The sequence below is a fragment of the Antechinus flavipes genome, chromosome 1 (genome assembly GCF_016432865.1).
Source record: "Antechinus flavipes isolate AdamAnt ecotype Samford, QLD, Australia chromosome 1, AdamAnt_v2, whole genome shotgun sequence".
Lineage (NCBI taxonomy): Eukaryota > Metazoa > Chordata > Mammalia > Dasyuromorphia > Dasyuridae > Antechinus > Antechinus flavipes.
Window position 1 is genome coordinate 48,570,229 of NC_067398.1, and position 136,720 is coordinate 48,706,948.

The 136,720-nt window shown below is 46.2% G+C and overlaps 9 protein-coding genes and 1 long non-coding RNA gene across 29 annotated transcripts in view; 6 read left to right on the top strand and 4 right to left on the bottom strand.

Annotated features, from left to right (window-relative positions):
- Positions 1–592: 592 nt before the first annotated feature.
- On the top strand, positions 593–42,442 carry MTMR14 (myotubularin related protein 14). 4 transcript variants are annotated; one of them, XM_051981610.1, is made up of 19 exons: positions 593–985; positions 2,833–2,981; positions 5,423–5,531; positions 12,719–12,794; positions 13,145–13,205; positions 16,342–16,461; positions 17,034–17,107; positions 20,410–20,480; positions 21,127–21,201; positions 25,562–25,628; positions 26,426–26,511; positions 26,891–26,967; positions 27,176–27,212; positions 29,565–29,635; positions 31,159–31,217; positions 31,366–31,504; positions 32,268–32,447; positions 37,749–37,904; positions 41,807–42,442. In XM_051981610.1, exons 1-19 carry the CDS (start codon positions 803–805, stop codon positions 41,985–41,987), a joined length of 1,971 nt encoding a protein of 656 aa, XP_051837570.1. In that variant the 5' UTR covers positions 593–802; the 3' UTR covers positions 41,988–42,442. The 4 variants fall into 4 exon arrangements, with proteins under 4 accessions (XP_051837570.1, XP_051837563.1, XP_051837584.1 ...); XM_051981603.1 differs by having other exon boundaries at positions 594–985; positions 16,339–16,461; XM_051981624.1 differs by lacking the exon at positions 37,749–37,904 and having other exon boundaries at positions 600–985.
- A 902-nt stretch (positions 42,443–43,344) lies between these two features.
- On the top strand, positions 43,345–52,779 carry CPNE9 (copine family member 9). 6 transcript variants are annotated; one of them, XM_051981665.1, is made up of 20 exons: positions 43,356–43,640; positions 44,779–44,819; positions 45,082–45,128; positions 45,224–45,327; positions 45,441–45,477; positions 46,708–46,784; positions 48,051–48,114; positions 48,304–48,407; positions 48,598–48,702; positions 48,901–48,942; positions 49,364–49,439; positions 49,700–49,753; positions 49,862–49,923; positions 50,195–50,241; positions 50,536–50,717; positions 51,088–51,215; positions 51,465–51,567; positions 51,654–51,711; positions 51,980–52,086; positions 52,306–52,779. In XM_051981665.1, the coding sequence occupies exons 1-20, from the start codon at positions 43,573–43,575 to the stop codon at positions 52,483–52,485; spliced, it is 1,686 nt and encodes a 561-aa protein (XP_051837625.1). In that variant the 5' UTR covers positions 43,356–43,572; the 3' UTR covers positions 52,486–52,779. The 6 variants fall into 6 exon arrangements, with proteins under 6 accessions (XP_051837640.1, XP_051837617.1, XP_051837597.1 ...); XM_051981673.1 differs by having other exon boundaries at positions 43,359–43,640; positions 51,980–52,053; XM_051981657.1 differs by having other exon boundaries at positions 43,348–43,640; positions 48,051–48,407; positions 50,536–50,678.
- Positions 52,780–57,641: 4,862 nt separating this feature from the next.
- BRPF1 (bromodomain and PHD finger containing 1) lies at positions 57,642–73,060 on the top strand. Of its 2 annotated transcripts, none has more exons than XM_051981691.1 (15): positions 57,642–57,771; positions 58,438–58,544; positions 60,644–61,261; positions 63,411–64,370; positions 65,538–65,739; positions 66,027–66,158; positions 66,735–66,881; positions 67,812–68,121; positions 68,386–68,700; positions 69,120–69,404; positions 69,952–70,099; positions 70,369–70,505; positions 70,598–70,716; positions 71,186–71,340; positions 72,230–73,060. In XM_051981691.1, exons 3-15 carry the CDS (start codon positions 60,654–60,656, stop codon positions 72,411–72,413), a joined length of 3,702 nt encoding a protein of 1,233 aa, XP_051837651.1. In that variant the 5' UTR covers positions 57,642–57,771; positions 58,438–58,544; positions 60,644–60,653; the 3' UTR covers positions 72,414–73,060. The 2 variants fall into 2 exon arrangements, with proteins under 2 accessions (XP_051837651.1, XP_051837661.1); XM_051981701.1 differs by having other exon boundaries at positions 57,643–57,771; positions 66,735–66,863.
- Positions 73,061–73,165: 105 nt separating this feature from the next.
- Positions 73,166–75,939, top strand: OGG1 (8-oxoguanine DNA glycosylase). Of its 3 annotated transcripts, none has more exons than XM_051981824.1 (7): positions 73,166–73,860; positions 73,999–74,228; positions 74,304–74,516; positions 74,750–74,931; positions 75,087–75,237; positions 75,325–75,424; positions 75,466–75,939. In XM_051981824.1, exons 1-7 carry the CDS (start codon positions 73,754–73,756, stop codon positions 75,605–75,607), a joined length of 1,125 nt encoding a protein of 374 aa, XP_051837784.1. In that variant the 5' UTR covers positions 73,166–73,753; the 3' UTR covers positions 75,608–75,939. The 3 variants fall into 3 exon arrangements, with proteins under 3 accessions (XP_051837784.1, XP_051837767.1, XP_051837775.1); XM_051981807.1 differs by having other exon boundaries at positions 74,304–74,483; positions 75,325–75,374; positions 75,516–75,939; XM_051981815.1 differs by lacking the exon at positions 75,325–75,424 and having other exon boundaries at positions 74,304–74,483; positions 75,516–75,939.
- Positions 75,876–87,590, bottom strand: CAMK1 (calcium/calmodulin dependent protein kinase I). 3 transcript variants are annotated; one of them, XM_051981793.1, is made up of 12 exons: positions 87,157–87,574; positions 84,218–84,335; positions 82,093–82,224; positions 80,253–80,327; positions 79,731–79,869; positions 78,592–78,718; positions 78,387–78,462; positions 78,008–78,120; positions 77,225–77,303; positions 77,034–77,121; positions 76,619–76,736; positions 75,876–76,523 (listed from the first exon to the last, which is right to left on the bottom strand). In XM_051981793.1, the coding sequence occupies exons 2-12, from the start codon at positions 84,301–84,303 to the stop codon at positions 76,444–76,446; spliced, it is 1,113 nt and encodes a 370-aa protein (XP_051837753.1). In that variant the 5' UTR covers positions 84,304–84,335; positions 87,157–87,574; the 3' UTR covers positions 75,876–76,443. The 3 variants fall into 3 exon arrangements, with proteins under 3 accessions (XP_051837753.1, XP_051837735.1, XP_051837744.1); XM_051981775.1 differs by lacking the exons at positions 75,876–76,523; positions 76,619–76,736; positions 77,034–77,121; positions 77,225–77,303 and having other exon boundaries at positions 77,310–78,120; positions 87,157–87,590; XM_051981784.1 differs by lacking the exons at positions 75,876–76,523; positions 76,619–76,736; positions 77,034–77,121; positions 77,225–77,303; positions 87,157–87,574 and adding an exon at positions 86,236–86,332 and having other exon boundaries at positions 77,310–78,120.
- Positions 87,591–95,060: 7,470 nt separating this feature from the next.
- On the bottom strand, positions 95,061–104,035 carry TADA3 (transcriptional adaptor 3). Of its 3 annotated transcripts, XM_051981762.1 has the most exons (9): positions 103,740–104,035; positions 99,981–100,209; positions 99,281–99,531; positions 98,976–99,123; positions 98,644–98,785; positions 98,415–98,518; positions 97,729–97,838; positions 97,311–97,496; positions 95,061–95,616 (listed from the first exon to the last, which is right to left on the bottom strand). In XM_051981762.1, the coding sequence occupies exons 2-9, from the start codon at positions 100,185–100,187 to the stop codon at positions 95,424–95,426; spliced, it is 1,341 nt and encodes a 446-aa protein (XP_051837722.1). In that variant the 5' UTR covers positions 100,188–100,209; positions 103,740–104,035; the 3' UTR covers positions 95,061–95,423. The 3 variants fall into 3 exon arrangements, with proteins under 3 accessions (XP_051837722.1, XP_051837705.1, XP_051837714.1); XM_051981745.1 differs by lacking the exon at positions 103,740–104,035 and having other exon boundaries at positions 99,981–103,312; XM_051981754.1 differs by lacking the exon at positions 103,740–104,035 and having other exon boundaries at positions 98,976–99,081; positions 99,981–102,321.
- A 224-nt stretch (positions 104,036–104,259) lies between these two features.
- ARPC4 (actin related protein 2/3 complex subunit 4) lies at positions 104,260–111,393 on the top strand. Of its 2 annotated transcripts, XR_007951171.1 has the most exons (7): positions 104,260–104,353; positions 105,127–105,245; positions 105,685–105,796; positions 107,769–107,864; positions 109,575–109,745; positions 110,231–110,286; positions 111,126–111,393. XR_007951171.1 is itself a non-coding variant. In XM_051981862.1 (6 exons), exons 1-6 carry the CDS (start codon positions 104,351–104,353, stop codon positions 111,129–111,131), a joined length of 507 nt encoding a protein of 168 aa, XP_051837822.1. In that variant the 5' UTR covers positions 104,265–104,350; the 3' UTR covers positions 111,132–111,393. The 2 variants fall into 2 exon arrangements, 1 of the variants encoding a protein (XP_051837822.1); XM_051981862.1 differs by lacking the exon at positions 110,231–110,286 and having other exon boundaries at positions 104,265–104,353.
- Positions 107,871–111,119, bottom strand: LOC127551795 (uncharacterized). The gene is made up of 3 exons (XR_007951172.1): positions 110,517–111,119; positions 109,884–110,071; positions 107,871–108,417 (listed from the first exon to the last, which is right to left on the bottom strand). It is a non-coding gene; the product is annotated as an uncharacterized LOC127551795 (long non-coding RNA).
- Positions 111,394–112,021: 628 nt separating the features above from the next.
- On the top strand, positions 112,022–133,336 carry TTLL3 (tubulin tyrosine ligase like 3). 2 transcript variants are annotated; one of them, XM_051981717.1, is made up of 13 exons: positions 112,022–113,282; positions 114,547–114,647; positions 114,787–114,961; positions 115,419–115,486; positions 115,688–115,816; positions 116,388–116,502; positions 117,305–117,427; positions 117,895–118,162; positions 125,552–125,700; positions 127,594–127,837; positions 128,775–129,210; positions 130,195–130,332; positions 132,408–133,336. In XM_051981717.1, the coding sequence occupies exons 1-13, from the start codon at positions 112,328–112,330 to the stop codon at positions 132,705–132,707; spliced, it is 3,201 nt and encodes a 1,066-aa protein (XP_051837677.1). In that variant the 5' UTR covers positions 112,022–112,327; the 3' UTR covers positions 132,708–133,336. The 2 variants fall into 2 exon arrangements, with proteins under 2 accessions (XP_051837677.1, XP_051837689.1); XM_051981729.1 differs by having other exon boundaries at positions 114,790–114,961.
- RPUSD3 (RNA pseudouridine synthase D3) overlaps positions 129,189–136,720 on the bottom strand; it is a 9,494-nt gene continuing 1,962 nt past the window's right edge. The window contains exons 3-10 of one of the 3 annotated variants that reach the window (XM_051981842.1): positions 136,249–136,293; positions 136,011–136,107; positions 135,422–135,529; positions 135,249–135,333; positions 134,885–135,008; positions 134,540–134,679; positions 133,904–134,154; positions 129,189–129,262 (exon numbers count right to left, since the gene is read on the bottom strand). In XM_051981842.1, the coding sequence (XP_051837802.1) occupies positions 133,951–134,154; positions 134,540–134,679; positions 134,885–135,008; positions 135,249–135,333; positions 135,422–135,529; positions 136,011–136,107; positions 136,249–136,293 (803 nt within the window). In that variant the 3' untranslated portion in view covers positions 129,189–129,262; positions 133,904–133,950. Of the gene's footprint in view, positions 129,263–133,336; positions 134,155–134,539; positions 134,765–134,884; positions 135,009–135,248; positions 135,334–135,421; positions 135,530–136,010; positions 136,108–136,248; positions 136,294–136,720 lie in introns of those variants that run through there. The other 2 variants (XM_051981835.1, XM_051981850.1) reach the window with 2 other exon arrangements.

Here is a 136,720-nt window from a genome sequence, read left to right on the forward strand (position 1 = left end):
AGAGCTCTCGGAGCCGAAGAAAGCTTACCGGGCATTTTGGAAGAGACAAGAAAGGACTGGACTTTATCACCTGGCTGCATTTGAGGTGATTATTCCTCTGGACTGAAACTAAGGCTGTCTCCAGAAGCCCCCCCAGAAACCTGCTTCCCAGAGAACGATCGTATTTTAGAAAGGAAGAACACTACAGATAATGGAAATAATTTAATAAATGAAATTAAAAAAAAAAAAGTGGGTTAACTGAGCGGCAGACTCCCGGCCCGATGTTTGTGCTTCTGTGACCGGACTGCTACCACGAGGCCCCAGCTTCCCCATGTGGCAAACATTAAGGCCTCCACGCCTAGGTGGTAGGGAGCTCCTCTCACCCGGCTCCTCCTCTTTCAGCCCAAAGCGGCGTCAATGGTTTCGACCAACTCACCAAGCACGTGGAAATCGGCCTGTTGCCGCTCCCCTTAACTCTCCACACGTGGTTTCTTCCACGGCGAGGGGCGGGGTCAGGGACGGGGGCGGAGGCGGGGGGACGGGCCATGACCGGGGCGGGGCACGTATTAGGGACGCCAATTGGTCAGGGCAGGAGTAAACATCCGGTGTGGGCGTCGGCGGAAGTGTGAGCCGTTCCAGGCTGTGGCTGTGGTGGCAGCGTCTGGCTGGGGATTGAAGGCGGGGCTGGGTCGGTTCCGGTGAGGGTCCGGAGCGCGGGTTAGCTTGGGTTGGATTGGGCCGGGCGGGCGGGCTGGCGGGCGGGCAGGTGGCCCGGCGGCATGGGCTGGTGCGCGGCGCGCTGAGGTGGACACGAGCTAGGGGCATGGCCGGCGCTCGGGCCGCCGCCGCCTCCTCGTCGCCCTCGTCCGGCTCTTCCTCTGCTTCCTCGTCGTCGTCCTCTTCGTCGTCGCCGCCGCAGGAGCCGGGGCTGGCCGAGCTGCTGGAGGAGTTCTCCCGGACCCAGTATCGGGCCAAGGACGGCGGCAGCGGCGCGGGCAACGCCAAGGTACGGGCCGGGGAGGGAGGCCTTCGGGGCCTGCAGCCCCCAGCCCTGGGCTTTATTCCTCTTCCTCTTCCCCTTCCTGGCTTCAGAAGGGAGCAGCAAGTCTTTGTTTCCCCTCAAGCTTCGTGTCGGGGGTTTCCCTTTTGTCTTCCCTTTTTCGGGGGTCACTAGACTGTCAGCTCCCCACGAACAGGCACTGATTTTGTCTTAAAGAGTGGCGAGCTCCGTAGGAGCTTAATAAATACTTGTGGACTCGCTGCCCACGAGTTTCTCCCTTCTTTTTTTTTAAAGACCCCCCCTACCCGGTGTTCCCAGTCTAACGCTAGGATGACCGGCAGGGGTTCCCTGAATCGCTTGCACGCCGTCTCCCCTGTCGGAAGCTGCTTGGTGCTCCTGCAGCGTCCGTAAGACCCGGAGGGCGTCCACTCCTGTTCTGTCGGATTCTTGGGCTGGCTGGCTCTCCCAGACCGGCAGCCCCCTGAGGGCAGCGACCATCTTGTGCTTTTTCTTTGTATTTCCCTCGTGTCTAGCTTCATGCCAGGTCCCAGGAGACGCTCCATAATCAGCGAGAGCCCTAACTTTGTGTCAAGTGAAGGGATTGGACTGGGGAGTCGAAGCCATTTTTGAGCTTAATGCTTCCCCTTCGAAACTTTTGCACTCTATCCGTCCGTGTTTTGTTCATGCTTTTTTTGGGGGGGAGGTGTCTGCTTCTTGGGGCAGAGACTGCTTCTATATCCCCGGCACAGTGCCTGGCACAGTCATGCTTAGTGCCTGTTGCCGGTCAGACTGCACGGGAGAGTCCAGCGTAGCAGGACGTAATTCAGTGAGTGCTCTTGGGGGCTGGACGGACAGGCTGTGGCCTGGGTCAGGAACTTCTGTTTTCTGTACCTGCCCTAACCTGCTGTTTCGGGGTTGCGGGTTAGTCAGCTCAAGGCCTCACTCGGGCAGGGCAGGGTGTTCTGTACTCCTCTGCCTTTCAAAAATGTCCAAAGTGAATTTGATTTTCTATTATCTCGACTTCTATACATCTATTCCGTTTATAGAGGATCTGGTTTACGGCCACAGAGCATCTGAACTCTATCTACTTCCAGAAATTTCAGCCATAGAAATACCTTGGTGTTTGCTGTGGATCCTACTATTAATGATAACTTCATTGTAGTCTGTTTTCTCTGGACTTTTATCCAAGTACTTAGTTTATAGAGGATCCGTTTCAGGGCCATAGAGCTTCTGAGCTTTACTTCCAGAAGTTTCAGCTGTAAGTGTTTGCTGTAGATATTACTATTAATGATAACTTTTAGGTAGTCCTCCAAAGTTGACAGTGCTTTCTTCCAAAGCCTAGTACAAATATTATCCCTTTTGGCTTTTACTGCTGGGAAAGGTTGTGACTTACCCTCCTAATTAAGCTATCCTCAGGTCACATCTTTTGCTGTTACTGTTTTGACACCTGTTTGAATCAGAAACAGTTGTCTTTCCTTGAGGTTTCTGATAGCTGTCGTACATCATGACTTTTTGGAGAGCCTTTGTCTAGCTTGTAGACTAGAATAACTCAAATTTTGCTTTCCCTCCTGTTTGTAAGGCCAGAGGTTATTGAGAACACTGCTGCCTCATGGGTTCTCCTGGACTAAGTATTTGTCACTACCCAGGAGCCTGTCTGAAAAATCTAGGTCCAGTAATCAGAATTAGGACCGATATGATAAGCTAAAGGGACCCAGGGGAATGTTGACAAGCAAAAGTTTATTTCAGGTAAACCTGTTGATGTCTTAACAGGGACAGATTCTTCCTAGTAGCTTCATCTGTGTGACCAGTAAAAACACCACTGTGTGTTTAGTTAGGTTTTAATTTCTTTTCAGGTTGAACGAATTGAGAAGAGATGTCTAGAGTTGTTTGGCCGGGATTACTGTTACAGTGTGATCCAGAATGTGAATGGAGAAATCTGTGGCCACTATCCCCGGTACATTGTGTTCTTGGAGTATGAGAGCTCTGAGAAGGAGAAAGACACGTAAGTGGCTACTGATTACAGATAAGGTGCTTTCTATGATTCAGCTTTGAGGCTGGTGCTGCCTGCATCTGACAGTTATTATTATAGGTTAGCACCTTCACGGAGTTATTAAGTGCTTTCACTGCATTGTTTTTTTGATGAAAAAGCTTTGGGAGTAAAATTTATATAGTTGTCAAGTTTCTTTTTTTTTTCCCCTCTTATCCCCAGTCCACTATTGGGCCTTAAGCTGATTAAAGGGGGAAAAAAATCAATCGTGACTAAAAGACAAATTATGACTTCATAAAGTCATCGCATTTAAGGAGAAACCCCTAGCCTCAGTTCCCCATTTGGGAACAGATAGATAGCAGTCTTTTTACTGAATTGGGGCTTACGGAGGCTTGATAAAGTCTCCATGAATTCATGGCTCTTTGAGGAACAAAAGAGGGTTTATAGTCACTAAGAGTGATCAGGAAAAGGAAAAATTATTAATGAGGCAATGAGGGCTGTGTCAAGTCAGTTCTGTGTTATCCATTATTCCAAATGCCTTCTCTTATAGGATCGAATTTAGTTATTTCTGAGGGGAACCTTTCTATTTCCCCTTTTGAGGGGAAGCTATAAATTTAAATTCCAATTTCCTTACCTAAAGTTTAAAGAAGGGCCTTTCTTATATTAAAAATATAAGATATTATCTTCAACTAAAAGTTGAAGATAATAGCAACATTGGTAGTATTCTCTCAACCTGCTCAACCCTAACCTGTTTGGAAAAGGTAGCTTCTTTTGGAGGCCTGCAGTTACTACATTATTTCCAAGAAAGCAGTGTTGGGCATTTAACCCAATTCAACTTTCTAACCAAGATTTGGCTTTGCCTTTTGTTGCCCTAATCCAACATAGAGAGAGGGTGGAGTTGCTGAAGTCTGTCAGTGCTACTCTGTCCACATTACTGGAAGTAGAGGTGGGTTTCTGTGTTAAGACTTTATACCAGAAAAGCTTGTAAAGTTAGTTTTTATGATATCATATAATAAGGTACTTGGCATGGCAGTGAGAGTGGGTGTCACCCTTGAAGGGGAAATTAGGGGAAGAGACTGCATGTAAAAACAAAGTAGTATAATTTTTGTTTCTTAAACAAGTCTGACTTTGATCTTGTTGCTGGATTTTCTTCAGACTAAACTAAGTAGGCCCTAACTCAATTTTAGGAGCTGTTTAGGAAAAAGGATTATACCATTGCCTGTAATAGGGAGACAAATAACTAATCCTAAACAGCAGAATTGAGGGAGGAAGACCAATCTATTCAGGTAGAGGCCTGGACAACAGGAGATACAGTGTGGAGGGAAGATTCAATGCTATATCCCCCAGTAAATGGAAATCTTGGGGAGAAGAAACAAATACAGAGTTTGAAAACTGAGTGGCAATAGAACAAAGTTTCTGGTTGACTTATTTAAAAAAAGAAAAAGTAAACTATTTTTATCCACTTTTAAATGAAGGAAGTAATCCTAAATGAGGAAATTGAGTAGTGACTTGGTTGTTCTTGTTCTTGTTTTTTTTGTTTTTTTTTAAGTAGCCCATAGACATTGGAACAAGAATTTACATTGACTTGGGTCCTGGGTGGTCTGAGATTTTCTTGGGTAAAAGTTAAAACCTATTAAAACAATTGAAGAGAAAAATTAATAAGATTTATAACTTTCCCTGAACCCTTAATATCTTTGATTAAAAGCATCATGATTATATCCCTCTCTCTCTTTCTCTAGCTCACCTAATTTGTTTAAAAATATACACTTCTCGCAACTAGAAATTTTTATTCATTGTATTCTCAGTCCCTGGCACATAGACTTATTAATAAATGCTTTGTCTGAGTGTTCTATATAGTAGAAAGGGGGAAAGGATTCAGCTTCCTTTTATAATTTTTTTTTTTTTTGATGGGGACAAGAGAAATCAAAAGTATTACTTCCCCTTGGCCACCACCTATTACTGGAAGTGAGAAATGGCTGTTTGTGCAGTATATTTACTGGCTAGTGATTTTTGAAGATGTGTGAAAGCAAGCCTTTGTTTTGGGGAAGTGTTATTTGAGAATGTGTCCTGCTTTTATTTGATACTGAAACTAGTTTCTAGGTGTTAAGGGGTACCATTATTAAACTTAGCATCTTAGCCATGAAGCCAAAGCCTACAAATATAGAACAGCTTCCTGGCAACTTCTCCACCCCCATCCCTTCCTTCCATTTCTTTGGGTTTAATTTCTTTTTTTTCCTCATCTTTTTGATTTGAGCCAGTCTGCTGCTAAATCTGAGAAAAAATATCATCATTTAGAAAGTTTTAAAATGCTATGAGGCAGTTCCTCTCCTTCCACACATCCCTTTTTATTCCCTAGGGTACTTGAAAGTTCATAATGCAGCCAAATGACTACTTATAAGTCAGCCATGTGGCCCAAGCATGGTCAGAATACTGACTGCCCCCTTTCTGTTAAGCAGGTTTGAAAGCACCGTGCAGGTGAGCAGACTGCAGGACCTTGTCAACCGAAGCAAGATGGCCCGGTGCCGCGGGCGCTTTGTCTGCCCAGTCATCCTCTACAAGGGCAAGGTATAGTTTACCTGGGAACACAGTAGGAACATAATGAGGGTCCTGTGGCATTCGTGCAGGTCACTGTTCCCACATCTTCCAGGATAATGATATGTCTGCACTTAGATATTTAGAGATTAATATTAGGCCAATTAGGTGAGCCAGATGGCTAAATTAGGTAGCCCTGATGGAGTGGAGAAGGAACAGGTATTGCAGTGTCCAACACAGTGCTAATCGATTTACAAATAAATGATATCCTTTGATTAAAGAATTTCAGAGAAGGGATTGAGCCAAATAGATTTGAGTATTTAAATAAGGGGGGGTGCTTTTGGTGTAGTGGGGAGTAGTAGTATGAGCAGAATCCAGAAGGTAAGACTCAATAGGAGGAGACTTGTAGAGGAGAGCATGATAACCAGTTGGATTTGTGGGAGAAGATACCTGTTAAGCATATTGAAAGATATAGCTAGGCCTTTGCAGGAAATAATAAATAAAGGTGGGTAAAAATTTTGGACTTGATAGGTAGAGTCTTTGTAGGGTTCTTAATTGGAAAAGTGACTTAATGAAACTATATTTTTAGAAAAATTATTCTAGTAACGATTTACGGGATAAATTGGAAGAAGCTAAAAACAAGTTTAGACTGGTAGAATAATCTAGATATGAATGACTTGGTTAGGATAGACAAAGGGGGAAATATAAGATTGCAGAGAGAAATAGCAGAACTCTGCTGGACTCATTTTTTTATATGCAGATAATCACAAGATGGTTACCTTTGAGGCTAGAAGAATGGAAAAATGGGGTAGTTTGGAAAGGGGAGCTAGTTTAGCTAGGAGAAAATAAATTCAGCTTTGAATACATGTAGTGTTAGGTGATGGGAGTAGTGGAGTGGGAGTAGGGGAGGCTGGTACATTAAAAGTTGAGAAATCAGACAGGTGGAAATAGCAACTAGAGCCCAGCATCTGAGATAGACTTGGCAGTCTTCTGCATAGTTGTAACAGGCAAAGCCATAAAGAGTAGGTGACTTTATGAAAAGAGTACATATATAGAACACAGATTCTTTACCCAGAGTCTGAATTTATTTTTTTTGTTAAATTTAATATTTTTTTCAATTATATATAAAAACAATTTTAACTTTTTTCAAATTTAAGAGTTACATGTTTTCCCTCCCCTCCCTTTCTTCCCCTTGAGAAGGCAATTTGACATAAATTGTCTAGTCATGTAAAACACATTTTCATACAAGTTATGCTGTGAAAGAAAACAGATCAAAAAACCCTCAAGAAAAAAAAATTTTTTTAAGCATGTTCAATCTGCATTCAGGTTTCATCTTTCTTTGGAGATGGCTGCACCATTCATCATGAGTCCCTCAGAATTTTGAATCATTGTATTGCTGAGAATTAGCTAAGTTATTCACAGATCATCATACAATATTGTTTTTACTATGTATAATATTTTCCTGGTTTTATTTATTTCACTTTGCATCTGTTCATGACTTTACAATTTTTCTGAAAGCTTCGTGCTCATCATTTCTTATAGCACAATAGTATTCCATCACAACCTTATGCAAAATTTATTCAGCCTTTCCCCAATTGGTAGACATTCCCTCACTTTCCAATTCTTTGCCATCACTACAATTTGTACATTTTTTTGTACAAAAGGGCCCTTTTCCCTTTTTTATGATCTTTTTTGGGATACAGATGCAGTAGTGGTGGTATGCAGTCTGATAGCTCTTTGAGCATAGTTCCAAATTGCTCTTTGGAATGGTTGAATTAGTATATAATTTCACTAACAATGCTTTAGTATTTTAATTTTCCCATGTGTCTTCCAAGATTTAACACTTTTCTTTTGTCATATTAGTCAATCTGTTATGTGGTGATAACTCAGAATTATTTTAATTTTCATTTCTCTAATCAGTAATGATTCAGAACATTTTGTCATGATTATAACTCTTTTATTAGTCTGAAAACTGTCCATATATATCCTTTATTTAAGTGAATTTAATTTTTAAACATTTTGCTAACTGTATCAATAATTGGTTTTTAGTATATTTCATGCATGTTAAAATCTTGGTTTGAGAAGGGGTACTTCAGACTTAAGCTTAGGTTTCACCAGACTGTCTAAGATCTAAACCCCTGATCTGGAAGGAGGGAAAAGTTTTGGACACTATCTGAACATAATGAACAGGGAGAGGGGGATAGCAAAGAAGTTATCTCACTTCAAGACTGAACTTTTTACCCTTTTGTTTCTCAGGCACTCCTTATTTTAAATAAGTTCATTGTATTGAATATTGAAGTGAAAGTACTAATAAAAATAAGGAAATAATTGCTATTACAGACTTGTGAATTTTAAATTTAAGGAATTATCAGTTCAGAGGGCTTGTTAAGAAGTAGTGTCCATTGCTACCAAAGAGTGGTATTGCATGTCAGCACCAGGCACTTTCTCCCCCCTTTCCCCCTTTTAGAAGGGAGAAATGTTCTAGAATCTAGAGGTTTTTGACCATACAGAGAATTGCTTATTCATCCCAGGGCTGGTGAGGTATTCGGAAGAAAATTCTGATTTGAACGATGAAATAGGAAATAGTTTCCAGGAGGCATTATTCTACTTGTTTTCCAATATCCTATATGCTTTAGATCATATCTTTTTGATTCATGTGCCAGGAAAAGAGAACTTATTTTTACATAGGTACAAACCTGACTTTGTTATAGGAATTAATGAGGAAAAAAATTTGCTTCGTGGGAAAAAATGTTGCAGCATGCTTCTGCCAAGAACACATTCTTTGTCTTTGATACCCCTCTGGACAACGAAGGACTCTAACCAGATGACTTCTGAGGTTACTTCCAGTATTAGCGAATTATCATAGATAGACTCAAACTCCTCTTGAAGGACTCTAACCAGATGACTTCTGAGGTTACTATTAGCGAATTATCATAGACTCAAACTCCTCTTCACATAGAAGTTTCTACTTTCTGCAACTGGTTCTAAACCCTATTATCAGGGAAAGAATATATATTGAGATCAGGAGCACTTTGATGTGATGGATGTCAGCTGAGCCATCTCATCTTTGCTTCCTTTCTCTATTTATAGCTGGGAAATACCCCTCTCCACCCTGGGCCATGTTGAGAGTGCTTTGTGGATTGGGATTTGTTATTGTTCTTGCTTTGGGGCTCTTTAGGCAGAACTTGCATAGAGTACAGGTGAAGGATGCTGCAGAGATGCTAACTCAGATCTGAACTGCTCTCACCCGTGGTGAAGAAGGAAGTCAAGAGTTGGAAGGTTTGTTCTTTAAGGAATAGGTCTTGAGCTCATATGCTGCAAGAAGTTGGAAGGTAAGGAAAGGAAAACGGCTTAATTTGGATGTTGGCCCCTGGTGAACCAAGATCTTGTGAGAAGCCAGCTTCTCGATCAGTAAGCAGAAAGCTCCATTTTTTGGACCAGGTACCATACTTGATGCTTATCCTCAGAAAGAAACAAAAGACAGAATTTTCCCCTAAGGAGCTCATGGTCTAATGCCAGGAACAATATGCAAACAACTATGTACATACATTATATAAGGAACAATGGGAAATAATCAAAAGACAGAAGGCTCTAGAATTGAGAATTCAGGAGACTTTTGTAGACCAGGGCTTCTTAAACTTTTTCCACTTGTGACCTGTTGTCTATCAAGAAACTTTTACTTGACACTGGGCATACAGGTATATAAAATAGGTATGCAAATCAAACCTTTTTGATCATAAATTCACAATTCCTACATTCAGTTACAAGACCCATGTGGGATTGTAAACCACAGCTAAAGAAGTTGGATTATAGAAAATAGAATTTTAGTTGGGACTTGAAAGAAGCCAGTTGGCAGAAATGAGAGAATTTCCGAAATAGAAGACAGAAAATACCTAGAATGGAGAGATGAAATGTCTTGTTCTTGGAACAGCCTGGAGCCCAGGGTCATTGCATGAAGGAATACATGGAGGGGAGTAAGGTAACAAGCCTGGAAAGGTAGGGCCTGATAAGTCAGGGCTTAAATGCCAAGCCCCATTGTGTTTGGTCCAGAAGCTATAGTGAGCCACTGACGTTTATGGAATGAGGGGAGTAGCATGGTCAGAGCTGGTCTTCAGGAGAATTAATTTGGCTAAATGGAGGGTAGATAGAAGTGAAGAGACATAATTATTGCAGTCACTTGCCTGGTTGTGGCAGGGTAAGGGAATTTGCTGGTAGGACATAAGGATAGCAGGCCTGTTCTAGCTAGCATGCTCCAATCTTCCCTGACTTAAACCTCCACAGATGGTATGTAAGTGACTTGTTTGCTCCCACTTCTCAGGGGTAGAATTGAAACTAAAAGCAGTTTTTTTTTTTTTTTTTTTTTTTTTTTACTGGAGTCATCCTAGATACTTTTTGCTATCGTGTGCTGCCTCCTTGTGTAAACTGGGCTGAAGTGCACCCTGCTCCTGCTTGAATCATTTATTGGAGGAACAGGGAGGGGCCAAGTGACTTTAAAAAAAAAAAAATCATATTTGAGGGGTTTTTTTGCTCTGCAACTTTAGTTGCCCTTCATTATTTCAAATTACTTCAGCCAGATGAGCTGTGTTCTTGGGTATTAAAAGAACTGGAAGGTGTGATTGCTGAACAGCTGTTAGCAATTCCTGAAAGAGCATGGAAAATGAAAGTTGTTTTGCACAATTAGAGATGGAAAAATGTCAGATTAAATGGGGGGGAAGGGAATGGGATTAGAAATTTTATGCATGGAGTTTTACTGTAATTATCTGGGAAAATTATAGAACTTAAAAAAATCTTATGTTGCATTCCCATCCATATATATCTTTTCTTCTTCCTCTCTTCCCCCAGCTTACTTGGAGCCAGAGAAGTTAGCTAGTTCAGCAAAGCCAACATATCCACCTATTGTGAAACTATATGCAGTATCTCCCATCTCTGGGGGTGGAGGGGGGAGAAGAGGCAATTTTTTTCAACTTTTCTCTGAAATTAAGTTTATTATAATTATACGTGGCATTTTTTAAATTTACATTTGCATTATTATTGTGTAGTGTTCCCGATTCTGCTTATTTTACTCAGTCAGGCTTTTTATTTATAGTCTTTGTTTCTTACTGCACAGTAATATGAATAAATATTTATTCATACAATTGAGGATTGAGGCACTAAAGATAAATGGCTTGCCTTTAAGTATGTGAAATAAGATTTAAACCTAGCTATTCATAACTTCCAAATCCAGAACTGTATCATGCTCTTAAATCTGGATTATCTATTCTTTTCAGTGCTTTGTTACTATAGAGAGTGTTGCTATGAATGTTTTAGTATATATGGAACATTTCTATCTTAGACTTCTTTGGGGGGGAGTATCTCCAACAGTGAAATCTTTTGTGTCAAAATGTGTGGATATCTAGTTACTTAGCACAATTCCAAGTTCCTTTCTGAATAGAACTTCTTCTAAAGGGATGGTTAGTGAATAAATATATAAATGCTTGTGCATGGCTTCAAGAACAAATTATACCAGATCAACTTTTTGCCTTTTTTTTTTTTTTTTTGGACAAGTTCTTTAGACAGATTGATAAGGGAAATGTTATGACTACATTTTACCTTTAACAAAATATTTGATAGTCTCCTAGACTGTTTTTATGGAACAACATGGTGATATATAAGATGCATGACAGTACAATTAGATGGTTTCTTAAAAAACCAACCTCTAAAAGTTCACATTAGTTCAATGTGAACTTAAAAGGAGATATTGGGTAAATCTCTAGGACTCTTTTTAATGTTAACAGCTTGAATAGAAGCATAGATGGTATGCTTGCCAGAATTGCAAGTGACATAAAAGGGATGGCTAGGTAACAGATTGTTGACAGAGTGAAGTCCAAAACAGTCTCAACTGGCTGTAATATGGAACCAAATCTAGTAAGGTCCAAGTTTAATAGTAATAAATTTATGTCTTGACATTTACCAAAACAAAATTTAAAAAAAACTTTGCATGTATAAAATGGGGAATGTGACTGGACAATATTTTTCTCTGAAAGACTTTGAGAGATGGGGTTTGAAGATGAAATTGGATTTTTTGTGGCTAGAATACGATTATACCTACATCAGATGCTTTGTAAGCAAAACAGAATTTAGTAGCTCAAAGGAAATGTGAGATGCACAGATTTAGATCCATCTCCATTCCAAACATATATACTAAATATTTTTGCCCGACCTTAGTAGAGCCTTCCTAGCTCATATTGAGTCAATCAGCCAGTCAGACACTATATCTTGACACTACCCCCAAACATATTGATGTCATCTTTGTCAAGAACAAAGGACTACAACCAACCAATTGTTGATTATCAAGCAGTTCAATATGGCAGCCAGAATAACTAATGTGATCTTAGAGGTACATAGCTTCCAGGAATAAGAAGATGGTAGTTCTATTCCTGTCGGGTCACAGATGAAATATATTCTCTTTTGGAGACTACATGTTAAAAGATCATTGTACTAAAAAATACCTGGAGATATGCAACCAGAATTAGGAATGGCCTCAAGCCACTAGAGGATCAGTTGAAGTAATGTGCAGAAGAAAGCATTCTTGGGAACATATGTCTTCAAAAATGTGATGAGCTGTCTTAAGTGGAAATAGCAGAGAGAGATCTGAGGTCAGAATATGGTAAAATTTGAAAGGATGAGAACTGCCCCAAGATGAAATGAACTTTGGTTAGAGGTAACAAACTCTCTTTCCTTAGAGAATAGGAATATATGACCACTTTTGAGGGAAAGCATGTATTGACTAAACAAGATCTTTTCCAGTTCTGAAATGTTGGGAATGCACATGTTGAATAAAACCAGGTCATTAAAGGCAATGATTACAGCAACAAATCCATATGCATAAATCAAAGCAAAACAAAACAAATCCACAGAAACCAGGATTCTGCTGGTTGTCACAAAATTCATAGATTCGATTCTTTTTTTTTTTTCCCCCTCAGTTTTGTGGACTTTTTCTTGGGCTCCCATGTATGTCCCTGTATTTGTTTGTGGGACTTAAACTTCGTATTTTAAAAAGAAAGATTATCCATATGTTTCGATTAGTAAGTGTTCTCCATTCTGAATTATATATCCTCGTTGGTCATCCTTTTTGATTAATTTTGGATTTGGGAGGTATGTCTACACTACCCTTCCCAATTACCTTAGCCTTCTGTTTTTCGGATAAATTTTTAGCTCTGAAAATACTATTTCTCTTTCAGCATATTTGCAGATCAGCAACCCTGGCTGGATGGGGGGAGTTATATGGGCGCACTGGGTACAACTATATCTTCTCAGGTGAGTGCTCAACAAAAATCTCTCTGGATGAGAAGAATATGGATTCTAAAATTATCATCTTGCCCTATCTGCTTTTTCTGGTATAGGAAAATGGGGTGAGAGGGAAGGGAAGAATAAGGCATCCCCATTAGGAATGGAGTCAGTAGATAATGAGCATATAGGAAATATCTTAAGAATTGTCTTGAGCTAAAGTGGCTATTGCCCTGGAAAATGCTGGGGAAATGTTTATCTTGGTGTGGAGCCACAATTTTTGGGTAAATTGGTGCCACTTATATGGGAAAGAACAGTGACAGAACATCCATATCTTTGTCAATAGTACCCTGATTCTGACAGAATGATTTCTCTGACAGGGGGCTCAGATGATGCTTGGGCAGATTCAGAAGACATCACAGAGGATGACTGTACACTTCGGTCAGTATTGAGTTGGGAATAATTGGGGGAGGGATTAATTGACTGAACTGTTTTTCAAGGCTGAGTGCCCATATGCAGGACATTGAGCTAGGCATTATGGGACGTGGGCTCAAGGACCACACTGGACTGAAACAAGGTTCCTACCCTCGAGGACCTTGTTTGATTAGTAGAGAAGATAAATATACGACTAGAATTTGTTAGACTGTGATAAGGGCATAAAAGCAAAAAATCAAAAATTGTTTTGGAGTTCACAATCAAAAGATTCTTTTCAAGTGAACACAAAAATTCACGTGAAGCTTTTCTTTTCCTATGTCTGCTCACCTTAAATAAATGGCAGTTCTTAAAAGTAGATTCATTGATTCTCGCCCATAAATCCTTTTACTCTACATGGGTTTTTATAGTCTCTATTGGGGAAAAAAATCCTATCTAATAGAATAGTATAGAAGCTGACTTTATTCTTTTATTTCATTTCCCTACCTTAGGGATATGAGTGAAAGGGAGAGAAGAAGAGAAAAATTCATTAGGTGGTTTTCTGAATGTTAAATAAAATTTTTTTCTATTTTTTTTTTTATTATCTATTTTGTTTCTAGGAAAAATTTTAACTTATTTGAAAGGCTACCAAAGGACATAAAAACTTCAAAAGATATGGTGGGGATGGGATGAGGGAAAAGTATTCTTTATTTAGGGGAAAAAAACAGTTTATTTAGGGGAAACAACTGTTCTGGTAAAATAAGATATTGTGAACATGTTAAGCACTTCAATAATCTTCTGGTATCTGGGGAGCAATAGATTTCTGCCTGGAGCTTTGGGAGAGACTACCCTTATACAGACACTCCAGAACTCCCCCATATTTCTGCCCCACAGGGGCAAGCCTTTCTATGCTCTGAGAAGTCTTTCTTGTTGTTGTTTGTTTGTTTTAAATAAAGCTGTTTTGTTGTTTTTTTTTGTTTTTGTTTTTTAAACAAAACATTGGTAATTTTTCAACATTGACCCTTGCAAAACCTTTTGTTCCAAATTTTCCCCTCCTTCCTCCACTCCCTCCCCTAGCTGGCAGGCAGTCCAATACATCTTAAATATGTTAAGATATGTACACATATATTGGATTTAACTTATATTCATATAGTTTATCTTGCTGCATAAGAAAAATCAAGAAGGAAGAAAAAACAAAACAAAGTACAAGCAAACAACAGTGAAAATGCTATGTTGTGGTCCACAGTTCCCACAGCCCTTTCTCTGGGTGCAAATGACTCTCTTCATCACTGAACAAGTGGAACTGGTTTGAATCCCTCTCATTGTTGAAGAGAACCATGTCCATCAGAATTTATTGTTGTATAGTCTTGTTATAATCTCCTGGTTCTGCTCAGTTCATTCAGCATCAGTTCATTTGTCTCTTTGTTTCTCTGAAATCATCCTGCTGGTTTTCTTACAGAACAATAATATTCCATAATATTCACATACCATAACTTATTCAGCCATTCTCCAATTGTGTGCATCCATTCAGTTGCCAGTTTCTTGCCACTACACAAAGGACTGCCATAAACATTTTTGCACATATACGTGTCCCTTTCCCTCCTTTAAGATCTCTTTGGGATAAAATCCCAGTAGTAACACTGCTGGGTCAAAGGGTATGCACAGTTTGATAATTTTTTGAGCATAGTTCCAAATTGCTCTCCAGAATGGTTGGATCAACAGATCCACCAACAATGTATCGGTGTTCCAGTTTTCCCACATGCCTCCAATATCAGTTGTTATCTTTTCCTATCATTTTAGCCAATCTGACGTGTATAGTGATATTTTGGAGTTCTCTTAATTTCCTGATCAATAGTGATTTGGAGCACCAATATGAGCACAAATAGTTTCGATTTCTTCATCTGAAAATTGTTTGTTTCCTTTGACCATTTATCAATTGGAGAATGGCTTGATTTCTTATAAATTTGAGTAAATTCTCTACAGATTTTGGAAATGAGGCCTTTATCAGAACCTTTGAATGTAAAAATGTTTTCTTAGTTTATTGTTTCCCTTCTAAGTTCTGAGAAGTCTTTAACAGTTTAAACTTATTCTGCACCTTCCAACTTCCAGAGCACTTCCCCATTGTCTTGTTTGAGTTTTTTTGTTCTGCGAACTTGGGCAAATTACTCCTAGCCTCATTTTCCTCATCTGCAAAATGAGAAAGAAGTAGAGCTTTTTAGTTCAGATCATTTTGGAGTTGCAAAAGAATAAAGACTTAATGTAGTCTTGCCTTCTGATTTTATGAAATGGGGGCATTGGGGTGAATGTTTGGGTCTAGGAAATAATGGTGCTGGGAGTATAGGGGTCTGGTGTGTTTCAGTGTTTCCACTATCATATTGTCTTTCTCAGACTTTCTAAGTGCCCTTTCTTAGTTCCTCTTGTCCCCGGTGCAGTTGTATTCTTATGTACTTAATGGCCTCCCTACAAACTTATGAAGTCTCAATTGTACTTGGGGATGGTGAGGTCAAATCTGATGATATTGATGTCTCTCACACTCTTTTCCTGAGCAATATTTGGATAAGAGGAAAGAGAAGAAACAGTGGATATGGTGAAAAGGACATTTAGTAGTGACTCCTTCATCTTTTCTGACTTGCCCAACTTTGTGGTGAATCAAAGGGATAATAACAATAAGCATAAGCACAAACTGCTCTGAAGCTTTAGAGAAGCTTAAGGATCAGACAAATGTTATCTCTGTCTCACTCTGCAGAAGTTCTAGGCAATATGAATGGACCTGCTGTTTTCACAAGCAGTTGATAAAGTAGCTCTTAATCTGTTCTTGATAAGCATTTCATTTGGTTTCTAAGTCATGTAGATTGAAAACTGACTTAAGGGCCATAAACAAAAGTGGAAAGTAATCTTCAACTAGAAATGAAAGTATCATCCCCTAGCTTAGCTTGGCTCATCTCAGTTTGCTGAAATTGTTTGACTTCTCAGAAATAGCTTGTTTTCTTATTTCCATGCTGCACAGTTGCCATTCTTTGAAGTGCATCTTTTTCAGAAAGTCTCCCTTCCATCTTAGCATTCTCTGGAACCAATTTTGGTTATTTGACCTTCAGTCTTTGGGTAAGCAGAACTTGTGAAACTTTCCTTGTGAAACTTGTCACCTTGGTTTTCTTTTTTTCAGAAGTGCTGACAATCAACTTTTTGATAAGGTTAGAGGACATGACATCAAATTGCTTCGGTATTTATCAGTCAGATACATCTGTGACCTGATGGTGGAGAACAAGAAGGTTAAATTTGGTCTAAAGTGAGTATGGTGTGTGAGCCCACACTAAGATAAATATATGAGTACTGGTTTCATGAAATTATAGGGTTAAAAAAGGCTACTCGAAACCATCTCCTGTTTCCTCTGCCCTAAATCCTAAATCACATTAGATGAATTAGAACTTCTTATCTTTATAAGTTTTTAAAGAGAAACAGTGGTTTTGTTGAGGAGCAATACATGTCAAGGTCAATGTCCAAAACAGCAAGTAATTTGTTAACCTGATAGTTTTATTCATCCTTTCCTCTTTTAATCATAGTCTCTATCTAAAATATTACCAAATATCATTTTTTCCCTTCTCCTGTACTGTTTATCTTTACCTTGTGATTTTTTATAATATAATAAGCTGGAAGGTGGAAGGTCTGATTTCACAGTGCAATTCCAACTATGCTGAAACTGCTCTAAGTATAAGCAATAAGATTCAAATGGTAGGATAGTCTCATGTCCCCTTATATTCCCACTTTTTGCTGTAGTCACTCTGGTCCCTTTTGTTCTGTGAGGATAAACTAGAGGGAGCAAGATAGAAACAGAATCTGATTCATGTCTTCCTGTCTTAGTGTAACTTCTTCTGAGAAAGTGGACAAGGCCCAGCGATATGCTGATTTCACGCTTCTTTCCATCCCATATCCAGGTATGGTTCCTTTGAGACCACGTGAATAATGAACTTTACTAAAGACTGGCCATTTTCTATTGGGTGTGAATGAAACTGGAAAACTTTCTGGGTGGTAGCTGGCCTGTTGGGGGGGGTAGTGATAGTCGGTGTAGATATTTCTGGTCAGAGGTGACTTGTTCTCATATTCTAAATTGTCATTGTTCTGGGATGGGGAGAGCAAGGTGTGGCAAAAAATTAAATGTATTTAAGCTTTGATTTATATATGTCTTAGTAAACTGAAAATGATGGAAAGAAGGAATCAGAAAGGCAATAGAATTCTCAGTTATTGTCTGTGGGGCATGATGACTTTTTAAGTATATTTTTTGGTTAGCCATCCCCTTAATTTGGACTGTCCAAGGAAATTGGTATACATAAGAGCAGCTCTAACATCCTAAAAGGCACAGGACGGCATGAAAGTGAAATCCAGATAGCATGGTGAGGAAAATAAGATATTATCAGACATTATCAATATTGTGAGCACTTTGGAGTTGCTTAATCCTTTTTTTTTTTTTTTTTTTAAATGGGTACAAGTTTATTACTGCTCAGAACCTTGATTTTAAATAAGACATAAAGGAAGAAGAAACTCAAAGCATAAGTAGTACACAATTAATAAACACAATAAAGACACCAAAACAAACACATCATCATCACCACTCCAAGGAAGCACTAATATCTGAATTCCTTGGCGGAGAGGACCCACGATCACAGGAATTGCTCAATTCTTGAGAGGACAAGTAAAATTTTTCAGTAATTTATATTCCACATAGTAAAACAATTTGGCCATGGATAAATGAAACTATTGGGGATTCATAACATAATTCCAGGATTGAGGGACTAAAGATATAATGCTCCATGTTTGCAGCATTACTGCTTTCTAACTAAATGTTTGGTGGAGGAGTCAGTATAGGCCTGAATACCTCAGCTGATTGTACCTGCAGATTTCTTACTCCAAATTCCTGCCTACTTTTTTCCATTCTCCTGGCCTATGTTTTTACTTAATCCAAACCCATTCTCCTGGCCTATGTTTTTACTTAATCCAAACTAAGACCTATATCATAGAATTTCATTACCCTTCATTTTAAGAGATGAAACTGAATGAGGCTCAGAAAAGTTTAAATGTGTCTGAGGTTATGTACATGAGTGGCAGACTTGGGATTTGCCTTCAGCAACAAACAAAGCATGACTTCCTACTTTAGGGGAAGTGTTTAGCCATCAGGACTAGCTTAAGTTATTAGGAGAGTGAAGCTATTGCTGAAGGAATTAGTTCGAAAGGGCAAAGGGTAGATAAGAGTAGGACCAACCACATGGCTTCCATGCCAGTATTCACCAACTATTACCCAAAGGTTCTCCTGATGATTGGTAACTTGTCCTCACAATCTTGCCCTGATTGTCTATATTACAGCAGGGTATATAATCTATACCTAAATGGATTTTTCACATCCTTGCCAGAAAAATAAGATGGAAATAGTTTCGAACTCCTGATCACTCCTGTCAGGTATGCCCTTTCCAAAAAGGGGTGATGAACCAAGCAGGTAGTTCTAAAACATGGCTATGTGACCAATTATGTTCATAGCTTCAAAAGGGGGAGGTACCTAACCCTGGTCAAAGAGGTCTGGGATTGTAAATTATTTTCCCTGGTCTAGATTAGAACTGCAGCATCAGGTCTGAGCTTTGTAATTTAGGCTGTAGTTCAAAGACCCTCCTGATGTTGGGGAGGTGGGAGTGGGATGGAGAGGATGCTGTAGTTGCAGAAAGTTGAGAAGCATGTCTGGGTTGTTACTCTCTCCTCTGTGCAAGTTGTGATTTCACTTTTCCCCTGGGTATCTTGACTTTTTGTCTTGGTGCCTTTAAAAGACTGCTTGGTAATAAACATCGTGTATTGCCCTGAGTCCTAAACTTACCTAATTTCTATTGCTCTCTACTAGAGCTATTTTAGAAATGTGACCCTCATCTGAATTGAGCCTGGGTCCTCTAATTTTGATTTGAGTTTCTACAATTTGGGAAAGCAATACATCTCAAAAGAGCTCTTGAGGTCTAATTGGCACCTCCTATGAATTTGAGCTTAGTGCCTCAACCCAGTGAGGTTCCCCAAGAATAGCTTGAAGTGTGGCTAAAAATTGCTTTCTGACATCTCAACCAAGAGCAATCAGAAGCAAGGCACAAGGGATTAAAGTTGAGAAAGTTGTTGTGTAACCAAAGCTGAACAGTAAACGAATTATCAGGTGTTTCCCAAACCCATCTTCTCCAGATTCCCTTATCAGAAGGGATTTTCCCCACAGGAATCATGAATCTGAACTTGGCTTCTAGGGTTACCAGAGAGTCTCTGTTCAGGCCACATAGCATGGTTGCTTTTTGAGGATTCTGGCTTGAATGTGTAACAGTGTGGTATAGTACAAAGCATAGGATGCTGGATTTGAGCTCAGAGATTAGAATTAAAATTCCAGTTGTGACATTAGATGTCACTTGAATGAGCTTTGAGCTCTTCATCTGTAAAATGCGGTTGATATTTTTTTTTACTATTCATCCTCATAGGGTGTTTGAAGGCCAAAAGAGTTGATATATGTTTTCTGACTCTAAAATGCTATTTACTGTAATATCTTATTAAGATGATTTGAACTGAAAGTAAACTATAACCATGTAGTTGGAAAGTATTATTAGTGAGGTTTCTCCTAGGTTTGACTCAGCAAACACTATACACACCTGTCTATTTCAACTACAAAGTAAGGACATGGGAAGCAATGGTTTCTGACATTACTATAGTAGTGTACTGTACTACAATGTACAGAAGTAATACAGTCATGTAACATAGTCTTTGGGCATCTGAGCATCCAAACTATTTAAGATCCCTTTGAACAAAACATCAGTAGACAGTTTCTTCATTCACTACACCCTGTTTGGATTCAGAGAACTACTCTGAAGGCTCTTGTATGTTATATTACTACCTGGACTCTGCGAAGTGTATAATAGGGGTCCTTCCAGTGAGAGTGGTACCTTCCTTTCCTTTTCTACTATTTTGTCTGCTGGATTAGTACCAGAGACTAAAGTAAAGGAAAGGGAGAAATGCTGTCTGTGTTTTTGAAGTTAAAATTCTAGCTGTAGAAGTGCTGATTCTTCTGAACAGCTTTTGTAAGCTGATGCAGAGTGGAGAAACATTGAGTTAGAGGCTGAGGTTAACTATACTTGATTCTCCTGCACTGAGGAATCTTGGCTTTTATTCCAAATGAATTCTAGAAGAATACAAGTTCCCAAAGGGCATCTCTTATTTTCTCTTCCTCTTTCAGGCTGTGAATTTTTCAAGGAGTATAAGGATCGGGATTACACAGCTGAAGGGCTTGTTTTTAACTGGAAACAGGTACAGGAAATAATTTGTAACTAATTTGGGATTTGTGTGGAGGAGGGTTTAGTGGAGGCCAAGAACAGCTAAGAGAATTCATTTAGAAGGAAAAATCTGCCCCCTCTCTTCTCCCCTCTATCTCATTCTCTCCACTTATCTATTTCTTTTCCTAATTCATTCAGTCTTTTCCCTTTTTTTTTTTTTTTTTTTTTTACCCTCTCCTTCGTGATATCCCAGTCTCCTCTGTTAAAGAATATTTGGCTCCAATACTCTAGCACATTCTTAAGCTGATATGAAAAGTTCAATAACAAAAAAAAGAAAGAATTATCTCCAGCAATAACTGTGACATCTAGGGGTAGGATTTGGTTTCTTCCCCATTAACTGAGCAAAGAGTTGAGGGAATTACCTTATAAGTTGGTTGGAAGTTTAATGGAGCTGATTTTTCCCACTTGCAAGTCACATGCCAGCCTGAAAACGTTCATGATTAATAATTAACCAACTACTTCTTAAGCTGTCACTGGCTCTCAAATATGTGTCTATGTAATACTTGGATAAGAAAGAAGATCAAAGTCTGCTCTCATACCAGCTGAAGATGGTTCATGTAAATGACCACTCCCTCTTCTCGTGTACATTCTGTGCTTCTAACAAGTCTCTCTCTTTTCAGGATTATGTTGATGCACCATTAAGTATCCCTGTCACTCTGACTCGTTCTTTGAACATTGACTGGAGTGAGTACCAGGTAAGGAAAGGATTTGGGGGTTACAGGAAACAGATGAGAGTAATTCATGAACACTTGTGGTAGTCTGAACCAAATTGGTTCCTTACAGGAAAAGTGTGGGGAGTCATGTGGTACAAAATGGGTTTGTGCCTAACCCGCTTTGAATTCTGTTCCTCATTTGCTTCAGTTCTAATAAGTTTCTCACGGAAATTTCCTACCCCCAATGGACTCCATTTCTACCTTTTAAATTTGAATGAACTTTGACTTTCATTTTATCTTTGTATTCCAGTTAATGTCTTCCCTTCTAAATTGTCTAACTTTCTATAGGAAAGAACTATGACTTATCCTTGTGCATCTGACATTCATTGGTGAGTGAATGAATAGAGCTGGCCCACCTAAGCCTCTGTTCAAGGACTAGCCTTGGAGGTGTGATACTTCTAGTTTAAAACAAACTCCTTGACTGGTCTAAAGCCCCTTACAATCATGCTCCAGGCTTATTTCATGTTTTTCCACTTCACACATGCTATGGGCCAACTTGTGGGTCAACTTGTGCCTCAACTCTATATGTCATCTTCTGCCTCCTTGTCTTGATAAAGGCTGTGCCTTATGCCTGGAATAGACTTCTTTATTAGGAAGAATTCACATTTTACTAATCCCTAACTCTTCAACATTCAGCTAAAATGCTCTATCTTTTCCCATTCTGTCTTTTTGTTAGTTCCTTCTCTCATTCAGTTTGTATATATACTTATATTTTGTTGTTGTTTGTTATCCATGCAGTAGAATGTTAAACTTGAGGGCTAGCATTACTTATTTTTTTATCTTTATCTCTATTCCTTTATATTTCACATAGTAAAAGCTTAATAAGTGTCTGCTGGTCCCACCACCCCCTCTAAAACAAAGGGGAAGAAGGGGGAGGATTGATATACTTTGTGGCCAGGAATAGTGGAAAAAACTGTCTGAATTAATTAGATTGTGGGCTTATTCCTGTTCCATTACCTCTTGTTGAGGACACCTGATGTAAGTATACCAGAAATCTTACCATATGTACCATCATGGCATACAGCCCATGTTGGCTTGAGTGATTGGGCTTAAATACCAAGCAGTATTATTGGCCTTGCCTTTGCAACTGGTCATCAACATTACTCTTCTTCCTCCTGCTTTATATCTACTGTATTCTTATGGTGAAGGAAAAAAGTAATTGGTGATATAAAAAATGTTTCATGTAGAGTTTTCCGTGTTGTGGGAAAGAATGAAGATAAGTGTGCATATAGCATTAGTGCCAGCTGCTCTGTTTCTTTTTAGTTTAGAAGGGCAGCAATGGTTGCCAAATAAAAAAGATGTTGATTAGAGTAGGAGGTTGAGTCCAAAGTTCAGAAGAGTCTAGACAAAATTTCAGAGTAGCGTGTGAATATCTTCCCAAATCTCCATTCGGGATTCCATCCCAAATTATTCTTTTCTACCACTCAGAATCTTTTCCCACAGAGCCCTGGATAGAAATTGGATGTAGACCTTATATAGTAAGGTCTGCATAATTATTAACCATTTCTGGAGTAAGTTATATATTTAAAAGACTAATAGCTCATCTGAAAATAAAATTCTCCTAAACCTCCCTTGTTTGTATTTAGCTGTTTGCAGGTTCCGAAAGCTGTGAGGTATGAGCTTTTTGAGGGCAGGAACTGTTTTTGCCTTTGTTTATGTTCCCAGGCTTTAGCAGTGTCTGAACACTGCATTGCTGAGGAGGGAGGGGAAGCTGCTTAGTCCCAGGTCACACAGCTAGGAAGTGAGAAGCATCTGAGGCAGGATCTGAACTCGGGTCTTCCTACCTCCAGGGGTGGACTCCTACTACCTTACCAAGCTGTTCTCTCTTCCCCTCCCCCCTCATCCTAATGTGTATTTGAGACTCTGGAAAAGTCCTGTTAATGCCTCCCTTGGACCCTTCAAGCTTGTCCTTACATTATCCATGATGCCTGGTTTTTGTTGCCACTGAAGACAGCGTGTAGGAAAGGAGCTCTTGAAGCTGAATACTAACTACTTCTACAAGATGGCCTCTGGGGGCCAGAAGCCAGTTGAATCTCAAGGCAGAAACTTAATAACCCTATGCTCTCTCAGCTTTGGTTTCCTGAAGTGTAAGGTGGCAGTAAGAGCATCTACTTAACCAGGTTTTGATGAGGATTAAACGAGAAAATAAAGGGTTTTTTGTATGCTTTCACCACATTAGTAGTTTAAATAGACACACAGAATTGAATAAACATAGTTTTTTTTTTAATTTATCCTGAAAACTGATGCTTGAGAAAAAGCACATTTAATTAGAAATGTTGAAGGCACACAGAAAGATTTGTGAAGGGCTAAAGGCAACTCCTGGACACTTTCAAGTATTTTATGGATTGATGGAATTGGTTTTTAATTGTATCTGACATAATTTCAATGTGTTGTTGTTTTTTTTTTTTTTTTTTTTTTTGTGACAACCATAATCTATATAAATGCCATTTATTATTGGTATCATCTAAGAAGGTCACTTAATGTCTTTGGGTCTCTGTTCCCTCCTCCCTAAAATAAAGATCAGATGGAATGATATTTAGCTTTTTCATGACCCCAAAACAGATACCTTCTTCCTTATAGAAGTCTGCCTGATCTGCAGCACTGACTCACACACCGTATGGGCTCACTTCTCTTCCAAGGGTCCCTGGGCAGAAGAACTAATTCTAGCGACAAGTAAAAAAGATGTTTGTTCCATTGGGTCAGTAGGTTCTTCCCCAGCTTTGCTGCTGCAGTGAATGTAGAAGAAAGACCTTTTGGGGGAGATGTAATTTTAAGTAAAAGCCTATCCTTTTGTCCTTTTCTGGCTATCAGACTGAACAGTGACATCAACTGGTTGCTTTAGTCTCCATCCTTCTAGTGACCTTGAGCACTCCAACTGCAGAGAAGTAGGAGTTTCATTCTGTGGGAACAGTTTCCTTTTCCTGCACAAGCATTGCATGAAAATGCTTCTAGAACTGTTGATTCCTTCCCCCCACCACCACCAAAAAAAAAAAAAAAAAAAGTGTCTCTTGGTTTTCAGTACCATGGGTGTCCAGATCATTACATAAGAAAATAGGGACTCTGGCTAGGTTGTTCTTTTTGTTCATTCAACACCAGGAATCGGTCATACCCTAGTCAGAAATGGGTAAATTTTATTGTCCAATTTTAGATTATGCAGCCATACATCCTTACTCTGGGAACAATTTCCTTTGGATAGCACTTAATGTGTTTTGCAAATATCTCAATTGATCTTTCTCCCACTAGATCTATATCTACGAACCAGCTCCTATCTCAGGTTTTCTCTTCCAGTTTGGCAGTCTGTTGGTTGGTGTTAAATCCTAGCTGTGTCTCTCATGCACTTGGTTAACTTGCCAAGCTGTGTTATTCCCATTGGAAACACTGTTTTTGTCCTACCCTATAATCATGAGGGGCCTTCATATGTTCTTTCCCTTGAAGCCTCGAGCCTCAGCTTTCCAATTTACCATCTTTCTTGACCTACCTTCAGTGTTTGATTTATACCCTCTCCCTCCCCCTTCTTCCCCCCTCCCCCCCAGTTCTCTGCAGAATTGCAGCTTGGAAGGTTGCTGTTCACAGGGGTGTGTCTGACATGTTGAGCTGGAACAGTTGTGAGACCCCTGTGTGTGACTGCGGGTAATGGCTTGATTAGCTCAGAGCTGCAGCGTCTGTCTCTGGAGCTGCTGAAAGTGGGTCAGGCCTCTCCGGGGGCCTGGGAGGGTCAGGCTGAGGAGCCTGCTTTAAATTCCTGGGAAAGCCATTCCAATTACAGGTGGTGCATTCATCCCGGCTCCCCTTGGGAGGCTCTCCTCCTGGTATTCACCTCCCTCTCAGTGCAGCTGCCTACTTCTGAGAAGCAGTTGTCAGAACTTTGCTTCTGATGGGGAGAAGAGACTAGTAAAACTGGGTCAGAACCCCTGCGGAATTAAGGATTCTGAACAGTCAGCGTCTGAGGTTACCTCCTCTGTTAAATAGGATTCGGGCTTGTCTGGGCCTTTGCCCATCATCTTTTCTTCTCCCCCGCCCCATTGTCCTTTTTCTGGTAAAAGGAATCAAATCGGGGGATACCAGTTGGTGCCTCCTGTTTGAGGAATCCCATTAAAGAAGGTAGAGCTCCTGAAGAGTTAGGACGAGCACCTTCTTCCCTTTTTGTGGTTTCGTCTTAAGCTAAGACTATTTTGGATTGTTAATTACAATTTATGGCAATAGGCACAATAAGTGGATGATGTGATCAAGAACAGGATCGTTTATGCAATCTTACATTTTGTTCTCAATGTAAGAATCTCCTTCTCTCCCCACCCCTTCCGATTTTAACCACAAACCTAATGTCTCTTTTCTTCTTTTTTAGAGCTGGGACCTGGTGCAACAAACACAGAACTACCTGAAGCTGCTGCTTTATATAGTCAACAGTGAGGGTAAGGGCCAGTCTCCCTATGCCACCTCTTTGGTCCCAAACCCTTTCCTTTTCTCATGCATACAACCCACTCTTGCAGTACACTCTCAGCTTGTATTCTGTGCTTTGAATGCTTCCCAAGGTGGCCTGTAAGCAAGCTTCCAGCTGCAGGCATTCCCTACAGAGCTATTTAACAGTTTTCAAACTGTGATTGGTACAAGAAGGAGTTTCTTTTAAGGTTATAACAAAGTATCATTATCCTGAGGGTAACTGGTAGTCCCCAGATGCATCCCTATCTTCCCCTACCCCCCTATTTGGAGGGGAGTAGGAACAAAATGAATTTTAAAGCAAATCTCTTTATGTTATGTCCAGTTTTAAAATGTTTTATTTTCACATCAGTCCCTTCCAGATATTTGTATCAGACCCCCTTGAAGTGTGTGAGTCTTCCCTTGTGACAAAAAAAACTAAACAAAACTAAAGTGACACATATCAGCTGTATCTAATTGTTAGGACATCCTGTAAAAGGAGGAAGGGTGTGGCGTTTCCTCATCTCTTTCCTGGGGCCAAGATCCCTGCTTATTGTAATTGGCTCCTTAGATGGTTAGAAGTGGTCTGGATTTGGCCTTTGTCCTGTTAGCACTGCTGAGGAACAGCGTTCCCTGAATTACTGTAGTGAAATCTTTAAGCCTTCTTTAAGGGGCAGGATTCTGGGGATGACTAGCATTCCCACCTCCAAGTCCAGAAGGCCACAGATTCCATTTTGTTACTAGCTGTTTTTTGGTTCTCTTTTGGGCCTAATTCCCTTTGCCTCTTGATCAGATGACAGCGGGCTGTTGGTGCACTGTATTTCAGGCTGGGATCGGACACCTCTCTTCATCTCCCTCCTACGCCTTTCCTTGTGGGCAGTAAGTATAGACTAGGAAGCCTCAAAGTATGAAGTGCCCAGGAGATTCTCTGCCTTGGGAGAAGTCAATGATTTATTTCTTCCCAGCACCTCCCTTCCCTACCCCCACACTTTTTCCCCTAGAGAAGGTTGGATAGCAAGGCTAAGGCAGCCTTTGGTGGGATAGAAAACTCCCTTTCTGAGCCATTATGAAAGAACCTGTGGCTTTTTTTGGAGACATTGATCTCCATTCACTTATACTCTAGACCTCTGGGTTGGTTCAGTGGGACCTTGTGATTTCTGTTCTAGGGAAAGTAGGTGACCTTCATCAGCTATCCAGGTCATAGCTGCATATACCCTCATGGAAAGGTTATTTTATGATATCTGCACTCTGTTCCCAGGATGGGCTGATCCATGCATCCCTGAAGCCTGCTGAGATCCTCTATCTGACTGTGGCCTATGACTGGTTTCTCTTTGGGTAGGTCCCACATGGGAGGCTATGGGGCCTACTCCTGGTGGTCTCTCTGTATTTGGAGGTCATGGTTCTCTGACCCTGGGAATGGAAGAAGCATCCTTCCCCTTGGAATAAGGGGCTGAGACTCACCTAGTAGAGTGACTCGAATTTCCCCTTGGCTTCTTAGCTTGGGCCTTGTTGTGAGTGGGCTCATTTCCCTTTCTTTCTATAGACACATGTTGGTAGATCGACTCAGCAAAGGAGAGGAGGTGAGTGCCTTTTTTTGTGTATCCGTAGAAGGGAACAGATGTAGCCTTAAGTGACTTCTTGCCAAGGAGGAATTGAATCTGCACATTTCCTCCCCCACCCCCCACCCCTTCCTGATTTAGTAGAGAGTTGTCTAGCTTGTCCCAAGCCATCCAAACTGGGATTTAATATTAGGGGTTCCCATCCCCAGATGAATTTTCCCTTTTTATTCTATTTCTTTAACTTGGGGGGTGTGATCCTGTGCACTCTTGAACCCAGCTATTTGGTTTCTTAATTGCTGTCTTCCATTATTCCTGCCTACTACTTGCCCTCTTAGCCTTCTTGTCCCTAATTCACTTCTTACTATTATTCCTGCTTGGTAATTTTTTTAAAAACATCATATAAGGGATTTTAATCATGTTACTTGTGTAGCAACCCCACTGGGTAGGATTAGGACATCTCAAAGTCTCAGTCTTATCAGCAACTTCTGGTTCTAGAGACCTTGTCTGTGCTCTGATTACTTTCAGCTTGGACTCCATTTTTACTTACTTCTAAAATGTTAATTAATCGCATCAGCAGTATTATCTTTGTCACATCCTTCCCTACTGATGGCCTTAATTTTTATTACTTAAGATATTTATGGTGTTTCCAAACCTTTCCTTTTGTTCTTTCTTATACTTTTTTTTGTTTTTTCCTTTGGTTTTTCTCTTATCTTTCTAATTCCCTTCTCCTTAAGACCTCTTGAGGCTTTCAGCTCTTATTCTACCTTTCACATTCCCTTTTCAAATCTCCCTCTCTTGAAGGTGGTAAAGGGCTTTTATGATTTTTGATTTACAGGCCTGTCACTAGCCAAAGTCTGGGACTTGATTATAAAAGGATTGAGTTATTTTGTTTTAAATGTTTTATTCTGGTTCCCTTCCATGTTCATTGCACCTAAGTATGTAGAATCACTCAATGTTATCTCTTCTCACTTTGTCCAAAATAACTTTATATGAAATTGGGTTCTCTGCTTTTGTACACCCAGTTAAGCTGTTAGACTAAATGATTTCTGTATTCCCCACCCCAAGAATATCTCAAAGAGAGGCCTTTTCTGGTGGGTAAATTCTTTGTGTAAATTGGTTCCTTGAGAGAAGCCTGGGAAGTTAAGGTGGAGATGAAAGGGAAGAAACAGCAGAGGGGAAGAAAGATTCTTTCACATCCAAATGGTGAAAGGGGGAAGGACACGGATGTTAGCTTTGTGACTTGGTAACCTCTGAACCTAAGTTTGCTTATCTGTAAAAAGTAAAGTTTAATCCTACCTCTCTGGATTGTTGAGACTCAAGAGGTTTGCCAAGTACTTTTTATAGATTCTCATTAAGTACTGTCTAAAAATCTTTTATGTAGATACTGCATAGGTAATAATTGCAAATAATGGAATTGGGTATAAAACAAGATTGTGATAGAAGAAAAGGAGGAGATTAGGGAAAGCTTTGCAAAGATGGTGGCATTCGTTGGACATTTCTATACCCTTTCAGCCTCAAAACCAAGTCTATTTATGTTGACAAGTTTGCCCAACTCAAAATTTTCATATGACCCTGACTCCAGTAGTTAATTCATTTCTCATAGATGCTGACCTACATACATCCTTTATCTCTGCAACAAGGTCTCTGATTTGGGATTTGGAGGAACCTGATGGAACCATGCTGTTACTCTATATCCTATTCTCCTTCCTCAATATTCCAAGGGGAGCCCACAAACCACCAGTGGGTCAGCCTGATTATTTTCTCCTTGCCACCATCATCATAAAAACCCCCTATTCTCCTGCTCCTTGTCAGCAGTCTTCCCTTCATGTTCATTAATCCTTCCGTTATCTCCTTCCCCAGCTGTTCTTCCCTGTTAGCCTCCTTTCCTGAGATTAAAGGGGGGGAGGAGGGGGGAGAGAGAAGGCTTCTAATCCTTCTACCCTTTTCAACAGCAGAGAAATCATGTGGCCCTTTTTGTTGATAGGGAATGTGAAACCTGGGGCGTTTGACAGGTGGAGCTTGAGAATCTGACCCAACCTCCTGATCTATTGGGGAAGGAAAATAAGCCGCCTTTCTCCTTCTTCCTGATACTTTTTTTTTTTTCCTGCTCACCAGTCCTTAGGGCCCTCTTCCTGATTTTATTCTCTGAATTCCATAGTCTATACCTTCTTAAAAAGTATGTCTAGAGACTGCCTTGGCTCATTTGGTGTCAGCGCTAGAGAGCTGATAAGTCATTCTCCCTTCATATTTGAGTCTGGCTGATTTTGGAGGCAAGAGATGGGGAGGCAGAGAAGGATAGAGGTCTTCTCTCTTCAGAACTAATATTCTCACTCCTTGGACTTTCTTTTGTGTGTATGTGTGTGTTTCCTTCAGATTTTCTTCTTCTGCTTCAGTTTTTTGAAGCATATCACCTCTGAGGAGTTCTCTGCTCTGAAGTCACAGAGGTAAGGAGCCTGCTACATATACATTAACCTTTCCTTCCTGGTTCTGTCCACTTGTACCCTTGGGGGCAAGGAGAAAGACTGGAAGGACCCAGCCTAGTTCTGCCATAATTTATTGCGAATTTTATAGACTGAGAAATGGGGCAGATTCTAATAAAAACAAACAAACAAAAAAAAACTTCCCTAGATTCTCTTCCCATTACAGGGATCTTTGTATTTCCCTAAAGGATTTTTGGGTATTGAAAATAATGTGCTAATAAAGACAAATTGTCCTTAGACATATTATCTTATTGTTTCCATTGCACTGTTACAATGAGGAGACATGAGCCAAATCTCCATCAATTCTTCAGTTTTTACCTGTGACCTAGTTCTAGTATTGTGATAACTACATTTGAACATAATTAATGTATTTATAGTCCTATTTTGTTTTTATTAAAACATTCTTTAGCCAAACTGCCAAAGAAGTCAAAACTTGTGATGGTTAAGAACCACTCCTACTGATTAAATTGAAATAGGTATCAAAGTATTAAAAACAAAGTTAAACAAGTTAACTGCCATTGAAGACCTAGAGAAGTCATAATTCTCTTGCTGTCTTCCACTTGAGGTTTCATTTCACAGTAAACAACAGAATTGTCTGACTGGTGTTATGTTCATCTCCTTTTAAAGAGCTATAGTCCTGCATTTCATATTAAAAGTTGTTATTCAGAATGTTATTCTAAAGTGTTTTATTTCAGAAAACAAGACAAAACCTTTTGTGGCCACAAAGAATCAAAAGGTCTCTTACAGGATTGTGGCAACATTAAATTCTGACCATAAATAAGTACATAAAAATTATTCTATTCCATAATTCAGAATAACATCCTCCAGCTTGGGGATCTGGGACATGGGAAAGGATAATCATTGTGGTGACTTTTACATAGTTGTGACTAAGCACCTTTAAATACATTATCTTACTTGATTAAAGAATCTTGACCTCAGTTGATGGTTGCCACAGAATTTTCAACTAAGTGAGCTGCTTCTACTAAGTCCAATCTCCCAGGAAATATTTAGTTGCTCTATCTAGCTCTGGAATCCAAACATTTTGGTGTTAGATGGTATACTTTATATACCTGAAATCTAATGGGTTCAACAAGCATATCGCTAGCCTACTTTATACTAGTACTCGAAATACAAAAACGGAAAATGAAAAGTCATCACTTTCATCCTAATGGGGGGAGTCAAATATAGTTACACTTTAAAGCATTATCTGAATATTATGTAGAATAAATAAAAAATAAATAAACATAAGGTAGTTAGGAAGGGAAGGCACCAGCAGTTGGGGAGAGACATCAGGACACTTAATGTGCTGCTTGAAAATCATCTTGAAAAGAGATTTTCTAAGAGTTAAATGAAGAAGAATCCAGGCAATCCAGGCAAGGGAGACAAATTGGGGGGGGGGGGGGAACATGGAGATATGAGATGAGTGTTGTGAGTAAGGAACAGAGAAGAGCTACAGCAATGGGTCAGTGTCTTTTTTTCCTCTCCAGAAGGAAGAGCCTTCCAGCCAGGGACACGGGCTTCACTGTAGATGACCTTTGTAACATGAGTGAGTTGGGGGCCCAGCGGGTCAATGTGTGTTGTCCGGGGAACCCCATGCCCAGCGGGGAAGACGCGGGGGAGGGGGGGGTTCCTGGTGCCTGACACCGGTGGTCTCCTCACAATTGGCTGCTTTTGTCTCTGTTGGCCTCTTCCAGAAAGTAGGGATCGGGGTAGCACAACCAGCCTAAGTAGTGACTTCTCTCTCGTCACCGAGAGTTCGCCAGGAGCAACTGGCAGCTTTCCCTATGAACCTGTGGACCCGAGCTCAACTGCAGCACAGTCACAGGCCGCTTGGTAAGGTGCCAATCTGGAGCTGCCCCCAAGGGTGGCCCTAGCCATAACTAGCACTGCTGGGCACTCAGCTGGAGCCCCGGGAATCAAGGGAACCCCCTGGGGGCGGGAAACAAAATGAGGCTTTGTTCCCTTAGTGACTTGCTGCCCCCTCCAAAGCCAGCCATCTGTCGAGGGGCATCACTGCGGTCAAGTCCATACCACACAGAAGAAGGAGCTTCTTTGTGTGATGCTATTGGCTTCCTGTGAGCCTGCTCTCCCTGTAGGGAGTCTGTGGATAGACAATACCTCCCCTGGGGAAAAGGGGAAGGCAGCGGGTATTAAAAAGGTTAACTCCTTATTCCCTTTCATTAGGAAATTGGAAAGGTTGATTAAAAGGACAAGTTTGGGGCAGGTCAAGAAGAGGAAGCAAATTGAGTAGTATCGAAAAAGTAAAGGAAATGGGGAATAGAATTTGGAGGAGATATTCAGTCCTCCAGTGTTTTGGGAGACATTTGGTCATCATTTCCTCTGATTCAGTTGTCCTTTCTCTATATGTATGGGCAGAAGGCAGTCCGTGTTCTAGTATGTCTCTTCTTTAATGTTCAGGGCTACCTTTGGGCCCCAAGTAATTCATAAGCACTTGGTATATTTTTATAAGACAAGTCATACTGAATGTGTGAGCTTCTCCCAAGTTGTTTCTTTTAGAAAATGAATTCTGTGACTTTGAAACCAGAGAGGTCAACTTGGAAGAGCAGCTCCAAAGTGACTGCTTCTTGCTCTGCAGGAGGAAGAGTCATACATCTTCTCCCCAGACTGTGCCCTGGAACCGTCCCCAGCAATCAGATGACAGACAACCTTCCTATCAAGGGATTATGGAAGCCAAGTTTTCCAGTTCCTCATCCTCTAACCACTCTGACAACTTTTTCCGAACAGGAAGTAGTCCCCTGGAAGTCCCCAAAACCAGGTGAGGTGTTTGAAGGCAACAGAATAGCTGCTGATGGAGGTGCTGGCTGTGTGCTGCCTTCTTGGTTCTGAGTCTGGGAAGAGCCCGTAGCATGTGGCATCCTTCCCCTCTTAGAATCAGGAATAGCTAAAACTATCTTTTCATTTAAAAGAAGTCCATTGGTGTGAAAACCAAACTACTGGAAGATGGTCATGATCAGAGAAGTTCATAGGTGATAGTCGAAGAAGACATTACTCTGGATGTTTGCCTCCTTCCCTCAGGGATTAAGAATGCCCAAAAAAAAAAAAAAAGGCTTCTGGCATGAAACAGTGTCTTCAGGAAAGGAGCCCTTCCAGTTTCAGTTCTGATTTGTCAGTTTGCTTTTTGGGTATCCCACTTTAAGTATAAAAGAAAAGGGTTGAACTCAAGAATTTCTCTATTCCCTTCCAGTGCAGGTAAAGAGAATCCAAGGCTAGATCCAGTCAAAGAGATGAGTAGTGTAGATGTAGATGTGGCCAGCTGATGACAGAGAGTGGAGTGACAGTTCAATGATAAGTTAATGTGAACTGGATACATAAAGAACTAGAAAAACTGGAATGGGCATGAGAATAAAAACTTCAGTGTTTCCCAGGGAAAGGATTTTATGGTTAGCACTTGATTTAATGTTGAAGAGCATTTAACTCTTGCCAGCTTCTCTTCCTCCTTGCCATTCTGATTTTCTGCTCTCCCTTCCCTATGTGATCAATTTGAGAAATCATTATGGTGTTACTATACCCTTTGCTACCCTGACTTTGATAGATCTTCAAACAAAGTAGGTACATTCCCCTTCCTGGCTTTTTTTTTCCCTTTGCGGGGGGGGAGGGGGAGAAGGGTGCCCTGCATGGGTACATTGAATAAATATATAATCCCTGAGTTAAGATTTCAGAAAATTAGTGTGATTAGTACTTCCAAAATTTGGATTTTGTGAAGGGATCCTGTGTACTTAGAGCTAAGGATTAATTTTTAACACAGCATGTTAGAGAATGGATAATCTTGGTGATCTTTTTTTCTATATAAATTTATTAAACTGATCCTGTCTAGGCCTCCCTGTAGAATTAATAGGACTACCTTGCATTGGAGCCCAGATTTTTTAGGGGCTTTACTGACCAAGCTGACAGTAGGAATGGGTCTTGAAAGAGTAAGTTTAATAAAAATTTTGTTCATTTGAACTATAGCAATATTATTTCACTGGGGAAAATTAAATGAAGTTTTGACTCTTCATAAGTTGCTATGGTTTCTGATATCAGCTCCTCATCTGTAAATATTTTTCCCTTAATGATTTTATATGTAAAAACTATGTTATGTGATCCACATATGTGCCCATAAACGTGTGTATACATATATGGCAGGAAATAGAGAAATCAGATTTCTCTATCTAGTGTTCCTAAAAATGGAATTTTTTTTAAAACCACAAAGTTTTTCATTTATTTAGAAGAGAAGAATTTGCATGCTGTTCTCCTGTTATGATCATCCTGTTAGCAACAGTAACTGTAGCAGCATTATTTGGAGCCCATGTTCAGGCTCTGAATCAAGGCCTTGATGATAATGTGTACGTACCCTGACACAGGAACTCTTGCCTCATATTTTGTGTTGTGCTTGTTGGTCTCTTCTGTGGGGTTCTTCTTAGTGACCAGTATGGTGTCCCCTGTGATTAAAGGGAAAACAGCTATGTCTTGGCCTTCTGCCAGAAGTCAGGACATCCATCTTTAAGCTGGGGGCTGCAGGTCACTGGCCCAGGTTGTTGTCCTAGTGATCTCATATTTTTTTGCCAGTGTCCTTTGGCTAATATCTTTTTGTAGACAAGGTTTAGTCTCTTCTGGTCTTTCCAGAAACACTCTTAAGTACTCTAAAATGATTTCATTTAATCCCCACCTGACTTTGGGGGAAGAGGGATGCTATTTTTATCCCCATTTTGTAGATAAGGAAACTGAGGCAAACAGAAGTTAGGTGTCATAGGGCAGATTTGAATGTGTATCATCCTAATTGGAGGTCTGGTGTCCTATCCTGCCCCCAGAGAGGAGCAGCTAGAAAGAGGAAGATAGTCATATGACCTTTGGCAATTTCACAATCCCATGGACCTTTAGTTCATTCATTTGGAGAGTAAGAATTAGACACTCTAAACCTGTGATCATTCTACTACAAAAGGATTTTTTTTTAAATTTCCTGCCTTATGAATAGCATGCTAGTAAAGGAAAGAGGAGAATTCAAAGGCAATGCTGTTGCACACTTTAGATATTTAAAAGGTACTTCTCTATAACTCTGTCACAAGAAACCTTCAGGCAGAAGCTCAGTGACCATGGGTCATGAGGACCGACCTGAGATATAGCAACTCTCTTCAAGACCTGAGTTTTGGTAGGAACCCTGCCATTAAGGGGATCTTTCTGAGAATTTCCTCCTCTATAAAATGGGAGAGAGAATGAGAACTGGATCAAATCTGATCTGATTTCAGTTCTGATAGTTTACTTTTTTTTTTTTTTTTAACAAGCAAAGTCTCGTCAGGATCAATATGTTAGTATTGAGGTCCTTGTCAAATACTTTGATGAATATTGTAATTTAACACTGTAACTTAACTAGCATTGTACTAACCTAACAGCTGGTATATATTTTTAAAACAGATCTTTGCCTATAAAAAACTTTGCTATAAGCTTTCAAAGGTGTAAAGCTTCACATTTGGAAGACAAGAACCTCAAAAGAATTTTTATTTGCTCTTTTATAATTTTGATAAAGGGTTGCTAGGAGAATTTTAGGCTTATTTGCGGACTTCATTGCATATAGGCTTTCCATTACTCTGGTTAATCAGCAGCTTTCTGCACTTACAGGTAAGAGATGTATCCCTCCTCTGTGCTTCCAAGAAGGAAAAGGAGCCAAGAAAGATTCCTCCCCCCTCCCCCCCCCCCGAAAAAATTGTCATTCTAATAATAGTAAAGTCTTTTAGTGTAAACAATAGTAAGAGTTTCCAGAACGCATGGCTTAGGGCTGGTCTCAGAGATGTTCACAACTTCTGGGCTAGAATATTGGGACCCTGTTAGAGATGGGTAAAATTCCTAAGTTTTCCAGCTTCCAAATTTACCTAATCTGATTTTGTTTATATTTGGCAACTCGTTCTTCCCTCAAGAAGACCCATGGGACTAACAAATCAACTTTATCTTCAGATTTTCCATAATGATGGAGGAATGCTTTTAGCAAAAAGTATTTGTTAAACAGTTTCTGACTCTTTGTTTAGCACTATTGAAACCCAACCAGCCTGAACTGAAAAAAGAAATTCCACCTGATTTAGACAGATTGGTCTTGGATCTCTTTTCTTTGAGAAAAATCAGTGTTCTCAAAAGTTATTGGCCTATAAAATTATGTCGAAAGCTTCTTGTCAAATCTCTGGCATCTGCCAAGGTTTTCAAAACCAAGGACTTGTTTTTTTGTGTGTGGTTTTTTTTTTTTTTCCTCATGACTCCATAGAGAATCACCTCAGTAGTTAGATGAGCACAACTCTAATTGGAGAATTATAAGGAGTTAGTAGTCACAGGATAGGGGAAAAAAAACTCTTCTACTCTACTTCCAGAGAAGTAGAGAAGATCTACCAATTCTTCTCCGGTTTAATAGAAATTATAAACTCTTACTTTTGGGTCTGGCTCAGGCAGTGCTCACCAGTTCTTCACTTGACATAAATTTCTCTCTGCTATATGGCCCATGTTAGGTGCTTTTTCTTTCTTTTCTTTCTCTTTGTAAATTCCTTACATTAACTTTATTGCCAGTATAAAAGATCTATTAACAGTATTGCCTCCTCAGAGATGGTTGAACTGGGCTGCCATAGATTGCCACATTAAGCCAACAGAACACAGCATCTCCTGGCTTCAGTCTTAACATTTGTCTCCTTAACCCCTGTGCTGATTACCTCTAGAATTGGGCAAGAGTAGAATATTTTGGCAGGGACAGATTTGTGGGGCACAACAGATTTAAGGTAACAGTTCTGAAGCCAAGATGAGAAATGTGGTTGTTGGATGAATTGTGTGTTGTTAGCCTCTCAGGATTAGAATGGTCACAAGGAAGTCCACATGACATTTATTCAGCAATCGTGAGCCAAGGGCAAATGCAGCTCTGCCAAACTTGTTCTGCCCTTGTTTTTGAGGCTCAGAAATCCTCCTCACAATTCTTGTTCTCTTAACATAACCAAACCACCCTGACAATAATGAGAAAAAGAAAAGGACATCAAATAAGCTCTTCCTCTAGGGATCTGGAAATGCATTGGTAAGCCTGGGCCCAGATGGCATAGACCCTGTTTGAATTCCGTCTGTATGTGTCAGCTATGCCTGCCTGCATTGGATTTCACTCAAGAGGTGGATAGTAAAGAGGGGCTACCCTTGTAGGTTTAGTGAGGGTTAGGTAAACTGATCTGGGAGGGGCTGCTTATTTATCAATAATTTTCTTCCTCTTCCCCTAGCTCTTTCGAATAAAGCTGTCACTCATTCTCCTTGACTCTTTATTATGAATATCCTTGCAAATAAGACCAACCCAGATGCTGGGGTTATTGCTTCTAAATATGAACTAGCTTTTGGAAGGGCTGGTAAGTTGCCTGTGCAAACAGTGTCAAGCCTTAGGAAGAAGATCAAATCATATTTTTGTCTTTGTTCTTTGCTTTCTTGGATGTGCGGGGGCAAGCATCCTTTTCTCAATAGCATTTTCTATAAGCCTTAAGTCTCTGCATCACTCTCACATACTTTATACCATATAATTTCACACCTTGGATCCCAGGATGGTGAAACTATTTATTCCTTTTTCAAAGGACCATTTTGAATCACAGGCAGGATCAAGGAGAGAGATTAGGTAGGCATCTGAGTCTGTAATGGTCATTCTGCTGTCAAATCAGCGAAGAGTTTCTCCGGCTCTCCAATGAAATCTTTTTCCATCAAATACTTGTAATACCAGCTACCTCTTGTATCCACATGGTCACTGATTTGGAGCTTGATATCTTTGGTTTCGTGGGTAATGTGTCCTGTCATGTTGTTCCACCAGACTTCTATATGTCGGCATGCCTTGCATGTGGCCTTCCTTTATTTAAGCTCTTCCTGTAGGATCCGCTCTCTCGGTCACTTCCAGCCACATCTGGCTTCTTTTCACTTCAGTGGAGATTGACTCACTCTGACCTTTCCAGAGCCTTGATGCCCAGAACTGATTTAATCTTCTCCCCTTGTTCTAACTTTGGCCACCCTGATGGGACTTGGAAGAACCAGTCATGGGACTGATTGGCACTGATTGCACCATCTCCCCTCTTCTGTTTCTCTGCCCCAGATCAGAGGACCACTCCTTGCCTGGATCCTCCATCTCTACAGACTATGGCAGCTGGCAGATGGTAACAGGCTGTGGCAGTATTCAGGAGCGGGCAGTCCTGACCACAGACTCCTCTCTCCCTTTCAGCTTCTCGGATGAGCTCCCTAACAGTTGTCTGTAAGTGAATTGATTAGGCTGGGTGCTGCCCTACCTGTATCGGAGCCAGTGTTAAGTATAGAAAAAGCTGATTTATCTGGTGATTCAGATCACTTGAATCTGCTTCCTAGCTAAATGTGTTCTGTTCCCGAATCCTCTTTGGTACCTGCCTGGAAAGTGTTTTGGTGTAATGTTAAATCCCCCTCCCAACTTCTGAAGCCTATCGGCAGCCTTCTCAGTGGGGGTGTTCCCCAAGGGAAATTTCTGTAGGCTACAACTATAGAGAGTTCTATTTCTGTTCAAGCCTTTGCATGATAGAATCTTTTGAAGGAAAGGAATGTGGGAGAGTGAAGGCAAGCATGTGGCTTAGGCCAGACATGAGAGGAAGCTAATTTGGAGCTCGGGCAAGATGTATTTTTCCTGACTTGCAATTAGATTAATTTTACCTCTGAAACCATCTTTGCAGAAGATGGTCCAAGAAACACTAGTTCTGTTATCTAGAACATAGGGCATGTAGTTCAAAGGATCGGATGTTTCAGAACTTACTGTAATTCCTAGATTTCAGGAGAAATGTAGGTAGAATGGAAGACTGACCACCAGCAATAAAAATAACCTCTTCCTGTTATGCTTTCCCATTGATTGGAAATGTAGTCTACAGCTCTTACCATTGGCCCTTCAACTTGTAGGGAAAATGCTTCTGACATTAAGGCTATGGCTGTTGTCCTAGATTTTTTTCTTAAGCCTGTATCTTCATGCCCTGAGTGCTGAGAAGGGCTCCTATTAGAGATTGTCTTGTTAAGGGAAGCTCAAAAGGGAAGTGTGATCTCTTAGCCAGCCTTTATAGATGCTTCCTAACATCTTCTTTGGCCACTCATCCAGCCACATCCCTTTGCCCTTCAAAGGAAGGGTTAACTGCTTAACCACTGTGCTCTATGTCAAATTGGATTCCTCCATGAGGAAGACTTGGCCATGACATTTGGAAAAAATATCCTTCCCAATATATCTAAAAAAGGAGGGACCAGAGTGCCTCTTGATGGCTGTCATTTAGCCAGAATTGTCTCTTCCTTCTCCCACCCCCCACAACATAAATATTCTTGCTTTTTCCTTTTTTTTCCCCTTGAGAGAGAAAGGAGTAGAAAGAGTCAGCTCCCCTGATGTGTGGAGCAGGGTTACTCAGGCTCTGCTGAATGGAAATGTCAGCAGAGAAAGAACTATGAGAAGATATGACTGTGGGGAAAATCATGGTCACTTAAGAGTTTGCCCCTTGCCCTAGCTTAGGAGCTCATACTGACATCCTTTAGAAAGGCTTGAACCGGGTTCTTTTGAGAACCAAAAGGAAGTGGACTATTCTACAGCTGCATGGACATAGAATCGCCCTAGAAGAAAAGTCAGCCCTTGGAAACTACAAAAGGATGAAAATGACCAATAGCTTCTTTGCATTACTTCTATACCTTTACATTGCATTACATCCATACCTTTAATAAGTGAGTCCTAAACCCTTGGAAGCTTTTCTTCTGTACTAGAATCTTGCAGCTATCAAACAGAATTCCTGCAATTCAATAGCCTTAGGGGGAGAGATGGGGGAAGTAACAGAAGATACTTATATAGCCCGTGAGATCTGGGGCTCTGGACTCTTCTTTAAGAAAAAAAAAAAAAGTCATTATTAATCCACTTAATCTTTCAAAAGTTTGCCTGGTTTACTCAGAATAGAGCTGTTTCTAAGATCTTCAGAAAGTTATAAAATTTATTTTCCCTATCTCAGTCTCTAAATGGAGGAGAATGCTTAGTAGTGCTGGACTTCCCTCCCAGGTTTGCCCTCTGTCAGTAGAAAGCCTGTTTTCCCCTTGGGCTCTCTTATCTGATTGGAGAACTAGTTGGCCTTGAACTTTAAATGGGACTGGACATCTCACTAGGATGTTCAGTGCCTGTGAGACTTCTGTGATGGACATCATATGACTCTTCCTAGTGTTCCTTATCCTGCCCTGTTAAGAGGCTCCTTATCCCAGTTTCATCATCAACCTGCTGTGTATTTGGACAAAACACCTAAACTTGTCAAACAAGGAACAGTCGTCCCTCTTTGTCGTACAGGAGGATAAAAATCGTACATATGTGCACCTTGTGAAATTGCCATCTAATTGGGAGTAACCATGTTCTACCTAACACTGTACCAGGTAGCTACCAGACAAGAAGCAGATGTGTCCTAAGTGCAACTTTGATTATTACAAAGGCAGTTGTATGAGGAAGTTTTAATTCCCAAGTAATTTCAGCTGAAGGGGAAAAGTACCTTTTACATTGTCTTAAGACATTTTTCTTCAAGTGTAACCATAAGTACCGAGCCGTAGAGGCTTCTTTTTTCTTCTCTCTTCCTTCCCCACTTGGGTTCTCATATCAAACATCTTTTCCTTATGTTTCAGGGATCCTGAAGGGAGACTTGGCATTGGTCTGCCTGCCATCTTGTAGGGTGGGCATTTTCCTAGCTGGAGAGTTCCATTTACATATAGCTAGGACACAGCCTGTGATGGCTGATGGTCTTTTCTCTTGAGTATTGTTTGTCAGGGCATAGTATGTGGTTCCTAATTCCCTTATTTCTTCTTAGAAGGGACTTGAAAAGCTTGGTGGTATTGTGATGAAATTTTCATGTCCCCAGTGAGACAGTGCCCGAGGAAGGAGTTTGCATATCACAAGCTGACGTCAAATGAAATTTCCATGCAAAGCTTGCTTGTGATAGAAGTCTGAATTCTGGATGTGATTGTTATCCTCTCGAATTGGGAATGTGACCACAGAAGAACTGCTTGCTCCCCCTTCTGAGGGGGGTGTGGGGCCTGACTTGAGGCTGTCACAAGAGGCTAAAGACAAAGAGGGCAGAAACATCTTTTTGGGGAGGGGGAAGCTGCCACCATTCCTCTTGACTGTCATTCTCCTCGACCTCTGTACCAGCAGACTTGTGACCGGCACTTAATCCGTCAGCTGCACAGTACAGTGGTCTTGTGAAAAGGCAGCCTCCAGATTGCTGCTGCCTGAGCTGATCCCACTCCTGAGTAGCTGAGGCTGGTCTGTTTTTCCTTTTCCAGCAACAAAATGTAAGGACAGAAACAGGGCAGTCTGCCTTATGGCTGCCCTGTAAGGCAGGGACCAAAGTGAAGCACAGGCTCTTGGAAAGGAGAGCACTGGATGATAGGGCAGTGCATGAGCCTTAAACAGGGGGCTCCTGAGACTCTCCTCTTCCCTTATTCCCCAAACAACTAACTAGTGGTAAATAATCTACATCATCTGAGCTAGAACTGACTTGGAACCTTGAATTGGAACACAGGGTGCTCACAGCTCAGCCTTAAATTCTCTGTATCTAGAGGACAGCTGACAGAAGCTGCCTTAGCCTGCTGGGAAACCCGCCTTTGGGGAAGGCTGAGTGAGGATCCACAGCCCCTTCAGTCTCTGCTCCAGGATAGGGGACAGCCCAACAAACTCCAAAGGGGTTACCCCAGAGCCTCTGGACCCATGTTTGGGGGTGGAAAGTTCTCCTATTGCTCTGCATCCTATGTCCTGGGAGTTTCTGACACTTTAATGTTTGTTGTATTGCTTATTCACCATGAGGTAAGAAGTAATTCTGGCCCAGGGTCATCCTGCTCAAGGAAGTTGGAAGAGGATTGTGGCATTGTCCATTCGTCTCTAGTGCAGATCTGGGATGATTTTGAGATACTTGTAGCAAAGGTTTTTTTTTTTTTTTCTTCCCCTTCAAGATACAGTGGGAGCCACCTAAAGTAGCTCATGTCCCCATGTCTGTCTGGGTAGTGGGAGTGGCACCGAGATGGATACAAATGCTTGGACAAGGGGTACTGGGAAGAAACATTTTTCCCAATAGTGTGGCCCCTGAGTGACAGCCCAGCATAATTGTATTCTTCTTTGCAATTCTTCCCCTGGCCCAGGTTTACTGCACCAACTGAACGGGAATCCAGGTTGGAAGAAGTCCGCTCCACCTTCCTGGCTACCTACAGCAGCACAGTGGGACTCAAGTCAGTGACGCCCAGCCCCTCGGGGGCCATTGGGGGCCTTCTGGAGCAGTTTGCACGGGGTGTGGGACTTCGAGTATCCAGCAGCACTCTGTGAACCATTGCGGGCTCAGACAATCGCCTGTCCTGCCCCCTCCCCAGTTGAGCCACTGGAGGAATCAAAAGCCATGAGAGCCCTGAAGCCGAGGGTTTCCCCCCAGATCCTCAAGGAGCCTCTTGCCACCACTTGGCAGCCCAAGGGAATGTGCCCCAGCTGTGAGCTGAATCTGCAAAACTAAACTTCTGTTGCCCATCACCCTCCATCCCTGTTTTTGGTCTTCTTTGGCCTGGTCTACAAAACCTTCCTCCCCTTCCCACACAGCCCTCCAAGTTCTGGCCAGCCCCTGCCTGGCTGGTTCTTTCACAGCTGGAAGCAGCAGTGCTCTGGCAACCAAGGGGAGGCAGCATTTCTGGGAGGAATCCCTTGGTTTTTATTGCTGGGGGGAGGGGGGAGCTCACCTGCACTGAGGAGAAACCAATTGTGACACAAATAAAAATGTTGGACTCACTCTACTCACAGGGTTTCCCCTCCCCTTCCTGCCCGGTTTTGTCCTTCATTCTACTTGCATTCTAGCTTAGCCACAAGCTGGCTTGGAGTTCTTTGCACCTACCCCTTCCAACAGCCTCTGCCTCAGTCTCCAGTTTGTTTGAAACCACCTCTGGTCCCCTCTCTTCCAATGGGGACATTACATCCAACTTCCCTGGCCTCTCCTTGGCCCAAGTGACCTAGGGAGCCTGTACTGGGGGCGAGGCAGGCCTGGGCTCCAAGACCACGATGTCAACTCAAAATCAGTCCTCCCAAAAAGGGAGGGTCGGGCTCAGTGCCTGCCTTTGGGAACTGAGGGGTGATAGATGCCAGCCTAGGAAGGCGGCCTGGCGGGGGCCTAAGGCTCAGGAACCACCGGCAGCCAATTACAACTGGGCAAGCCCCCGGGGCCGGAGGGAGAGTTCCCCCTGGAGGGGGTTGGGAGGAACTTCCTAAAGCCCCTTCTGGTTCTGACAGTCGAGGAGTCCCGTTCCCCCACCCACCCAGAGCTGCACAAATCCAAAGGACAACCCCCCACTTGCTCCCGGGTGAGCGGCTGCACATCTAGCACCAGAGGGGGGGGTGGGGGGGCGGCGCGGCTGAATATTAAGTTGCCTCCCGAAGCCTAGCAATCCCCCCGACGAAGTCCGAGGTAGCAAGTGTCGGGGAGCCCACTGACCTCCGCCAGGGCTTGGGCTGCTAGCTGGGGCGAGGGCCGTGCTAGAAAATTGATGAAAGTTCTGGTCCGCGCTCCCTGCGGGAGAGGGTACTCCCGGCCCCTTCCGGGGCGCCGCTGCGCGCGTCCCCGTCGGGGGGCTGTATTCCAGCAGGTCTCCGGGCCGCCTGGCGCGGGGCCGGGCGGGGCCTGTACTGCCATCTGGAGACCGCAGTGGCTTCCACAGGCACAGTCTGGGCGCGGGAGCGGGCGCAGCGGCAGCGCGGGCGTGAGCGCACGCCGGGGCTGGTTGGAGTGAGCGCCGGGGTGGCCGCCTCCGCGCTCCCCCTGCACATGGCTCTGGCCCTGAGGACCTTCTAGCCCCCCGAGACTGGCCCTCGGCGGGAGTCGCTCAGAACCCACAGGAGCTGGCTGGCCACCTCCTTCCTCCGGCTCCGAGCCATGTCGTTTACCGGAGCCTCAGACCGCAGCGTCCCGGCCACCAAGATCGAGATCACCGTGTCTTGCCGGTGAGCTGGGGGCCCTAACGCCCACCGTGGGTGGGAGGGCAGGGTGGCTGTGAGGTTCCGTTGGGTGGGGGGGCGCCAGAACTGCCCTTTCAGAGCCGCAACTGGGAGGGAGAACGGAGCTGGTCGGGGGGAGAGACTAGAGAAGCTCAAGACAAGGGTAGGGGCTGAGCCCGAGAAGCCAGAGAAAGGGGCTAGGTGGACAAGAGTAAGGGGACTAGGTTTGTGGACAGGAAGGGGAGCAGGGAGAGGAGTGGCTGGGAGGAAAGGGGAGTGGAGAAAGCTTGAGGGGAAAAGAATGGAGTAGAGAATGGGAGAGGAGCAAAGAGTAAAGATGGGGGGAAGGAACTGAGATCGTCAGGCAAAGACTGGGGGAAACAAACAGGTAGGGTTAGGGAAGAGGAAGAATAGATAAAGGCAGGGGAAGGATAGGGGCTGAGCGGGGAAGCAAATGGGGGCGAGGGAGAGGCTACAGAGAGAACCCAGCTATAGAAAGGGGGGGGATGGTGGAAGTGGCGGGGAAAGGGAGAAGAAAAGGAGCGGGGACCATGAAGCAGCTGGCCGAGTTCCCAGCGCCTCTGGCGTTGCCTTTCTGCCTCCCCCGATCTCGGATCTCGGGTTCGCCCCAGCCCCTGGGAATCTCAGGAAAGGGGTCTCTAGGCGAATACCGAACCTCTGAACGGAAACTAAAGTGGGAGGCCCGAGGTGTGTATTTGGGGCGTGGGCATGGGGTGGGGGTAGTGGAAGAAACCAATTGAGGACTGGGGAAGAGAAAGTTGTAGACCCCGCCTCTGATTGCTGCGGCACAGACCCGTCTTTCTACATCCCCAAAGCAAGCTCCAAGACAACAGGGGTGTGTGGATGAGAGGGGGCTCCAAGGAACAGGAGCGCTGTCCAGGGTCCTGAGGAAAGGGCAGGGAAGGGGACGGGAAACCGAAGTCTGGGATCCCGTTCTCGGAGCACCGCCCTTCCCTAGGACCCTCGGCTTGTCCTAAGCCTCTCCATCCCACCACCACCACGCCTCTGGGGAGCTGGGGGGGGGGGGAAGAGCAGCTGACCCGCAATTGTCTGTCTCAGTCTTTCTCCTGTTGGTCTGTTCTTTTGTCTGTCTGTCGGCACGTCTATGTACCGCTTTCTTTAGGAATCTGCTGGATCTCGACACCTTTTCCAAGTCTGACCCCAGTAGGCAGCATCTGGCTGAGATTGGGGGCAAAGGGGCAGGAGGAGGCGGAACCAGAATGGGGCTTGGCGGGCGAGGGAGGAAGAGCCCAATTGGGGAAAGGCAGGGTCAAGTGGAGGGAATGGAGTAATGGGAGGGTTATCAAAAGGGGATGAGGACCAAATGTGGAGGGGCCCTTACGCTAATGGCACTCTATGGAGGAGGGTGGTATGAGGATCCCAGGGAGCCAGATAAATGGGGAGAGTTAACAGCCTGTCTCCACAGTGGTGGTGCTGTTCACTCAAACCAGAGCCAGCCAGGAGTGGCGGGAGGTAAGTGTGGGGTATGCAGGCATGAGAAGGGAGGTCCAATACAACTGGCAGATGGAGGCTTAACCCTAGGTTCCTCCCCTCACATACACCCCTAGTTTGGAAGGACTGAGGTAATCGACAACACACTGAACCCTGACTTCCTTCGCAAATTTGTGCTGGATTACTTTTTTGAGGAAAAACAGAACCTACGCTTTGATGTGTGAGTACCCCCATGAAGCGAAGGCCCTCTGTCCACCCATCCTCAACTGTTCCCAACCGTCTCCCTCCTCAGTCCTGCCAACTCAGCCCAGTTCCCTCTGGTTTTCTCCCCAGGTACAATGTGGACTCCAAAACCAACATCTCCAAACCGGTAAGATGTCCGAGACGCCCCTCTCAGCTTTCCTCCCCACCTCTGCTCCTTTCCTTTCTCTCGCCCATCCACCTCAGACCCCCCCGCCCCCATCTCTGACCCAGTCAAGCTGGAGGAACTGAAGTTTTCCACTGTGAGACTGTATCCAAGCCCATTTCTGACTTCTCCTCTCCCTCGGACTGGATAGGGCATGGCTGGCCCTAGACACTGAGTGGCTCTGCTAGCCTTGTTCACTTCCTGTTTCTTTTTTCCTCTGCTGCGGCTGGGACCCCACAGAAGGTGAGAATTAACTGAATCATGGGTTGGAGAGGGAATGGGAGACAGATTTTGTCTGAGGATTCCCCTCTTTGCAGCCCGCTGCGCCTATCTCTTGCTCTTGGCCAAGGTCTCCAGAGCAAAAACTGGCCTTGGTATTCCTGGAGCTCTGTTGTTCCTTGCCCACATACCCTGAAACAAGATTTAGTCCTTGAGCAAGGTGCCCTTTTGGCCTTTTCCATATCTGAAATGTGGGTTGGGGCAACTTCACAGAACTGCCCAAACTAATTATACATGTGGACCCCAACTATACTATTGAAATTCCCAAATGCTGCTCCCTGAAGTATGGTACTGAGAAGTCCCAGAGATAGGGGAACAGAACACCAGTAATTAAGCCAATTTCCATACTGATTAACTGCTGTGTGCAGTATCTATCATGGGTAATATTTTGATGGGCAAGGCAGTCTGATGTTTCCCAAGTTTAAGTACTGAAGCTGATCCATCCTAGCTTTGTTAACGAGGCAAGTCATTTGTACATGCTCCAAGAAGTGATATTAGTTTATAAAGTTACAAAGAACTAGCTGGTAGAGAGAAAGCAATGGCTATCACTACATTTCTACATACACTACATACAGAACCTTCACTCAAACTGCAAACAAGATTTTCCAAAACATTCTGGGAAATGCTGAAACCGATTATTTCCAAGGTCCAATCCAGACCTAACTTGAGGATTTTAGAATTTTCTAAAACCTCACACCTGTTGGGAGTGACCCAACCTGCAAAAACTAGTGGTTAGACACCATCAATCACTCAACTTCTGCCAATCCCTGCTGTGTCCTTCCGGAAGTAGAACTTTCTCTTCCAAAGGGGTCCTGGTCCTCAGTCCTTTTCACTTTTTACTCTTTCTAACCTTTCAAGCCCTGAGGAACACAAACACACTTCACGTTGCCCTTGCCTTTTATGTCCCTTCTACAGGATTTCTTGGGACAGGCATTCCTAGCACTGGGAGAAGTGATTGGAGGGCAAGGCAGCCGTGTGGAACGACCACTCACGTAAGACCTGCCCCGCAGAGTGGGGAGCGTAAAATCTTCATGTGTTAGGAGCCCTCAGACCAGCTCTTCTGTGGTTATTGAGAGTAGACCAGTGAGGATGAAAAAATCTGTGAGGAGGAACCCAGTCCAGATTCCATCAAAGAAAATCTAAGCAACTCCCTCCTGCTTCACCCCCACTCTGTCATTTTTCTGGTTTCTTTACAGCCTTCCCTCACAAAAATTCTGCTCTAACCTCTGTCCTATTTGGACCCTGAATCAATGACAATTTTACACATTTACAGCTTTGTTCATCCCATCATCTCCAGCCTGGAATAATCTAGCCTTTTTCATAAATTCTACCCATTCCTTAAAGACCAACTCAAATCCTATCTATTCCGTGAAGCCTGTTCGGCAGCCCTCAATGAGCTTTCCCTTCCTTGAACTGCCCTAGCCCTCCTACTGCCCAAAGTGACCCTATCCCATCTCTGACAGATCATTATCCCTAAGCCCCTAGACTGCTGTCACTTATTACTTGAATGATCTTACACAAGTCACTTTAGACTATATCTTCTGTGATAAAATGTGAGATTTGGACTAAAACAAAGCTTCTTAAAACTCTAGGTTGTGACCCCATATGGGGTCATGTAACAATGTGAGGATAGCAAAATTATGATTTATTATCAACAAATATTTGATCTGTATTCCTATTTTATATACCCATATAAGTAGGACTGAGTAAAAATTTCTCAGGCAAAAAGGGATTGAAAAAGTTTAGGAAGCCTTAGACTAGATGACCTACAAGGTTCCCTTCAGCAATAGATTTAGATTCTATGACTCAAGAGTCATTAAGGAAGACTTAAAGGAACTATGACATGACCCAATCATTTTAAGGGCTGTCATACAAAGAAAAGCTTATTCTTATTCTGGCTTGACCTAGAGAACAGGACTATCAGTGAACAGAAATTATAGGGAAACTGATTTTGGCTCAGTCTACAAAATTTCTTAACAAGTGGAGCTTTTCAATAGAAGGGGAGCCTTGCAAGGTGGCGAGTTCCTCATTATTGGCATTATTTAAGCAACGTTGACTAAGAATTGTTTGACATATGGTCAAAAGAATTGGGGTGAGAATGTGGTCCCTTCCAGCTCAGAGATGTAGGAATTCCTGAGGAGGGATAGGAATTGATTCAAAGGGGTTGGCCCGTTTTCTCATCTCCCTTCTATCCCTCTAGTCCTCACACATTTCCCTCAGCTTCCTACTCTGATCTAATGCCTCATTTCTGCCTCTAGGGGCATCCCTGGGAAAAAGTGTGGAACCATTCTGCTGACTGCAGAGGAACTCAGTAATTGCCGGGTCAGTAGTTCATACCTCTGTTTCCCTTCTTATTGTTTGTCTTCCCTCCTGGGAAATACTTCAAGCAAGGTGGCCCTTCCTAGATCCCTGTTATCCCAACTTCCCTCCCATCCCTTTAAAAGATGCAAACTAGCAAGTGTCTGGGGGCAAATTGTGCTCCCCTTCCCCAGCTCTGTCTCCCATTCCCAGGACATTGCCACGATGCAGCTCTGTGCCAACAAGCTGGACAAGAAGGATTTCTTCGGAAAGTCTGATCCTTTCCTTGTCTTCTATCGGAGCAATGAAGATGGCACGTGAGTTGCCCATCATCGCCAAGGACAGAATCAGAGACGGAAGCTCCAAATCCCCCTTTCACTTTAGTGCAAAGAGACTCGGGGCCCACTGTTCACTCCTCATCTGGGCCCCAGCCTATATCACTCTCCACTTCCCAGACACTCGGTCTCCCTTGTGTCCAGCTCCACTTTTGGCATATTTCCCAAACAGATTCACCATTTGCCACAAGACTGAGGTAGTGAAGAACACACTGAATCCTGTGTGGCAACCCTTCACCATCCCTGTGCGGGCGCTATGCAATGGAGACTACGACAGGTCTGGACACTGCTCGTGGCTGGTCCGGGAGGGAGGGAAAGGAAAAATCAGGGTGGAGAGGGGGCAGGTGACAGGGCTACTTCAATGTAGTACCAATTCCTCTCTAAGTGAAGTGGGCACCGGGCCTCAAATGGTGAAAGGGAGGGAATTTTGCCCAAGAGAAACATCCTGAGTCACATTGATTCTTCTGTGTTTTAGGACTGTGAAAATAGATGTATATGACTGGGACCGGGATGGAAGGTGAAGCTACCCCATGTTCCTTTTTCCCAAAAAGCCATTCCCTCTGCTTTTTTTTTTTTTAACATATAATAGCAATGCTTCAAACTTCTATAGTTGATGAAAATTTCACTTCTATTATTACCTCATTTGAGCTTCACCACAGCCCAGTGAGATTATCATCATTCCCCTTTAACAGCTTAGAAAACCAAGACCCAGAAAGGTCACCTGATCACCCCATTTCCTAGCTCCTCAGCCAGCATATTTCCTTCCATGTTATGCTACCTTTTCATTTGTCCTCCCATTAATTGAGGTCCTTTTCTCCTGGGAAACTTGTTCTTGAAACCCAGAGCATAGGGAAGTCACCGGAGGGCCTGAAGCCTGTTTTGAACTCTGGCAGACTGCCCTTCCCACCTAATCTTACTTAGTTCCTCTCTTATTGCAGTCATGACTTCATTGGAGAGTTCACCACCAGTTACAGGGAGCTAACCAAGGCCCAAAGTCAGTTCACGGTGTATGAGGTGAGATGTTCCCCTTAAGCAGGGGACAACCCAGAATATGATTAGATTTGTGTTCTGCAACCTCCCTCCAACACATTAACTTTATCTTGTCCTCCATCCTTGTCTCTCGTGCTTACCTCTGTTCGTCTCATAGGCTTCCCTGGCCCATGACTATTCCAACAACTATTACTCATTCCCCAGAGCCAACCATTGCTTCCTCCGATGTGATTTGTGCATGTGCACATTCAAATCCAATCTCTATTCCCTTACCCTCATTGTAGGTTCTCAACCCCAGGAAGAAATGTAAGAAAAAAAAATACGTTAATTCCGGGACGGTGAGTGCTATCGGGAGCCCTGTCCCAGGCTCATCCCATTTCTTCTTCCTCTAATGCCCCCTTCTCCTCCTTCATCCCATTCTCTAGATCTTTCTTTCTTTTTACCAGGTGACACTTCTCTCCTTCACTGTGGATTCTGAATTCACTTTTGTTGATTATATCAAGGGCGGGTGAGTCACTGCTTATGGGGTAGCTGCATGATTCTGCACCCAGGAGAAAAGGGTCTTGGGGCTTTCTCCCATAAGGATGGATCCAACCATGCTCTTCCAGTGCCTAGGCTCCCTTGGAATCCAGGCCAAACCAAGTCCCCCCAAACGGCACTAGCTTGGCTAAGTAGCATGGGTAGAGTGTGTTGGGGGGAGGGAAGGAGTCTGAAAAGGGAAGCCAGCCTAGGCTCATGAGAAGAAACACAGCTTCCTCTTCCCCCTACCCTTCCAACAGGACACAGCTGAACTTCACTGTGGCCATTGATTTCACAGCCTCCAATGGTGAGTACTGGGATGAAAAGGGGAATTTTGGAGGGACCACTAGCACTCATCCTCCAACAACCTTTTGGAAGAACCCAATCTACTGACCCCAGTATGGTCTTTTAAAAAAAGGATCTTAAAGCGCCTTTCCATCCCTTCCATCTCCCCACCCCAGAGGCCCAGTGAGAGGGCTTAGCAAGATCCTTTCTGTCCCTTCCATCTCACTCCCCGCCACCAGCACCCCAGAGGCCCAAGGGGAGGGACTTCGTAGGGGGCCAGTCTGAATGCAGGGCTGAGGATGCTGTGTCCTGACAGGGAACCCACTGCAGCCCACATCTCTACACTACATGAGCCCCTACCAGCTCAGTGCTTATGCCATGGCACTCAAGGCTGTAGGAGAAATCATCCAGGACTACGACAGTGACAAGCTCTTTCCTGCTTATGGTTTTGGAGCCAAGGTGCCCCCCGAGGGACGCATCTCCCACCAGTTCCCTCTGGTATGGGCTAGGAGGGCCTGAGCAAGGGCCCTCTGGCCCCGTGGCCTCTTCCCCCAGGTGACGACTAGGATTGCATGCTGCCTCCTTCCCCATAGGATCGTAGTTTAGAGTTGGAAGGGACACTGAAGGCCACTGAGTGTGATCCCCTCATTTTACTGATGAGGAAACTCGAGAATGAGAGGCTAAGGGATCTGTCAGTGATGTGCCGTTCCTTGCCCTTCCCCCAGGGTCTGGTCAGGTGCCGCCACAGGCATTCTGGACCCCAGAGGCAAGATCCTTTATCTGCTCCCCTGCCCCCCAATTCTACCTCTCCCCGATCAGCCAGAGTGGCCCTCTTGTACTAAGCCTCCTCTGTCATTTCCACTGGCAGAACAACAACTCCGAGGACCCAAACTGTGCAGGCATTGAGGGTGTCCTGGAGAGTTATTTCCAAAGCCTTCGCACTGTCCAGCTCTACGGCCCCACCTACTTCGCCCCCGTTATCAACCAGGTGGCCCGGTAGGAAAGGGGAGGGCTGGTGGGCAGGAAGGAAGAGGGAGGAAAGCAGCCGTGGGTGGGCAAAGCGGCAGCTGGGGAATGCCGACTCCTGAAGGGATCATGGCAGGGGGCGGGGAGAGCATCATCTGTGGCACCCGCGGCGCTCTTAGGTAGTAGGGGGTGGGAGGAGGCTCACGGAGATAACGGGATTTCCGAGACCTTCTCTGGGGCCAATACTCTGATGGTAGCTCTGCCTCTGCTCTTCCTTAGGGCTGCAGCAAAGGTCTCTGATGGCTCCCAGTACTATGTGTTGCTCATTATCACAGATGGGGTGATCTCAGATATGACCCAGACCAAGGAGGCCATTGTCAGTGTGAGTTGGGGAAATGGTTGGGAGAGAGGAGGGGGCTCCCTTCAGTTTGTTCCTCCTTCTAATGGCCTCCCCCCAACTCCCTGTAGGCCTCCTCCTTGCCCATGTCTATCATCATTGTGGGAGTGGGGCCAGCCATGTTTGAAGGTGAGTATGGAGGAGGAGGTGATCGGGACTGGGCGGAAGGAGTGAGAGCATCAAGGCTCGGTGTTCTCCGAGCTGCTGGTCCGAAGGAGAGCCAGAGCTATTCTCTGGGGCCATCTGGGGTTCTAAGCATGAAAAGGAGTAAAGGTTGGGGCTGCTTTTTTTGCTCATGAGGGGTTCGGGCCTCTGCTCTGAGACCCTGGCTAAGACTGGGGATGGCTGGGAGGAGCTAACCCAGGACTCAATGAGAAGAGGGCTATTTTTTGCCTAGCAATGGAAGAACTGGATGGAGATGATGTCCGGGTGTCCTCTCGTGGGCGCTATGCAGAGAGGGACATTGTGCAGGTAGCTCCAGGTGGCAGCGTGGCGAGTGCATGGGTCAGTGCAGAGAGAGGGGCATCTGGAGAGCCCACCTCCCCAAGCCTGTGTGCTCCCTTCCCCCACTCTGTCCCTCTCCTGCCTTTCCTATTCAATGTCCATGGCCAAGCCTGCTCTTCTCCTGGGTTCTCGACCTTCTGATTTCACCCCTCTGTCCCTCACCCTCTGTCTCCCATACCCACCTCCTGTCCTCACTGCCATTCCTGCCTTCCATCTTAGTTTGTCCCGTTCCGAGACTACATTGACCGCTCTGGGAACCAGGTGCTGAGCATGGCGAGACTGGCCAAAGATGTGCTGGCGGAGATTCCCGAACAGCTGCTGTCGTACATGCGCACCCATGATATCCAACCCCGGCCTGCCCCCAGTGCTAGCCCCAGCCCCCCCTCCTTGCAGCCCTGAGGGGCTGGCCTGGCCGCCCTATGGCTTCCCGCCGCGTAGTCACCAAGAAGGCTGGTTTGAGCTGGGCTGGGCCCGGCTCCAGATCCCAGAGCTGAAAGTGAAAGGGGCAGCCCTATATCAAGCTGTCCTCAGAGAAGCCTGCCTTCGGTGGGCTGACCAAGAAAGGCATGCCATCCCCTCCCCCATCCCCAACTTGTAACAAGCAGGAAGGGTCCGTGCCCTCCACTGGACTCCTCCATCAGTCCAGCTTCCACCAAGTCCTCATGCCGACAATAAAGCTGAGCTTTACCCTCACACCGGTCTCACGAGCTTAGTGGGCAGGGGAAGGGTCCGGGAAGACTGAGCACTTGAGTGTTGCAGCAGCAGATATTGCCTGAATTATCAGATGGCAAGCTGGGAAGGAGAGGCCTCAAGTTTCTTTGGGAAGTGGGAGCTAAGGAAGGATAAGGATTAGAATAAAAAAATCACAGACCTCATTTTGAAAAATCATAAAACCCCCAGATTCCCTAAGGGAGAATTGTCAGTTATTTCTCTCTATCTGAAATGTGAAGTAGGATGTTTTCTCTTCCAGCAAGCTGCAAATTGGTGCCCAAGTCTGGCCCCCATTAGCTCCGAAAAACTCAGAGATCACTTCTGCCCCACCATCTTCTCCATCCCATTCCTCTTGCCTTATAAGGCTTAGCCACCCAAAAGTAGGAACCCACTTTTAGGTTCTAAGAAATGAATTGGTCTATCCTCTATGTATTCGATGTGCGGATTGGAGACAGGACAGAGAGGAATAATAAGGTAGAAATGGGAATAGAAGAAGGGGCTGGGGATGTTCCTAACCACAACCCAAACAGAACCAGCAATCAGAAGGAGCAAGTTGGGTAAATGGGGCCATTTAATAGCACAGGTCACTTCTGATATGTACTGATCCCTGCTTCCTCTCCCATTACACACACTTACACACATTTCATTAAGTTCAAATGAACTTTCTGGCAGTTGAGATGGGAAAATAAGGGTAAACTAAGAGGAAGGAATGAACATATAACCTATGGGCTGACCCCAGGGGCCAGGTTCCCAAGCACAGCAAAACTAGAGGCAATAGCTCCAACCACAAGACCTAGGGGACTCCCCCTGCCCAACTTCTTTTCCTACTCAGTAATAAGCAAAGCCTGTACTATAAGGAGGTATACAGCCCAAATGAATAGTCCCTGCCCTCAAGAAGCTCCCATTCTTCTGGGGACATGCATGCAGACTGATATATAAACATAAAGGCATGAGGAGAAAAAGAACAGGAAGAAAGCCATTCCAGGACATGAAGGAGAGCCTGTGTCAGTCAGGGACAAGAGAGGAATGCAGATTTCTGGGTGCTGAATGCATAAAGTGAAATGGGAAAAGTCTGGAAGGTTAGGAGGGAGCCATGTTGTGAAGCTCTAAATGTTGAACAAAAGCAGGGAAGGGACATGGTCAGAACTACGCTTTAGGAAAATTACTGTGGAGGAAATATGGAGGATGAACTGGAGGAAGAAAGAGCTTGGAAATAAGGAGACCAATGGAGAGGTGATTAGAATAGTCCATGCAGGTGGTGAGAAAGGCTTGAACTAAAGTGATGATTCAAGGAGTCAAAAGAAGGGTTTAAAAGGGGATGGACACTGTGGAGATAAAACTGACAGTGTGGGCAGTTGATTAGATACAGGGTGTAGGGGACAATGAAATAGAGAAGCTGGGATAGAAATAATTAAGTATAGAGAAGGGAAAGGGTCAAAAGGGAATATTCAATTCAGTTCTGAACATAGTGAGAGACCTTCCTGAAGTATAATGATAACAATAATGATGATAATTATAACTAGCATTCATATAGCGCTTTATGGTTTGCAAAGCTCTTTACACATATATCTCATTTAATACAACAACCCTGTGAAGTAGATGCTATTTTTAGCTCTGTTTTACAAAGAAGGAAACTGAAGCAGACCAAGGGTAAATGACTTGACCAGAGTTATACAGCTAGTAAGTGGCTACAGCAGAATCTAAACTCCTTTCCTTCAGAATCCCAGTCTATAATTTTATCCATAAGCCACCTAGCAGGCCTGCCCAAATCACTCACCTATTCAGCAAAATTCAGCAACTTCTATTATACTTCTTCCCTCCAGAATCAAATATCAAGTACTTTGTTAGGTCTTCAAAGCCCTTCCTACCTTTCTAGTTGTCTGACTCCCCTTCACTGATGATCCAGGTACCAGGGCCTCCCACATCTGGGCCTTGGGATTGCCTGGTCTTCACATGTCTGGAAGCCTCTCCCTCCTACCTCTGCCTCTAATTTTCCATGGCTTCTTTTGAGACAGCTAAAATCCCACCTTCTACAGGAGAATTCACAGCTCCTCATCAGTCAGTGCCCTCTTCCTTCAGATTATCTATCATATATTCTGTATACATCTTGTTAAGTACATGGTTACTTACAGATTATCTCTCTCATCAGCCCCATGTCCCTTAGACTATAAGGTCCTCAAGGACAAGAAGTTTTGTCTTGTTTTTGCCTCTTTTTTTTTTAATCTCAAAGGCTTAGCACAGTATTTGGCATACAGTAAATGCTTAATATCTATTGCAAGTAATAATAATAATAGTTCTCATTTAAATAGCACTTTAGGGTCTGCAAAATACTTTACACACATCTCATTTCAATGTCTCTGAGAGGTAAGTAGTTGATGCTCTTATTATCCCTATTTTATAAATATGGAAACTGAGGCAGGCAACTAGTGAATATCTCGGGCCATGCTTCACCTCCAATCTTTCTGACATCAATCCCAAGTGCTCTACTTGCTGAATAATCTAATTCAGTGTGGACTGCTGCCTACCACAAATCCAGATGGAGCTGTCCAGCAGGCAATTAAAGAAACCCCATTCATTTGGTAAAACCCAGTGTTCAGCTTTCTGACTGAGTAAAAAACAAAAACAAAAACAAAAATTTAAGAAAAAAAAACCACCACTTTTTTGTTCTTAATGTTGTAAATTCAAACAAGCAAGTTCAATGAGCAAAATTCAGAGAGATCCATTATCATGAGTCTGATCTCCTGATAATAACTTCTTCAGCTGTAGCAATAAAAAAAGATTTTCTATTAAGTTCTGAGAGGGGACTGCAATCTTCCCACTGTCTCCAATCTTGAATCTCTCTCTGAAGCAGTGAAGTATTGTCCTTGAGACTGTATCACGTACTTCAGCTACTATAATCTGTCTTCATAACTCGATATCTCCCTCCCTCCAATCAAAACAGTGGCTGCCCTTAGAAAAGCCTTTTCAAACATCCCCCCAAACCAAATAGTGTTCCTGGGCCACTGCTGGACCTCACAGCCTGTGTTGTGTAGCCAGCAGCACTGAAGTCTCAATTTCCTAGAGTCTCCCTCCTCCAAGAACCACTCATCTCTGGCATCCCAAATCCAACTTCTCCCATCCTACTTGCCCTTCCTTAATCAAAGGCAATTTATTTAGGAAATCTATTCCAGTTAGTGCAGTTCATTTTGCCCTGTTGCTAAAGTTTGAGCTCCCCAAAATCTTTCCAATCTCAGTTTCTAACCATTTTTCTACACTAATTCCCATTTCATTCAAAATCCTATCCCCAGGTCTCCTGTTCTCATCCACTCCCCTTCTTCCTTCCTCCCTCTCTCAGCCAGTCAACAAGCTTTTATTAAGCACCTACTATGTGCCAGGAACCGTAGTAAGTGCTGGGGAGTCATAGAAGTCCAAGTGTCTGCTCTCATGGAACTTGGAGTCTAATGGGGAGTTAGACTTGCAAACAGTTATGTACAAAAACAAGGTGTAGATCGGATAAACGAGTTAATTTGTATTCCTCTTTCAGGTTTGCAAAGCATTTTAAGACTTCCAAACAACTCTGCGAGATGATTATATGACAAGGCCCTCCATCTTGAGCCTCCACTCTCCCTTCCTGCTCAAAGCCTGCCCTGAGTTAAGACACTGTGGCACTAAAGGCCTTCCATCACCCAGGGGCTTTCTCCCTTCCCCTCCCCCTGGGGGCCCAGGGAACAGAGGGCTGTAGAAGGAAGACCTGAATTCAAGTCCTACCAGCAGTGAGTCACTCCTCTCCTGACCTCAGTTTCCTCCTCTGTAAAAGGAAGAGGCTGGACACTAGGATCCCTTCCAACTCTACAGCCGTTATGCCCCTCACCAAGCCGGGTTACCTTCTCGTGCCTCAGTTTCCTCCTCTGTAACCTCAATGGCTTTGAAGACCTCTGGCAGGTCTAGAGCCGAGGCCCCAGGGTCCTCATCCGCTTATCAAGGGCCAGGCACGCGTGGGCATCCGCGATGAGAAGCGACATAGGGCGGCCGGAGGTGGCTGAGGAGGGATTCGATCCCTAGTCGCCACAGCAGCCTCGAGCTCGGAGGTCAGCACGCTGTCCCTGTTCCACGCGGGCGGGCAGGCCTCCGCGCGAGTCCTGGCTCGGGTCCGCCCCTTCGCCCAAGCCCCGCCCCTCTTCTCGGCGCTCCCTCCGGGCTCCCGGCCCCGCCCGGCCCGGGGGGAGGGCTCCGGCGCTCGGCCCTAGCTCGGCCCAGCGGGGAGGGCGGGCAGGCAGGCGGGCTGGGACGGAGGGAGGGGGGGGGGTGGTTCTCCGGGCTCGCGCTCCTCATTCGCTTCGGCAGATTCGCAGCAAACGGCCCGAGGCCTCTACCCCACCCCCTCCCCCGTCCCGGCGGAGCGACCCCATCTCCGCCCCCCGCCCCACCCCCACGGCGGCGCTGGAAGCGGGCTGCGGCGGCGGCTCCAGCGGGCTCTGGCCTGGCCCCACGTGGGGCGGACTGGGGGTGTCTAAGGAGCCGTGTCGAAAGTGCGACTCGGCGCGGCCGCGGCCTCGCATTTACCCTGCGCTGCTCCTGCCGCCGCCGCCGCCGCTACCGCCGCCGCCGCCGCCGCCACCACCACCACCACCACCGCCGCCGCTGCCCCAAGCCGCCGCCGCCGGCGTCGCCGCCACCCCCCCCTCCCCGCCTCCTCCTCCGCGCCCTTCTCTACCCCAGTCCTTCCTTCCCTTCCCCCCCCCTCTGTTCCGCGCCCTCCCTCCCCCTCCCAGGAGCCTCTATTGTTCCGCCGGCGGCGGCGCGGCCCGAGCCCAGCCCGGCCCGCCCGGGAGGCAGTGAGCAGCCTCAGGACGAGCGGGGCCAGGGCGGCCGGACGCCCGGCCGGGCTCGGTGGAGGCTGCTGCGCGCCCCCGGCAGCCTGCCCGGTCCTGCTGCCTTCCCCGGCCCGGGTGCCCCGCCCGGACGCCGGCTATGAGCCCGCACTGGCGGCGGCCGGTGAGTACGCGCCCGCCCGAGGGGGGACCCCCGGCTGGGGCCGGGGCACTGCCCGCGGGCCGTTTCCACGCCAACCGCCTGGCCCTTTAAGAAGCCCTCCTCCCGTCCGGTCCGGTTGTCCGGGACTCCCTCCCCCCCTTCCCCGGCCCGGTACGATTGTCCGGGACCCCCTATTCCACCGGATCCGGTTGTCCGAAACCCCCTCGCAGACCTTCCCTGCCCTGAGCTGCGGCGCCGGGAGAGTGTCCGGGAGCTCTGTCCCGGCTCGGCCAACCCAGCCAGGATGCCCCCTTGCTACAAAGTATCCTTCGGGGGCGTGAGCCAATGGCAGCTGGGAATTGTTGTTTAACTTGTTACACTTGGATAAAGGGAAAACTCTGGACGGTTTCCTGGACCGGGGCAGGGAAGGGGAGCAGGGAGCGCTCGGCCCAGCCGCCCCCAGCCTGGGATTTTGAGGGGATTAAGAGGGTCCTCGAATCCAGCATTGGCTGGCCAGCCCCTGGTTGTGTCCCTCCCCACTTATTTCGGCCCCTGGAAGGCAGCTGTCATGCTCCCAGGCCCCCATTCATTTTTAAGGCTTTAAATATTGATGTGCTTTTTGTTCTCTTCCCCCACCTCCCCCCGTCCCCATTAATACACTCTGTCCACCATCACTACCCCCTCAAGCCATAACTGGGGCCCGGTGTGACAGCCACAGGAGCAGAGAACAGGCTGGCCCAGCCAGAGCAGAGGCGGGAAAGCTACGGGGAGGAGTACAGCCTATTGTAGAAAGGGTAAGGGTTGGGCTCGGGGACTTTGGGGGTGTTGGTGGTTGGTTTTTCTTGGTTTTCCCTCAAAAGAGACAGACTCTGGAAGTCAGTTTTAAATTTCTTTAGAGTTCAGCATGTGGACTTGCTCAGCAAAGGTCAAAATGTTGTTGCATATAGCAACATCATAGCAGGGGACTGTGAAGTTTTTTATGTTTTAACTGTATTTCAGTTTCCTTGATTTCCTTTATTAGCCTATGTAATTTTTTTTCTATGTTTAAAAACATCATTCTGAAAAGGGGGCCATATGTGCCACTAGACTGCCAAAAGGGGCCCCTGACAAAAAAAGGTTAGAAGCTCTGCCTTCGAAGCTCTTCCTTCACATAGCTTCTTCAGATTTTCAGACCCAGGTTTGCCAAAAGCAATGCCCCTGTTTCTGAACTTCTCAACAAATACAAGAATTTCCAGTAACTTTTTCCTTAAGGGTCTGACCCATATGACTTCTGATCCCCCATCAACAGAGCCTGAGAAAAGGCAATGCTGGGGAGGAGTCTGGGCCATCTTCAGGCCCAGGTTGCCAAGAGTTAGTGCTTCCTGCTGCTTCCTGTCCCTAAAGATCCAGCACAGAGGTATCTCTGAGGGCCTGAAGACTCAGTTGTTTTCAATGGCAACAGTCTCCATAGAGACTGAGAGGTTAAAGAGCTCAGATATAAAACATAACTCCTTCATTCCTCTTGGCTGTAAAGTTCTCTGGTTCTCAAGCCTATTGGACATCACTGGAGTTTCTACTCAAAAGTTCCTAGTGGTTGATCAGAGATCCATGTCAGAACAGGGAATAAGGTCAGTGGGTACCAATTCAATTCAAAAAAACATTGTGTCTACTGTATGCCAAGAACTGTGCTAAATACCACGCTGAGATTTAACAGCTCCTCCCTGCCCCCCATATCCACTTGGGATTTAACCCAGGAACTAGTCATTCTAGACTTGGCTACTTATTCAGCAGTTCTGAGCCAGCCTTTTCCTGGGCTACAACTTTCCTATGTGAAAAACAGACATGGCTGATACTAACTTACGTCTCATAGGGAATATGTGATTTACTTAATAGAGTATCTGGTGGCATGCTGTTCTTGGTAGGGATTAGGAAGGTGTTGTAGTTGAGAATCCAAGCTATACAGCTGGTTTCCCTTAACTGAACCCAGGGAATTATGGTCTCATGTTAATGTAATGTCCAAGTGGGGCTCAAGTAAGCAATGACTTGCCTTTCGAGGAAATGCTTAGGGGAAGGATACATAGATTAACATAGTTAGAGATCACCTACGTGTTATACCATGATATTGCTTGGCATTGAGCTCTCTCATCCTGTAATCTTTCATGGACCCCCATATCTGGTGTCTGAAAGGAGAAATTAAAGACTCCACCTCTGTGGGAAGGTCAGGAGTCAGGACTCAATCAGTCTACCAAACATTTATACCAAAGCATTATGCCAGGTGCCAGGGATACAAACAGCAAATGAGACACTTCCTGCCCTCCAGGAGCTTACATTCTAATAAAGGGATAATATACAGTGGTGGCCCGGGAAGGGTCTAAGTGGGTGGGAATGGAGCCATGGGCAGTAGATTGTCACATCCTTTTCAGTAGCAGCGGTGGAATTGATTTGATTGTTGTTCATAGGACAAGAGGTAGCAGGGAAAGAGGAGAGTATACTCATGGGAAGGCAGGGAGTAAGATATTCCCCAATGAGAACCCTCCCCATATCCTGATGATGACTGGATGGGATGAACAACTCGGAACCAGTATGGTTTACCTACTAAGCCCAGTGAATCAGGAGAGCCTGACACTGGTGGAGGCTTGAAGCAAAGGAAGTAAACCTAGCTGCTTGTAGGCAAGTAGCCTACAGTTTGGAGGGGAGGGGAAGGTTTCTGGTTGCTCTGTCCCTGGTAGGAAGAAGGGGGCAACAGCAGAGCAGAGAGCAGGGCACTCATGCTGGCCCTGTGCTGGCTGAGTGAGACAGGGCCCTTGGTTCCTTCAAACTGCCTTCAAGAGGAGGTTTGGGGAGCCTCCTGTAGCGGGGTTGTGGTTGTCAGGCCTCCCCATCAGCTTCTCACAGCTGTCTGTCTGCATTCCAGATGTGACAGAATGGGGGTGGATTTTGATGTGAAGACTTTCTGCCACAACCTACGGGCCACGAAGCCCCCCTACGAGTGTCCCATAGAGACCTGCCGCAAGATCTATAAAAGTTACAGCGGCATTGAGTACCACCTGTACCATTATGACCACGACAGCCCACCTCCACCTCAGCAGACTCCCCTTCGAAAGCACAAGAAGAAGGGGCGCCAGTCCCGCTCAGCCAACAAGCAGTCCCCCAACCCTTCCGAAGTGTCCCAGTCCCCCAGCCGCGAGGTGATGACCTACGCCCAGGCCCAGCGCATGGTAGAGGTGGACCTGCATGGCCGAGTCCATCGAATAAGCATCTTTGACAACCTGGACGTTGTGTCTGAGGACGAGGAGGCCCTGGAGGAGAACCCCGAGAACGGCAGCAACAAAGAGAACACGGAGACCCCAGCCGCCACACCCAAAGCCGGCAAGCACAAGAGCAAGGACAAGCGCAAGGACTCCAACCATCACCACCACCACCACCACCACAATGCCTCGGCCAACGCCGCCCCAAAGCTGCCCGAGGTGGTGTACCGGGAGCTGGAGCAGGACACCCCCGACGCCCCACCTCGCCCCACCTCTTACTACCGGTAAGGCCAGTCCTGCCCTTGCCCCCTCCTCCAGCATGCCACTGACCCTGACCTGAGGACCAGCCACACGGGAGCAGGGCCTAGAAGGGCTGGGAGCCCAGGCAGGGATCAGGCCTTCTTTGTCCTCCTTCCCAGTACTTTGTGTGGGATGCTACAAGTCATCTGAGCACCTCACAATTCTTTAGCACCCCAAAGCTCACAAGGTGCCCACAGCTACCCTGTCAGGTAGGTGATACTAGTGGCGGCATCCCCATCTGTCCTCAGCACTTGAGACTTCTATGATTTCGTTCTTGGGGGAGGATCCCTCCGCTGATGCGAAACTTGACCCTTCTGTGAATTTCTAGATGGAAGGACTGGAGTGCTGCCCTGGGCAAGAGCCTTTCCAGACTGGGCAGGGCTTCTCTGTATGGCCTGTGACCAGGTCAGTCCAGGAGGCTCTGGTTTGGGATGACCTGCTGTGGCTCATGCCCTCCTGCTTCAGTTTTCAAAAGTCCAGGATCACCTCTGTACCTTGATGAAGCATCAGGGGAGGGCTGCAGACAAGGTTCCCCCTTCTTTAGATAAGAAAATGAGTCAGAGAGAAGACTGGTTTGTGACCACACAGTTCAGCGTGAAAGAGCTAGAGGGATGGATGAATGGATAGATGGACGGACAGACAGACGAATGGTCAGATGGATGTTTACATGGATGAATGATTGGTTGGCTAGTTTAAGGAACAGAACAGATAAGAGGGAATAGATCACCGTGAGCCTTGGCCTCTCCTGGGTGTAGGTGCTTCTGCCTCAGCTCATGCCATTCCAAGCCTTATTCCTTGTGCAGTTTTTAAGCCAATTCTTTACTCTTTTTGCCCATCCTGATTTCTACCCTTTGTATTCCTGCCATCTCTCCCTTTTCTCCTGACCTCCTTTGCCCTTTATGGGCCTCCTGCCTGGTTGGTTTCTCTATCTCCTCTCTGTGATTGGGGGCCCAGCCCAAAAGCAATCCGATCTGGTTGGGTTTCCTCTCCGTTACACCCTGTGCCTTTGTATAGAAAGCCGGGGTCCTTAGCCAGCAAGGACAGCTCATTCACTCAGACTAAACTCTATGGTCCTTTCTAGAACCTTCAGGGAGTGAAGCTCAAACACTGAGGGAAAAGAAAGTGCAGGCGGAAATAATACCCATGGGTCAGATCTTTGCTTCTCTCCCACTCTCTAAATACCTTCTTACCCTGGACCACGTCTCTAGCCCTGGAAAGGACCTCAGAAGTCATCTAGACAAACCACCTCATTTGACAGGCAGGGAAACTGAGATCCAGAAAATTAAGGCCACACAACTGGCAAGCAGCAGAGATGAAATTTGCCCTCAGATGGTGTGGTACCGTACCATGCTATTTCCCTGGGTGGCTATTGGGCTGTGTTAGGACTCATATGATCACCAAAAACAGAAAGCTTGACTCTGGTGTTCATGTGAGAAGTCTGGGGGACCCTTGGAGGCCTGCAGCACCCCTAGAACCCTCAGTAGGGCCTGCTGATTCAGGGCAGTCTCCAAGGACTGCTGGAGGAACCTGGCTTTTTTCATTTCCCTGAAGGTACATGGTGACTCAAGGAGGAAACAGGTTGCCAAGTGGCTGGCCATTTGATAGCAAACAATAGCCCAGAGTTCTATGCAGTCAACTGTCAAGCTCCTTCTACTCCTCAGTGACAGGGACCAGGCAGCAGTATATCTTCTGTACTTTCCTCCTGCTTCTGACTGCTCACTTCCTGTGTAATTCCTTTATGAAATCATCTATTCCGTTGTAACCTCCTTAGAAGGGATTGTCTTTGTATTTGTAGCTCCTCCAGAGTCTTACATGATGGATTGCACGTATAGGTATTTGAGGTTTGTTGATTGCTTTTCTTTGCAACATATCTAGGTGCCCTAAAGTGTATGTGCTCAGTTTCATTGGTCACATTTGCCTTTGATGTTCATTTAACAAGGTCCCACCCAGATAAAAACCTTAGAAAAAGTAATACTTACACAGAGTGATTTTCTCCTGAGTCTCCAAATCCTTTATAGAAATAACCTTCAGGGTCCTCACACAGCATCTTGTCCTTCCCTTTGTGTACTTGCCAGAGGCTCTGAGGGATGGGGAAAGGGCATGCCCAAACCTGAGTCACCATGTCCTCTGCAGGTACATTGAGAAATCAGCAGAGGAGCTGGATGAGGAGGTAGAGTATGACATGGATGAGGAGGACTATATCTGGCTGGACATCATGAATGAGCGCCGGAAGACAGAGGGAGTGAGCCCCATCCCCCAGGAGATCTTTGAGTACCTGATGGACCGGTTAGAGAAGGAGTCCTATTTCGAGAGCCACCACAAGGGGGACCCCAACGCCCTGGTGGATGAGGACGCCGTGTGCTGCATCTGTAATGACGGTGAGTGTCAGAACAGCAATGTGATTCTCTTCTGCGATATGTGCAACCTGGCTGTTCACCAAGAATGTTATGGCGTCCCCTACATCCCTGAAGGCCAGTGGCTTTGCCGCCGCTGCCTACAGTCCCCGTCCCGGGCAGTGGACTGTGCCCTTTGCCCGAACAAGGGCGGGGCCTTCAAGCAGACGGACGACGGTCGGTGGGCTCACGTAGTGTGTGCCCTGTGGATCCCTGAGGTATGCTTCGCCAACACAGTGTTTCTGGAGCCCATTGACAGCATTGAGCACATCCCACCTGCCCGATGGAAACTCACATGCTACATCTGCAAGCAGAGGGGTTCAGGGGCCTGCATTCAGTGCCACAAGGCCAACTGCTACACAGCCTTCCACGTGACCTGCGCCCAGCAGGCCGGCCTCTACATGAAGATGGAGCCAGTCCGGGAAACGGGTGCCAATGGCACCTCCTTCAGTGTGCGTAAAACCGCCTACTGTGATATCCACACACCTCCGGGCTCTGTGCGCCGCCTGCCTGCCCTATCACACAGTGAGGGGGAAGAAGAAGAGGAGGAAGAGGAAGAAGAGGGAAAAGGTTGGAGTTCAGAGAAGGTGAAGAAAGCAAAGGCCAAGTCAAGGATAAAGATGAAGAAGGCTCGGAAGATCTTGGCAGAAAAACGGGCAGCAGCACCTGTGGTATCAGTCCCCTGCATCCCACCACACAGGTAGGCAGGGCCCCAGATGATTAAGAATGGGGAGCCTCTGATTTCCCCTTTGACAAAGAAGTTCATAGATCATTAAGTGTTGGAAGGGGCCTTATGTATCATCTAGTGTCTCCTTCCGTTTTACAGCTAAGGGAACTGAGGGCCAATGAGCTAAAGGAAATTGCCCCACATTACCTAATTAATTACTAATAGAACCAGGATTAAGATGCAGGGCTGCAGGGTCCGTTTTTTTACATCATGAGTTGGCAGAGCCATAATGAAGAACAGAGATTGGTGAACATTTTCTAACCCACAAGAAAAAAATCATGGGTCCGTACCCTAATTTAAAAGTTACTTGATTTAGGAGAGTAAAACTTTACTCACAAATAATTTTTAAAACATTTTCATGTTTTGGCCAGTTCATGGGGAGTATGTAGGAAGAAAAGAAGAAATAAAAGAAACTTTAACAAAGGGAAAAAGAGGGTTGTAAATGTATGAAATAGAGAAAGCAGTAAAGAGACCTGTTAGTGAATTTCTGGAGTTTAAACTGTTCACCCCATGTTGTTTACTGGGCCTATAACTTCTTTTTATCCATTGGAATGCTACTTAGCCCATTAACTATTGTTTACAGCTCTTTATTCTTCTATCCTTCAAGGTTTACTCTGAATGTTGTAGTTCAGTGGGGGAAATTGCTGTGGGCATAGGGACCACACACAGCCCCTGTCATGAGCTAAGAGTCCCTGCTGTAGAACTGGATGTTGGGGTCTTGGAACCTTGCTGGTCAAGGTTTCTTCTGTCTGGGGTTGCTGAAACTGCTTTACAGCTTAAGCAGAGTCTCCATGGTGTTTACGGCTGGATGAGAGGTTTCCAAAGACCTTTTGCTATTCTGCTTCAGTGAGGGCAGGGCTACAGTCTGTGTAGCTTATGGAGGACACAAATCCACCTCTGTACCCTCCTGATGTTGAAAGGATGGAGTGTGGGAGGGTCATATAATTGAAACCATATGCTCTGCTCAGAGGCTCTTCCTGGCCTAGAAGCCTGTAAGCACGCTAGCCTGAGGCTCGGGAGCCAAATTGAGAAGAGACTAGCTGAGGGCAAAGCCTCTGGTGAGAGGTAGGTACCAGTTGGCCTGTACAAATTACTGCAGGGTGCTCCCCCCTCCTCCCTCTGTCCTTCCCATCTTTTTAGGCTCAGCAAGATTACTAATCGCTTAACCATTCAGAGGAAGAGCCAGTTTATGCAAAGGCTGCACAGCTATTGGACGCTAAAGCGACAGTCCAGGAATGGGGTCCCCCTACTTCGCCGCCTGCAGACTCACTTGCAGTCCCAGAGGAATTGTGATCAAGTTGGGGCACCACGGCCAGCTCCCCCAGGGGGACTAGGAACTGGGGTAAGATAATTTTGTGGGGTGAGGGAGGCAGATTAGAGCAGAGTATGGAAGAAGGTGGGGAAAGAGTGGGGATTTAGGCTACTAGTGTTCTCATGCCTATCCCTCACCTAGGACACAGAGGATGGCAGCCATTTGGATAGCGGCCAAGCTCCAGGTGATCCTTGCTTATAGCCAAGGTCTGAGGAGTGAAAGGAGATCCTCCACCTGCTTGTGTCACTAATAACTATTATCACTTTTCCCCCAGTCCTGTTCCATTTTCAGCTTTGTTTTCCTTTTTTCCTCCTCAGAGAGACTCTGAGGACAAGAATTGGGCCCTGAAAGAACAACTGAAGTCATGGCAACGGTTGCGCCATGACTTGGAACGCGCCCGGCTGCTGGTGGAACTGATTCGGAAACGTGAGAAGCTCAAGAGAGAGACGGTAATTCCCATTCTGTCCCTGGGCAGGAAGCATGGCTGTCATTCTAGAGGGCAGGTGCTCTTGAAGCCCTAGCCATGGAACCTACAGAAGCTCAAGAATGCTCAATCTGCCAGTGGCAGAGAAGTCAAGTCTCTGATGCTCTTCTCTACTTGGCCTTCTTTTTGACTTTTACACAATAAACTAGGGACAGTATATGACAAGACTTAGTTTTCTAAGTGCTAAATTGTAAACTTTTAGCACTTAATTTTATCTTGTCATATTTGATTACATAGCAGAAAATTTATTTTCCTGTAAGTAGATTTCATTAGTTCACAAGCACTTGCCAGCCTTGTAGGAATACAAAGTAAAATAGTCCCTCCCTCTCTGAGAACTCCCATTCCTCAGCTGAGTAAGAATTAGGAGCAGGATGAGAAAATTTGTATGTTTCTTTCTCTCTTCACAGCCAGCTCGAAGGAGCCAGTTGGAAGAGAAGAATCAACAGACCATAAATCAAACTTTGCCCATCACTAAAACCCTTTTTCCTGGAAGGGCATTTCCTGGGACTGTGATCTGAACATCACTTGTCTTATGTTTCAGATCAAGGTCCAGCAAGTAGCCTTAGAGATGCAACTGACCCCTTTCCTCATCCTCCTCCGTAAGACCTTAGAACAACTCCAAGAAAAGGACACGGGCAATATATTCAGCGAGCCGGTCCCTCTGTCTGAGGTAACAGAAATCTACGAAGTAAGAACCCCTTCCCCCTCTCACCCAGCCTTACCCCTACCCCCATCCCGGTTCTTCCATGCTGAGTTGGATTCCTGATGTCATTTCACTGGGAGTGGGTGGGACCCTGGTTACTGAGTCTGCCAGCTAGAGTAGCAGCCTTCCCCTCTTGAGAGGAGAGGTCTTATGCCTGTCACACCTGTCACACATTGTCAGCAAAGTAAACTTTGTCCAACACCTGGGTCAATCTGTCCTTGTCGAATGGAGAGATCCTTTCGATAGTTAGAGCTTGTTGACTTGAGTCAGGGGAGGGGGGGAGGGGGAGCCGGGGGAGTTGACCCCAAAGACTATAATAGTCATTCCTGAGAAGTGCCACACTTAGATCATGGCACTGACCAACAAACAAAGGATTGAGAGAGGCAGGGAGGGGTTGCTTCTAATCTCAGGACATAACGCTCTGGAAGCGCTGACTGTTGGAGAGTTCTAAAGTGCTAGGCCAATACCCACCATCTCCTGACTAGAAATGTTTTCTGTAATAGAATAGCAGTTTCATGATACTAAGTATAAAGGGATACACAGATGCAGGATGTTTTCAGAGCCTTGTCCCCATCTCTTGCTGAACCCTTACAACACCTTTGTAAAGCTGAGCAGATGGAATTGTTGTCATTTTATATATGGGAGATCCCCAAAGCCCAGAGTGATTCACTGACTCAGGGTCACTACTAAGAAATCGGTTGCCCTGCTGGAATTAGAGTCCAGATCCCCAAATCCACTGCTCTTGACAACATCTCACATGTGTTCTTGATGCCCTGAATTTCTTGATTCCCCTTTATGGTATCTGGAGGGAACTCGTCCCTGGGGTTTGGAGCAGGGCCCTGGGTAGATGGGGGTAGGGAGGTCAGTGGGCGATCTCTCCATGTAGCCAGGGCCTGCTTTGTCCCTTCCTGGCAGGTGCCCGACTATCTTGAGCACATCAAGAAACCCATGGACTTTTCTACAATGAAGCAGAACCTGGAGGCCTATAGATACCTAAACTTTGATGACTTTGAGGAGGATTTCCATCTCATAGTCAGCAATTGCCTCAAGTACAATGCTAAGGACACCATTTTTTACCGGGCAGCAGTGCGGCTGCGGGAGCAGGGGGGCACCGTGCTCCGGCAGGCCCGGCGGCAGGCTGACAAGATGGGCATCGACTTTGAGACGGGCATGCACTTCCCCCACAACCTGGCTGGGGATGAGGCCCTACTCCATGCAGAGGATGGTGGGTGATGTGATGGGCCTCCCAGACACATGCCAGTTCTCTTGGTGGGCATTAATTCCCTAGACCCTTCCCTCTCTGGTCCTAGGTTGGCATTGCTTATGTCACCAGGGAGTGGCCTTCCCCAGCTTGGAGACAAGGACACCTGGGTGGGACTAGGGGAGGACTTGGTTTCATCATGGGGTCATGGGGTTTTCAAGGGCTCTGCCTAGCTCTGATCTTCACATCCCTGTCCAACTTGCCTCCCCTGCCCTCCACCCTCTCCAGAGGAAGAACGGTTTCTGTTGTCGGAGAACCAGAAACACCTGCCACCAGAGGAGCAGCTGAAGCTCTTATTGGAACAATTGGACGAGGTTAATGCCAGCAAGCAAAATGTCAATCGCTCCCGACGAGCCAAGATGATCAAGAAGGAAATGACAGCGTTACGCAGGAAATTGGCGCACCAGAGGGAGGCCGGCCGGGAAGGGCCAGAACGGCACAGTGCAGCGGGGCGGGGTGCCCTACAGGCCCACACCCCTTGTGACAAGGATGGACAGACGGACAGTGCGGCCGAGGAGAGCAGCAGCCAAGAGACGGGCAAAGGTCTGCGCGTCCATGGGGGCCTGGGCCTCAGGGCCCTGAGGAAGGGACCCCTACAGGCTGGTCCTCACTTCCAGGGAGGCCATTCAGGCTTGGTCCCTCCTGGCAACTGTGGCCTCCCACTTCCCATGGAGGCCTCCTGTGCCCATCCCCGATGCCCGGGTTTCTCAACTGCCTCTCTAACTGTAGCTGCCAGGGAAGAGGGGTCCTCAGGGCCTCACTTACTGGGCAGTGATAGCAAGCAAGGTACTTCCCACTGCACTGAAACAAGGAGCTGAGGAGAAGGGAAACTTGATTTCCCTCTATTTTAAATCTATTCCCTTGGCCCTTACTTAGAATCCTGGTCTGAGACATTGTCAGAGCATGAACCTAGCCCTCTGGAGCCCTTACTCAATATTCTCTCCCTTCTGCCTCTGCTTTAGGTCTGGGCCCTAACTTGTCCTCAACTCCTGCCCATGAGGTGGGCAGAAGGACCTCAGTCTTGTTCTCAAAGAAGAACCCGAAGACAGCTGGCCCTCCCAAGCGGCCAGGCCGGCCTCCAAAGAATCGTGAGAGCCAGCTGGCCCCAGGTCATGGCAGCAGCCCCGTGGGGCCTCCCCAGCTCCCCATCATGGGCTCTCAGAGACAGCGAAAGCGAGGGAGGAGTCCTCGGCCCAGCTCAAGCTCTGACAGTGACAGTGATAAATCCACCGAAGACCCTCCCATTGGTGAGCCAGCCTTCCTGTTGTCTCTTGTGGATATAAACAAAGGCACAGCTCTTCCCTGTGAACTTCACAGTAGTTTACTCATCGAGTCCACCTCTTTGTCCAGTAAGGAGCATAACATCATAGATTGAGAACTGGAAGGGACTTGAGAGGTCCCTGAGACCCCCCCACACTTGTTTTACACACAAGAAAACAGGCATATCAAACTCAGTTACACAGCTTATAACCTCTTAGAGGTATCTAAAGTGACATTTGAACCCAGCCCTTCCTGACTCCATGTTTCATACCCTGTTCAGGTCCTCCCAAAGTTGAAGAGTTGGTCTAGCAACACAGTTAAACACTTGGTAATTCCAGGACTAATCCCTAGTTCTCCTGTCATTATGAGCAGCACCAGCTATAGTTACTACTAGTACAGATCATGCAGGATTGTGGCAATCCTAAGCCTTTTGTGGAACATTGGGAGTATTCTCCTGTTCAGGATAGAGACAGGAATAAATCCTGGTATTCTTTCCACCCAGACAGATCATCCTGTTCCTTCTCTCTAACCCAGATTTACCAGCAAATGGCTTCAGCAGCGGGAGCCAGCCTGTGAAAAAGAGCTTTCTCGTCTATCGCAATGACTGCAGTCTTCCCCGGAGCAGCTCTGACTCGGAATCCAGCAGCAGTAGCAGCAGCAGTGCTGCTTCGGACCGAACCAGGTACTTGGCCATCATATCTGAATTCTTGTTGGAGCTGTCCCAGGAGGAAGGCCTCCAGAACAGCCATGGGAACAGCAGCCTTCGCAGGGTTCCTGGTGAAGGGCCTGGGGTGGATTTCTCTGCCATTCTCAGCTGTGAAGGCAAAGGATAGGTTCTCTTCTTCTCTGAAGGATAGAACCTTGAGGTGCTAGTCATCACCTTTCCTTCAAACTTTTAATGGTTATAGCTTCTTTAAAAGCTAACTGGAATTTCTGATTATTCCCTCACAGCACAACCCCCTCGAAACAAGGCCGAGGCAAGCCTTCCTTCTCCAGAGGAACCTTTCCAGAGGACAGCAGCGAGGATACATCTGGCACTGAGAATGAGTCCTACTCTGTGGGCACAGGGCGAGGCATGGGGCATAGCAGTAAGTACCCTCCCAGAGTCAGGGGAGCCCAGTTTTGAAGCTGTCTTCCCTCTGCACTCCTTGATTCAACTTTCTCTTCCATTTCTGTGCAGTGGTGAGGAAGAGTCTGGGCCGGGGACCTGGTTGGCTCTCTGAGGATGAGGACTCCCCGCTGGATGCCCTGGACCTGGTGTGGGCAAAGTGCCGAGGGTACCCCTCGTACCCAGCTCTGGTAGGATCCTGCTTCTCCTACCTTGCCCCATGCCTTCTGCCCTCACCCCACACCAGCCCCAGCTACAAGGCCAGGAAAGTGAACCAGAATACAAAATCGAGGTTAACAAAGAGTTTTCGAAACCCCACTGGAGCCAGAGAGAGTCCAGTGAGCGTGAGGGGTTCTTGGCAGGCAGACAGTTGGACAGGTGCAGCTCAGGGACCTGTCTCCCCAGTTTTGATGTGGTATACATTTCCACCCTTGTGTATCACATAGGTACTCTGAACAGTCTCATTCAATCTCCCAGCATTGTGGCTACCCAATGCAGTTATGGCCCAGGGGTCATAAGGTCTCTGGGGCCTTGTAGCCCCTCGATTATCAACAGCAATCTCTTTGGCCACACAAGAGTGGCTAGACTGGCCAGAGTATTAGGCAGGAGGTTCTGAGGGGAGGGAGAGGACTGAACCAAGCTGTGCCCCCAATCCGTCAGATCATCGACCCAAAGATGCCTCGGGAGGGCATGTTCCACCACGGGGTACCCATTCCCGTGCCCCCGCTGGAGGTGTTGAAACTTGGGGAGCAGATGACCCAGGAAGCTCGTGAGCATCTCTACCTCGTCCTCTTCTTTGACAACAAGAGAACCTGGTAAGGGGAAAGGGGAGGCAGTTACGGGCTAGGGAGGGGAATTAACAATCTTTAAGGATAGCTCTCGTTGTTCCCCAGAAGTAGGGTCCAAAAGCAGACAGCCTGACAAACTGTTTGGTAGAAAGCAGTAAACAGAAGGCTGAGATTGACGTAAGCAGAGCAGCAGCTCTAGCCAGACACCAGTACTTCTATTTGTTCTCTGAAGATTTGGTCATTGTGCTAAAATAGAATGTGTGCTTGCTGATTACTGTACGGGCACAGGCCGAATAGGAGTAGAAAGGTGGAAGGGGCTTCGGTCCATCTGGCTTTCCTGATTCATTTTGCAGATGGGCAAGTTCCAAGTTGAGGCTTACACGAGTTAAATAATTCACACATCCAAGTAATAAATAAGAGCTAGGAGTTGGAACCATGCCTTATGGTTCCAGAAGCAGGGCTCTCCCCAGTGGACCATATTTTTTCTCCCAAGAAGCCAGTTGTCATGTCTGACAAAGCTCACGCGCTCTGAGCCATAGTTGTGAATTTTGAAGAGATCTCAGAAGCCATCTCGTAAAAAGCCCCTCATTTTTCAGACTAGGAAGCCCTAGTGGTGGCTTGTCTGGAGGTCACTGGCAGTTCAGTGACGGAACTGGCACTGATCTCGCTAACTTACAGAGCGTTTGCTGCTCTATCACCTTGATGCTCCTCATCATCATTGGAGATGATGAAGACCTTGGGAGAGGGCAGTGGGGTCTCCATCCCCATTGTGCCCTATCCACATTTGCTTTTTAGCCCTATCTGTAGAGGATGATTGTGGCGGAATTAACTTGAAAACACCTGGTTTGGAGTGGGTGGATTCGGAAAAGGCTCCTGGGCGCAGATCCTTCCGCCCTCACTTTGTCCCTCTCCACAGGCAGTGGCTCCCCAGGACCAAGCTAGTTCCTCTGGGAGTAAACCAGGACCTAGACAAGGAAAAGATGCTGGAAGGCCGCAAGTCTAACATCCGCAAGTCAGTGCAGATCGCCTACCACCGGGCCCTGCAGCACCGCAGCAAGGTGCAGGGGGAGCAGAGCAGCGATACCAGTGACAGTGACTGAATCTGCTTGGCCACGCCGGGGGCACCCGTCAGCCTCTGCACTGACTCATTCCTGGTCTTGGGGCCAGTCTCAGGGGAAGCTGGGCGGGGGTGGTCCCGCTCCAAGTGCAGCTGGACTGTACCGGACACTCCAGGGGGCCGCGGCGGCCTGGGCCACGGAGACGTCCTGAAGTCCGAAGGAGGCGTCCTCTCCTCAACCTACCCCCGTTCCCCCCAGTGTCCGCTGTCTGAGCGAGAGAGGTCCTTGGCTGGACTCTGACCCCGCCGTCACCCAGCCCACCTCGGTTTGCTGGCTCGGGAACCCCTTGGCCCAGGAGGCCTCGAGGCATCTGCGGGTGCGGGTGCGGGTTTGGGCGGGCCCTGCCGCGGGCAGCACGCCCATGTCTGTCTGTCTCTCCCGCCCTGAAAGGGGGGTCCCCGGAGGGTGCCTGATGACCCTTCTGCTACTGTACATACTGTAAATTAGCGGAGAATTTAAATTATTCTCATTTGTAACTGCGTTCCGGGTCGCGCCAGAATCCTTTGGCACTAAAAAGCCTGGGGCTTGTCCCCGGGTCCCCCTCCCCGCCTCTCCCACGGGTCCCTGTCCTGCAAATTGGTTTGTATTTATTTCGGAGGAAGAAAATATATTGATTCTTAGAAAATAAACGGTCTATTTGGAATTCCACTTCCTGCCAAGGGGGAGGGAACAGATGGGATGGGAGGGGAGGATGGAGAAATAGTACTCGCTACGGAGATGCAGCAGGCGGCCCAGTGGCAGCCAGAGGCCGTGGGAAGAAGGGGGAGGGGCTCCGATTAGAACCCGCCGCCCGCGAGACTACCGCCTAGCTTCCCTAGCCCCTCCTTGGAGCTCTCCCGCTACCTCCGCTCTGGATAGGCTGATGTCTCCTGAGCGGGCGGGGATTTTAAGGATCCTGCTTCCGGTTGCGAGTGTCTCGGATTGCAAAAGTATCGCGTGAGCTGAACGCCTCGCGCGCTTTTAAGGCGACTTCCGACTCTGCGCAGCAGATCGCAACGCTAAAGTGTAAAAGACTAGTCTGGAGAGGGAAGTGGCCTAGAGAGGCGGGGCCTGCTTGATGCTGGGAAATGGTGCGAAGCTTTGATGGGAAACAAAGTCCGCCTAGCTTGAGCGGGAAAAAATAAACGCTATCCCGAGAACCATGGGCGGGGTTTGGGGGTGAGAAGAATCCAGAATAGGCGGGACTTCTCCCAGTGATATCCAGAGTGGATGGAGCGCTGAGGAGAGGCGGGGCTAAGTTGGTTAAGACTCGCGCGGAGGAGGTCCTTAAAGGGCTGGTGCCCGGTCCCCCCTCCGGCTGGTTTGGGGCGGAGGGCGGGGGCATGCAGCATCGCACCCTCGCTTCGGCCCCGGGCCTTTGGGCTTCCATCCCCTGTCCACGATCTGAGCTGGACTTGGACCTGGTCCTATCTTCGGGCCAGTCCTTCAGGTGAGCGACGGCGGCTCCATGTGCCCGGGCGTCCCCTGGAGCTCTGGGAAGGGGAGGTTGGGGAAGGGATCCTCGGACACTGGAAGGGAGGCGCAGGCTCAGCGGGCGGACTCTGCCTGTCTCTCTCCCTCGTACCAGCTGGAGAGAGCAGAGCCCGAGGCACTGGACGGGCGTCCTGGACGGCCGGCTGTGGACGCTGACCCAAGCGGACGGGCGGCTGCACTACACCGTGTACGGGGAGTCGGCCGGGCCCGGGGCTCCGCACACCCTGCGCCGCTTCTTTCAGCTCCACGTCCGCCTGGCCGACCTGTACCGGCATTGGGCCTCCGCGGACCCCCACTTCCGAGAAGTGGCCCCGAGATTCCCGGGTAAGCAGGAGGCCGGGGCGCTGTTCGAGGGGCGGGCGATCCGGAGCCCGGCTGACGTCCCTCCTCCCCCCGCAGGGGTCCGGCTGCTCAGACAGGAGCCCGTGGAATGCCTCTTCTCCTTCATATGCTCCTCCAACAATCACCTCTCCAGGATCACCGGGATGGTGCAGCGGCTGTGCGCGCACTTGGGGCCGCCGCTGGGCCAGCTGGACGGCGTCTCCTACCACGGCTTCCCCAGCTTGCAGGCTCTAGCCCGTGAGCCCGCCCCGCCTGCCCCCGCAGCCCCCCGCTCAGCGGCAGACGGGGCGCCCCGTCCCTCCTCCGCACCCCCGCCCGACTCTCCGCGGTTCGGGAGCAGAGGCTGCCCCGTGGGCACTGTTCTTCCTTTACGCTTTTAACGGGCCTCGGGTCTTCCCACCGGGCTGTCCCGCAGGGCAGGGTGATGCATTTTTTCCCATCTGGGCCCTTCGAGCCCTAGACTGGGGTGTTGAGCTCACCGCGTTGCCCAACTCTCCCTGCAGAAGCTGAGGTGGAGCCTCAACTCCGGGAGCTGGGTTTTGGGTACCGGGCCCGCTTTGTGAGTGAGAGCGCCCGCGCCATCCTGAATGACCGGGGGGGACTCGGTTGGCTGCAGCAGCTCCGTTCGGTGTCCTACGAGGAAGCCCAACAGAACCTCTGCTCGCTGCCTGGGGTCGGGATAAAGGTAAGGCCCGGGAAGATGCCCAGCGCCCGTCACTTCTTTGGGGCCCAGTGTACACACACAGGCAGCTTTGCAAGCAAATGGAGCTCACAAGTGAGAGATTGGGTGAGATGAGGAGGACCGAGGAACAGACTGGATCCTGAACTGCTTTGTTGAAGGTGGCGGACTGCGTGTGTCTCATGGCGCTGGACAAGCCCCAAGCTGTGCCCGTGGATGTCCACGTCTGGCAGATCGCCCGCCGGGACTACGGCTGGCAGCCTGCTTCCAAGGGTCAGAAGAGCCTGAGCCAGAAGGCCAGCAAAGAGCTGGGTGAGCCGAGTCCTGGGGCTGGGCTGGGAGGGGAGGGGAGGCATCATCAGGAAAGCGGTAGGTGCAGCAGCAGTCCTTCTGTTGTAGGAGACTTCTTCCGCAGCCTGTGGGGGCCCTATGCTGGCTGGACTCAAGCGGTTAGTGTCTTATTTCCCAGGACCTCCCCTAGCCTTTGTTCTGTTCATGTGTGTGTGTGTGCAGTGTCATTCTGCTCCCTCCCACTTCAAGCCCACAGGACTTGCAGGGGAAGACTGCCTACCCCTGGTTTCTTTCTTTAGGTGCTCTTCTGTGCAGACCTGAGACAGATCCCCAAACCGCAGATTCTCCAGGAAAAGGCAAAGCCTCGGAAGCGCAAAAAGCAGACCTCTGAGGGAAGCAGGGGCCCAATGTCAGGGCAGGAGGCTACTGGAAAACCAGGGTGACGGAAAACTGCCTCACTCTCCAGTCCTCACCAGGGACAGATCCCCTCCTTTCCCTCTCCTCACCTCTGCCCAGTGTTGGGCTTGGGGGTTCCATCTGACTTTCAGCATCTACCTCAGAGGCAATTTATATCCCATAGCAGATGGTCAGTTGAGCACTATTGGGGAAAGGTAAGGATTGGGAAATGCCAGCTAAGCTGGAGAGACAACACGATCCAATGGTTTTAACCTCTTCCCTTTAATAAAAGAATGAACAATAAAATAGAAATATTTGTTTGGAAAATGAGTGGATCTCTTGACCAGAACATGGGATGTAATGGGGAGCACTGAGAGAGGAGAAGTCACTTCACATGTCTCTTCTCAGGGCCCTGACTCCCTCAACAACTTCCCCGATCAGCTCCCTGCCCTTGCCAGAGGCCAGGGTGATCAGAGTGAGGTGCTAGAAAGGGGTCAGGAAAAGGGTCCAAAACCAGGCCAGAGGGAACAGAAGAGGTCAGTCCTCCCTTCAAGAGAAGCCTGGGCTGAAGAAAGAAGAAGAGGAGACTTTCCTGGGACAGGACGGGATGGGAAGAGAGGGGAAGAGCAGAGGGCATTTTACCCCTTCCCAAACAATTGGCAGCTCTAACCCCTTCTGCCCTGCAGCATCCTCTGGAGTATAATGGCTTCTCTTTGGCAGGTTCCACTCTAGCCCCTTCCCCAGGAGCTAACCCACCACCACTCTTCCCCTGAGGATGGAGCCCTCCCTCCTCCAAATTCCCAACCTCCAGCAACTGTGTCAAAGGCTGCTCTAGAGCTGGGGTGGGCGAGTGGCCGCCAGTTCCGGGGAAGACTCTGCACAGCAGTCCCTGCAGCAGCCAACGTGGGGACCTGGCAAGGAGAAGAGCATGGACCTTGGAGGGGGGCTCAGTAATGGAAGGTGCCTCTGGGACCAGCCGCCTCCCTCCCCCACACCGTGGCCTCACCCCCGCCTGTCTCGGGTGCCAGCAGCTCCCCGTGGCTGGTTTGGCCGGGGCCGTCCTGACTGGTGCCCAGCTGAAGCCTCCGCATGTGCCGCACCACTGCTGTGGCGTTGAAGGCTTGCTAAAGGGAGGGGAACCATGGAGAAGGTTAGGGCACTGGCCATGGCTCCATCAGCCCGGCCCGGGAGCCCACGGGGAAGGAAGGAAGGAAGTCTGTGGGGAGCCCGGCCCCCCACTTGCAGAGAGGCGGAGGGAGCCCCTGGCACCGGCTGCTCCCGGGAGGCTGGAGGGACCTGAGAGGGAACCTGACCCGGCCCACGAGGCTCGGGTATGTCAGGGAGAACAGAGGCCGGGGCCTGGGACAGACTGAGCCAGAGGGAAGAGCTGCAACGGGCCGGGGGGAGAGCTGCAGCCTCACCTTCCACTTGCTCTTGGCAAAGTTCTTCTTGATCTGCTCGCTGACAGACTGGTGGATGTTTTTGTCCAGAGCAGTGTCTCCGGCGATCCTGAGGAAGAGGGGGCGGGGCCGGTAAGGGATGCTCCAGAGGCTGGGGGGAGGGGGGGAGGATGGGGCTGGCTCCCCTCCCCCCCAGGAGGGGCCTTCCTCACCATGGGTGCTGCAGGGCCTGCTCACAGGTGAACCTCTTCTCGGGATCCTTCTCCATCAAGTGCCGGATAAAGTCCTTGGCTTGGACCCCGAGGCGGGACAGAGACAGAGGACAATTTGATTTCATGACACCGAGGGAATGCCCGCTGCGGACGGGCACCGCCCCCCGCCCACCCATCGGCTGCGGGGGAGGGGGGGCAGACTCCTCCGCGGCTCGGCGGAAACCCGCCCTTGGGGAAGCACCCCAGGACGCCCCAGGACACTTTAATCCGCCGGGCCCTTCCGCAGGCAGGTGGGAATCACGCGCCAATAAGGAGGGGCACTCGTTTTTCGCTGTTTTTGTGGATTTTACTTCCGGCCGGGGTAAAGCAGCCGGGGGTGTTTATCCTGGAGAAAACGGAGGGGGAAAGGGACCGGGAGGGTATTGGAGGGGCTCTCAATCAGAGGAAGGCTCATTAGATTGGCTCTGCGGGGTGGGGGAGGGGCAGAACCAGATGGAAACTGCGAGAAGAAAAGTTGGGCTTCGTGTCGGGAGCACAAACCCGCCGAAATGGGGGCCTCGAGAAGTGTGAGCGCCACCTCCTGGGCAGAGTCCGAGCCTGGGTGCCTGAGGGCCGGCTGGAGGGGACTTTCTCCCGTACAGTTTAGAGAGTTGCCCGTGGGCCCTTCCAACCGCCGCCATGGGATCGGGGAAGGAGGGTTTACAAAGGTCTCGGGATCCGGGCAAGGGCGTCCTCGGGGAGGGAGATTCAGGGCCAGGAGCAAGACCGAGTGGGGGGCGGTACCCGAGTCAGAGATGTCGTCCCAGTACGGAGAATCAAACTCGTACTCGGCCCTCAGGATCTGCTCAAAGAGTTTGGCGTCGTTCTCGTCGTAGAAAGGGGGGTAACCGCAGAGCCTGATGGGGAGGAAGAGCGGGAACACTGACGTCCTAGTCCCCTATTTGTCCCTTACCCCTCGGGAGCCGGGGGGCACAGAACATCCCCGTTTTGTAGATTGTGAGACTGAGCCCTAGGGAGACCAAGCGACTTGTCCAGCGAGTTACAGGCGGGGCAAATGCCCACGTTTCCTGTTCCAAGGCCCAGAAGGGGAGGAAGGGAGGGAGGGAGGAAGGGCTTTCCCCGGGGCTCGCCCTCCCCCACCCCGGTCCTGACCCCTACTCACAGGATATAGGCGATTACGCCAATGGACCAACAATCCACAGCCTTGCTGTAAGGTTTCTGCGCCAAGACTTCGGGGGCTGCGAAAGTGGGAGAGATGGCGGTTGTGTGGCAGCGTCGGGTAGGAAGGAAGCAGCCGCCCCCACCTTGGAGAACTCACTGCCCCCCAAGCTGGCTGAAGTCGCGCCCCTCTCGGACTTGCCCCCTACCTACGTATCCCGGAGTGCCGCAGGCGGTGGAGAGCACGCTGCCCGAGCCCTCCATCTTGGAGAGCCCAAAGTCGGAGATCATGATCTTGGAGTCCTCCTCCAGGCTGTAGTAAAGCAGGTTCTCTGGCTTTGGGAGAAGAGTCATCCTCACCATCCGCTCGGGGAGGCCTTGGCCACTGACACTGCTCTTTTGCCTTAGTTAGCTCTCAGAATCCGATTTGGAAAGGACGCGGGGACCCCCGCCTAGAGCCTTGCTAAAACGTATTCCTACTCCTCTTCAAGGCCCCGGTGAGGGAGGCTTCCTGTCGTCTGGGGCAGTCTCCCACTGGAGAGTCGGCCCATCTCTGGAGCCGGTTGGGATCGGTTCCCATCCTCCTCCAGAGTCGCTCTGCTTCCTAGCTGATGTCATTTGCAAATTTGATAAGCGTGCCATTTATATCTTTATATAAGTCACTGGTAAAATGATCTCATTCCATCTTCACAACAGCCCTTTGAGGTAGGGCAAGCACATTATCCCCACTTTACAAATAAGGAAACAGGTCCCCAAATGCTCAAAGGCCACATGATGAGTTGGTCAATGGCCCAGATGGGATGAGAGCCCAGGCCCCTGACCCCCAGTTCGAGACCCTTCTTGTTACCTTATCCCTCCCCCGCTTCTCAGTTCTGATCCTCTTTTCTCTGCTCCAGCTCCATTTCCCCATCCACCACCCTCTTTTTTCAAGATCCTCTCTGATCTTTTTAAATAAATTAGATTTAAATTTATTTTAATCAGGTAATTCATTTTTTCTTTTTAAAATTATTGTTTTATTGTTGAGTTGTTTTTACATCAAAATTATTTCCAGATATATCCCCACTACCCTCACCCACATGACTGACAAATAAGCCTTTCCTCTAAACAAACAAGAATAAGCAAAGCCAACTAACACAGCAATCATATCTGACATCAAAGGAAAGGGATACCCCGCCCCAATCGCCTCTCTATTGAAAGGAGGTGAGGGGGTACATTTCCCCAAAGCTTCTCCAAAGCCACCATTGATCATTGTAACAAGACGTCATTCAGGTTTCCTCATTTCTTCTCCAAGCCTTCCCAACCCATTGTATTGCTCACTGCACCCCCTTCCTCCAAAACCCTCTCTTACCTTGAGATCTCTGTGTACAATGCCCATGTCATGGAGATACTTGACAGCGTCCAGCACCTGGCAGATTAATCGGCTGGCATCGCGTTCTGTGTAGAAGCCCTTCTCCACTATTCGATCAAAGAGCTCGCCTCCAGACACCCTGAAGTGGAAAGAGCGGGCTAGGGGCAGTGCTTTCCCCGGACCCTCCTCTGGCCTCCAAGGCCCCTTGGAAGCTCTTAGATTGCTAATGGGAGGAGGACGCCTCAGAAGGTTGGAGGGGAAGGAAGGAAGGAAGCCAGAAAAACAGATGTCCAAAGTCTGATCTGAGGCAGGAATGGGGCCAGATCAAAGAGGGAGCTGGAATGGAGTCAAGAAAAGATGGGGTGGAGGAACCTGGGGCAGGAGTGAGCTGAGAAGGAAGGGGCAGATGGCCTGGCCAGCAGAAAGGCCATGAGAAAGGGACGGGGCAGGAGTGAGCTGAGAAGCAAGGGGGACGTCTGAGACAAGAGCAGAGGGGGGTGGTTGGGAGGGCCGGGTCCTCACAGTTGCATGATGAGGTAGAGGTGACCACCACACTCATAGATGTCGTCCAAGGCCACGATGTTGGGGTGTTTGATCCTAGGAGAAGAAATGGAGGGGAGGTTTAGAGCCGAGGGCCGGCCCAGAGGCCTCTCACCACCCGCTGCCCAAACTTCATTAAGGAGGAGCTGGCAGGAGACAAGAGCAAGGCAACGTTACCCCCTGCAATTACATGAAAGACCCTCCAATTCTGGTGATGTGAGGGTTCCTTCTGTCCACTCAAAAGCCTGCTCAACATGGAAGTTGTGGCCAAATAAACACACCGCGAGCTGGCCAGAAAACAGGCGTCCCAAAAACCATACCCGCAAACAGTACATCGCTGGGCTTGCCTCCAAACCTCTCTGAAGGTTTGTTCTCAACAGCCCTAAATGACCCAGGACCACGAAGAGGCAGGGAGAACGCTAGTGGGGAGTAACACTTGATATTGGGGCGCTTAAATTTTTTTCTTTGTCAGGCCTGTGATTTCACTGAAATTTTCTAGAATGAGACATTCCCTTCTAGGAAAGAAGGAAACAGCCTATATTAAGCACCCACCACGTGCCGGGCCCAAACATTATTTCATTTGATCCTCACAGCACCCTGGAAGGGGGTACTACTATGAGCCTGACTTTACAGCTGAGGAAACTGAGGCAGAAGACAAATGACACGCCCAGAGTCACAAAGTAGGAAGGGTCTGAAGCAGGATTGGAACCTGATTTTGGGCCCCTGGCCCTTCTAAAAGCTGTGGCCCCTAGCTGCCTCGGCTAATGCAGGTGACAACTGTCCTGCAATTCAAAAGTTGAAAGAGCTGCTCAGGGCCATGACATTTTGCTCAGGAAAAAATAGCTACCCCGTGTCCAAGACAGGGTAGGAACTGAGGCTTTCCTGATGTGGCTCTCTCGTGATTACATCACAACACCCAGTCTCCTCCGGACTGCCTCTCCCTTCATTTATTAAGCCCACAGAAACAGTAAGAGCACCAGGCAAGCTTTTGGGGTTGGAGCCCTCCCCCTTCCCCGGCCAGAATAGGGGATTCGACCAGCAGCGGGCAGGAGCACCAGGCTGCTAGTCTATGTATCTGGCTGTGTTGGAACCTCTGCGTAATAAGGGAGGAAAGAATCCCAGTGCTGGTGGTCTCTGTACCAGAGGAGGAAGCCATGAAGTTGATGGGCTCGGGGCACAGGGCCAGGGGTCTGACTTCTGATGGCAAACCTGGAGGCTGCTAGAAATGCGGGACGCGGCAGCCGTCCTTTCACAGCAGAAAGCTGCTGCTGAAAAAGCCACGCCAGGAATCTGAGACCAGGGGAAGGCAGCAATGCGAGGGCTCTCAGGCAGCAGCATCGTGTGGCAGAGAGTGTGGGCTCGGAGTCAGGATGATCAATCCACCCAAATAACGTCCTCCTTCCCACATGCCCTAGTTTTGTAATTCTGAGCCAAGTCCCAGATCATCAAGCCTCAGTTTCCTTATCTGTAAAATGAGGATTATAGCATCTACTTCACATAGAAGTTTAAATACCATAATATGGGGAAAGTATTTTGTGAATTTTGAAGCCCTATTTAAATGTTATTATTATTATTATTATCAGTTATTCAACAAAGCCATCAATTGCTGCATCAGTCAAAGGGTCCTTGGTTCAGATCCCAGTATTCCCACTATCCCTCAGATTGGAGCAATGATAATGACTAAAAAGGCAGTGCTGGGCTTGGGTCAAGTTTGTCCGGGAGAGAATAAATACGGAGCTATGGACTGAGGCAAAGCCACCCCAAGAATGGGGGGGTCGGAGTGGGATGATTCCCCACGGGAGCTAGCCCAGCTCCCACCCACTTGTGCAGCACGGCGATCTCATTCTCAATGCTGCTTTCCTTGCCCTCCAAGGCTTTCTTGGCGATGCATTTGATGGCCACAAGTTTCTGGGTGGTCTTTTCTTCAGCCAGTATCACCTCGGAGAATGCTCCCCTGCCAGGGTAAAGAGGGCGAATAGTGAGGTAGGGGAGGGGGAGAGGAAGTGAGAAATGCTTCCATTCCACGCTCTTGGGGGAATGGGAAGCTTACAACCACTGAGGGGGGGACCTGAGGCCCCCCACCACTGCCCACTCCCATTAGTTTCCCTGAGGCAGTGAGGAGGAAAGCTTCAGCAAGTGTATTCAGAGGGAGGTACAGCCCTGCCCCAAAGTCATACATTTAACCTCCCATCAGGCTGGACAGTTCCTGGATGTCCTCCTGAGTGGCAAGTCGCTGGACCTGGGATCAGGAAGCTTGGGTTCTAACTCTGCTCAGTAAGTTCCCTGTGGGAGCCTGCCCAGCTTGCCCAGCCTCTCAGGACCTCGTTTTGATTGTCTACAGTTGAGGGAATGATGTAGACGGGCTCTACCTAACAGGACTGTAGGAGAATTAAAGGAGAGAAAGAGCATCTTTCATGTGACTCCCATGAGGGGACAAGAGGACCAAAAACTAATGTCTATTAATGCAATGGAAAGAGAGGATGAGGAATTCAGGGGTGATGAGGAGGATCTTGGCAGCCCTCAAATCACGTCCGAGCTTAGAACGGAGGACTCCGTAGATGAAATAGAAAGGGGAAGATGCTACAGCTTCCTCATTCCTGCAAGAAGCTTGCCCCCCACTGTTATCCTTGCCTGGCTTGCACAGAGTAACAACCAAAAAGCAAAGAAGATGGGGGGATTCTGGGGGCTAGGAGCCTTTGGAAGCTCTGGAATTACTTGAAAATAGTAGAAAGCAAACCTTGCACACGAGAATCATTTTTGAAAAAGAAGCTGGATTGAGGAAGGGGAGCCTGGAGACCATCTGAGACTTGGGGACCTGAGCAGAGCTAAGCGGGAATGGGAAGAGTTAAGGTCTCTTATCTGACCAGCCCAGATTTAACATCCCCGCTGTCCTCGTACTTCACACATAGGCTGATCCATTCATCTGCCTCCAGCCAAAGGTCTTTTGCTAACCTAGCCAGACATGACCAGGTCCCGGTCCCCAATGCCCATCCGTTTCCCTGGTACAAGCCAGATTCAAAGGCAGAGTTGGATTTGGGCCAAATGTGTCCAGGAGAGAATAAATATGGAGCTATGGACTTGGGCAAAGCTAACCCAAGAACGGAGAAAGTCACGGGATGTAGCCCAGCTCCCACCCACTTGTGCTTTCTCAATGCTGCTCTCCTTGCCCTCCAAGGCTTTCTTGGCGATGCATTTAATGGCCACAGCTCTTCCTACTCTCCCCACAGGGGAAGCGAGAAGGCAATGACCCCCCACCCTCAATCTTCCCAATCTTCCCCCACTTCCTCTTTCCTTCCAGTTTCAGACTCAAATACCAAGACCTCTTGCAAGAAGAACCTCTGAAGGTTTCTTTTTTCCACTCATTTCTCCCTCCCAACCAAGTCTATTTTTGAAGCTCTTCCCAGACTTTAGCACGTACAGGGCTCGGAATAGGGAGAAGAGCCTGGATTTGAAGTGGGGGGAGGGTTGAAGTTTATCCCTTGAGTAGGGATGGGAATAGAGGGGAACCCCTGGCCTGGAAGTCTAGACATTTTCTGTAGTCCCCCTAATACTGCCTAGGGAACCTTCATCTGGACTCTGTGTTCCCGTCATTGCTCTCAATCCCCACCCCCACAGGCCAGACAAGGACCAAGGTCTCCCGCTGGCCTGCAGATGTGTCCATGGGCAGTTCCCTGGGCGGGAGTTAGCAGGAAACAGCTGAGGGGCTGGTCCGGAGAAAAACTCCATCCACTTCCTGACGGCCTAATGTCCATGTCCCAAGCCCGGTTTGGGGGAGTAAAGGCAGGACACGGTCCCCAGGCTTCTTCTGCATCCCTTCCAGCCCAGTCCCCCTCTGTCTGCCAGCCAGCTCTCAGAAGCCCTGTTCTGTAACCTTGCCCCGGCTTCCCTAGCCCAGCCCTGCTTCATCTGCAAGAGAAGGCAGAGAGCGAACAGAAGGCATCACTTACGTGCCCAGGACATCCCGGAATTCATAAATGTCCCGAATGTCATCTGCGTGCTTCTTCCAGCTGGGTCCATCCACTTCCCGAGGCATTGCCCACTGACTGCTGGCTGCAGCCAGGGCTCCTGGGGATGGCACAGCTTGGGCTCAGGGGGAGCATGGCCACTCCGAGCCCCTGTTCCTGCTTCCTCTTTCCTAATTCTAGACCATCCTCCTTCCCATCTCTTTCATCTCTTCATCCCTTGAATAACAGGGACTCTAAAAATTAAACATGGTCCAAACCAGAGCTCCTGTTGTCTACACACACATACACACACAGACACTATAATTGGTAACATAATGGTGGGAACACTCTGAAGTGACCTGAGAGATGACTGGTGAAATTCCAGTAAGGTGGGAAGGTCCTTGATCAAGTTGCTGATCTCCTGGGGTTACGTTCAGGGTATCCCTTTGTCCTCCTCCTCCTCTTCTTCCTCCTCCTCCCTCAGAAAACAGGTTCCCTGCTCCCCCTCTGCCTCCAGTAATATCTCAGCCACATTTTAAAATAGCTCCATTTGCACCGTTGCCATGACAACAGCAGCCACATCTGGAACAGCTGGTACTCCCTCATCCTCCCACCTCTTCTGACCATCATCTCCTATTCCTGCCCCACCCAAAGCAGATTCCTAGACCTCTAGGCCTTGTCCCAAACCCCTGTCCTTAATTTCTGGCCTCCTTGAACTCTACTTGGCCCCTCCCTCATACACAGCTTCCAGCTCAAACTGGCACCTAAAATTTGAGTACCAAGCACGGCCAGGCTCCTCTGCTTAATCTAATGCCTTACTCTGATTTCCCCAGCAAGGGGACTCGGTTTCCACCAGCTTCCACCCAAAATATCTCAAATTCATCCTAAGCCCCCTACCTAATCCACATCCTAAATTTAGGAATCCTTCTAAGAAAGCTCCAGGAAGGATGGGAAGTGAGCAGTGATTCCAATTCTCTAATTGGGGAAACTAAGACCTTGCATTACGCAAGAGTTTAATTCAATGTTTTCCCAGGAAGCTTGATAATTAGTCTCAGTTCTGCTCCCTGAGCTAAAAGGGGACTGATCTAAGGAGAAAATCTAAGGTGGAAAAGTGATAACCCATGAGATTCTGAGCTATAGGGAAGCAGTGAAAAGAGCTCCTTGTCTCAACTTTCTCACCTGAAAAAGGAAGGTGTTGGGCTAAATGATATCCAGGGCCCTTTCTCTCTTTTCCATTCTCTGAATCTAGGGAATCAGGAGACTGTCTCCTAGCATGGGGCCCCCATTAATGAGCTATGTGTTTGGGGGTTCTGTGACTTTCCCTCACTAAATCTGTTTCTTCATTAAGAAAAGGAAATTGGACTGGCTGATCATTAATATGGAAGACCAGAATTTTACAAAGCTCCCAGAATTAACAATGATTGCATAGGGGACATATCCCTGGACATCCAGAGATCCAGATGGATTTTCCCAAAGGAAAAGTGGTCAGAAAGAGTAGGGTAATGAAGAAGTGTAAAATGGAGCTTCCCTGACTCTGGTCCCACCCTCAGCCCCTCCGCCACAGTCTGATTTCCTCAGGCATCAGGCAGGCTCTCCATTTAGTGCAGCCCAGGCCAGAGCCTGAGTTTGGGTGGTCAGACTGGACTATCCAGTCCCCAGGGAAGCCCAGATGTTCAAGCAGGAAACAAAGCAAGGGACTGAAGGCCTGAAGGTAGGACATGATCCACACCTCCCTCACTGTCAGTCCTCTGTTGGGCCAACTTTTCAACAGACTCCCCAAAAGCCCAGGACACCTCTAACCCAGAAAGAGTGCAGCACTAGTATGTTCTGGCAGTAAAGTCTCTTTCCCTTGCCCCACGTAGCCCCCCTCCCCAGCTCAGGCTCCAGAGCCAAAAACGGCAAGATGAAAGTTTAAAGATGAATGATGGCCGAATCCTGAGCTCCGTGAAACCCCAAGCGCAGAGACGGCCCTCCCCGGGACAGAACAACACATGGGGGCGCATACCTTAACCCATCCACACCTGCATACTCACGCGTCCCCCAATCTAGGACACAGCAACACCCAAACCTCGGGAACAAGAGACGGACACCCCTGAACTCCACTTCTCCCGTATGCCTTCGGTTGGACACACCCTAACACTCCTCTAAGTGGAGGGGGGAGGGTTGGACTTTATGACAGCTCATTTGAGCATCCTATGATCCTCCCATAATGCAGACACACACGCCCCTTCAATAACCATATACCTTAGGTCTTGCACACAATACAAACACAGAGCAACATATGTTCGGGCAAAATGCTGACTCTTGTCCAGGGAAGGGGAGCAGCGGCCCCAGGCCCAGAGATCCGCACTCCCGGAGGACCAACCACTCTACACGCCCCCTCCCCCCCCCCCCCAGAGCAGATTGGCCCGTGGGGTGGAATCCAGGGCCGGCTCACTTATCCCTACTTCACCCCTTCCCCATTTTAATCTCTTTATCTTTCGCTAAAACACATCCCACCCACGCCTTCATTCGGGATTCAGCCTGGGTCCCCTGGGGAGCGCCTGGGAAAAGGGGATACCGCGCTCCCACCCTGGGCCCAGAGACACACCCTACCTCCTTCTCCCCCTCCCCCTCCCCCAATCTCTGCTGAGACGAAGTACCTTTGTTTGGGACCTTTGTTTGGAAGGGAAGGCTAGGCACAAGGGCCAGTAGCCGACAGGGGGCAAAGTCCACCCAGGTAACCCTAGAAAGAACAGGTGAACATCTTGGGGAACCCTGGAAGAAGGGGCGGAGGGAGGCTATCCCCTGCAAGGAGACTCCCCGGATCCCTGAGTCCGGGATTTTCCCTTTCCTCAGCCACTGGGGATGGGACTGAGCTCAGGGCGCATGAGGGGAGAAGGGGGTCGATCCCCCCTCGGGAGGAGCCGCGGAAGATCGAGCGCAGGCTCCCTCGCGCGTACCTGAGGCTGACCCGCAGTGGGAGGGTGGGAGGTGGTGGGGTGGCTGCTTGGGTCGCTCGGGCCCCCACCCCCACCGCCTCCCGAAGCCGCCGCTGGCTCTGGCCCCGATCTCCGAGCCGCGCCGCTCCCGCCTGCCCGCCTCGGCGCTCGCCGCCGCCGCCTCCTCGCTCCGGCCCCCGGTGTCCACAATCCGCGGCCGCGGGGGCTTGTCCTCCGCCTCCCCTCGGCGACCGGACGCTCGGCGGGTTTGCTCTGATGTCAACCGGGCGGGGAGGAGTTTGTGCGGCCGCAGGAGGGGAGAGGGAGAGGAGGGAGGAGAGAGGGAGACGAGCGGAGCAGGGAGAGGGGAGGGGAGCCGAGCGGAGGCGGGGCGGGAGGAGCCCCTACAGAGCGGCCGCCGAGGGATGCGCAGGGACAGGCGAGGACCTCAAAGAAGGCAGGACAATGGATTGGGGCGGGGGGAGGGGTGGGCGGCTGCGTCTCCCGCGTGTGGAGCGGGCAGCCGGGCGGCAGAGCTGCCGAGGCTCTGAGAATGGGAAGCCTTGGCCAAGGTCGCACAGGTGGTAAGTGGGCCCCGGACTCTGGCTCCAGGTCCGGCCGCCGCCGGGGATCTTTTCCTGCCCATTGGTTCGGCCGTGTGATGGATGTCGATGTCAGGGGCGTGTGGATCAGGGCCAGGGTGGGCAGGCGGGGGCAGAGGCACCGAGCCTCGAGCTTTCCACAGAAAGGGACAGCAAGAGGTCGCAAGACCTCCCGTCACTCGAGCCCACCGGCGGCGCTGGCCGAGAGCCGGACCGGCTGGGGATCAGCAGCGAGTCGCTTCGCTTGCCGGTCTCGGCCAGCTGGGAGTTCCCTGTCTCTCAGCAGTGGACAGCTTTCTCCACAGCAACTCTGGGATCCCTCAGAAGATGGGGCCGCGTCCCGAATTTCTTCTAACTTCCGCGGCAGCCCGTTGCGGAGCGGGACACAAGAGTAAGATATGTATTTACTGCTGCTTTAGTGCCCAGGTTTAGAGGGAGAAGAGGCTCGGTTCTAGTTTTGTTCTGTTGTTTTCACTCGTGCTAACCCTTCCTGATCCCATCGGGAGTTTTCTTGGCCAAGATATCCCGGATGGTTTCCCATTTCCTTCTTCAACTCATTTTACAGATAAGGAAACTGAGGTAAAGAGTAAAGACTCGCCCAGATCCCACCCTAGTTAGTGCCTGAGGCCAGGTTCGAATGCAGGAAGATGGGTCTTTCTGACTCCGGAGACGTCATCCATTTTGACACCCCCCCAACCTTCTCTCCCGACTCCCACCCCTACCGACTCCACCTCCCCACATCTCAACCCGAACGTCCCATAAGTAACAAACTCAACTTATCCCAAACTGAAGTCACCTTTTCCCCAAAACCCTTCCTTCATTCTTGTAGTCACCCAGATTAGCAACCTCGGAGTCCTTCTCACCTTCTCACTCTCACTGACCCAATTATCTAATCTGTAGCCACGTCTGGTTTCTATCTTTGCAACACCTGCTCTATATATTCCCTTCTCCCTGGTCCACCTCCTCCCCCTCACCTCCTGCACTAAAGCCTTGGGGTTGACCTCCATCTCTCCCAACTCCAGGCCATCCTCCAAACCCCCAAACCCCCAAAGTGATCTTTCTAAAACTCAGAACTGACTGTATCAGCAAACTCCAATGGCTTCCTGTTACCTTGAGAATCAAACATAAAATTCTCTGGCTTTGGAAGTCCTTCTCAACCTAGTCTTTTTACACCTTCCTCTCCCTTCCTCATACTGGGCGATCCAGTTCTGTGCATTGCTGTACCTTAATGCTCAGGCTCCTAACCTTTTCCCTGGATGTCTGCAGTTGCTGGAATGTGCTCCTTTCTCTTTTCTGCCTCTGGGCTTCCTTCAGTCTCAGCTAAAATCCTCTCTTTTGCAAAAGGCCTTTCATTATTGTTTTTTTTTCTATGCTAGTGCCTTTCCCCAGAGATTACCTCTAATTTACTCTGCATATATTTTGTGTCTACAAAGTTGTTTCTATGTTGTTTTCTCGTTAAAATGTGAGCATCTTGAGGGCAGGGATCGTTTTGTCTTTCTATTGATTAATACAATGTTGACATTATAAACGCTACTTGAGTTGATTTGGTTGGTGACTAAATGAATAAAAAAAAAAGAAAGTTGGGGTTCAGTGAAGGTCCAAGGAGATTTGATAAGCTATTTTGGGGAGCTGTTCACTCCGTTTATTCCAGCCAAAAAGCTATCCTAAATTATCTGTGTCTATGTTTTATGAATAATAAAAGGCTGAGTGGTCCAAGAAGATCTTGGCAAACTGGGAGAGGTTGATCTATTTGTAAAGGACTCTGGGATGAGGAAGGACTGCTGTGAAATCCTCCTTTTCCTTTCTCTTCTGTTCCCTAGTCAGCAAGTGGCCTTCAGGATTGGACCCTTAGGGTTAAGAAGCAGGGGGTGAGTAAAGGTGGTTCAATAAAGAGCTACAGGAAGGACAGGATATCTGGGAGGAAGGACCTGGAACTTGTTAGAATCAGGTGAAAGAACAGCAGGTTATGTCATTGGAAGGGGGTGGAGGGAAGGAGGGGAAAAGTTGAAACATAAGTTTTTGCAAAGGTCAGTGTTGAAAAATTACCCGTGTATACGCTTTGTATATAAAAAGCTATTAAAAAAAAAAAAAAGAACAACAGGTTACCATGTGATAAAGGTCTAAGCTAAAGGTTTCATGAACTATGAACACATTAGGCAGGAGTGGATGATGGACTCCAAATTTCCAGTTTATTTGGCTCCTCTCTGCCAATGAACAGAGTACTTCCCAAGACCATTGAAAAAACAGGTCAGAAGCCAGAATAAGAGAAGTAAATTTATCCAAATGAGTGTCTGAGGAAGAAAACTGAGGAAACTGCAAGGAGAGTTGGAAGGAAGGAGATTACCTGGAAGGATCAAGAGACTCAGCTTTTAGAAAAATTAAGTTTACTTCCTTTGCAACATCATCCTTTATCTGGTATACCCGTCCTTCCTAATTCCTTCTCCTCTTTGCCCTGGGCAAAAATGCTAGGAGAATATAAAGATTTATCAAACATTTATTGAGTACCTACTCAATGTGTGAGAGTAGAGGTTGGGAAGGAGGAAACGGGAGAATGCATCTTGGATCCTGGAAATGTGGCACCCTCCAGTGGCCAGGATCTTATCCCACAACCTACGAAAACATAGGACCCCCTTCCATCATCAAATTTTAGGAAAATTCCCTATCTCTGGAGAAGCAAAATGAACTGGGTGTTCCTTCCATTAGCTGGAGATCAGGACCCTACAGGTAGGTTCAAAAGGACCGAAAATCTCCCTTCTAGGAGATTGACCTTTAAGAAGGCCTTAAACTCACTCTGAATTTTTCTGGAGCAAAGGTCCCAGACATGGGGAGAACAGAGGTTTCTAATAAGACAGAAAACGCTAAAACTCTTAGGGAAAACAAAAATAACTTACATATGTCTTATGTAGTTTATGATTAACAAAGAGCTTTCCTCCTCCTATCAGCCTTTGTGTGATAGGTAGTGTAAGAGTTTTACAAATAAACTAAAGCAAACAAGTTAAATGATTTATAGAACTATAAGTTTTAGAACAAGAAGAGACCGTACAAATCTAATTCAACTCTCTCATTTCATTTATGAGTTAACTGCCTTAGAAAAGGGAAATTATATGTCCAAAGTCACATAGAAAGTGAAATAGCATTAAATTTGAATCTGGACTCTAATCTAGTGCTTGCTTTCTGGTTTCCACTGGTTTCCACTGCTTACCAAAAACAGCTTAAAAGGACTTGGAACCTGGTCTTAAATTAATAACCACACCCTGATTACAAAAGATAAGACTTGTTCCCTTTGCCTGAAATAACTCTCTTTCCTCTCCTCAACTTTTTGAAACAGCTAGCTTTAAAATGCCTTCTCTGTTGTTTCCCCCACACCACAAAACTTTTATTATTATTATTATTTTGCATGTATATGAGTGAGCATGCTGTTTAATCAGTAAAATTTAAAACTGTCTAGTTTTTATCTGTGTATTTCTAGAACCTTAAGCAGGTACCTGTGCAGACATAATACTTAACACACAATAAATACTGTTGAATTGAAGAAAACAAACAGGCCATAAGAGCATGAAAATTGTCTCCCTAATCAAGCCCATAATTCACCCAATCCCACCTTAATAGGGGACTTGCCAGATTTTCCTCAGACTATTTGAAAGTTCAAGGAGTTAGTCTGAGACAAAGTTCTCTCCATGGATGTTGATATCAGAGAAATAGCTCACCATTTTTCATTCTTCTGATGATTCTGCAATTTATACGGTCTTTCTGGTAGTTTGTTTTAATCACAAAACACCAAATTTATTTTTAAAGTATAGCTTTATTCTCCCTAAAGATTCTGAAAGATTTAGCTGATATGAAAGAATGAAAGATCTGATATGAAAGAAAGAAAAAATTTCAGAAATTTACTTGGGAACCTTAAAAATTGCTAAAGTCCCCTTAGTATTCAAAACTTATTTAGATTTATCTCAATTGAAAGATCAGAGCCACCAAATCCTACAATGTTTGAAGATGACATCTGCACCATCATTTGTAGAATGAGGAATAGTTTACTCAGGGTAAGGAGAGTCATTGATTTTTTCTAAACCTTCCCTTGTCCCCTCACAACCAGTGAAATCTGGTTATGTCATTATGTCCTACTAGAAATTAAAATAAACTAAAAACATCCCCCACAGAAACAAGTTTAACTACTATTCATAGCCCTTCAATTTCACTAAGGTAGTTTATACTAGAATAATTATTACATTAACTTTTAATAGGATTGGATGACATTAAGCAAAAGTTCCCTTGCCTAATCTGACCAGGCCCAATAAAAGTCAAGTTTTCACTGCTGAGGTTTTCCCAGTTTCTTCCCTGGTGTCTACAAATATACCTAGGTCTCCCCTCTCCGTAAAAGCAACAAAAACCCTTTACTTGAACCTCCTACCATTCAAGTTGGCAACTCCTCTCTCCTCCCTTTGGTAGTCACAGATTAGGGACCAGACCCAGGATTTCTCTTCCTTTCTGGTAGATTACTGGACCTACATCCACTATTCCTCAACTTTAAATCCCCGTACTTTTGGGCTCTATGAGTTGGATGCTCCTCTCTCTCAATGATCTCACCAGTTTCCATGGGTTCTGTCTAGTTTGCCATTGTTTAGACATTTCAGTCATGTTCTGCTCTTCATGACTCCCATTTGGGGGGGAGGGTTTCTTGTCAAAGATAACAGAGCATTTACCATCTTGTTCCCCACTTTACAGATGAAGAAACTGAGGCAAGCAGGATTAAGAGCCCATAAGTGTCAGAGACTAGATTTGAACCCAGAAGGCAGCCTTTCCAACCCCAGGCCTGGTGCTCAATCCATTGCATCACCTAGCCATCCTTTACCTGGACATTTCTACAGCTAAGTCTGGGAGTAACCTGGCAGATGAAGATGTCTCTAGTCCTAGTCTCTTTCCCAAGTCCCACTATCACCTCATCAACAGCCACTGACATTTTGAATTGGCAATGATACCGGCATGTCAAACTGAGTGTGTCCCAACCCACTTGCCTTGTCTCCTCACCTCAAAGCTCTGGAGCATGGGGTCTTCTGGAACGCCTCCCAGCTCTCCCATTCCATCAGCTGCCCCTCCACATGTCCCATCTGACCCCTCCTCACATCGCCCTCTAGTTCCTGCTCCCATCTGAGTCTTCAGGCCTCCTCCTCCATTAACCCTCACCTGACTTCCAGGACTCTGCATTTACTTTGGATATATTTGGTACCTACTTGTTGAAGTCTATATTGCCCATTCGCTCTCCCCACGGAGGATCTGAGTTCTTTGAGGACCAGGACTGCCTTGGTTTTATCTTTACACCCCTAGTGCTTAACACATAGTAGTTATTCAACAAACATTTATGAAGTACTTACTGTGTGCTAAGTGCTTTGATATAATCAAAGGCAAAAGACAGATCTCTTTCTCAAAGGGCTTGTTCTAATGGAGAGCACTTGTTACATGACTAGTTCAAATTAGTAACAGAAAAGATTCATAAGCACAATACAATTTAATTGTCTTATGACTGTATGAAATGTAGCTGTTATCCTAGAGGTAACTAAGTGGTACATAGGCTAGACCCCTGGGCCCACAGAGCCAGTAAGCCCCGAGTTTAAACATAGCTAAGCAAGTCACTTAGCCTCAGTTTCCCCAATTGTAAAATGAAGGGATGATAATCAAAGCAGCCAAACTTCCAAGATTGTTGCAAGGATCCAACAAGTTCACTGTAAGCATAGTGCCTGGCACACAATAAGCACTTTGTGAACCTTTGTTCCTTTCCCTCCATCCATGCCCCGAATTGTTCATTTTGGGTCCAAAGTGTCTAGCTAAAGCCTTGAGCTCTTTTCAGTTTTGCCTTTTTTCCCAATCTTTCTTACACTTCACAAACCTACATCTCTCATGACAGGATCAGACAAGATGCATCTTAAGATCTTTTCCCTTTTAAATCTATGATCCTATGACCTCTTAATCAGAAACCCACCTGGGTAGCAAGAAAGGTATGTTAGCATTTTCTAGCTTTTGTTGTTTTCTCCAAACACAACTATATTCATAATGTATTTGTATGATTCTGGGGGAGGGCATGAGGGAAGGATGAAGAGTTTAGTGTAGGAGTTGATTATGGGTACAAAAAATCTTATAACTAAGGCAGAATTGTTAAAAATCTCCCAATGCTCACCCTGCGTCTTTTAAATTATGTATTTGCCTGGGTTCTGGCACAGATTACTTACTCCCTTTTGCTCACAGGTTCATTCATGCCTTTTGTCTCATCAGTTTGATTTTTTTTTTCCCCAAGGATAAGAAATCAATTTTTGGGAAGCCGATTGTCTTCCCAAGGATCAGTGAGGGCTAAGTTGTATTAAGTTGTCTTTCCTCCTCGCAGGGTCCTTAGAATGTGGAACTGGAAGGACAACTACAAGTTTTAGACCAGTAAAAAAGAGCTCACATTTCTATGGTGCTTTAAGGGTTACAAAACATAAATAAAAATAAATAAATAAATCAGTAAAACAGCTTCTCCTTACTTAGCCAAATTTGCCCATTATTTAAGGCTTTCTCCAACTAATCAACAGGCTATATTCCCAAAGTGAATTTATAAACTAGTTTGGAACTTGGTGTTTCCCCAAAAAATAATGTTATAAATGTTTATGTTTCCATGAAAGTTCAGAAAAGCCTATTTAATTGGGAAAAAAAAAAAAAACATGCTACACAAGCTTCCCATTGTTTGAGAAAATATATTTTAAATTTTGACTGGGAAACTGAGGAACATACCAATCCCTCCGTGTACTAACTTGCTAATAAAGGAACAATCTTGTTTCCTTCCCATAGTACCTAGGGGACTTTCATTTTCCCTTTCCCTAACCTCCTTCTCCCCTAGTTCTTCCCCCATGCCTTTCCGTAACAACAGAGGGATTTCTGGCCAATGTGAATCTTCAAGCCGGAAAGATATCGCTAAGCCCAGTGGACTTAATTTAATTGGACCATCTAAATCACTAAGCTTTTGCTCCTGCCAGCCCCTTTGCTTATACTTTTCTCAAATAACCCCAGCACTTCTAGGCTAGACCTTGAGTACCTGAGCATATTCTGCACTGTTTCATTGTCTAATTTTTCACACAATTAAGTCTTATCTCCTCAAGAATATGGAGAGCTCCTTAGGGTCAAAGACTATGTATCTTTGTATCCCCCATAGCACCCAACACATCTCTAGGCACACAGGAAATGCTCACATCAGGAAGGTTCTGGGTCTTCATGATTATCCCTATCTGACTGTTGCTTTTTTATCCCCGCCCTCCCATGTGGGTTCCTTCTTTCTACTGCAATAGATGACACTGGAACTTGTATTATATTCTTAAAAACCAGAGCAGTCTGTTTACTCTAAAGTTCACACCTCAGAAAAACACAGGGTCAAAGTCCTTGAAAGAAAAGAGAGGGAAGAAGGGACAACAGCCAGACACAGGAGAGAAGGGAAGCCTAGGCTGAGACACCGATATGTCATGTGGAGCCAAGCGCAGCCTGGGGCCAGCTCCTGTCCAGCTGAGCCTTCCTGCTCCCTTGCTGGGCATTGTCTAAAACGTCCGGTGAAGAGGGGCAGCCAGCAGAGCAGCTCCCGTCCATTCTGCCAGAGAAAGCCAGCAGGCTCTTCCCATTCCTCTAGGCACCAACATCTGGGAGAATGAGAAGAACTGCGGGCTGGGCTAACTATCCATCCAGAAGTTTGAGGATGCTCTCCCGCTCCTTCAGCGTCTTCCAGGCCTGGTCCTTCTCCTTCTTGGTCGGGGTCCTCTTCTTCTGCCGGGCAGCCATGATCTTCCGGAAGGCATCCATGACTTCGTTGTCTGCCATGCGTACCCGCTGCCTCAGCTCCTGGCGATTCACTTCCTCTTTGGCCAACCTACAAAGACCAACACATGTGTTCAGTCCCCTAGCTCGGGAAGCATCTCCTACTCTTCTCCTTCAACATCCCAACCAAACTGCATCTTCTAAAAGCCTTCCTAGTCTGGACCAAATCCATCCATTCCACACCTAGGACAGCTGAGTCTCCAAGCCCCATTCCACTCAAAAAACAAAACAAGAAAACTTAAAAAAAAAAAATTCTATCCAGCTGCTTGATTCCCAAACAACACAATTCCAAAACACCCCAAGATTCTGGCCAGAGGCTTGGGTTTGATCATGAAACAGTCATTTAGGCAGTTCAGTGAAACCTGTGGATCTCTTTTCAGAATGTTTTTAAAAGCACAAAATGCAATAAAAGGATCACTAAGGAAACCAATTATATTTAAAGTTTTAAAATATTAAAATAAACACTAAGTTCACAGACCAAGCTAAAGAACAGCTATTTCAGAGGGATCTGAAAACTGTAAGTTATATATTCTTGTCTTCTTGTCACTCTGATTTATCCCATTTTTCTTGTTTTCTTGCTTTAGACCATAAATACCCATATAGAATCAAGCACACTTTGTCCATGTGCTACACAATGGGCCTGTTGGCTGTCACTGGGGATGCCAAAGGCAAGTAAGGTTCAGTCTCTCCTCTCAAGAACTTGGAACCTACTCACTTCTTCTCTAATAGATTAAAGGAGATTCAAATAGGACCCAGACTTTGATGCTAATTAGCCATGGACATCAGTCAGGCCACCTCTCTTTGGACCTCATGAGATGCACAGAGGGAGGAGAGAGGATATGCAAAAAGGAACAAAGCAATTTGTTACTACTGAATTAAACTCATATGGTTTTAAAAAAATTGTACACAGCAGAAGGCCATAGTTTCTTGCTCAATTCTCTTTCCTATTCTTCCATGTCTTGAAATGTTTGTAATTACTGACTACGTTAAAAAAAAAGAACAAAATGAGTAGGATGAAATACTGTAAGGTGAAGTTGTATGTTAAGTTTTGCAAACCTTTTTTCTTTGAAAGTCACTGAGCAGAGAACAGAGGTGTACATACAGAAATGACTGTGATGTAACAACAAAAGACATCAACAAAACATTTTTTAAAATGATGATTTGGACCAGATTATGTCTAAATCCTTCCAGCTCTAACATTCTAGGATTTTCTCCCACAACATTATCCCCTGATGTTCCTGCCAGAGTTATTATAAAGCTGGATCGATTATGCACCTGCCCCATCTGTTCATGAGTCCTAAAAGCATCCAATATGTAGCTCAGTGGGTGCCCCCAAATACCCCAAACAATGATGATTCCACACTGATGAGGATGCAAAGTAAATAATCTGAGACACTCTTAGTCTCCATGACCAAGTTCCATCACCTGGAACCCAATCTCTGATGAGTGATAGCCTCATCAGTGATAGCCAAATGACACCCTGCCACTCAAAAGTCTTTCCGACTTTGTGGTACCAATCAAGGCTTCAATGGCAGAAACTTTTAGAATTCAAAGTCACCTTCACCCTACAAGGAAGCATCACAGAAAGATTTTAGGGAGCCCAATGTCAACAGCTTATGTTCCCTTAGTGACAACTCCACTGCCGTGGGGGACACTTTCAGAGGGTAACACGGCCACCCAACAAGGTGGGAAGTAACTGACTAGCTGTGACCTAATTCCCACTGACCCTCCTGTGCTCATGCCCACCTCAGGAGATCATGCTTCTTGGTTCGGTTGTGGGCGCTGAGCGCCTTCAGTTCAGCCTGACGCTTCCGCAGCTCAGCCAGGACCTCGTCCTCCGAGTCCTCAGCCGGCCTGTCCTCTGACTCCAGCAGGCCCTGGGCTATCAGCTCCTCCTTGATTCGCCCCTCCAGAGACTTCGTATGGGGAACACTGTGGATGGGTCAGATGGTCACAGTTACCTAAGCTTTACAAATGACGCTGCCCTCTTCCATTAAAGGGCCAGCCCTGCAATGCTTCTTGATTTGAGCAGCAGCTTCTGCCACTCTCTGCTCCCCACAGGAAGCCAGAGACCTGGAAGAGTCAGCTGGTCTTTAGAAAAAAGTAGGAGCAGATGCTGGGCAGGAACAGGGGGAGGACAAGCAGAGAAGGGACCACTACTCACCTGAATGGCTTGTTCTGATTCCGAGGAGAGGTACTGGCACCATCGGCTCCAGACTCCTTGCCAGACACATCTGGGATAGGGGAATCTTCCATGGGGGAGATGATGTTTTCCTAAGAGATTATAAAAGCAAGACAAAGGCAAGGAGTATAGTCTCAAGCTTGGCTCGGTCCCCCACCACTCACCTTCCCTGTACCTCCCAGATTTTGACAGGTAACCCCTTCAACAAATCACAGCGCCTCTCTGAGATGCCCTGCTCTTGTCTACCTTTCTCCAGGAAGCCTTCCCAACTAAGAGCAAGGGTTCTGGTCACTACAGCAAACACCCTTTTCCCTAGCAGTTATGAATGAAAAAGGTAGCCAGCTATGGCTTGAAGATACTGAATTTCCAAGTTTCTCCTTAGGTGTCTAAGCTGTATCCCTCCTCCTTCCATAAGGCTATGAGTTCTCCGGACAGTCCATGCCCATTGACCTCCCATGAAAAAGGGTTCCACATAATACTGACCAACTCTTAGGGCTGCAGCTCTGGCAGTAAGGGACCAGAGAGGCCCTAATTTTAGAGGTGAGGAAACTAAGAGCCACAATGGCTTGCCCAAGGTCACATAGGTAGTCCTGTCAGACTGTCTCAGTCTGGTTTCTACGTCCCCTGCACTAGGGCGTCGGGAGAACGCCAAATCTCTGGATCCTCACCTCCACCAAAGCCTGTAAGAGCCGTTGAGTCAGAGGACCAAAGGGACACCCGTCTTCAGGCTGCTCATGCTGCGCCTCTGATTTCTTAAGGAGAGCGTCCACATCTGGAACCAGAGAGGAGTAGGGGGTGTAAAGGGGGCAGAGGATTGTTGGGCACAGCTTAGACACTTTTCCTGGTCTTACAGGGATGAAGAGAAAAAAGGATATCTGACGAGTCTTAGGAGAATACCTTTAGTGTCCAGTTCGGTCAGTGGTCCCATAATGCCCTTCTTCTTGTCGGCTACGGCTGCTGCCCGGGCCCCATCCTTCTGTTCTTCCAGTAAATCCTCCTGGGCCCAACGTTGGGAATAGTGCTTCCCCAGGGGTGGGATCTGCACGGAAAAAGGAAGCAACCAACCTCAATAGTACAAGAACCAGTCAAACTGAAGAACCTTTGGAGTGGTTATTCCTTCCTTATTCAATATGTTTCAGAACCAGAGCTTGAGGTGGTCTGAGCTTCCAACTAAGACACTCCCTGCCCAAAGCAGGGTCAGACAAGGGGTGGTGCTGAGAAAGGTCTACCTTGTAATGCTCAGCCTCATCTTCTGGGGGCTTCAGCAGCTCTTCCAGCGTTCGTACTTCCTCACTGGTGATGTCGGCACAATACGGCTCCACGGAAGCCCAGAACCTGGGAGCAGAGCCTGGCCCTGAGCACAGACAGTCCCCTCGCCTATTATCAGCCACTGTATTAAGTGCCTGCTTGATGGCTGGTCCCATCCTACATGCTTATCCCAGAGAACAATGACAGCCCCCAGGATATCAGAAGCCCCCAGGGGGTCCCTCCCAATTCCTGATAACCCCTTTCCCGACTTCTCCCAGCCCTGCACCTGTTAGGAGCATCATTCTTGGGAATCCGTGGCACATCAATGGGGTCATCTGTGAATTCATATTCTTGGATCTTGGGCTGGAGGTTCTTGGACTTGGGCCGGCCAGGGCCAGGGCCAGGCCCATGACCTGCCTTTCCTTCCAGCTTCTGCTTTTTGGGCTTGCCATGTTTTGCAGGGGCTCCCAGTTCATGGTCCCGGCCCAACTTCAGAAATCGTCGGTCACCCTTCTTATCCTGCCAGTCAGTCAGGATCTGAAAGACACATGGTTAGTTACTGAGGAAAGGAAGTCAAGGGAGTTGCTTTCATCCCAAGAAAAACTGGAATCTTAGTGACATAAACCCTTAAGAAATGGAAACTATTATTCAAATATTCCTCTCGACAGCCTTCCTAGGCAATACGTGATCCTATACTGCCAAAGCCCTTCCCTGCCCAACACTCCCTGCAATTCATATTGCGGTCATGGTGTTCCTATACTTTCTTTTACATATAGCCTGCCTGCCTCCCACATGGGGAAGCTTCCTTTGTTTTGTCCCGAACGCCCCAGAATACTCACAGCCCTAGCACAGTAAGGCTGCTCAGCCTTTACTAATCTAATGCCGATTCCCTATTTTGGCTTCACTATCCAATCGGCACCCCCTCCCCTCTCCTTCTACCTTGCCACCTGACTCCAGAGCAGGGACAAGTTAAAGGAAGGAGTCACCTGGGTCTCGGCCTCCAGCACCCGAAGACGCCGGCTGGCCGAAGAAAGCAGGTTCTCCAGCTCCAGCTGCAGAGTATCGAGCTCCTCAATGCCGATGCCATCGTCTTCTGAGCGGGCCAGCACCGCTGTATAGCGAGGACATACCTTCAAGTGGTCCACCGACTTGAAGTCATGGAACTGCAGCGGGCAGTCCTTGAGCTCACTCATGGCCCTCGTAGGCTCTAAAGGGCTGGAGAGGAAAACAGTCAACTGACAAGAACTGGGAAGTGGCATGGGTCAGGAGGACCTCTGGGGAGGTGGGCCTTCAAGGTTGGTGACGGGCCAGGGCTAGCAGCCTGAATGTCAGAAGTCAATAGTAATTCTCTCCACTTCCAATGTCATTACTCTCTTTGAGGCAGCCTCTTTTCTTCAAAGGTGACCCTAATTCTACCTACCAGTTCTTGTCTTTATTCATCCTCCCTCACAAGTTATTGCCCCCGCCCATAACCCCAAACCTTCTCCCTTCTTCCCTTCTCTTTTCTTTTCATTCTTCTTGTTCCTCATTCAATTCAATAAGCCTTCATTGAGCACCTACTGCATACCAGGCACTGTGCTAGATACCACAAATACAAAGATAAAAGAGAAAATAATCCTTGCCCTTGAGGAATTTATATGCTACTGAGGGGAAATCATATATATCTATCTACATGTATGTATGTGTGCAAATAGGTCCTAAAACATACACAATAAATATAAATTAGTTCGAGGGATAGTTTGGAGGAAATTGACACAGTTATTTTGGGAGTTGACATTTAAACTGAATCCTGAAGATCCCAGGGACAGCCTATGTAAAGATGTTGAGATAAAATGGCAAATACTGGGAAGTATGCATGGGCAACTAAGGCAAGTTTGGCTGGGAAGCAGAGCTCTAGAGAAAGAAAAATGAAGTCATAATATAGAGAAATTTTTTTGTGTGCATGAGGCAATTGGGATTAAGTGATTTGCCCATTATACCCCAAAGAGATACTAAAGAAAGGAAAAGGACCCGTATGTGCCAAAATGTTTGTGGCAGCCCTGTTTGTAGTGGCTAGAAGCTGGAAAATGAATGGATGCCCATCAATTGGAGAATGGCTGAGTAAATTGTGGTATATGAATGTTATGGAATATTATTGTTCTGTAAGGAATGACCAGCGGGATGAATACAGAGAGGACTGGCGAGACTTACATGAACTGATGCTGAGTGAAATGAGCAGAACCAGGAGATCATTATACACTTCGACAACGATATTGTATGAGGATGTATTCTGATGGAAGTGGATCTCTTCAATAAAGAGAGCTTTAATTGATCAAAGATGGACAGAAGCAGCTACACCCAGAGAAAGAACACTGGGAAATGAATATAAACTGCTTGCATTTTTGTTTTTCTTCCCGGGTTATTTATACCTTCTGAATTCAATTCTCCCTGTGCAACAAGAAAACTGTTCGGTTCTGCACACCTATATTGTATCTAGGATTATACTGTAACCCATTCAACATGTAAAGGACTGCTTGCCATCTGGGGGAAGGGGTGGAGGGAGGGAGGGGAAAAATCAGAACAGAAGTGAATGCAAGGGATAATGCTGTAAAAAAAATTACCCTGGCATGCGTTCTATCAATAAAAAGTTATTAAAAAAAAAAAAGTGATTTGCCCAGGGTCACACAGCTAAAAAGTATCAGAGGTATCTCAGGCTGGATTTGAACTCAGGTCCTTCTGACTTTAGGACCGATGCTCTATCCACTGCACCATCTAGGTGCCCTATGTGGAGGAATTTAAATGCCAAATTTTAAGGACTAGTCTTTTATCCTAGAGACAACAAAGAGCCACAGAAGTTTCCTTCATATGGCAAAGGGCATGTGAGTAAACATGGGAGGACAGATTTGAGAAATGTGATAGAAGTAGGCCTGCCAAGACTTAGCAACTAGTTGAATACGAGCTGTGAGAGAATGAGGAGCTGAGAGCGAACCCAAGGTTTTGAAGCTGGATGGCTAGAAGGATGGTGAGGGTTTTGTATTCACTTAATTAAGTATGTATTTCCCCTTAGGAGGATGTAGTGAGAGGCAGCATGGCCTAGTGAATAGAACACTCAGCAAAAATAGGGAAGGTAGGATGAGGGACAGGTCTAAGGAGAAAGCTAATAAATTATGCTGAGCTGGAGGTGACTACAGCACATCTTGGAGAAGATGCGGTGAGACAAGGCTGATCTAGGAAAGAGGAGAGCTGGATCTCACAGATCATAGACTTTAAGTTAGAAAGAGCCTTAGGTGACAAGGAATCTGATCCTTCCTCCCGCCCCAACCTCCATTTTTCAGAGAAAACTAAGAGTTCAGTGAATTGTCTGGGATCACACAACTATTATCTAAGGGAAGATAAGAACTTGGATCCATCTGACTCCAGGTATAGGAAGTGCTCCATCCCCTAGGCCATGCTGCCCTTCACTCTGAGATTGGGGAGTCAGCTGCATCCTCCTGAGGGGAAACACTATGTACACAGCGAAGTATGAAAAATACACATAAATATAAAGGAATTTGGGGACAGGGACCACCCCAATTTGGGAAAATCAGCAAAGTTTTTTGTAGGAGGTAAGAGATAAAAGCCAACATGGGAGCCGCCGTCAGTGGAGAAATGAACCTCAAGTCAGAGCCCTGAGGACATTTAAGAGGATGCTTCTGCACTCGGCCAGGCCACCTGAACCTATAAAAGGCAATCGAAGACCACCTGCCTGCCACCCTGCCCCTTCAAACCAAGAAGGTCTGGAGACAGCTCCCCATCCCTGGGAACCCTCAGACCGAACTCTTCCCCAGTGAGAAGCAGCTGGAGAGCCGGAGCTGCCTGGGACTTGATTCCCAACAGCCTCGTGCTTTCTGGGATACCTTCTAGACTTCCTTTACCCGGTGCGAGAGCCCTCCCTTTCAGTGCCCCCCTGAGCCAGAGATCTGCCCGGGCCAGGCTGCGCTGTGAATGTCTCTCCTAAGCCAGACTGCAAGCTCCTGAAGGGCAGGAAGCTCCTTTCTGCGGCCATCTGTATTCCCCGCAGGCAAGCCCAGCACCTGGGAGTAGTAACTGCTCAATGACCAGCGGCGCCTGGCGCCGGGATGCACTTAGCAAGTGTTCCTTGCCCTGGGGAAGAAGGAGCTCCAGAAGGAAGGAGGACTGCTCTCGGTCCTCTCTTCCCTTCCTCTGACCGTGACCGTGACCTTCGCCAAAGACCGGATCTCCTAAATCTGCCAAGCCCAGCACCTTACTGGGGGTGCCACAAAGTGCTCCTTCCCGCTCTCTTGGGCTCCCTTCCTACCTTTCATCCCCAAGCCTCGCCCCTCCCCTCCACACACCCCTATCCCCTGTGTAGTCCCCCCCCAGCCCGCCCCCTACTCCCTGGGGAATTGTCTCCCCCAGCCCAACGCCCCTCATGCCCCATATAAGTGTCCCCCCTCAGCCCGTGCCCCCTCCCCCCTGCGTAGTTGCCCCCCCAAAGCCCCACACCCCTATTCCCCGAGTAGTTATCCCGCCCTCAGCCCCAGGCCCCTCTATTCCCCGTAGAGTTGTTCCGTCAGCCCCACAACCCCTCCCGTCCACGCCCCCCTATTCCACGAGTAGTACTCCCCCTCGCTCTCCGCTCCCCGCCCCACCTCACTGCTAATGTTGTTCGCCCCCCTCCCAAGGCTCCCCTCGCTCCCACGTCCCCCGCCCCTCCTCACTCCCACTGTCATCGCCCACTCCCCACGCCCCGGTCCCGCCTCCACCTTCACAGCCCGAGCTCTATCCAGATCCACGAGGCGCGCGCTCGGCCAGCCTCAGTCCCTCGCGGGTGGGGGGGCAGGGGTCGCGAGAGCAGGTAACCGCTGGTCCTGCAGGGACTGGCGGAGCCGCCCACTGCGGCCTGGGGGTGGGTGGTGCAAAGGGGCCGGGCCCACTCTCGGGCGAGGCAGGGGAGCCTCGGAAGCAGAGGCCTGGGCAGTAACAGACCGCGGGCGGGCGGGGTCAGAACCGGAAGAGGCGGGGCGATCCTGTGTCTGGCCCTGTCCTAATATGGATCCAGAACGGTGAGCTGGGCTGTACTTTCTAGCGAAAGGAGGGGGAGACAGGAGGAGGAACAGGGATGAGAGAGAGGAATGGGCGCAGAAGATCTCCCACCATCCTGTCGGACCTTGAAGAAACAGTGACAACCTCGAAGAAGGCGGTTCCTGCATGCTTTAAGGAGGAGGCGGAAGAGAAAAACTGTCTCTGTTTTGCTCCGGCCACCCCTACCCTCGGAGCGGCGATGGTAGCGCCCAAGCCCGGCTCCCGGAAGAGACGGCGCCCAGAAGCCACTGCACTTCAGCACTTCCGCTTTCCGGCCTAGCCAGCACCAGCAATGGTGAGGGCTGGGGGCGTCCGCTGGGGCCCTTGGGAGGATGGGAAGAGAGGCAGCCTTGCGGCTGAGAAGGAGTTGAGGTGTCTCGGCGGCTGAGGAAGCCCGGGGGTCGCTGGGGAGACCAGGGCAGCTCTACCGGGGAGGAGCCCGGGAGGGCTGAGGGGGGTCCGGGCGCCGGGAGAGCTGCAGGAGCCAAGTCGCGGAGAGCGGATGGGGGACTTGGCAGAAGCGCCAGAGAGGATGAGGGGAGGGAATGGGGAGAAGCAAAAAATCGGGGACTCGGGGAAGGGAGGGAAGAAATAGAAAAAGGGAACCCGAGCTGGGGGCGGATGCACAGGGAGGTGGAGGGGCAAAGGCTCGTAGGGCGGATGTTGGAGAGACCATTAGACCGAGAGGGTGAAGGGGGCAGCCGGGAGGAAGCATTGAGAGCACGGAATGGAGAAGGGGAAGTGAGCAGAGGCGAGGGCAGGCAGCAAAGGGCAGTTCCAAACCAAAGGGTTTGTAACTAGCCCCGCTTGTAACAAGTGACCTTGGCTGAGTCATTTGCCTCTGCCTTAGTTTCGTCTTTTGTGCCACCCGCCCCCAGGGCATCAAAAGCAGCACTTTGGTAGGTTTTTGGGCTCCTAGGAAGTGACTTGTTATGGGAGGATGCTTTGGCCCAAGGGAGGCCTGTGGGGCAGGTTACCGGCCCCCTGGCGGAGAGGCTGTCACAGCTGGTCAGGTCCCTTGGAGCTGTTCCCTGCTGCGACTCCACAGTCCCGGTGTCTTCCTTGCAGACTGCCACTCTCCGCCCCTACCTGAGCGCCGTGCGGGCCACGCTGCAGGCTGCGCTCTGCCTGGAGAACTTCTCCTCCCAAGTGGTGGAGAGGCACAACAAGCCAGAGGTAGAAGTCAGGTAGGAGAGCCGGGGAGCTGGGGGGGGGGACCCAGGGGCCCGGTGGGACAGCCGCCCCAGCTTTTGGTGAGAATCCCAGGAGCGGCAGGGCCAGCCCGGCCTTCTATAAATGATCTCCCAGTTATCACTTCCTCATTTTCCTTACTGTAAGTTCTGAGGGAGGGCAAAGTGAGTGACAGGAGCCCAAAGACATTTCAATGGTGAGTGCAAAAGTTATTCTGACTTGATAAATCTTGGGCCACATTTCATGTTAGTCTTTCTCCCTGAATCTACTGTTAGGATGATCTCTCTGGTTCCTGTTTTGAAGCCTCTGAGTGGTTAGTTCCACTGTGACCACCACCTTGTTCTTTATCTTAGTTGGAGATTATAGGACCTATGGTAGGGTTTTCTGGACTATGCTGTCCCTTCAGTGACAGAATCTTTGACATTACATTTATAGGAGTAGCAAAGAACTCCTCTTGCAACCTGTGACCATCAGCAGGAATGAGAAGGAAAAGGTTCTGATTGAGGGTTCCATCAATTCTGTTCGGGTCAGCATTGCTGTCAAACAGGTAAGTTTACCACTTGAGGACTGTTTAAAACTAGAGACTAGATGTTAGAAAATCTGTATTACAGTGAAGTTACGGGACCTTGAAATTTGAGAGATTGAGAAAAACGCTTGGGAAATGAAACATTGATATTTTCTGTGACCTAACTGCTTTAGGAAAGTAATTTTTTTAAAGTAATTTTCAACATTAACCCTTTGTGGAACCTTGTGTTCCAAATTGTTCTCCTTCCCTTTCCTCTCCCCCCTCCTCTTAGACAGCAAGTAATCCAATATATGTTAAACACGTGCCATTCTTCTAAACATATTTCCACATTTATAATGCTGCACAAGAAAAATCAGATCAAAAAGGGAAAAAATAAGGGAAAAAAGCAAACAACAAAAAAAAAAGGTGAAAATGCTGTTGTTATCCACATTCAGTTCTTATGGTTCTCTCTTGAGTGCAGATGGTACTCTCCATCATGAGTCTATTGGAATTGGCTTGAACCATCTCATTGTTAAAAAGCATCAAGTACATCGCAATTAATCATCACATAATCTTATTGCTGGATACAATATTCTTTTGTTTCTACTCCAGGTTGTTACTTTTTGCAGGCTATGACAGACAGAACCCTCAATAATAAGTCAGAACTACCTGTCCTGACTCTCAAGAGCTTTGTAAACCCAGGCATATCACAGACAAGGTTCTGTTTCTGTGAGCCTCAGTGAGGATAATACACTACGTACTTCGAAGTGTTCTTGTGAAGACCAACTGAAATAATATTACTATATTCAGTTTGCAAACAAAATAATGCAAATATATGCTAATTTCTAATGATAACCCAAATTTAGCAGCAGGGTGTAGAACTGACAAGATGGGTCCAGTTCTTTTTCCTATTTTCTGGGGCCGAGCCTTTTGACTTTTAAGAGAAGATTATGAAGTGGTGCAGTGGACCTTGAATCAAGAAGGTCCATCCTCTTGAGTTCAAATCTGGTCTCAGACCCTTAATAGTTGTGACTCTGGGCAATCACTTTACCCTCTTTGCCTTAGTCCCTCATCTGTAAAAAAAAAAAAGAAACACACACACAGAGAAGAAAATGGCACAACACCTTAAGCTTTCTTAAGAAAATCAAAAATGGGGTCACAAAGTGTCCAACATGATTGAAATTACTGAACAAAAACTCTTATGTATAATTTCATCTGGAGGAGCGACGTAGAACTAGTTTCCAGGAATGGAAATGGGTCATGTTAATTAACTTTTTTGCATCAGGGACCCCTTGGGCAGTCTATTGAAGCTCCTGGACCCCTTCTCAATAGAATGTTGCTTAAATGTACAAAATCTAGAGGATTACAATAGAAAGCAATGACATCAAAATACAGATATGGAAAATATTAGAACATATTCATCAACTCCAGGCTTGGAAATATCCTGTGTTCATGTAATATTCTTAAATTGTGGAGGACCTTCCCTAATATACTTAATATTCCTAATTTTTTTTAATTAAAGCTTTTTATTTTCAAAACATATGCATGGATAATTTTTCAACATTGACCCTTACAAAGCCTTATGTTCCAAATTTCCCCCTTCTTCCCCCCATCCTCTCCTCTAGGTGGCAAGTAATCCAAAATATGTTAAACATGTTAAAATATGTGAAACCAATATATGTATACATATTAATGCAATAATCTTGTTGCACAAGAAAAATCAAATCAAAAAGGGAAAAAAGAGAAAGTAAACAAAATGCAAGCAAACAACAGAATGAAAATGCTGATGTGAAATTCTTCTTATTCTTGAAGATTAGTTTCTTTCCTTTTGGTTTCCAAAAACTTGGGTTTAGAGACATTGCAGAACAGCCACCTCAGAATGGACAGCACTGTGGGGTTGAGTGTGAGAGATTGAAGATCAAACCATTGTACTGTTCATTTTGTCCTATTATGCTGGCTTGTGGAAACCTGTTTTTTTGTTTTGTTTTGTTTTCTTTGTAATTGTTCTCTGTAGGCTGATGAGATTGAGAAGATCCTTTGCCACAAATTTATGCGATTCATGATGATGAGAGCAGAGAACTTCTTCATCTTGCGTAGGAAGCCTGTGGAGGTGAGGTAGAGGCCTGGATCTGGAGCACTTACAACTCTTAGCACAGGAACACAGGAGATGCTCCCTCAAGGTTGGATTCATCAGAATAATGATTTCTGGGAAGAAACTCTAGACTCACTTCAGAGCTTCCACAAATGTCCATAGGCAACTTGAACCCAAAGAGTTTCCAGGGAGAGTAGCTGTAATTGGTGGACCTGGGTTCAGAACTTGATAGATTAATAACTTCTGGTCTGTATAGACAGGACCCTATGACCTTCCTGACTCAAAATGTGTTTCTCATTTTTTTTTTTTTTATTTGCTCATTTGTCCACTTTTCTCCATGACACATGAGAATTCCCAGTAGGATAAGAACAGTGTCTGATACAGCTTTTCTTGCATTCCAAGATTGTTTTTGGATCCATGATTGTCTCTGAAACCTCCGCCTTGGCTAGCTCTCAACCAGAGATCACCATCTTGAAATCTTCTTCCAGGCAGTAGTCAGTGAATTTTCTTCTTTTGTCTGGGAAGGAAAGGCATCTGAGGCTTACAGGAAGCTATTTTCTCAGCTTGAAGACTGTGGGAAATACAGAGAAGCAGAAGACAGTGGTTCCAGTGTTAAAGAATGTCTGATCTAGTTGGGAATATAATTGTTTTTGTTTCATGTACTGTCATTCCATCTTCACAACATTGAGATATTTCCCCATTTTACAACTTAGGAAACTGAAGATTTGACACAAGGCACTCAGGCTAGTTAAGAGACTGATATGAGACCTGGACCTCCTGGCTTTCTCACTTTAATTTAGGGGTCTTTCCATTATACCATTCTATTAGCACTGCCATTAAAAAGGCTCTATATTTCCATATCTCTGCCTCTCTGGGCTTCATGAGATCTAAGGCTAGAAGAGGTCTCAGGAATCATTTAGTGGTTTTTCTCATTGAGACCTTGTGAATTTGTGATTTTCTTAGGATTGCTCAGCATCTCTGACTCCACGTCTAAAATTCGTCCTGATTACTCTTTTCCAGTTTCCAGATCTGCAAAATTTGTATGAGCTAATTGACCTCTAAAGATTTTGCATCTGTGAAGCCTGATGATTTTATGGCAGATGGAGCCACAGTTGCTCCAAAAGTTGGATTTAAGAAAAAAAATGCTTTAAAAACTTGTTAGGCAGAATAATCCTTACAAGATCAGTGCTAGAGAAAAGAAATTATTATTTAGCATGGTTTGTATGTTGTAATCAGTTTGAGAATACAGTTTTTTCTTCCAAATCACAACTTACACGCAGACATCTCATGAATATGCATTCAAAAGATGTAGAAAAGCTTTGGGTAGCCTTAGTACCCTCACCCTCACAAATCACTAGGGTCACTACTATATTAGAGGGTGAAAGATAAACAGCACTTGAGAAGGTAGAGCTTCAATGCTGCCCATCTCTGTATAGAGAAATAATAGATCCAGTGATGATTGAGACATTTTGGGGGGGATCTTGACAATGCAAGACTTTTTTGCTTGGCTCTATTGTTCATAAGGGTTTTTTCCTTGCTTTCTGAGTTTTGAGGGTTTGGGGAAGGAGAAAGGCAGACTTTCATTGATTAAAAAAAAATTTTAAGAATTTTTTTTTTTTAAAGATGGGATGGATTAAGAGAGGATTCTTGGTCTTCAAGGGCTCCTGCTCTCCCTTCCTTACTACCAGCAACTAAATTGCTCATCTTTTTTTTTTTTCTGTTTCTCAGGGTTATGATATCAGTTTCCTGATTACAAACTTCCATACAGAACAAATGTACAAACACAAACTGGTGGACTTTGTCATCCACTTCATGGAGGAGATTGATAAGGAAATCAGTGAAATGAAGCTGTCTGTCAATGCTCGTGCTCGTATTGTGGCAGAGGAGTTCCTCAAGAATGTGAGGATTTTGAAGACTTTACTCTTTTGCGGGAGGGGGTTCAGAAGACTGGCATAGAAGTCAAATTGCCTATTTGAGTAGAAAGACAATATTTAGAAAATGGTGGTTTTTTTTTCCCCCTGAAAAATGAAGGAGTACCTGAGACTGTTTTCATGGAACTAGTTGCTTTAGACTTCTGGAGGCCAGAAAAGATGGAAGTATTTTATTCTTAAGACATCCCAGGAATTCTCCTATAGTGACCTAGGCCCAGCATATCAAACTTCTTGGCCAGGAAGTTGTTGCTTGCATTTCACTTGTATCCATCATGAGGGAACTTAAGTTGTGCTCTGCCAAGATAAATAGTAGTAACTATGGTTTGCATAGCATAGAAGTCATCCTGTATTTCCTTTCTGGCTTTTCTCTTTCAGGCTTAATGATTGTGATTTTTACAGCCAGTCTTTAATTTTTTTTGTTTATTCCTTACAATGTTGTCCGTTTCTTTCTAGTTATAGGGCCCTTTAATGAGGGAATACTTAACTCCATACAATATGAGTACTGACAGGTGTGTACTCCCTACGTATTTATCTATTTGATTTTGGCTAGATTTTGTGTGTACACGTGTAATGCTTATGTGTCCCACAAAATTTCATTTGTTAGTGTTCAATTCACAATTAACTCTTATTCCCAGAGACTTAATTATGCATTGTGTGTAGAAAAGAATAGATTCTGTACAGAAGTTCACTTTCCTAAAAGTGACAATACCAGTTTCTCCTGGGATTTAATTAGACCTACTGCTGTCTTTGCAGAAAATAGATGTATGCATTCAGATGGGTCATTTCATTGGTACGGGTATCTCTTCCACTAATGCAGATGGTAATGCTGTGGTGCCTTAATGGAAGTCTTCTTCCTTGCCATGACTTTAAAACAAGCTAGGACCTAATTGCTGGCCCTTTGGGTAGCAGATCTTTGAATTTGGCTGAGCTGTTCCTGTGATGTTAGATTGTCGCTATATCCTGTCCAGCTTGAAGCAGGCCTGGCCAAAACAAAAAATTATAGCATTCAAGAACCCAGAGGTCCTTTGGCATAACAAAGGGCATCCCAAGTGGGATGTTGGTGGTGAGGCAGCCAGTGAAATGCCAGACCCTTCTTTCCAACCAAGGGGCCAGTCTATAGTTCCCCTGATGCGTCTAAACCCCTCTGCTGGGTGCTAGGCTGGGGTTAAAGGGGAGCATGGGTCTCAGTGCCAAGGAAGGCATTTATAAAGGGTTGGAGAGGGGGGTAGTCTTGAGTAGGAGGAAATTAATGAAAGAGGGAAACTGAAGAATTGAAAGTGGGATGCTTAGCTTGAAATGCCAAGGCCATGGAGCACTCATCCCAGTTTCCCCTTTGCTCTCTTCACAGTTTTAGAGCATCTGACTGGATCTCTGGCTGCTCCCTCCTCTCTGCAAAGCTGCCCTGGCCAGCTCAGAAGACCCTAGGGCAAGGGGAGGGATGGGGCTTGGGGATGCTGGGCACTGCTGGAGAGCTTGCTATTGCAAAGAAAACCGCAGTAGATCTGCAAGGCCACACCCAGTGGGTCAGCCTGGCCATCTATGTTCAGTCCCCTGGGCTGGGACAAGTTTTTTTAATGTCTTTAAATTTAAAACTCTGTGCTTGTAGGACACTGTAACCTTTTGTCTTTTTTTAAACCAGCGTAACCACCTCCAGTTGCTTTACTGGTCGCTGTGGGTCTGGGCGGGCCTGGAACCAAAAGGTGACTGTGGCCTTCCCCACCATTCTCCCTCTCCCCCCCCCCCCCCCAAATGTGCAGGGAAGAGAGGCTTCAGATTCCACTCATTTCTTTACCTTTTCCCCCAGGGCGGCACAGGGGCTGATTCTTGGCTTTCTGAGAGGCTGTCTTAAGATGGGAGATAAGTGTATTGAGGCAGGCCCCGCTGTGCCTCAGAGCGGGCTCGGTCCTCGAGCAGAGGCCGCTCCTGCGTCATCCTTCTGCGAGAGCAGCCTGTTTAAACCTGCTTCCGGGGGACTGTTGCTTCCCATGCTAGAGGCAGTGCATCCTTCCCCAGTAGTTGCCCCCGCCAATCAGTACACCCACCCCTTCTGCCCTCATCTGCTTTTGCACTCGATGTGACTTTTCTTAATCTGGTGACCTCACACCCCATTAAAATCTTTTCCTGCCCTCCTAGGGGCTGCATGATGTCTGTGCTGTGTGTTGTGAACAGAGGGCAGCGATGGGGAAGAGGGGTGCGGTGCGTTGTGCGGGGCTGCCAGAGCACCGGCACAGCGGGCACCGGCACAGCGGGGCCCAGCTTTCCCCGCAGTTGAAGGAGGCGGTTGCCCGGGCCCAATTCGGGAGCCTGCCGCTAACCTGTGAGCACCTCGGATGAAAACGGATCCGCAGCAGTCCCCGGAGCTTTTATCAGTTTCCATCTCTCCTCGGGTTCTGAGGTTGAGAGTTTGGGGCTTCAACCCCTTCTCTTCAGCTTTGTTGAAAGCTCCTCCGGGAGGAGTCGCAGCCTCAGTAAGGCGAGGCATCCTTCCCCAAGGGCATTTCGGAAGAAGGTTGCCGTACCCAGCAGTCTCCTGGGGCAAATCCCTCGGGAATGAAGCGCGGATCGAGGTGTCCGCGGAGGGCAAGGCGCCTCCAGTCCGCAGCGCCGGTCCGAACCTCCCCCTCCCTCCTTTATTGTGCCCCGGGGGGTGGTTTCCATAACTACGCTAAACAGAGGGCGGGGCCACGCTTGGGACCAAAGCGGCCCGGGCCAGAGCCGGCTGGACGAACCCTCCCCCACCTCACCTCTCACGCAGAGGATCCGGCCTGTAAGGGGCGGCGAGGGACTTGGACCTGTTCTATGCAGGGCCTTGGGGCTGCTGTTCTCTTGGGGGGCGGGGAGCTCAAGACGGTGTACAAGGGGGACCCTTCCTGGTATGCAGAACAGAACCAGGCCGCTTGCAGCGGCGACCAGCTGTGCAAAGAGCCCGTTTGGCCGAGGGCGGGCTTCGATGCCGTAAAACCCCAGCGTCCCGGGACCCTAGAGCCACGGGGGGACCTCCCCAAGCCATGGCGCTCGAACTGCTACTGGAGCCGAAACCGGCTATCGGGGGCCGCCTCGCCCCGCCTCCAGGCTCTGCATTGGCCTGGGATCGAGACGATGCAGTGGGGCTCCGGGAGCCTGAGCCGCAAGGCCACGAGCACCCCAAATGCGAGTCCGCAGAGTCGAGCAGGGTCCCGGGCCGCCCCGAGTCCCGGGGCTCCTGGACGCGGAGCCGCCACCTCCTCAACAAAGGCCCCCGAAGCCTACTCCAATGGGGCCGGGACCGCGGGGACCGTGGGAGTGCAGCCGCCCGCGGGAGTGCAGCCGCCCCCGGGCGGCCAGGGTGAGTCCCCCGAGCTGCCTTCCCGCCCAGCAGACAGCTCGGGGGCTGGGAGCCTGATCCAGGCTCCTCCGGCGCCCGTGGACCGCGATAGCAAGGCCAAGGTTCGCCGTCAGCCTCGGCCTGAGAACAGCGTTGTGCCTCCGAGGCGCCCGCACGCTCTGGACAAACTGCGGCACGAAGGTGAAGTCCAACGTGGGCCCCTGCAACTCCGCCTCTCTCTCCCCTCCCCCCTACCAAGAAAGGGGTGGGGGTGGAAGGTGTAGGCGCGGGTGGAGGGAAGGTGCGACCTCCGGACAGAGGGGCTGGGGGCTGGGGGCAGGCAGGGAGACGGAGCAAGGAGACTCCGGAGTAGCTAAGAGGGGTGGAGTGGGGGGAGGGAACGGGATACCGAGCAAGAGAGGAGATAGGGGCAGGTATCGGGAGGTAGGCGGGTGGAGGAGGAGACAGGGGGAGGGCACAGGAGCGGGAGAGAAACGGGGGCGAGGAGACCGTCAGTAGGTGGATGGAGGGCACGGGGAGATGTGCTAGATGGACACGGATTGGAATCAGAGAGGGAAGAGGAGACCAGGTGGCGTAGAGATGGGCAGTAACGGAGAATGCAGAAAATCATGTGGAGCTCGAGGCTCTCCATGGAAGGGAGGGGGGTCAGGGAGGGATGGGCAGATTCAGGGATTGGAGAGAGGAGAAGAGGGTGGAAGCAATTCCTTCTACGAGTGGTGACAGGGGATGAAGAAAATGAGATGGAGGGATAAGGAAAAGGATTGGATGGGGAGGGATAGGGGAGAGGATTGGATGGAGGGGGCCAGGAAATAGATGGTTCAGGACTTACTGGGGAGAAGGGGATTGGAGGAGATAAAATCAGTTGTGTGGAGGAGAATTGGGAAAGCATTTTTAGAAAGAGAATTAGGTATCTGATTTGGGACTATTTGAAGGGATGGAGATGGAGGAGAGAACCAATTATATAGATGAGGATAGGAGATCCAGGGAAGGAACTAAAGTGTGTGAATGGTTTGTGGCATGGAAGTTAAAAAATATACATAGGATTGGAGACTGAGAATTGAGGGAAGCAAACAGGAAGTGTGTGAATGGAGTCAGAGCTTGGGAGACAGGGTTATTAGAGCAAAGAACTTGAAATCATGAGTGTCTGGATGGAAACAAGGAATGGAGAAAAGGAACCAACAGATGGTGGGGGTGGGGGCGCAGGGATGGAGAATAGGAGATAGATGAAATAACAGATGAGGTAGAAAGCTAAACAGGTGGTACATTGAGAGGGAGAAAAGCCAAGCAATGGGAGGATGGAAGGACAGGAAAAGGGTTGAATAGAAAGAGGTTAAAAACCTGGATTCCTAAGGTTGGGGGTAGAGAATTAGACTGAACAGAAGAGGGTTTGGGAAGAGAGCTTGGCATAAGAGCTTCCAGGATCTGTCTGGCTGTCTCACTGTAGGCCCCCAAGCTCCGGTGTCTGTCTGGAAAGGGTTCCCTGGGGCCCCACTCAACATTGACCGGCTTAAGAATGCCAAGATCGTGGTGCAGAGAGCCATCAAGGTCAGAGGTGGGAAAGAAAGGGGAACAGGGAGACCTGGCAGAGTCAGGGGGAGACTGAGGTGGAATAAGGCCTCAGGGAGTATTGACATTCTATCTACTTCCTCAGCCTCCTTCTCCCTTGCCTCCCTTCACCCCATAGCAGAAGAAAGTCTTCATGATCCAGGGCCGCTACCCCGTGATCCGAGGGATCCTGCGCCGAAAAGGCTGGGTGGAGAAGAAGATTCCCCGTTTAACTACACCTCCAGCAGTGCCTCCCCCTAAGGATTTGGACAGTTTGATATCTGCAGATGATATCCCAGAGGAGTGTGATGAAGGTAAGGATGAGTGACTCCTCATGTTCCTTCTCCCCCCAACTCTGGGGCCAAATAATCAAGGTCTGAGATGGGCGTGAGTCCAAAGCTAGAGCCATGGTGGAGTGGAGATGAAAAATCTAACCAGCAGTCCCACTCCCCTCTTAGCCCCTGGCTTGTTTCTGTGGGTAAAAGATTAAAAATGAATATCCAGACTGCCCTTGAAAGGAAACAATGCTAAGGAAGAGCTTGTGGGTGAGGGGGTTGTGGAAGTCCTGCCAACCTGTGTTGGAGTCCTGGGGGAAATTCCGAGCCAGCAGAAGCACCACCTTGTGCCACAGATCATCCACTGAATGTCTGCTTGAATCCTTGCATAAAGGCTCCACTTGTAATTTTTTTGATATCAGTGGAGGCTCTGAAAGAAGGGATTAGGTGGAACAGAGTGGAGCAGCCTCACCTATTGGGGGTTTTTGTCCTCTAGAGGAAGAAGATGATGACGAAAATCAACAACCAGACCTTGAAGATGTGGATGGCACTCATGACCTTATGGTAATGGGGGAGGGCCCCCTTTCCCTACCATTCAAGGATCAGAGAATCAACTCTCCCAGTGAATCCCTCCAGGATATTTAAAGGGACTGATTTTAAAAAAAAAAATGGGTCGTTCAGCCGACAGAGGGATGGGGGGGGGGGGGGGGAGGAAGAATGATCTTGATTCTCTTTCCACCTTCTACTTTCTCCCTTTTGTCCTAGTCCCGAATGGTTCGGAATGAGGTGCCCTATTTCATCTGGACCACCCGGAGGGATGTGATTGACTGCCGCTTTCTCTGCAAAGAACAAATGATAAATCATTATGCTCGGGCAGGCTCCTTCACCACCAAGGTGGGAATCTCTTGGAGGGGGGCATTGGGTGGCGGGAAACCATACCCCAGTGGGCAGGGCAAGCCAGACTTTACTCAGTACCCCTCCATTCAGGTGCATGTAGGAAAGGGAAACACCCCTCTCTCTGCCAGTCAGTCAAAAAGCATTAGCGCTTATAAAGGAAGCATAAGATGTAGTCCCTACACAAGCGAATATCAGCCCAAGACAAATGATTCAGTCCTAAATTGTATGAGATAGACCTCAATGTAGAATTGTCAAGAGTTCAGAGGAGGACATGGAGGAAGAAATGCCCCTTGATGGACGGTGGTATTCCAGGCACAGGGAGAAGCATAACCAAAGGCATGGAGGATGGAAATAAGCAAAGTTAGGGCAGAAAAGACAGACCATCCTTATTGCAATGGAACGCCTGTGGGTGGGACACCCTCTCCATAGCAATCTAGGCACACCCTCAGCTCACTGCTGGTCCCTTCATTGCTGGGAAATAGGTAGGAAGCACAAGCGAACCCCCTAAGTTAATTTGGCTGGCTCAGGGGAAATCCCATCCTGTTCCCTGCCCTGGCTGACTTCCTAGGTTGGCCTGTGCCTCAGTCTCCGGAACCTGCCCTGGTTTGATGAAGCAAACGCAGACTCCTTCTTCCCACGCTGCTACCGCCTGGGAGCCGAGGATGAGAAACAGGCCTTCATGGGTAGGATGAGCCCCTCTCCCCCAACTCCTGCTCCTCACTTCCTCAGACCAGGGAATTGCCCCCATTTGGGGCTAGAGAATTTTCTGGCCAGAGTTCAGATGTCCCTTTCCCTGCCGGATTTCTTCTATAATCCTTTCTGCTAGGTCTTGCTCTTTTCCCGATCGCACCTTCCTCATGATGCTCACAGTACTGAACTAGCTGAATCATATAGACCAGGTTCTGGGTGGGAATTGGTGGCCAATCCTCGTCTGTATTCTAGATCTGTACTGGGTTCCCGATTTGGGCTGGGTCTTAGAACCACACTAACGGACCAGATCTAGACTGGGTTTTAGATTCATATGAGGTGTTCAGGTTAGGTTGATTGTAGATCTGTATTGGGTTAGAACACAGTTTTAAAATGGGCTCTAAATTCACATTAGGCACAAGATCTGTACTCGGTAGGTTCCAGATCTGCATTTGCTGCTAGGTGTTGTGTGGGCACTAAATTCAAACTAGGGGAATAGGATTTGAGTTGCCTTCCTGTACCTACCTACCAATAGGTACCAGATCTGTGTTATGCTTTTGGCCCATACTAGATGCCAGGCTTATGGTGACTTTAATATTTATCTGAAGTATCAAGTCTAAATTTCTAGTCCAACAGTTGTACCAAACTCTGATTAGACTCCAAAAGTAGATCAAACTTTGGCGACATTTAGTTTGCTTTGGGAATAGAGGTTGGTCCCTCCCCCTCCTCCCTCTTCTGTGGCCTAGTGCTAAGGAGAGTATCCCCCACTCCTCCATCCCAACCCCATCCTGGGAGCAGAGGACTTCTGGCTGACAGCTGCACGCAACGTTCTCAAGCTGGTGGTGAAGTCATGGGACCCCAACTCGGAAGAGAATGGCCTGACAAAACCACCCTCAACTTTGTTGGAAAAGTGCCTGGAAGGTAAGTCCCAAGGGTTAATCCTCCACTCATCTCTCCATCATTTGCTCAGTCATCTAACATCGAGTCAGTATCCACAGGGTCTGGCCCTGCTAAAGTTACAGGCCAAGCGGAATACATGGTTTTTGTCTTCTCATTGGGGAGGGCAGAACACATTTGCATTAACAGAAAAACCATAAACAAGCAGTTGCAGTTGATCCAGAATCCCTTGTATCCAAGTTCTGAGGGATACAAAGAAGTATAGCAAATTTGCGGGCCACTCTCAAGACCCCAACTCCAAAGTCTTATGGTTTTCTTCCCTGCACCATAGACCTGAAATTCAAGAGATCTCACTGGTCAGGGACTCAGGTAAACAAACAACTTTGATATCAAAGCTTAACTAAGCTCCAAGAAACCATGTCTTGTACCTCTACTTTCCCTTCCATGTGGAAGAATTTCCCTGCTTTCTTTTTCTTTGTATGTGTACATAGGGCAGAAGTTGGCCACAAGCATCAGTTCTTCCTTCAATTTCCTTCCTTCTCTTCCACAATTACTGCCAGAATTTCCAGGGGTGAAGCATCATAAAAAAACAGAAGTCAAGGAGGTGTCATCAAAGCTGATTGAGGACGCACTACAGGCCTGCGAAGGTCATCTCAGCAGTTTGGCCCATGAGGATATTGATAACACCATGGAGTCACCAATGTCCCTGACTCAGGCTGATTGGGCCTTCTTTCTCCAGCAGTACTACCAAGTGATCCAGTAAGTGTGTGTTAGTATAGAAAAGGGGGTGTTGGGACAGGAAGAGCACCTTGGGGTGGGGTCCCATTGTAGGACTGCATCAAAGATATTACTTATAGAAGCACTGGAAATATCACACTAGACTGGCCAATATATTGTTGCTTACAGAATGAAACGTGTGTGGGGAAAATGTAAATACTATGTAGGAGTCATCTGTATCTTGCACAAACAAGATGGTTTGGGATCCCAGGGTATTTTCCCCTTTCTGATTTGTATCTTCAAAGAAAGATGGCCAGGAGTACAAGTAGTTAATGTCCCGGTAATTGTGATGATGTACTGTTGCAGAATCCAGAAAGAAATCACACCATTAGGTGAGTTGAGTAATCTTTGTCGCAGATTCAGCCTGATGCTATACCTGACTTTTCCAGATGTACTTACTCTCCATAACCCCAGTATACCTAATGGGTATGGTCCAAGAAACAATATCCAAAAGCTGAAATTGTGAGCAGTTAACTGGGGCTCTATTGATGGGCAGCTGTTGAAAATGTTACTCTCTTCTGGATTAATCAAGTGCCAAGATTGGGCAATCAATTATGCATGAGTCAGGCACTGATAAATATGAAAAAGATATAATGATATTCTTTCTTCAAAAAATCTACCATATAGAAGAGGAAATGAAACAGATAAAGATAAAAATATAACAAGTACTCAGTAGTAAATAATGAGTGAATATCTATTCATTAAATCCCATAGAATCAGTGCAAGGGAGAAGGAGAATCCTCTGGAATAATGTGGACAGGGAAGCTTTTATGGAATAAGTGGATTTTATTCAGTCAGCAATAGGAGCCTTGGGTTGGTTGGTATTTGTTTACATGGAGGAATGACATAATAAAAGGTTTTTTTTAGGAAGCTTAATCCATTGGCATTGTGTAGGCCAGATTGGAGATGAAGAACCTAGAGGCAGATTGACTTGTTAGGAGATGACAAGCAATTGGTGATTTGACTCTGCACTAGAGTGGTGGAACTGGGGTTTTTAAATGAGTATACAAAATATTGAACCAGTGCAGACAACTAATAAGTCAATGGCTTGTATGCTTTCTTTGATCAATAAATGGTTTACATAGTAAACCAATGTTACTGTTTTTTTCTCAGCAAAATAACCAGATATTTTGTACAAATTGCTGAATTCTTCAAAATATATCTCCTTTTGCTTTTCGTAGTTCAAAGACTGTTTCCAAAAGTCTGTTCCATTTTTTATCTTCAAATTTTAAAAAATTAGTGTTATCTTTTTTTTTTTTTTTTTTTTACATTTTATACATCTGTTTTTATATTATCTTTTTTTTACATTTTTTATATTACCTTCATTTCTGGCTACATTCCTGTCCTTTCCCATCTAGTGAACCATTCCCTGTACTAAAGAATTTTTTAAAAATAAGGGGGAAAATATCAATTCAACAAAAATAACTGATATATCAGTGGAATCAGACAATATATGTACTGTTTAATCAATCAATCAACAACTATCTATTAAGTACCTAGCACTAGAGAATAAAGAACAACCAAAAAAAAGAAACCGAGTTCTCAAGAAGTTTACATTCTATTGGAGGAGATAGTATGTACATATATGCATACAAACATGGGGAAAAACTATTATTAAAGAAAAACATAAAATAAAAATGTGATAAAATACAAGTTGGGAGAATCAGGAAAAGTTTAGTGCAAAAGATGGTGCTTCAGTTGGGTTGTGAAAGAGATGAGGGATCTTAGAAGGCCAAGCTGGAGAGTACGTGCCAGGCTTGAAGGATGGCTGCTGCAAAAGCACAGAAATGAGAGATGGATTGCTGAAAGTAAAGAACAGAAAGAGGCCAGTTTAATTAGACCACAATATAAAGGAAGAGTATAATAGTTTGCAAACCATCACAAAGAAAGGAAGGAGTTACTTTTTTTGTCTTCTCTGAAGCAATCGGTTTCTTTTTGTTGTTTGCATTTATACCAGATCATAGAGCTGAGGGATCTTAGACTCTTTGTCAATTTCAATCTCATTTTATAAATGAGGATACTGAGATCCAAACTAAGAGACTTGCCCCAGGTCACCCAATTAATAAAGGTCTGAGGCAGATTTTGAGTACAGATCCTCCTTACTCTAAGTCCAAGGCCCTGATATTAAATCAAGCGATCTCTCTCATTATTTATGTCATTCTGTTAATCTATATATTTCTTTGTGTACACACACACACACATACACACACTTTCCCTGATACTATTTACTTCTCTTTGTATCTGCTCATATGAACCTTCCCCATGCTTCTCAAATCCTTTATTTTCATCTTTTCTTATCACACAGTAATACATTCACATACCAGTTTCTCAACTGATGGACATCTACTTTGTTTCCAGGTCTTTGCTTATTAAAAAAATAATAATAATGTAACTATGTATATTTTAGAATATGTATGGCCTTTTTTTCCTGCTTTGGATCTTCTTAGGATGTATACCTAGAAATGGAATCCCTGGATGAAAGGGGATGAATATTTTTGTCATATTTTTAAAAGCACTTGTGTCAAAAGTGTTTTGTCTTTTAATAGCCCTTTCATCTTTTCCCATTTTTTTCATTTTTGACAATTTACTGGCTATGAGTGAACTTTAAATTGTTTTTGATTTTCATTTATTTTATTAGTAATTAGTAATTTTTAAATATATGAGCCTGCTTAAAGTCCTTTCATTAAGTAGGCAAGGTACAGATAGAAATTAACTCAATTAATAATCAATAAAATTATATCTTTTTATATATATCAATATTATATTGAATCAATAAAAATATATAAGTAGTGTAGAGAAAACACTCTGGAAGGTGAATAGGAAGTTTCTCATGAAAAAGAGAAAAAAAAAAGGAAGATATGGGAAGAGCTTAGTTACTGACCTGCTAAAATATCATAGCTATAAGGTGACTCTAAGACTTGGCATCTTCATTTTATGAGGAAATGGAGGCTCTGAAAAATGTATAAGCCCTGGATCACAAACCTGACAGAGTCAGTTTCCCACTGAATGATCTGACCCATTCTAATAGCAGGGAAAGGCTTTGGGAGCAAGTTATTATTTGTTCCAGGTATTTGATAGATCTGTGAAGAAAAACAAATCCCTCCTCTTTGGTGTCTTCATTAGGGTGTAAAGTGTCAGTCAGTCAAGAAGCATTCATCAAATGCTATATAATAATAAACATGTGCTGGACACCAGAAATACAAAAGATAATCAAGATAGTCCTTGGGGGCTTATATTCTACTGTAGGCACAGAACATGTGCATATATAAATAAACGCAAGATATAGACCAAATTAGTACAAAAGCAGTCAAGGACCAGAGGAGGAGAAGAACTGAATCCTGAAAGGCTTCCTGGAGGAAGTAGTCCTTGACCTGAGTCTTGAAGAGAGTTGGGGGAATCTAAGAGACAGGAGTGAGAAGCCTAGAGGGGGAAGGGAAGCAGGATATCCCATACAAGGAACAGAAAGCAAGGCATTTTGGGCAAAGCATACACAACAGAAAAAAAGGTATAATCTGCCTGGAAGGATAGATGGAACTCTTGTCCTATAGAACTTTAAATGTCAAAGAGAGGAGTTTGTGTTTTATCCTTAAGCCTTTTTATCAGCTCTTCCCTGGTATATCAAAGTAGCCTTCCAGTTGTTCTCTCTTCTGAGGTCTCTGCCTCATCCTCCTACACAGTGTATAAGGTACCATTCCTAAAGTACAGGTCTGCATGTCATTCTGTTCCATAAACCCCAGTGGCTCCCTATTACCTCTAGTTCCAAATAAAATCTCTGACATTTCAAGCCTTTCACAACATGTCTTTAACTTACTTTTCCAGGATTATTTCATGCCATATGTATCCATGTACTCTTTGGTCCTGCCAAATGGGCTTTCTTATTCCTCACAGTGGACTCTCCTTCTCTCCCTCTCTTTACTTTTATGTAGGTTATTCCCCTCCTCCTGCAAATGCCTGGAATATACTCCTTCACCCCTGCCCCCTACAGACACCCTAATTGCCTTCCAGGTTCAGCTCAAATAACATTTTCCAGAGATCTTTCCTGATTCTTTAAGCTATTAGTCCCTTCCCATTGCAATTACCTTGAATTTAACTTCTCTCTTTTGTTATCTCCCTATATGTGTATATGTCTTCTCTCAGATAGAATGTGAGCCCCCTCAAGAACAGAAATGATTTCAATTTGTTATTGTATCCATGGTGCCTGGGACATTGTGGGTGCTTGGTAAATTGTAAATTTAGTAAATTGATAGATATAATCACCAAAAGAATAAAGGATTATCTGATTTTCTTCAGAGAAAGGATGGGAGAGTGGGGATAGATTGGAAGTAAGGATACCAGTTATCTGTTCAGTACTTAACACAGACTAGCAAATAGTTGATGCTTACTAAATGTTTATTTCTTTCTTTTCTCCTGTACTGTCCCAGATGAGAGATGACCAGAGCTTGAATTAGGCTAGTAATTGTATGAATAAAGATAAGGGAATGGCTGCAAGATATATTATGGCATTGGAGTCTTCAAAACTTGGTAGATTGGATTTGGGGAATGAGTGAAAGGGAAAAGTAGAAATGACTCCAAGCTTTGAAAGTGGGTGTTGAGAACAATGGTGATATCCTCAAAAGGAATAGGAAAGTTTGGAGTGAGGACTGATGAAGGGAAAAAAGAATAAATTTCATTTTGGACAGTGGAATTTTAAATGCATATGAGTCATCTAAGTGAAGATGTTCAGTAGGCAGCTGGCACTGTGGAACTGGAGTTCATAAGAGACATTAGAGTTGGATATGTAGATTTGGGGATTATCTGCATTAAGATAATTGAACTCAGGGGAACTGATGAGATCATCGAGAAAGGGCATGGAGATAGACTCATCTAATTTAGATGCTTTGTTGTTCACTTAATCTTAACTGTTTTTCTTTATTACTAGGAAGTGTTTAGTGGGAAAGGGATTATGTATTAGAAAATAACTATTATGTAAAAGATTTTTATAAAGGTAAATATTTATTGGAAGAAAGGGAGAAAGGAGGGAAGAAAGAAGGGAAGGAAGGAAAAAAGGAAGCAGAAAGAAACAAAGTTTAGCCTGCTATAAATAAAATCTAGCTGAATACTCCCCAAGGAAAGCACATAGATGGAACAAACAGGTAGTTTTCCATTGAGAGTTGCTAATAAGAATGACAAAAGATTGTAGATCTTACTTTCAGCAAACATGAGAGTCAAGTTGCATTTTTCAGGGATCTGGCAGGAACATTCTATGTGTTTCTGCCATTGCCAAAGGATAATTATTTATGCACAAAAAGTGAGTTAGTCTTTCTTGGAAGAGAAAAGAAAAGGGCTTGAGGAACACTTTTCTAGACTCTTTAGTTATCAGAGAGAGCTAGGGGTTTTTTTTTTGTTGTTGTTTTTGTTTTTGTTTTTGTTTTTTTTTTAAAGTAGAACACATAAGAAAAATAATATGAAGAAATGGAGAATATATAATACAAACCTGTGACCTGCAGTTGGAGAATATGACAAAAAGAAGAAAGGGGAAAAGGATCACTGAGCTTTGGAATTAAGTAACAGATATAAGATTTCTGTAGAAGAGGGGTAGCTGAACTCTCTCAGGAAAGAAAAGTCTTTCATGCTCCAGGAAATGATACCGTGGATGTCACCAGTGCCAGAGGAGAAGAATGATCCTATAATGTTCAAAAGAAACAAAGAAGGAAAGTAGTTGACAACTCCTCAATGAAGGCTCTCAAGGCAACTGTTTGTCAACTTGACATAAGTAATAGAGAGGTCTTCCTTTGATATCTAAGATGTGAAGGAGAGCTTTGATAGAATAGCTAAACCTGATGACTACTGATCCATCCCTGGTGACTTAGTGAGGACATATGATGCTACCAGATGGAACCCAGGAAGTGCTGCCAAGTATTATGAAGTCCTGAACAAGAAACTGAATCCTTAAGTGGGGGGGGGGGGGTATGATGTTTTCATAACAATTATTGAGTGAAACACAGGCTCTAAAATCTGGAAAGCGAATAATGGATTAAGAGACTTCATGTTCTGTCTCTTGTTGACTCAGGCTGACAAATAGCTGCCTTTAGACTAGGACAGTGGTGAGACAGGACATGCATGCTGTCCTTCAAGGCTAATTTTGATTGGCCCCATAGGGTAGAACCAGGAGCAATCAATAAAAGTTGTAGGGAGAGAGATTTCAAAACAAAAGGAAAACTTGCTAACAGTTTAGAGCTCTCCAGTAGTGAGGAAAGTGCCTTGAAAAGTTTTTCCTTCTTGGATGCCTTCAAGCACAGACTAAATAATCTTTTATTGGGAATGTTATAGAGAAAATTCAGGCATGGTTTAGGCCACATAATTATAATTATATATAATAGCTAATATTTACGTAGCACCACATACATAACACTGTGCTATGCATTTTATAATTAATTATGCCATTTGATCCTCACAACAATCTTTTTGAGGTGGGTGCTATTATTATCCCCATCTTATAGATGAGAAAACTGAGAAAAACAAGCGTTATGTGGCTTGCCCAGAGTCACACAGGCTTTGACGTCCTTTGCAATTCAGCTTCTATGATTCCATGAGTCAGATAAGTTGAATTCAAGTCTTAGCTGTGTATGATCTTAGAAAACTTGTCTTTTTGGGTGTGAAGTTTGTACATTTGCAATATGAGAAAGGATTTCTAAAGATCTCTTCCACCATATATCATCCTACAGTGTGGTAGTGTACACAAATAATGTTTGAACATCTTGTAGAGCCTTTCTCCCTGGGTCAAACGAAAGAACTTAAATAAAACTGTAAAGAGAGGAGATCTTTGGAAAAGAAGTATGGGACTTTTTTGTGTGTTTGGGGGAACAAGTTTACCTTTGCACAAAAACCACAGTTATCAGTGAGGTTAGTAAGTTAAGTGTTTGTATTTCTAGAACATAATAATCTATAATAAAGTCTTAATTATATGGAACAGATAATTGCAAAAGGAGTTAGAAAAAAGGTAATAAATATGGGTTAGAATATACAGAAAGTTGAATTATAAATAATGAACTAGTGCATATGTACTTTTGAATAGGGTATAGATTGGGAAAGGGGATGAAGAAAAGGTAAGAAATAAGAGCTAGAATAATCAGAAAAGAAAGGTCTTGACTTTTCCCTTATTAATTAGAAAATTTTACTTAGAGGAATATTAGGAACTCCTTTAAATGAATTGAACATGGGGAGATAACTGTTTTTAGGAGTTACATGGACAGTCTCTGGGTATGTGGAAGTAAATGAGATATCTGGGATTGAAAGGTCTTCCTAGGTTCCTAACAGGGCCCTGTGGACAGATGAAAGGACAAAGGGACTACTTCCCAACCCCACTATGAGCACCTTATCATTTTCCCACAGTGAGGGGGCTGAGCTAAAGAAGATTGACTCTCAGATCCAGCGTTGTGAAGACATCCTTCAGCAGCTTCGAGCAGTGGTGCCTCAAATTGACATGGAAGGAGACAGAAATATCTGGATCGTGAAGCCTGGAGCCAAGTCTAGAGGTCGAGGTAAGGGAAAATAGAGATTTGGTGAGGGGAGAAAGGAATTATTGATCAGCAGGATTAGGTAGAGAAAAACCTCATGTCCTTCCCTGACATAATCTCTGAATCTCAGTGATGCAGATGAATAAATAAATATTTTGATTCATATAAAGAAATAAGCATCAGGATCCCAGTTGTATTTAATTTTTGTAACAGAATCATAGCGCTGAGCTGTGTTCCCAATTTACTGCTACCAACTCTATTCACCAATCTGTAGAGCCTCATAGAATCATACAGTCTTTTCACTGGAAGAGATGATCGGCCTTAAGTGTGATATCTTAGAAGCTACACAAGACTTGAAGTTGAAGCTCTTGGACTTACCATACTGTGTGAACTTAGACAAATCACTTCTCTTGGTCTGTCTCCTCCTCTGTACAATAGGGAAGATGATGGACCAGTTGAACTGTTACCAGATGTGATACTTTATCAGCTCTATCCTTCTTAGACAAGTCACTGGGTCACTGGTCTTCATCTCAGAAGCTGGTTTTTTATCCATAAAATGTGAATTTGCATTACTTAATTCACAGGCTTGTTATTAGTAAAGCATTTAGAAACTTTGTAAAGCACTTAGTAAATATGAACTATTCTGTCTCTGTTTCTACAATCTGTGGGGCCATCTATACTCATTGGATAATGGGCATGGGCATGGGACTAGGGGAAGAGCTGCATGCCTGAGAACACTACTTGAGAGGGCTGAATTAGCTCCAGCATGTGACTAAATTTCAAATGTACCAGAAACAGCATATTCAAAAATGCCTCCTCATCTTCAAAGTGTAATCACGTGGAGTGGCAACAGTATTTAATCCATTGTGTGAGATGATGAAATGGTACTAGAGATGGTTGGTGGGCCTCCTCATATTTGAGTGCATCCGTTCAGATGGATTTTATCCAAGAATTAGGCTTAGATCCCCTCCTTTTCTGAGGGAGGGGCAACTAGCTATGCAGAACACTAACTACATAGTGTCAAACTTGATTGATGTATGAATTGGTTTTGGAAAAATGCCTTTCCTTCCCTCTCTTATCCTTTTTTTTCTCTAAAAAGGGATGGTATACTAAATGGAGAAGGATAGACTGGGAAATTAAAGTGATAGAAATTTTCCAAAATCAATAAACATTAAGCTCGTGTTTTATAGAAGGAAAAAACACAAAGCTTTAATGGGACACTGACTCAATCAAGTGTGGTATATGTTGCTCTGTAAGGAATTATAAATAGAAAGGATTCAAGATACAAGGGGGATGGGTATGAACTACTACAGAGCAAAGACAATAGAACCAAAAGAACAATGCATCCCATGCTTACCAGAGTGTAAAACATTAAAATGTTCCTATCCTGAATTTAATTGCAAAGAATATACCTCTTCTCTTGAGACAGATGTATGGATTTTATAGATATATGCTATCATATGTGGTCACTTTGTAGAGTGGATTTCGTATTTTTACTTATTTCAAGGCAAAATTTAATGGAGATAGGATGTACTCTGAGAAATTATGTTGGGGAAAACCCCACAAAAGTTATTAAATGGAAAAATTAGTCTTATATACCTTACAATCAGGGCAGTTATGTGGCATGGTGGCTAGAACATGGAGCCTGAAATCAGGAAGACCTGAGTATAATTCAACATCAGAACCATGTGATCCTAGGCCTCAGTTTCTCATATGTAAAATGAGCTGGAGCAACCCCTCCTGGATCTCTGTCCAAAGAGAAAGAAATGGGATCATGAAGAGTCAGGAATGACCAAAGCGACTGCCCTCAGACTGGGAGAGCTCCACCTCAGGGATGCTAGTGCCCTGGCTCCCTGGGGATTCCCAGCATCTGAGCTCTGTTCTTCCCCTTTCCTTTCCTCTCCTCCCCTCTCCCAGGTATAGTGTGCATGGACCATCTAGAAGAGATGCTGAAGCTGGTGGACTGTGACCCCATGATTGTAAAAGATGGCAAGTGGGTGGTACAGAAGTATATTGAGCGGCCCCTGCTCATCTTTGGCACCAAGTTCGACTTGAGGCAGTGGTTCCTAGTGACTGACTGGAACCCACTCACTGTGTGGTTCTACCGGGACAGTTACATCCGCTTTTCTACGCAACCCTTCTCCCTCAGGAACCTGGACAGGTAAAGCTGGGGATGGAGGAGCTTAGGCCCAAGGAAGGTAGATCACAATGTTCCCCACTTCTCCTTAATTATTGGTTTCACCTCTTAGGTTTAGCAGGAAAGGGGGAAAGAATAGGACTACTGAGCAATTGAGAACTGGGAGATCAGTGAAGGCTTAGATTGAATAGAGAGGTGACATGATATAGCAGACAGAATTCACAATTTGCTTTGAGAAGGGACCTTGGCCCCTTTCTTGACTCAAACATTTCCTAGTTGTGTGACTTTTGGCAAATCATGTAACCTCTCAGCCCCATTTTCCTTAACTATAAAATGGGGATAATATTACTTATACTATCTGCCTCATGGGACTATTGTGAAGAACTTTGTAAATCTTGAATGTAAATGTGAATTATTATTACTAAGGGCTAAAGTAAGAAAGACTTGGAGTCTAATGTAATTATTAACGTAGAACTACAAAATATTAGAATTTCGAAGAATTTGGAGACCAACTAGTGCAATGGCAGAAAGAGATTGAAATCAAGTAATTTGCCTAAGTTTAATTGCCCAGATTTTGCACCCAATTCTTGAGTTTAGGTTGCTGCCAAGTCCCTTTAGACTTAACTCTTCTCAAGTTAATAGTCTCTGAAAGCAATAGCTTACCTTGGGACTGGCTTGTAGAGAGCTGAACCTTCATTGGTTCTGGGAATTGTAAAGGATTTGACATACTGACCTTTTGGTCTAAAGCAGGAAAACATCCGATCTATCCAGAGCTAATTTTGAGTTCTTAAAGGGAGAGATGACCCAAGACTGGTCACTAGGGCAACTCTAGGTAGAAAACAACCAGAACCCACAGAACCAGCTCAGAATTGGGCTCTATTATCTCTTCCCTTTCTTTATCCCCTCCTCCCAAGATGGCAAAGGAAGGAGAGGGCCTTAGTTTCTCCTCCTTCTCATTTAGTTCTGTGCATCTCTGCAACAACTCAATCCAGAAGCACTTGGAGAATTCTACCAGTCGTCACCCTCGGCTGCCCCCTGACAACATGTGGTGTAGCCGGAAATTTCAGGCTCACCTGCAGGAGGTAGGGGCACCTGAGGCTTGGAAAGATGTCATGGTTCCAGGCATGAAGGCTGCAGTCATCCATGTACTGCAGACTTCTCAGGACACGGTGCAATCCCGCAAAGGCAGCTTTGAGCTGTATGGGGCTGACTTCGTCTTTGGGGAAGATTTCCATCCCTGGCTGATCGAGATCAATGCCAGCCCAACTATGGCACCTTCCACAGCTGTCACCACCCGACTCTGTGCCGGGGTGCTGGCTGATACATTGCGTGTAGTCATAGATCGTCGACAAAACCGAAACTGTGACACTGGTGCTTTTGAGCTTATTTATAAGCAGGTGAGATGCTCTGGAAACTTGAGGCCATCTAGCCTTCCCTTCCTTGGGTCTCCTGAGAGGAAAAGAAATATTATCCAACCTATAGTTCCTTCTTTTGAAAGGAACCCTTCAAAACTCTGATGTTCTGATCAACCTCTAGTGTGCAAGACACAAGAGAGAGAATGTGCAGTGAGGATACAGGAAAGTATGATCACTCCTGCCCTCTAATGATTAGCTGAGGAAATGAAACATATATACATAGAAAAGAAAAATTAAAAGGGAATACCTGACTGCTAAAAGATGAGCAAAGACATTAACACTAGAAGGAGCAGGTGTCAATTGATGCAAAAACATTAAAAAAAAATTTTTTAAATTATCTTACAATAATTTCCTTTACCCTATACAAAAGCATTTAAAATACAATTGCAGGTATTACTTTACTTTGAAATAAATTTTTTCATTCTATTTCCATTTTCTTTGCCTTATGGGGGGAAAACACTTCTAGATTCTAACCCATCATCAAAAGAGCAAAGGAAAAAAAGATCCTTTTTGGCTAGGAAAAGTCCTCACAGTTGAAAAAGGGTCTGAACTGGGTTTTGGAGGAGGGATATAATTTTAGCGGTCAGAGCATACTCTTGGTAAGAAGAATGAAACCGAGGTCCTGAAAGCACAAGATGTTCAGGGACCAGTAAGTAGACTGGAAGCCTGTCTTATCTGACACTCACTTCAGCAGCTGGTCAACTCCCAGGTCCATAAGGCACAACTCTCATTTCTTTGGGTAGAGCACTTTGGAGAATAGAATCCCCTTCCTCTAACAGGGATGTACCTATTTTCCTCTCTTCCATCCTGATGTGACCTAGAGTCCCACAAAGTACCAAGTTAATCTTCCCAGGAAAAGAGTTTCAGTCCTTAGCTCCCTCATGATTGTTTCTGCATGAGATAGAGAGAGAAAGGAAATTTCCTGGTGCTTGAGCCATCTATCCCACTAACATTTTTGCTCTCTAGGCAGCTGTAGAGGTACCCCATTATGTGGGTATCCGACTACTGGTTGAAGGCTCCCCTGTGAAGAAACCTCTGACTGTCCGTCCCCGAAGAGTACCATCTCGTCCACTGGTACGTCGACGCCTTAAGGACCCTAAGGAGGTAAAAGCATCCGTACCTGAGTCGCCTATGGAGCCCATACCTGAGGAGGATCAAGAGTCTGATCCTGTGAAGACTAAAGAGTCTGTCCCTGGGGAAGCTAAAGAGTCTGTCCCTGGGGAGGCTAAAGAGTCCTTGCCTGGGGAGACTAAGGAGTCTGTGCCTGGGGAGGCTAAGGAGTCTGTGCCTGAGAAGACTAAGGAGTCTCTGCCTGAGGAGGTTAAGGAGTCTATGCCTGAAGAGGCTAAGGAGTCTATGCTTGAGGAGGCTAAGGAGTCTGTGCCTGAGGAGGCTAAGGAGTCCGTGCCTGAGGAGGCCAAAGAGTCCGTGCCTGAAGAGGCTAAGAATTCTGTGCCTGAGGAGACTAAAAATCCCATGCCTGTTGCTTCCAAGTTATTAGGGCTTTCCTACCATCACGGGAAAACAGGAGGCAGGAAGAACCTGGGGCCCATTGAGAAAACAGACTCTCTAACCTTGAGAAAGAAGAGAGTCATCAATAAACAATCTACGGAAACTATCCAGGCCAGTTTCCAGAAATGGGACATCCACAATCCCAAGTTAAACCAGCTCCTCAGTGCATCCGCAGCACACCTTACCAGTCAGGGCAGGCAACTTCACCCCATGAAACCTCAGCTGCTTCTGAAGAATCCTGTATCTCTAGGTAGGGGCTACATTTACGCCCTTAGCCCACTTCCTCTTACTCTCCACCACCCTCCCCTCCCTGAAGTCTATGACCAGTCTAGTTAGAATCACTGATGCTATAGGTATGACGTGTGACTGTAATGTAATGAGACTGGTTGATAAACACAAGCAGGAGAATATTAGCAGCACAGCACTTGGAGATCAGTGACAGGTACAGGGCTGGCTTTGTGACTGACATAGAGTCAGACCCAGACTTGAGGCTCAGAGCCTCTAAAATGGGAATAAAATGTATCGTGCCCTTCTTTGAGGGTTAGGGGGTAGATCCAGTAAGATGATGCCTGTAAAGCCCTTGGTGAGTTATTTGACAAACATACTAGGACATAAGACATTCAAAAGAATAGTTTCTTACTCCTCACTTCAGTGAGCTCACTTTGGGAGGTTACATTTAATATTCCATCAAGGCTGCCATCACTCAAATTATTTTGGGAACTTTTCTTTGGGAATTGCCTTCAAAGCCAGGTTATGAGCTATATGAGGAAATCAGTCTCTTTACTTTATAGTCACAGCTCATTTTTAATCAAAAATGGTATTACCTAGCTTGATCACCCACCTTCTTCATCAGACTTGGCTCCAAAAGGCTCTTGCCTGTTTCCAGAAATCAAACCCACCCTCAAAGGATGAAGATTTGCCACCTTTGAGGATATTCAAAAGAATCTAACACAGGCTCTGAATGCAATTTCCAAAGAGAAGTTCCCAGTGTGTTGAGTAATGGTCTCTCATTGGAATGAATGTGTAGCCTCCTAAGTGACTACTTTGAAGGGAACAACCATTCATTTGGATACCTAAGTTCTGGTATGTTTGCAGCCCCTGCCATTCAGAGGGAGAGCAAACACACTAACACACAAACTTGAATAAAAAGTTAAGAGATGGAATTAGAGATATCAAATGAGTACGAAAGAAAAAAATGCAGGAGTCATTTCCTCAGTTTCTTTGCAGGGAACACAGGTTGGTCTATTTATAGACTTACTGGATATTGAGTTAGAAGGAACTTTAAACCTCATGTCACCTAGTCTGGCCCTTTCATTTCATAAAACTAGGAAACTAAGACCCAGAATGGAGATGCGTTTTGCCTAAGGACACAGCACTATTTCTTGGATTTAGATCACCTTTGGGACTTTAGGGGGTCTCAGGAACATGGGTGAGATCTCCCATCTGTTGACTTACTATAGGAGGGTTTGGAGGGAAAGAGCAAATAAATCAGTCCACATACTGTTTCCAAGCAGATCCTACTAAAAGGTAAGTGCTTAGAGCTTTCTATGGGGTTTCCTCTGCTCTTTCTCACAACTTGCCATGTCTAAGCTAGGAGACACTCTATCTAAAAGCAGAAAAGAAACCCAAAACTTCTAATTGCCCTGCTTCTCCTTAACCTTTCACAGAGTCAGAGGGATTACCTTGCCTCCTTGCGAAGCCTGTACTGCCAGATTCCCGAGTGCTCAACCCTCGTACCTTCGTTCTCAGACTGCAGCTCCAAAAAACACCCATTTCCTGCAAGAACCTCAGTGCCACAGGCAGGGCCTTGCTTATGTTCCCGGCTCATAAGGAGCCTGTTCCCAATTGTGGGAAGCAGGCCAAGGTGGGCCCCAAACCCTGAGGGGCCAGGGAGGGGGCTGATTTGTGCTAAAAACTGGGAGCATTTGGGGAGGGGGAGGGAGGGAAAAGGGTTTCTCATGGTCTAGGCTAAGCCAATGGGAGCTGACCCGTGCTTGGACCAAGCCCCTTGGCCCATGCCCCTTGGCCCCAGCAAGGTGTCCCCAATTTAGAGCCTTGATGGTGATCAAGCCCAAAGGAGTACAAGAGGCAAGTTATATTCTTTAGTTTCATCCCAAAGCTATTTCAGAGAAGTGGGAGGGAGAGAGGGAGGGAGATAACTGCCCCTTACTTAAACCCTTATCCCTTTTCCTGAGAAATTCCCATCAGCTTTTTCCCATAGCCTCAAATGGCAGTTTTAGATCACTCAGAACTCCATCCACCCAAACCACAGAAAAAGGAAACGCCTCTGGGCCCCATTTGCTCGAAGATGAAATGCAACTTCCTACCACCTTTAACAACTCGAAGCCCAGGCTTGATGGGCTTGATAACTGACCAAATTTTACTGAAGGCTTTTAAAAAGAGTACCCACATTCATGGCTCCTACTGGCACCTGGCTTCCAATCTTCACAAGTCTGGAAGGACCAGGAAAGAACTCCAGAAATTGGAGATCATGAAATTGGGACATTTTTGGCCATGCTTCTCATATTCCCCTCCCAAACTTAAATCCTGGCCAAAGAAGTTATCCTGGGTCGAAAATAAATGGAACTGAGATACATTCTGTTTTTGTTATGTTTACTGTTGGAGCAATTAGGGCAGGGGTTGGACACACTACCAGGCTTGGCTGACTGAAAAATGTATGAGTAAGGGGTGGGGGAAAGGCTCCTCAGAAGTCATGATAAACTTCTGTGGGAGGTGTCAAATCCAGGAAGTAGAAGGCAGTTTGGAGGGAGTAGGTACTGTATAATAGAGGAGAGACAGAAATGATATATAGGGATCACTTGTAATGGGCAAGGAGAAATACAAGCTGAAAATCGGGAAAATTTCCTGAGACAGGCCCTTACTTCAGAGAATATAAGAGAGAGGAGTCACCTTCCTCTAGAATAAGAGTGTTATCAAATGGAATCATCAGTTTTTGAATATGCCAAAAATTAACTACTACTCAGTTGGAAGCTAGATTACCTTAACTTCATCAGGGACTCAGTTTCCAGGGAAAGAATCTTCCCAGCTTATCTTTTTTTTTTTTTCCAAAAAAAAAAAAGGCCAGGATGGTAGAAGAATTGGACATGTGCTTCCAGACAAGAAAGCAGACTATCTTCCTCAACCCTCCCCACTAGGCTCTTACCTACTTTTTTCACTTTATGAACTGAGTGCCATCTTGATTGTTGTCTGCTAATTATTCCTTGGTTTCCCTGACATTTGGAGCCCTAAGTTCCACATGGTTTGTGAAAAAAAAGGAGGCAAGGGAGCTATGAGTACTGTAGGGGCCACAGAGGTTTGGGGAAGAAGTATTTCATGCAGGTGGAGATGGAGGGGTAGAAGGGCCACTTCATTTGAAGTTATTTGGAGACGATGGAGGAGCTGCTCATTCAGGACCTATAGGGTAGAAAAGACAGAAAGACTGAGGACATGGATCTAACAGTTAAGAAAATCCAAATAGTTGCTCTCATTTGACGTGAAGGCTCAAAATGGGAATAATGTGAATTTGAGCTGTCTCTTCCCCAAGTCCAGACATTTATACAATACATAAGATTATAGCTGAAAGATAATTTTAAAATCTAATCCAAATACATTTTATATGAGTCAAAAACTTTATTTCACATATGCAAAGTCAACAAATGTGAAAAGTCAGGACTAGAAGCCAAGTCTCTACCACCCCAGCTTTCTGTTGTATCCCATTGAATCACCAGTGACAAAAGGTACTACCCTGCTATCGACCCCCAAACAAAAAAAGGTGGGCAGGCAAAGCAAACCCAGGTACCTGTGTCTGAGGAATTACAGCCTCCAATGGCAATAGGAAGCTTTCATCTAGGACACTGCCAACTCGGCCAGAATACACGTGATCCCCAAGCACAGGACACAGCTGAAGCACCATATGCACCAGGAGCTGGCTAGGAAATGCTAGGGATAACAGTCACATCAAGAACTCTCCAGCTGCCTCTTGGAGCCAGATGTTAACTCTTCCTTCTGATGGCTCTTTATCTCCCTGGTCAAACATGGAGTAGCTAAGAAGACCCCAAGTGCTAGCTATCAGTGGTAAACCTACCCCAACTCCTGCCCCCTTGAAACAGTTTCAGAAACCCCAGTGGATGTCCCTGGCTCCTACCTGTAAGCGGCTGGAGCTTTATCAGAGCACAATCAGATGTGGAATCTTCCACAAAAAAGTGGGTCAGGGTTTTCTTGACACCCTCTCTTAAGGCCTGTCGAGATGGGGCCTTCACTGGAACAACCTGTTCCCCAGAAAAGAAAAACCACCTCAAACTCTATGCCCTGATATTCTTCCCCTCCCCATTTCCAATGTTGTAAGAACCACCAAGGCCAGGCCACAGGGGTACTAGATGCTTAATGCAAACCATCACTCCTGATTTAGTGAGCCCAATAAAAGCCTCACCAAACCTTCTTTACCAAATTTATGAAACACATCCCCTCTTTCCCCAAAAGCAAGAAATTAATGTTAACATTGAACTTACCGGGTCCATTCCTCTAACATGATCCAGCTTCAGGGCAACTTGAATCTCACCTTTGGTAGTAGCTGGGACCCCAACAGTTATAGCCCTGAGTGAAAAGTAGAGGAAGGAGGTCATAGAGCAGCCACCCTGGGGCACTTAGCACTGAAAAGGGGAAACTAACATTTGCCTCTCACCAGTAGGTCACTGTGGGTTTCTGAGATCTTCGAGAATGTATGAAGAAATTCTGGAAGGTTTTGGTTAACTGGGGAGAGCTGGAGAGGAGAACGAGCCCTGAGCTCTCCCTGGTGGAGAAGGAGAAAAAAAAAGTCACATAATTGTCACCATTCATCTATCTATAATACTTTAAGATTTATAATAGCCTTTTTTCACAACCACCCACAGAAGTTTGCCATTATACCCTGACAGCAGCCTTTGTGCCAAAGCCAAGATTATAACTCAGTCTCTTGACTGAAAGTCCAGTGATCTTTCTACCACAGAACTCACAATGTATCCTAGGATTCATTTCACAAATGAGGAAAGTAAAGGCCGAAGTAAAGTTAATTGCCCATGGTGACACAAATAGTTAAGTGGCAAAACTAAGATTAGAAGCTAGGTTTCCCACTGAAGGACATTTTTCCCACTATCCTATCCATTGTAGGGAAGTCTACAATCCCAGATCTTGCTAGAAAAACTTAAAGCGACTGAGCAAATCCAGTTCTCATGTGAGCTTTCAATCTGAGCTCTGCCTTTGATTTCTGGCTTAATATGATCAGTATAACTTACTTTCCTGGAGCTCTGACAATCTGGAGCTCCTGTCTGAACCCTAGGTACTGGCCTACTTCTGGAAGTACTGAGAGCAATGTAAGTTCTCCTGGTTTTCCTGGAGACACAAGGAGAAAAGTAATGAGACTTCCTACCTCCCAAATTCTTTAACCTTCCTTCTACTTCCATTACTCCTGTAATCCTAAACAAGCCCTTCCACTGCCTTTCTAACCCACACTATTTCCTCCCCTTTCCCTACCTGTTACTGCTAATCCTTGTGGTTTGTTCAAAGCCACCAGAGGTCCTAAAAAACAAAGTCATCACATTAAGATAGAAAGCCTAGAAATGTAGGTGAGACTGCAAAATAAACTGAATATTTAATGAAAAAAGGAATAATTAAACCACTTTGTATTTATGTGATGGAATACTATAATGAAGAAGAATAAATAAGAGAAATACAAAGAAATCTGGAAAGGATCTTTATGAAATAATGCAAAACACAAAGAATAGAATCCTAATTATAAAGTATATATTAACTAGCACCATGTAAGAGAAACATCAGAAAAATGAATGGCAATGAGGACTTCAAAAACCTGAAACACCACTAATACTTTAAGTATTTATTTAGATGTTTTATTTTCATTTATTTAGATGTAATTACTTAACAAACAAGTTTAGTTGGTAGCACTGACAATATTAATTTTTTAAAACAAAATTTAAACAAAAATTTG

Coding starts and splice junctions, on each gene's coding strand:
- MTMR14 (XM_051981603.1), top strand. CDS start 803: ATGGCCGGCGCTCGGGCCGCCGCCGCCTCCTCGTCGCCCTCGTCCGGC. Junction 31,505..32,267: donor GCACAGTCACAGGCCGCTTG/GTAAGGTGCCAA, acceptor CTTGCTCTGCAG/GAGGAAGAGTCATACATCTT. Junction 37,905..41,806: donor GAGCTCCCTAACAGTTGTCT/GTAAGTGAATTG, acceptor CCCCTGGCCCAG/GTTTACTGCACCAACTGAAC.
- CPNE9 (XM_051981637.1), top strand. CDS start 43,573: ATGTCGTTTACCGGAGCCTCAGACCGCAGCGTCCCGGCCACCAAGATC. Junction 46,785..48,050: donor CGTGTGGAACGACCACTCAC/GTAAGACCTGCC, acceptor TTCTGCCTCTAG/GGGCATCCCTGGGAAAAAGT. Junction 52,087..52,305: donor GCAGCGTGGCGAGTGCATGG/GTCAGTGCAGAG, acceptor CTTCCATCTTAG/TTTGTCCCGTTCCGAGACTA.
- BRPF1 (XM_051981691.1), top strand. CDS start 60,654: ATGGGGGTGGATTTTGATGTGAAGACTTTCTGCCACAACCTACGGGCC. Junction 64,371..65,537: donor CCCTGCATCCCACCACACAG/GTAGGCAGGGCC, acceptor CCATCTTTTTAG/GCTCAGCAAGATTACTAATC. Junction 70,506..70,597: donor GCGAGGCATGGGGCATAGCA/GTAAGTACCCTC, acceptor ATTTCTGTGCAG/TGGTGAGGAAGAGTCTGGGC.
- OGG1 (XM_051981824.1), top strand. CDS start 73,754: ATGCAGCATCGCACCCTCGCTTCGGCCCCGGGCCTTTGGGCTTCCATC. Junction 74,932..75,086: donor TGCCTGGGGTCGGGATAAAG/GTAAGGCCCGGG, acceptor GCTTTGTTGAAG/GTGGCGGACTGCGTGTGTCT. Junction 75,425..75,465: donor AGCCTTTGTTCTGTTCATGT/GTGTGTGTGTGC, acceptor TCCCACTTCAAG/CCCACAGGACTTGCAGGGGA.
- CAMK1 (XM_051981775.1), bottom strand. CDS start 84,303: ATGCCTCGGGAAGTGGATGGACCCAGCTGGAAGAAGCACGCAGATGAC. Junction 82,225..84,217: donor TTCCGGGATGTCCTGGGCAC/GTAAGTGATGCC, acceptor TTACCCTGGCAG/GGGAGCATTCTCCGAGGTGA. Junction 80,328..82,092: donor GAGATCGCCGTGCTGCACAA/GTGGGTGGGAGC, acceptor TTCTTCTCCTAG/GATCAAACACCCCAACATCG.
- TADA3 (XM_051981745.1), bottom strand. CDS start 100,253: ATGCCACTTCCCAGTTCTTGTCAGTTGACTGTTTTCCTCTCCAGCCCT. Junction 99,532..99,980: donor TGCTGGAGGCCGAGACCCAG/GTGACTCCTTCC, acceptor TGTGTCTTTCAG/ATCCTGACTGACTGGCAGGA. Junction 99,124..99,280: donor AAGAATGATGCTCCTAACAG/GTGCAGGGCTGG, acceptor GGCTGATAATAG/GCGAGGGGACTGTCTGTGCT.
- ARPC4 (XM_051981862.1), top strand. Junction 105,246..105,684: donor AAGCCAGAGGTAGAAGTCAG/GTAGGAGAGCCG, acceptor TTACATTTATAG/GAGTAGCAAAGAACTCCTCT. Junction 105,797..107,768: donor TCAGCATTGCTGTCAAACAG/GTAAGTTTACCA, acceptor TGTTCTCTGTAG/GCTGATGAGATTGAGAAGAT.
- TTLL3 (XM_051981717.1), top strand. CDS start 112,328: ATGAAGCGCGGATCGAGGTGTCCGCGGAGGGCAAGGCGCCTCCAGTCC. Junction 113,283..114,546: donor GGACAAACTGCGGCACGAAG/GTGAAGTCCAAC, acceptor GTCTCACTGTAG/GCCCCCAAGCTCCGGTGTCT. Junction 115,487..115,687: donor ATGGCACTCATGACCTTATG/GTAATGGGGGAG, acceptor CTTTTGTCCTAG/TCCCGAATGGTTCGGAATGA.